We start from the raw sequence: 144,179 nt of genomic DNA on the forward strand, positions 1-144,179 counted from the left end.
GTTCCTCCACACTGGAAATCTGTTGAAGTTTAATTTCCTATTCCTGTATGGAATGCGCTGTGTCTATAGTCAATGTACAAGAATCAGCAACATCATCAAGAGTTCATTCAAAAATATCTAAAATAATGTAACAGTTTATTTAATGTGTAAATAGAAATGGATCGGAAATAGATCTCTTTAATATCCTTAATTCATTAATGAACTAAAGCAAAGGTGTATCCTTGTGTTCCCATGCATCTATGTCAGCCACCCCCTCCCCTCCACAACATTCACATGTTATTTATAGAGCTGCTATTCTTCTCTATTAAGTGGCATAAGAGCCATTGGACCCCTCAGGCACCAAGTATTTGTGTGACTACAACCTGTGCACCCCCTGTAGTTATACTCTGGAGCTGCAATATTCATTTCCTTCACACTTCACATTGCAAGCCGTGTGCAAACAATCCATCCATTTGGGGATGTTGATTGGCAACAATGTTGCTGAGCAAACAAAATTAAATTTAATACATCACATTAAAATATATTAGTGTAAGGACCTTTCCTTTCATTGTAATTTAAATTTATAGGATTTGAATAAAACTAACATAATATTTAATTCATGAATAATTCCTTATTAGATTGGACATATTGGAAAACCTGCCAAATATTAGCCTGGAGCAATATTTCCAACCTGTTGTAGTGGTTACATGTTGGGTCATGGAATGTATTTTGAACATGGTTAATAGTAAATAGTAGATGAGCAAAAGATTTTCTTTTGCAGTAGACTAATAAAAGGAGGGAATATTCCAAATATGTAGCTTGATGAAAAGAATTGGAGTTTTAGATAGAGCGCCCTGACTTTTTAACTGAATCTCTTTTACGTACATTTTTTCAGTTTCAACATCTCGTCTGTCTAGCGTTCAACCAAGACCACGCAGCCTACTAGCCTGAGATACAGACATTGTAAAGGAAGTCCATTGAGTGCAAAAAGTGGACCTAATGAAAATCAGAAACCTTTGTCTTTGAGGCCACAAAGTATCAAAGTAAAGTAGAAATAATCATTTTTACAATTGAATAATCTTTAAAGTACACTGGGGCATGTTTGATTTTCCTACGTATAGTTATGACATAGCCAGTAGCTGAAAATGTCAATTATAATTACTAGGATCAGGGGTGTAACTACAGTGGTAGCAGCCATAGCAGCAGCTATGGGGCCTGCAGTGTCAGCGGGCCCCATCATCCGACCTGACACTAAAGAATGAAGGATGTGCACCATTATATACCTATTATATGCACATGGTACAGCATAATATGTTTACATATATGTAATGTATATATGCTCTATATGTGTGCATGATTCTGTGATGTGCATATGCTGAATGTGTGTATATATGCTGTATGTCTGTATATGGAACTGAATGTGTGTGTATATGCTCTATAAGTGTGCATATGTCTGTATGAGTGTATAAATATGTGTGTATGAGTGAAGAACTGCATGTTTATGTATATAGGTATATAAATGTGTGTGTACATATGAGTGTAATATGTATATTTCTAAGCAGGAATGGTGTCCCATTCAGAAGTCTGCTATAGGGCCCTGCCTCTTCCAGTTACGCCCCTAACTGGGATGGTATTTGGGGATAATTCCAGACAATAACTGAACTGAATCACTTGTGGCGCTGTGTAGGCAAATCTAACAAAGTGGGTCTGACTCCAAAAGACTTGCAGACTAATTTAAATATTGACATAAATAACACTATCTATATGTTTCAGTTTCTATTGAAGGCTCCTATTGCTTTGGAACTTGATAGACTGTTCTATCAGGTTCATTATGGAAACCTTGACACCGTGGAATATTCAACACACAATGGGGTAAATTTACTTACCCGGTACAGTCGCGATCCCGCTGCACGTTGTCCAACGAGGATTCGGGTCTGCCAGGATTCACTGGTCGTACGCCTGATATCCAGCAGATGTCGCTGCTGTGCCGAGGTCCGCCGGAGTTCACCTTCTTCCCGGTGCATGTGAGTGTGTGTCTTGTGACACAAATAGTTTTTTAAATTCTGCGCTTTTTCCGAATCCGTAGAGTTGTCAGACGGCCACACCCCCGATTTCTGTCATGTGAAAGCAGGCGCCGATGCACCACAATCCGATCGTGCGCGCCAAAAACCCGGGGCAATTTGGCGCAAAAGAGTGAACATCAGAAATATTTGGGAAAACCCAGCGGAATCGCGTCCGCAGGACCCTTAGTAAATGAGCCCCATTGTATATATATTCAATAGTAAGACTAGTAATAGTAAGGTTAGGTTCATTTGAAGCTTGCATCAACTATAAAAACAGCAAATGTGGTCAACATTTACTAAGACCCTTCTGCCAGTTTGGTCTCGGATTTTGCACGTTTTTTTCTGTGCAAACTGCTTGCACAGGTATTAAAGAAGTCCCTGCATCACATTTGTGTTGCAGACAACCGTTTTATGGTGCTGCTGCCCTATTCTCCATTCAACACAAATTTCTGCACTAAAAGGGGTGTACCGGTGCTCTTTCAGACTGTGCACCACATTTATCATGCAAAGTCTGACAGAATTGTGTTGCAAGTCCTATGTTAAAGGTGCACCAAAAAAAGGTACTCTATGTCGGAGCAGTGCAGGGGGTGCCAGATTCATGAAGATAGTGGGCCAGAAATCTTCAATGAATAAATGAGCCCCATTAAATATATATTGAATAGTAAGACTAGTAATAGTAAGGTTAGGTTCATTTGAAGCTTGCATCATATCTGGCGGCCCCTACACACTACACAATTACACTATTTTTAGTAAATTTGGGCCACTATATTCAGCACTCCTTTGTAAAATCGCCAATGGAGCCTCCATGTAGACCCTTTTACTCACCAAACTCCTGATTTGCCAGGTACATTTATCATCTGATCAAGTAGTGGGACAATGAGAATACAGTGGGAGAATTAGTTCACATTTTATTTCCATTAATTCACCAAACTGAGTCTCCTACAATACAGGGAATACACAAAATGAGTGATAAACTTGATCACTTCTACTTGTGATGTGTTTCTTCAAATGGAAACTTGGAAAAGTTGATATAAATGAATAATAAATGATATAAAAATGAGATAAACATGAATAATCTATGTATGTATTCATGTATTATTTCTACAAATTCCTTTCTTTGTAGTGTCTTGAAATATATTGGTCCCACTCAGAAATCAATCACCTTCTCGTGGGCTTTGTGCTATAAATGGCATTCCTGATTATTTTTCTTAAGTCATTTAAATTGGATACCTCTTTGTTCCTAAAATATTCACTTAGTTCCTACTTATTCCGGTGATGGACATCCATTTCTCCTGCTTTATGTCATGTTAATATTTAACAAAAGAATGCAGTTAGCCTCCTGCCAGGAAAGACCCAACCTCCTTTGTTTTTGGAGGCTCTTTCTTAGTCTTTACTTTACAGGAGATTTTCATTTCCTGTCGCCCATCCTCCGTCAAGAACCAGATTTTTGCATAAGCTAAAAAGTCCTTGGAGATGCCTTTAACCCCCAAGTGAGGAAGGTGGTACTTAGCTGTCAAGCGCCCTTTGTTATGTACTCAAATGGAATTATGAAATGTTTTTTTTCTTTGTGGGGCAAAGTAAATTTATGCCAAGAGAATGTAAATCCGCTAGGTGTGCCCAGGTAATTTAAAATGCTCACGCTGACAGATTTTCTGCTTCACCAGATATAATTAATTGGTTTCTTTGACCCCTCTATATCATTTCATAGAAACATTCAATACAAATACTTTGAAACTTCTTTCATTACCTTATATTTGTAGCAATCGCCCCGCAATCCTGGATACAATATTATAAAACAAACTTGAAGTGAATAAAACTCTAATTTAGAAGATAAAACAATAATAAAAATTGCTCCTAGCTGGTTCTACCTATGGTTCTAACATAACTACCCTCATGACCCCCCTCAACTCTTTACACTACCCCCTAGGGGGTCTTGACCCACACTCTGGGAACCAATGTTTTAGACAAATGATGGGGCTATGACACTAAACACATTAGTGGTATATCTATAGACTATACCATACATGTTTGGCCAGTAGAGCTCTGAACAATGCTACCTCTGTCAATTGTTGATTGGCAGTATTGGTGCTGGGAAATAGTTGTGGTTGCACAACCACAACCCCCATAGGCAAGCATAAGATTAAACCATTTGGACACCTACCAATATCTCTTAGTTCTGAAAATGTCATCTTAATATGGACCGTTTTCTATCATTTTAATCCAGCTATTGTGTAACCCACCATACTATATAAAATCCAGATCAGTAATAGGCAACCAAAGAGTGGTGAAAGTCTGTTGTTAGTGACTTGGGTAGGTCTTGAAGCATAGTGGTTAACTAAGGTCTTACAACAAAGTGATACATAAATCCTCAAAGGCATTTATTGGAGTTTACAGAATCTCAGGAATGATATTATATGAATTCTTACAAAACAATCATGTCAGGACACCACATTTAAGGAAACTTACACAGTTACATTCGAAATACATAACAGTTACATTTATCTTCTCTGATTGTAGACATTATCTTTCCTCATCTTCACCATTTGTTGAGACTGCCAGGTTTCTTCTTCCAGTCACTTAGACGAGGTAGTCTGCAGGATGATGCTGGCAGGCACGTTAATTCTATCTAACCTTCCCTTTCATTGCTCACAAGCCTAAAGTTATCTGTGACCTTCATTGGGATCTGAACCCCACCAGAATTTTTTAATGTCATCTGTACCCTAAAGATTCTGAAGTTGAAATCACAATCTGATGGCCATGGACCCTTCCATCTCAATTGACAGGTTGGTCACCGGAAACCTAAACTGTACTCTTATCCTTTTCTTCCAGATCTGTACAGTGATAGTAACAGGGATTTTCCACAATGAAGAGTTCACACTTTTTAGGGTATTTATAAATGTTGGTATAAGATGAGAAGATGCCATGTTCCCATGAATATACCAACATTTACATTTCATTGCTGGGAGGACTAATCTGTTTTGCTTTGGTCTATGTACTTGATGACCTCAGACTGGAATGCCATGCCAGTATCAACACCTAAGTGTGAAGTGCACCAGCAAAGGAGAAGTGTCAAAGGAGTCACTTTATCTATGTGCATCAGTAGTCAGAACAGCTGGAAAATAAATAGATTATGCAAAGCTCCTGAGTCACCATTCCCATGTGTCTGACATAAACAAACTGTAGAGATCTAGACGTGCACCCTTGGAAAGAAGCTTCTATTACCTAGAAGTCTGCTCTGGATGACTGAAATTTTAATTGATACTATAAAAAAGACACGTCTCATGGTGCAGAACGTATAAAAAAAGAAATGTTATTCTTCAGGAGATTCTTCACCTATTTTGGCTAGTTAATCTAGCAAGGTATAGACTGAAGTGAAGACATTTGTGCTGCAGCCTCCCTTATGTTGAGTCTTCCAAAAGAGAAAAAGGATGATGGTACAGAAATAAAACAGGAACAGTGGTGTGCTACACAGTCTGGGACATCAGTGGTTTAAACTGATAATTTAAAATGAGCAATTTAGTGATATAAATTGTGTGTCTTCTAGTAAATCGGTTACGGGGAGTCATGCAGCTGCCAGTCTCTTTGATACTAAATGGCCGGTGAGTCACCATTTTCCTGGGAATTACTACTCCCTGTAATGTCATTGGGTAGCAACAACCCCCAGAAAAATGGCGACATTCACATCTGCATTTGAATGCCCCCGTTGGCTTTGTCAGGGGAATGGGGAAACCAAACCGGTGACGTACAACCGGATATTGCTTGATTGTTTCTGCTCAAAACTAATTATGATAATTATTTCTAGAAATGTTAACTATATTTGTTTTGAATTACACATATATTAGGACTATACACAGAAAGTCACTCATACTGGTTACTAGTGGTCGTAATATGGCGTTCAATATTGACATAAGTAAGGGATGAACTTGCAGCCATTGGAAGACTATTTATATCTCATATCATAGTTTGAATAAAATCTTTGTACTCAATGAGGACTCTTTGAAGTTCATACCTTTGACAAGGCAAATTTATAAACTACAATGCACCATGCTTAACCCATTAAACTACTTTTGATAGTATCTCAGTATCTATTTCAATAGTAACTATTTCAAATTTAAGAAAAATGTTTTTACTAGAGAAATTGGAAAGAAAATAAAATGTAGTAGTGTATTGTTCATGTGGTTTACATTAACTGCTAGCTACATAATGGATGGATGATTTATTTGCTTGTAAGGGAATGTAATAACATGTAATTGCAGTTGTCATACAATTCCGCTTTAGAAACCTTGTTTACTAGCAGTAAAAAATAGAAAGGGAGACTTTGAAGAAAAAGCTTGAGGGGTGTGCGTTATGGGGCTGTTAAGATGCCCAACAATCCACATTGACTTTACCAGGGAATTTAAACCTTTTGTACAAAACTTGGCAGCCAGGGGCCATGGCTACCACAAGCATTTGTCCAGAGGCATTTCATAATGGATGACCTGTCAGGTCAGTGTCTCACTGGTTGACAAAAATGGTTAAGAAGAATTTTCTAAATATCTGCTTCATGCCCCCTAGAGGGGCAAAAATAATGTGATATTATGTTTTATACATTTGTTATGAAAAGGAACTCCTCCGAAATTACTCATCATTTTAGATTTCACAAGGCTGCAATTACAATTAAGGTACCTGTATATCAGTGATTTTCAACCTGTGTGCCGCGGCACACCAGTGTGCCGCGACACAAGGTTGAGTGTGCCGCGGGGGAAAGTTCCCCGAACTAAGCTGCCCCGGTGTCGAGCTGCCGCCGCGCCCCCGTATTTCTGCGCCCATACTTACCTCCAAGCCCCGCGTCGGCGATCCGCCCATCTTCTGTAGCTCCTGTACCGCGCGGCCCATGTCATGTGACTGACGCGACCTGACGTCAGGTCGCGTAAGTCACGTGACCAGAGGCGCGCGGTGCAGGAGCTACAGAAGGTGAGCGGATCGCCATTAGGAGTGAAGGTACGCGGAAGAAGACATCAAGGGTAAGTATATAAGGTTATTATTTGTATAGGGAAGGAAGCTAGGGTCTTTTTTTTTATTAGTAAAGGTAGGCTGGGGCTTTTTATTTGTAAAGGGAGGCCTTTAGGGCCTTTTAATTAGTAAAGGGGGGCCTTTAGGGCCTTTTAATTAGTAAAGGGGGACCTCTAGGGCCTTTTAATTAGTAAAGGGGGGCCTCTAAGGCCTTTTAAGTAGTAAAGGGGGGCCTCTAGGGCCTTTTAATTAGTAAAGGGGGGCCTCTAGGGCCTTTTAATTAGTAAAGGGAGGCCGCTAGAGGTTTTTATTAGTAAAGGGAGGCAGCTAGGGCCTTTTTATTAGTAAAGGGAGGCCGCTAGGGGCTTTTTATTAGTAAAGGGAGGCATCTAGGGGCTTTTTATTAGTAAAGGGAGGCCGCCAGGTGCTTTTTATTAGTAAAGGGAGGACGCTAGGGGCTTTTTATTAGTAAAGGGAGGCCACCAGGGGCTTTTTATTAGTAAAGGGAGGCAGCTAGGGCCTTTTTATTAGTAAAGGGAGGCCTTTTATGACTGTTTTAGTGTCATTTTGTGCTATTTTGGTTGGTGGTGTGCCCCAGGATTTTCTAAGTATAAAAAGTGTGCCGCGGCTCAAAAAAGGTTGAAAATCACTGCTGTATATAATACAATTAATTTATTAATTATACCACACAGTGGAGGATGCATTGTGCTTTCCAACCAAATCCTCCCGACCAAAAAAAAATGTCAATAAAGTAGAAGTTCCCCTAAACAACTCACATCATATGAACAAACAAATCGAGAGGTATATAATTTTTTTTAATTAATTTTTACTTATAGAAGTACCAACAGATACAAATATATGCATGTAATGTAAAATGTCTGGATTTAAAACATGAAGGTTAACATTATTTTTACACAGTCAAAGTGGTAAATAAAAGTAAAGAAAAACCATAGTGGAACCTGAAAGTTCCTGAACACTCACCAATGATGAGCAGATGTAATTGACCACTGGTGGTCAAGTTTGTTGTCCAGAAGTGCTTATTAGTGTCCCACATCTGTGGTTCTTAAAGGAAGAATAATAGACATTTTATAGTTATACATTTTATTGATACTGACCCTTGTAATAAGAGCATCCCCAAATGAAAAAGGTACATAAAGTAAAGCATGATCTTTGCAGGAGCTGCCAACTATCTTATACATATGCAGACTCCTCCTTCCCCAACAGATCATGAGGTAGGATGGAAAGATTGGGCATGTTGAATTTCAATATGCTGGATCCTATTTCTCACAATTTTGTGGCTGCCTTTTAAACTAAGGTCATAAAGAAAAGTATCAAAAAAGTTGGAAACAGCTCTGTTCTATTTCTTAGCCCTAGGAAGAGACAGAAGTATTTTGTGCTAAAATTAATTTCAAATTTTACAACTGGAATCGGGAACTCTACAAACCATGGCAAACTTTGAAGAGAGACTGTCTTAGGCAGAAAAGCGGATATGCAAAATAAAAACCAAGCCCAAAAAATAGATACATGTACTCCACTGTGTCAAGAGTCAAGAGGAAAAGCTAATTAAGATATAAGAAGTTTATGACCACTACGATTCGAAACTGGATTGTTCTGCCTAAATATAGGTGATTTTAGACATTCTTTGAATGTTACTCTTGGTACGGTATGGTTAACATAGAGTGATCACAGTCTATGTCACAGGTATAGATAATTATACAGATTGCAGTGCTCGGGAAAGCTTGGGAGAGTCTATGCAGTGGATTTTGTAGTGCGGCTACTACAGGTCCCAGTGCCTGGAGATGACCTCATGGCTTATCCTCCAGTGTCCTGGCCTAACCCCTGCATCCAAACACAGAGAGATAAGAACTATTTGCTTTCCTCAAGTTTTTTGGCAGACTCTTTTTATTGTTGCTGCATCTTGCCCACCATATTTATGATGTGTCGGTGCCACAATTTATCTTCCATTACAACAATCACACCTTTTTTTTGTTGAATTTAGGCGCAGTTTTTGAAACCCAACACTTTTCCTTCACATCTAGTTTCTTGATACTTTTTTGGCACAATTTTTGGTGCAAAATTAGACCAACAAAAAGCAAGTCTACCAAGTTCTATTTTACTTTCATGATTGTGGTGTCATTTCAGACACTTTTCGGTTCACAAAGCCTTTGCAACATTAAAATCCCTGTTCAATAAAACTCTTTGTCCGTGACTGCTCAAACTGTAACCTGTGTTCGTGACTGAACATATTACAAAGTTATATAGAACTGGGAAACAACTGTTACCTGAACTAGATGACATATAAAACAGCTGGATATGAGATCTGGATATACGAGGCGCAAATTATATATTTGACATATACAGTGACATTTGGTATAATATAACAAATTCCTTGATACAGTAACCTATCCCATTTATGGGTTACTCATGTGACCACTGTGCTTCTAATATGTATTGATTGATTTGTGGATATGTGTGTGAGGGCCTCACAGCCACCAATTAATACTATAGTATGTTCATGAGAATTAGATCTTGGCTTATAGGTAGAGATGGGCGAATCGATTCTAATGATTCTAACTTCGGTTAGAATCGAAAAATTCGATTTGCCACGAAGCCGAAGTTTATGCTGATTCGCGGGAAGGAAGTTGGGTTTTTCCCCCTCATGTTTCTGCTAAATGGGCGCAAGAACAACGTGTTACATGGGGCAGAGAACTCTGGGAAGGAGAAAGGAACACCCCCGATGACATCTGCAGACCTGTAAGCCAATCAGCGACTGGCAGGCTTATGTGATGTCACACAGCCCTATATAACCAGCCATTTTCTATCTCAGCACTTCACACTTCATGTTGTAGAGTCCAGCTGCTGCTATTGTACTGTGCGATTCTTGCTGCAGTCCCTCGCTGTTCTCTAAGGGGGATCTGTATTCCCCAAAAAGTAGTTCTATTTAGTGACAAAATCGAATAGGAAGAAATCTGTTTGACTTTCATGCATCTGCAGTAGCGATTGGTGGACCAATCCCTGGTTGTTCTTTAAGGGGGATCTGTATACCCCAAATAGCAGTTCTATTTAGTGACAAAATCGAACAGGAAGAAATCTGTTTGACTTTCATGCACCTGCAGTAGCGATTGGTGGACTAATCCCTGGTTGTTCATTAAAGGAAACCTACCACTGCTAATGGTAGGTATTAGCTGTAAACACCGGGCACCAGCTCAGGGTGAGCTGGTGCCGGAGTTTACCTTTGCTAGAGTGTTGGCGGTAAAATTACCACCTCAGCGTTGTGGCAGTTTTTTGTAAAGACACCAGAGGAGCCAAGCATGGGTATATGTTGTATCTGCGGGCAAAAAGTGAAGCTTGGCCAGGGAGCTAACCTTGGCACCACAGCCCTTTCGCCAATACATGCAGCATCACCATCCAATGGCCTGAAAGAAACGGGTGTCAGATGCGGTCCATCCTGCAAGCGCAGCAACAGCAGCAGCACCTAGTGGCACACATGCTGTTTCAGCAAGTCAAGGCTCCAGCACCTCTGCCGAAGGGAGCTGTTATTATGGTCAGGGCCAGTATATGTCCTTTACAGCCCACTGGGTGAATGTGCTTCCCGCCCAGCCACACCAACAACTTCAACAAGTTGTCAAACTGCTGCTCCTGTGCCAGTGTCCGCCTCCTCCTCCTCCTTTTCCACCACCACCTCAGCCTACACAAGTGCTGCTCCATCATACCACATATGCAGGGCACAGCGGTGTCACGTACTTCTACACCTTGTTTGCCTGGGTGAACAAAGTCACACAGGGGACGAACTGCTCCGTGTCATGCAAGAAGAAATCAATGTGTGGCTTTCTCCACGACAACTATGGTGGCAGACAATGGGAGGAACAAGGTGTCCGCGCTGCACCGAGGAGGGATGGTCCATGCGCCCTGCATGGCGCACGTGTTCAATCTGGTAGTCAACAAGTTCCTAAAGTCTTCCAGCCATCTGCAAGGCATTCTAAAAATGGCCAGGACACTGTTCACGCACTTCAGCCATTCTTAAAAAGCCAAGCATACCCTCCTCGAGTTGCAGTGCCAGAACGGCCTACCCCAACATAGTCTGATATGCAATGTTTCCACCCGTTGGAATTCCAGCCTCAATATGTTAGACCTGTATGAACAGAGAAAAGCCATTAATGATTTTTTGATGATGTACTCCCCTGTGTAACTTTGATGTCAGCCACTGGCAGCTCATGCGTGACACCTGCCGTTTGCTCAGGCCTTTTGAAGAGGCCACGTTATTTGATAGTCGCCAGGATTGCGGGATGAATAACGTCATTCCACTGCTTCATGTCCTGGAACTCATGCTGCAAAATCTGTTTGGTCAGAGCACTGGAGAAGTGGAGACTACATTTCATGGCCACATGAGTCCGGTGGGGGCTGAACTAGAGTAGGAGGACATTGGAGCACAAGCAGAGTCTGGTGCAATTTGTGGTTTTTCTCCTGACAGGAGAGGAGGAGCAGGAGCATCCGGAGGAGGTAGAAGACGAGGCAGACGAAGCAGATGACCCAGAAGCACTGTGGCAGTATACTGTGGATATGGAGACCGGGAGTCCCTCAAAGTCACTTGCGCAGATGGTCCGCAGCATGCTGCTTTGCCTAACTAGTGACAGCCGAATAGTCAACATCCGGCATAGGGATGACTTTTGGCTCTCCACCCTCTTGGACCCTCGCTACCTGTCCAAAATGGGTGACTTTTTTCCTGTTGCTGAGAGGAAGGAACAGCTGGCATACTATAGAGAAATACTGAGCACACAGTTGGCCGCTGCCTATGTGCGCCATTGTCCATCCTCTGTCAGGTCTGACCAAGGGATTCCTGGCAGTCATTGCTCACGTACTAGTATCACGGCTGCTGTGGGGAGCTGGGGGGGGGGGGGTAGGAGCAGTAGCAGTTCCATCAACAGTCGCTTAAGTCTGGATTCCTTAATGAGCAATTTCCTTCACCCGCCTAGTAAGGAGGGTAACCGCCACCGGCAGCAGCAGGGCATGAAGCAGACCCTGCACCAGCAGGTGGTGGCCTATTTGGACAGCACTTTACCACCTAAGGTAGAGGATCCCATGGACTACTGGGCAGCCAAACTTGATGCGTGGCCGCAACTTGCGGGGCTTGCAGTAGAGGAGCTGTCCTGCCCGGCCAGTAGTGTGGCATCAGAGTGGGTGTTCAGTGCGGCGGGAAACATCGTTACCCCCAGGAGAACCCACTTGTCCACCCATAATGTGAAGAGACTGACCTTTGTCAAGATGAATCAGGCTTGGATAGGCCAGGATTGCAAGTCACCAATGCCTAATGCATCAGATTAGATCAGCCATGACGCCTCCTCCAATCATTGAGAAATGAGTCGGGGTTCTAACTACCTGCCTCAGCTACTATTCTGATGCTGCCACCCGCCTGATGCCACACATCTGCTGATAATTGCACCATCTGCCTCCTACCATCTTTACCAGGGACTGGAATTGTCCACCACCTCCACACTATATCATGGTGTCACTCTGCAGGCTCCTGCTGCTTCTGATGCCACCTTCACACTATATCATTGTGCCACTCTGCAGGCTCCTGCTGCTTCTGATGCCACCTTCACACTATATCATTGTGCCACTCTGCGGGTTCCTGCTGCTTCTGATGCCACCAACACACTATATCATTGTGCCACTCTGTGGGCTCCTGCTGCTTCTGATGCCACCAACACACTATATCATTGTGCCACTCTGCGGGCTCCTGCTGCTGCTTCTGATGCCGCCTTCACACTATATCATTGTACCACTCTGCGGGCTCCTGCTGCTGCTTCTGATGCCACCTTCACACTATATCATTGTGCCACTCTGTGGTCTCCTGCTGCTTCTGATGCCAACAACACACTATATCATTGTGCCACTCTGCGGGCTCCTGCTGCTGCTTCTGATGCCAACAACACACTATATCATTGTGCCACTCTGCCGCTCCTGCTGCTGCTACTGATGCCACCTTCACACTATATCATTGTGCCACTCTGCGGGCTCCTGCTGCTGCTTCTGATGCCGCCTTCACACTACATCATTATGCCACTCTGCGGGCTCCTACTGCTGCTTCTGATGCCACCTTCACACTATATCATTGTGCCACTCTGCGGGCTCCTGCTGCTTCTGATGCCACCAGCACACTATATCATTGTGCCACTCTGTGGGCTCCTCCTGCTGCTGCTGCTACTGATGCCACCTTCACACTAAATCATTGTGCCACTCTGCAGGCCCTGCTGCTTCTGATGCCGCCTTCACACTATGTCATTGTGCCACTCTGCGGGCTTCTGCTGCTGCTGCTTCTAATGCCACCTTCACACTATATCATTGTGCAACTCTGCGGGCTTCTGCTGCTGCTTCTAATGCCACCTTCACACTATATCATTGTGCCACTCTGCGGGCTCCTGCTGCTACTTATGCCACCTTCACACTATATCATTTTGCCACTCTGCAAGCTCCTGCTGCTTCTGATGCCGCCTTCACACTATATCATTGTGCCACTCTGCGGGCTCCTGCTGCTGCTTCTGATGCCACCTTCACACTATATCATTGTGTCACTCTGCGGGCTCCTGCTGCTTCTGATGCCACCAACACACTACATCATTGTGCCACTCTGTGGGCTCCTCCTTCAGGCTCCTGCTACTGATGTCACCTTCACACTATATCATTGTGCCACTCTGCAGGCTCCTGATGCTGCTGCTTTTGATGTCACCAACACACTATATCATTGTGCCACTCTGACGCTCTTGCTGCTACTGATGCCACCTTCACACTATATCATTGTGCCACTCTGCGGGCTCCTGATGCTGCTGCTACTGATGCCACCTTTACACTATATCATTGTGATACTCTGCAGGCACAGACGTTACCTTGTCAGGCTGCGTTCTGGTTTCGCTTTTTTGGGGAAGTTGGCCTATGTAAGTGCACATGGAAGTGAAGAGTGAATCGATTCTAAGAGCCGCGGCTGTCATGTGCGTGTCATACTAAAACACAGCATTGTTTGAAGAACAAACCACACTCCCTATGCATATTTAAGCATGGCACAACGTTTTACAACACCCTACAGGCTCTCTGAGCCAGGAAATGCCTGTTTTTTAACGTGATTCGTTCTGATTTGATTCGGGTCGAATCAAATTTTTTAAAAAAATTCGGCGAATCGGGTCGAAAGGAATTTTAACAAATTCGCCCATCTCTACTTATAGGATTCAACTTAAATAAATTAGATAGATGTTGATGAATTGTGATACTTTAACTTAGTCTTCATTCACATGACCGTGTCCGATTCCCGGGTCAAAAGCTGCTACAAATCCGGGTCCACAGCAAACCCGGGCAAGAAATTGACCAGCTCTATAATTTGCATGAAGGGTGGTCAGCCCATTCATAAAGCGGTCAGACACTATTTAAGCACAGCACCAGGAATGCGCACAATAGAAATCAGTGGTTTGTGGAGCTGATTCATGTCGTACACAAGGCCTTATTATAAGAAAGCATTAATATAATTATATCATTGTATATAAAATGACCATAATCATATTCTCACATACCCTGCATAAACCAATCCAGACCCTACTGTTAGTTTTAGTTCAAAGGGTAAAAACGGCACTACCGCTCCTGAGAATTGCAGCAATGTGAACTCCGTTATAAAACATCAATTAACTTAGAACAGGGAAGCCTGAGTGGCTATGGATGGAAAATCCATCCATAACCTACTGTTAGTTCGACAACACTACCTTACATCTGCTACCCCCCCCTCCTTCTATTCTCGAGCGTCTGTGTTGAGAGTCACATTATAAACATTTAATAAACATGTTCAACATAACTCATAAAGGTGATGGATCTTCTTTAATCTGGGTTATTTGGAATGTCACCTCAGAAAACACGCTGTAATTATTTTTAGTCCTTGTAGAATTTGGCTTTTGAATTATGATTGAATTCAGTTCCTTCTCCGCTCTCACAAAGAAAAAGGCCTGATCCATTTGGAAGAAAATGGTCGGCAAAGAGGCCAATTGATGTTGAATTTCTTTTTGTATATGAACCTGGAAGGAAAAAGGAAAAATGTTGCAGCCTCAGAATTAACCTTTCTCTGTAATATAAACCTTCAAAGACTCTTATGGAAGACCTTAACCAGCAGCTGTGGTAGCTACAAGTTAAGAACTTCCAGTCTCTCCACTTATGAACATGACCTTTTTTACTTTATAAGGGGAGACAAGCCTTCCCCTTCAATTTCCTTTGCAAGCATTAAACCTAAAAGCTGGTAAAACTGTACCCTCTGTTCAGTCTAATGTGTATAGAAGGACTCCAAGGTGTCAAAATATACTTTCACTTAAACATCTAAAGACTCCCGTTTACCGTTTTGAACTGCGCCACAAACACTAGAGGTTACTTTACTGCTGACTGATATTAATTGTAATTCTTTGACATGCCTCATTTACTTTTTGGTAAAGGGGTAATTGTTTAACCTGTAATTCTTTCAACTTGTATAGGAATAAATCTGTAAATATATATATTACATGTGTGGAAGGAATAAGAAAATTTATTATGCTTTTGTAAGGCACCCCTGGGGGAAAGATAGAAGAAAGACAGACAGTGGGTCTTGATGCTAAACTCAGTTGCCAGCTGTCCCTTCCTTTTGCCCTCCCCTCCTCCCCAAGGTAGTGGTAGACCACTTGAAGACGATCCCTCCTTATGCCTTATACAACAAACAAACAAAATACACAATAAGACGGAATGGACAAAATCACAATCCAATTGAGAAGTAATAAATACAGACCAGAGATCAGATTTCGGAAGGTTGGCAAATTAACAAACAGATCAAGTGTGAACAAGGTATGACAGAAGCTTGACTAGCAAAGAGAGTAGCCTGTGCTGAACACTTATAGAGAGGCTAGGCTCTGGTGGAAAGAGCAAGCAATCACAGGCACAGAGAGTTAACTCTTGCATGACAAAGGCAGAGTTAAGAGTGCAGGGGATATCAGGCCAGTCAGCCTCTTGAGGCCAGTTCATACTGCCAGATGAGGCAATAGGAGTAAAAGTTAACGTCTCCTAAACCTACTATAGAGTAGGATGCTAACGCAGATGTGACAACTTTAAAGGGGGCTTTTAAGGATAAATTTGTGTCTGCTATCCACAGAACTAAGGATAAGAATCAGATTGTTGGGAGCCCCAACTGTCACTCTAATGAATGAAGAGGAAGGTGGAGCATGTGTCCTGCCACGTCCTTTCATGATTATGTGGACAGCTGGAAATTACTGTGCACATTTTTTGACTGCGCTCTAATATAGAATGGAGAAGAAGGACCCATGCTAGACTTGCCCCTCCATGAATTAGTTATTGTGAGATTTTTACTTTAGTGCATCACACAGTATACATGTTTAGTGTCCTCCTGAACTTTCATTGAACTGGTCTTTCATTGTTGGCAATTAAGCAATTCTCAAAGGTGTATAACTAAAGATAGAATCACCTTGCAAAATGTAAAATTTTTTATTAGGGACCACAAACCAAATTGATGGTGTCATTTTTTGTGTATGTAGCATAAACCAAGAATTAGGAGAAGAAAATTATCTAAAAATAAGAATAAGCGATCACTGAAACAACTGATCATTCATTGGGATTAAGTTATTATTAATCAGAAAATTGATTTGTTCAATAATATCTTTGAACATGCAAATTTATTTACAATATGTATGCAATATTAATGTACTGTATATACTTTTTAAAAAACCCTCTTCTTCTTCCCCGTTCCTCTTTTTGCTTCGTATGCCACTTGCTGACCTCATATAGTTTGTGCATAGGTAGCACAGATCCGTTAGCAGTGACCGTACACACACATACAGGAAAAAGTCAGCTGGCTATATACCACTGGGTACTGATTATATATACTACTAGGGGTTGGCTATATAATACTGGGAGCTTGCTGGCTATATACTACTGAGGGCTGGCAGGCTATATACTACTGGGGGCTGGCTGGCTATATACTACTGGGGGCAGGCTGGACTTATACTGGGGAGAGGCTGTGATCAATGCCTTTTCCACCCTAGGCTTATACTTGAGCCAATAGGTTTCCCCAATTTTTTGTGGTAAAATTAGGTGCCTCGGTTTATACTCGGGTCGTCTTCTGCTTGTGTATATATGGTAAATTAGCAACATTTAGGAAATCTGCAAGGAAAGTGATGGGTCATTCTGAATGTTAGTTATACATGAAATTATTGTTGTTTTTTTTTTTCTAAAAGTGCATTCATATTACTTTATAATTCAATGCATTTGGGGTTTCCAGGCAAAACAGATATAGATAATGCTACGGTGCTCAGAAAAGCTCAGGAGAGTCTATGCATTTGTAATGCGACTACTACAGGTCCCAGTATCTGGAGGTGATCTCATGGCTCATGCTCCAGTATCCTGGTTTAACACCTGGATCCAAACACAGAGAGCGATTAATGCTTAATGCTTTTGTGTGCAACAGCTGATAAGAACTTTTGGGGGCATTTTTTATGCACTTTACTCAAGTTTTTTGGCAGACTTTTTTTTGTTGTCTCCGTGCCTTGCACACCATTTTTATGATGTGTCAGCGCCACAATTTAGCTTCCTTTCCAACACACTTTTTTGTTGTTGAATTTGGGCGCAGCTTTTGTATCCTGACATTTTTCCTGTACGTCTAGTTTTCTGACCCTTTTTTATAGCACAATGTTTGGTGCAAAATTAAACCAACAAAAAAGCAATTCTGCCAAGTTCTATTTCACCTTTATGAACGTGAAGTCAATTCAGACAGTTTTCGGTCGTGTACCAATTTATGAAGCCCTTGCCACACTACCTAAAATCCCAGGTTAATAAACCACACAATTCAGGCTCTGCAACAAAACTCCTTATGTGTCTGTGACCTTTCATGCCAAAGCTGGTGAAAACTCTTTGTCCGTGACTGCTCAAACTGTAACCTGTGTTCGTGACTGAACATACTACAAACTTATATATAACTGGGAAGCAACTGTTACCTGAATTAAATAACATATAAAACAGCTGGATATGAGATCTTGATGTACGAGGATTAACTTATACATTTGACATATACTGTGACATTTGGTATAATATAACAAATTCCTTGATACAGTAACCTATTCTATGTATGGGTTAGTCATGTGACCACTCTGCTTCTTATATGTATTTATTAATATGTGGATATGTGTGCAAGGGCCCCACAGTCACCAATTAATTTTGTTGTAAGTTCATGCAAATTAGACCTTGGTTTATAGGATACACCATAAATGAATTTGATAGATGTTGATGAATTGTGAAGAATTCATTTTTGATCTTTTGTTTCTTTTTTATACATTGGGACAGATGTATCACTCTTCGGCGCATAAGTGTTGTAGTTGCACCAGAATTATCACAAGCTACAACCATCTGTGATTAGTTGAATCCGTGCTTCTTATTAACCACAATTTTGGCACAATTTAGGCTCAATGTTAGATTGGGGCAGTTACATGTGGTCCTGCTATAAGGTCCTCTCTGCTTTTCTCCCACATCCCAGAATGAAGATAACACTCACAGCAGCACCCAGGTGTGTGACACCCAGCACCCAGTTACCTCCACAGCAGGGGCTTCTCATGGAGGGGATCCCCCAGTGCTGACCTCCTGCTGCACCCCTGTAATTCTGCACAGTATCCTCCTCAGACACCAGTGGGGTCATCCTGCTACACAGGACACCTCTATGTAGCAAAATCCTGCAAACTTCTCTCCTGTCCTGCTCTGAGCTGAGGATTTTGCAGATTGTTTAGTAAATAGAAGCTCATGAACTGTAAATAGTCTGCAGTGTCTGCCCATTTTTGTGCCTGAATAAAAAGTCGCAAGTGATTTTATTAGGCACAGCAAAACATCTGCATTGGTAGGATAAATGAGGGAAACAGGCTTATTTTTGCTGCATGGATAATTTGCCATTTAGTCTCAAAAATGGTGCAGAAACAGTGCGCCAGTATGAAAAGGTGCAAAAACAACAGAAAAAAAGGAGTGATACATCTGACCCATAGAGTATTATGTATCGTATTTAAGTCATATTGGGATATTGATACAGATTATAATGTGTCAGATAACATATTTATATAATTAATGTTTAGTTTTGAACGGTATATATACCAAGCGGTAAAATATTTTACCCTTATTACGTGGTTCATATTATTAGGAAGTGAGCATTCTTTTTTTTTTACTTTATTTTTCTGGATATCAAAGACATAATTATCTAAAAATAAAATGTTTGGTATGTTCCTGTCTTATATAGGAATATTTTTGCTCCATTGCCGTTCATATGCTACAAGTTTCCAAATAAAATCCCTCCAATAATGTAAAGGCACTGTACATACTAGATGCAAACGTTAGAATTTTGGCAAGTATGGCTGACCATGTAATGTGTACGAGGATGTCTCATACAAATAATCATTTTATTGTTTGCCAAATGTCTCTTGGCCACATCTTTCTTCATTAGTTAAACATGAATGTTCAGCTGAGTGGATTGGGAACCTATACGAATGAGTTGGGTGGAATGGCCATGGCTACAAACTAGTAGCCAATGGCAGGAGAAGCCAGAATGAATCTCCCCACTGTGTCCGATGCTGCACGATCAATCTGGAGTTAAGAATAACTTTGCACCATATTTAAGTTGGTCTAATTTCCTGCGCCAAATATTCACCATAGACTTTTTCCATTTGTTGTACAAGTTGGAGAAGTGTAAAAAAAACTGTCTAAAAGCCTTCATAAATGTGACTTAATACTTTTTAGACAGCAATTTACTTGCTGTGAATGATACCAGAATTATGGCACAAGTAGATTGATAAATGTCACCATTGTCTATGGTCAGCTTTACAACGTAAATTACCTTATTTAATGAATTAAAATCACATGGTAAAACATTTTACAGTGTCTAATCATTAACTATGGGATGATAATAAAGTACCATATATACTCGAGTATAAGCCTAGTTTTTTCAGCACAAAAAATGTGCTGAAAACCCAAACTCGGCTTATACGCGAGTAAATAAAATATAGGTTTTACCAGGTTTTTATGGTAAAATTAGGGCCCTCGGCTTATACCTGGGTCGGCTTATACTTGAGTATATACGGTAATCACTTATTGGTTTTCTTTATAAATTTCTATCTTTAGTACAATGCACATGTAATTCATAGGTTCATTCGCATATTGAAATTTATGCAGTCACTAATTGAATCTCAGTACTTATCCAACTTGTGGCAGCCAAAAGTTCAGTGATTATGGGGAGAGTGTGTCACTGCTGTGATGTTTTCAGGACAAGAAGGTGATACGGATGTTGTATGATATTCAGTGCCATCCCTATTCCCAGTGTTGTGGGCGAGTGGGCATGGTGGCCACCTCAGACAGAAGCTGATTGTAGCGTGGCTTCTGTGCCCCTATTTGTTTACATGGGGCACGAAACGGAAAAATCACTACTCTGGAGGCCAGGAGGGACCAAAGGTAAGTACATGTTTAATTTTTTTAACCCGCCCCATCCTGGCCACCCAAGGGCCACCCCTTCAAGGGGGACACACCTGATTCAATCCAACGTACTAAACTGGTATCTTTCTGAATTAATGATCCTTCAAACCTTCCTAAGAGTTATTTTTAGACTTCAGAGGCAAAACTATTCATTGAAATCTTGTTGATAATTTTAATTTGTTGATGACTGACAAGAGGTGAATGAAGAGTGAACGTTTAGCATAAAAGTCTTAAAATTTAAAAAAAAAATGTAATGCAGTCAAAATTCTACAACATCTGCTCTTCACGTGGATGACAGGGTTAACTATGTGTAATGTCAGGAAATCATGCAGACGCTATTTCAAGCTTTTGGCTGACCCTCCATGTAAACAGTATATTTTGTGATCACCTTTCCCATGTAATCTCTGTACAGAAGAGAAAAAACTATCTAAAACAGTAGTCATCAAAGCTTGGACCTTTGCTGTCACAGCCCATTAAGCTTTCAATGCAATACATGGATGAATCCTGTAAATTGTTTGTTTTTTTTGTGGTACAGAACAAAATTACATAAAAATAGTATATTATTTAGCAAGGAGTAATTTGTTAATGTTTATACTTCAGACATTAAAAAAGTACATTTTTGAATTTTTAAGATTAATAATAATAATAATTCCTTTATTTATATAGTGCACACAGATTAAGCAGTGCTACACAGAGCTTGCCAATTCGGGGCCTGTCCCCAATGGGCCTCAGAATCTAATCAACCTACCAGTATGTTTTGGAGTGTGGGATTTATAGTTTTATCTAAAAACACTGTCATCAGAGGAATTTAATGGATATCCAGATTCAAATGTTTCCACAGTAGCCTTCACCGAGAAGCAATTAGACATCTACTGTTGACAGACTACAAATTTTAAACAATTACCACCTTTACCAAAAGGTTTCATTCCGGCATGCCCAGTCCAAGGTTCTTCAATAATCAATATTTTGTTTGGTTATTTCAATTGAGTTTTGCTCAATAGCATTTTCTTGTATGTTCTTAAATCCCTGTTGCCCATCTGTCAGGATCAGTGGATCCTCTGGACCACCGCGGGAGATGTAACTAGCCAACACCCGGAACCGGAGCCTAGCGGCACCTGGTATTCACCAGAGCCCGCCGCAAAGCGGGTTGGACTTGCTGCGGCAGGATACCACTAGGTCAATCCCAGGTGTGACTAGCCCATGGTGGCAGCCGAGGTCGAGGTACCTTAGCGGATGACAATCTCGTAGACAGGTCCAGGCACAGGGTCATGGCAGGTGGCAGAGATGCAACGTCAGGTCCAAGTCCGGGGTCAGCAACAGGAGGTCCAGGCAGAAGGGGACGGGAACACAGGCACACGGAACACAGCAACGCGGAGGAACTCAGGTAACACAGGACTTGGGAGCGGAGACACACAGGAACGCAGGAATACACAGGAACGCAGGAATACACAGGAACGCAGGAATACTCGCTTGGAATCTTTCTCTAAGGCTATGAGGCACAAAGATCCGGCAAGGGTCACAGGAAGGGGAAGAAACTTATAGCAGGCCAGCGCCAATTATTGGCGCGCTGGCCCTTTAAATCTAAGAGTGACGGCACGCGCGCGCCCTCGGAGACGGGGACGTGCGCGCCGAGCTGCGGGAGCCAGGGAGGACATCGCGGGAGCCAGGGAAGGTGAGCGGGACCCGGGACCGGGGGCAGCAGCAGGAACACGGGTGCGCCCGCGATCCGAGACAGCGATCGCGGGAGCACCCGTGACACCATCCTTCAGCCTGTACCAAGCATTCCTTCATGCCCTTCAGTATGGGCTACAAATTAACTGGGTTTGGCTGGACTTTGATACAAAAGTTTGGTCTGGGTGCCGTGACCCAAAAGTGAACAACCACCAGGAACACCCACCAATGGTGCTAATGCCAAACACTGGTTTTAACACTTTAAATGTTGACAGCAAAGCCACCATTTCCCCTAGGGTTATCACTTCCCCCAGAAAAATTTAAAGGGTTGGGTCTTCACTTTTGGTTATGGGTACCAAATCCAAACTGTTGTTCAAAGTCTAGGCTTGTGGACTTAGCAATAAATAGCGATGAGCGGACCCTGTAAAATGTATTTATTTTAAAAATCTGTTCAGGTCTGTACCATAGCAAACTCCGACTGATAACGCAAGTGAACCAGATCCAAAACTTCTAATAAAGTTTGGTAACGGATCAGGGGGATTCAAATCTACAAAGTTAAGAGCAACACTACTCATAACTTATCACTTTTAGAAAGTTATATTATCAAATTTCTAAGTTCTAATGTCATGGGTGCTCCCGCAACCCTTGTCGCGGGTCGTGGGCTCAACCGTGACCATTGCTGCCCACCTGCGCCACATTCGTGCCACTTCCTGACATGCGCGTCCTTGCCTCCTAGGGCCCGTGCACCGGCACTCGAAGATTTAAAGGGTCAGCACAACGCTGATTGGTGCTGGCCATCCCCTGGAAATGTATAAAATCTGGCCTCTCCCAGCATTCCCTGCCAGATCTTAGTGCCTAGAGCCTATAAGAAAGCTTTCCTATGCATTTTGCTGTGTTTTCGAATTCCCGTTGTGACTCTGGTTCTGCATTTGACTCTGATCCTTTTCCACCTGTCCTGACCTTCTGCTTTGTTCCTGGCATTGATTCTGTGCTGCTTGTCTCGATCTCCTGCCTGTCTCCAACCACAAGTTTGCCTGACGATTCTGTGCAATGCCTTGTCGGCCACCACGGACAAAGTCGCTCCTGTGTAACGACCTGGTAGCACCACGCTGCAGCAAGTCCAACCCGCTCTGCGACGGACTCTGGTGAAAACTGGGTACCACTTAGACTCCAGTCCCAGGTGTCGGCTTATCGTCTGCGGTGATCCAGTGGGTCCATGATAGGGATTTTTATGCAGGGCCCCAACAGCCCTCTTGACTTTTGTAAGGTGAGTCCTAATTAACCTTTTGAGGGAGGATGAGAGAGCTGCCGGCAGCGAGATGCCAGAGTAAAACAAAGACACAGTCCGGTATTTAGATGCACTCAAATCACACTGTTTATCACACTCAAAATGCCACAGCTGTATTTTAATACAGAGAAATCAGCATTTGGGGTGTTGTATGAAAGGAGATAAGGCACTTAGATTCTATTGGCCATTATGAATTTACCAGCAGATTCTGGGAAAAATGAATAGGCCTTGTTTACAGCCATGCTTATCTACACAATGGCTCCAGAAGCTTCTTCATAACCAAAGCAAGAAACCAAGGATAATGTGAAAGGCAAACAACAGTTTAAATAAGAAAAATAGCTGAATTAAAACATTTAACTCTATAGCTTCTGAGTGGGCAACATACCCCCCCCCCCCCCAGGCCAGGCCTGTAATGGAGTCTTAGTTCTCTTGCTCAAGATGGCCGCTGAAGAGGAATATATCACCAACAGTCCACTACCCCTGGAGTCTGACATCTAAACTAAAAATCTTAACTTGGAAAAAAAAAATAGGAGAAAACACTACTTACTACTTTATTGAGCTAAAATAAGTAATTTCCTTTTCTGTTCCTAAAAGTCATAGCACTGAAATTTTGTGTTCATTTCCACCACTTCTTCGGAGTCCATATTCACTATATTTGATCTACCTCCATATGGATGAAGCCAGCCACCCATCTCCACTGAGGGTTTATTTTTCTACAGTGTAAATTCTTTCAACTTGTCTCCTACCAAGATAGACCTCATTATGCAATGCAGGAAGCCTAAGAACCCAATAAGCACTCAGAAGACATGAAATTTATGAGGCTATGTGACAGCTGTGGATGAGTGGTATCTGGTTAGATCTGCCAGGTCAAACCCCTGTTAGTATTCTGATTACTCTCTCCTATACATTTAGAAAGGAGCAGGGGGAGAGAACAGGTTTTCCTCCTTGAAATGCATGCCATTTGTGTAAGATAGCTAATCTTAAAAAGAAAGGTTAATTTACGTGTTGATAAAGTTCCTGCTTTTAAATGACCGCAGGGAAGCAACTTAACCCCCTGCTATCCCTGTCATTTGCGTTGCATTGCCAATTTTCATGGACACCCACAGTGCAATGAGGAGGGCAACAGATTGGTCCCACAGGGAATTAGATGGATGTTTATTGTAGAGTAAACATATAATAGATTTGCTTATATAAAACATACTGTTATATATTTCAAATCCCGAAAAGTTGAACAAATTTGATCTACTGAGAAAACCCACCCCTTTCATGCTGAGCTATTTGATAGGTTACTGTAAAAAGTACTGCTGCTTGGTCAAGGCACACGAGTTTATTACAGTCTAAATCTGTCAAACACCTCTCTCCAGCTTTGTAAGTAACAATAACAGCATGTGTTTTAACCTTAATAACACTTGATACTGTAGTTTCACCTATAATTTGGCTTTGAACATTTAGTGCCAAATTATTACAAAGGCATTTTTCACATTTTCAAATAAGTCGAGTCTCTTAAATATTTTTTTTTCCTTCCTTTTACAAGGATCGAAGCTGAGCTAGGAAGCCGTTTTCAGCCCTTACAAAAATAACTGTAGGCGAAGTAAATCAAGAGTTTTCACACCATTTCCTAAGGACTAGGATGGAAATGAGTAACATGGGAAACATTACAAAAAAGTAACAAAATAATAAAACCTAGAGACCGATTCATTGTTGTGCCGTTGCATTTAATGTTTTTTCCCAGTCAATAAAAATTACTCCATCTTACGCATTATACTAAGGAAAAAATAAGACAACACAGGCGCCACACGTATGAAATCTGGATAGGATATCTCCAATTATCTTAGTAATCAATTGTGCTCACCTTTTCGGTTGTACGATTGGTACAATGCAATTTTTGGCTTAAGCAGTGATCCAAGTGGTTTAGGCTGCCCTTCCTGGGTTCCTCGGCAGGTACGTCAGGGAAGTGAATGTATGTGGATAGGGTTTTAAGATCGTCATGGCGCCAGTCACAATGTTTATTAAAAAGATGTACAGCTGAGTAAAACTTGTTTTGAGCCCAATTCAGGCTCTTCATCAGTTTCATAAAGCATACTAACATGGTTACATCAGTTACATGCTGTATGTAACCGATGAAAAGCCCAGATCAGTCTTGAAATGCGTTTTATTTTGCTGGACAACTTTTTAATAAACATAAAGAAGCCTATCTATACATAAAGGAATTTCTTTGAGTGACTTGCACCATGACAATCTGGGAACCCTATCCACATCTCTTCACTTCCCAGGCATACCTGCCGAGGAACCTAGGAAGGGACGCCTAAACCCCTTGGATCACTGCTTAAGCCAAAAAAAGTGTTGTACCAATCATACAACCAGAAAGGTGAGCACAATTGATTACGCATTATACTAGATCTCATTTCTGTTACTATTGGTTCTACTTGCTCAATCTGCCATTAAAAAAATCAATATTTATAAAATGTTAATGCTTCTTACAATGAGATCATAGCTAGGCCATGACTATGCTGTTTACTCAGCTGGAAAGTGTTTCTCAAGCGTTGAAACTGAAATGTCTATGAAATTGGGCGTCACGGTGGCTGAGTGGGTAGCACTTCTGCCTTGCAGCGCTGGGGTCCTGGGTTCAAATCCCACCCAGGTCAACATCTGCAAAGAGTTTGTATGTTCTCTCCATGTTTGGGTGGGTTTCATCCAACACTCCATAACATACTGATAGGTTGTTTAGATTGTGAGCCCCATGGGGACAGGGACCAATTGTCATGCTTTGTGCAGCGCTGCATAATCTGTGTGTGCTATATAAATAAAAAATTATTATTATTCTCAGCAACAGTTTAAAAAAATTATTCCATGTAAAAACCCTTGCACTTATGGGTCCTCGGATGATTATATATATTCCCTTGCCACCATCTCAAATTAACAAAAAACATGGTCGCTTTGTATTGGAGAGACTTAGAGAAGTTCTTATAAGTGTTTTTCTAGGATCTTAGAAGTTAAGAAACTCACTTAACTAACTTGATATCTAATGTTCGATTTGTGAATGCTGTAATGCACCATCTTAAAATTATTTTTCATGAATATGGAAAATTCCAAAAGGGATTCAAAAAGTGAGTCCTCTGGAAAACACAAATGACATCAAAAAGTCCAAGGAAGTCAGAAATTGGGTGAAATGAGTCCCGGGGTCTGAAGCAGTTAAGGATCCCATATAAAAATATAAATGTCAGCTGGATGGTCATCTCTTCCTGCGCATGGAGAAATTGGAGAAATACACTACCAGACATATCTGGCTGCAACTTATGTCCTTAGACATATAGGTCAGGCAGGGGATTTGGGAAGCCCCATATACATTAGAATCACACCATTTTCCTCCCATATATATCAATGGCTTTAATTGTTTAATTTCTCATTTAATTAAATAATCATGCTGATAGACTTTCAAAACATGGATTCAACACCTGCCCAAAATGAATCCAGTTACATTACTAGGGATGAGACATAAGACAAATATGATAAAGTGTAACTTAAAGTTGCTTTAAAAATGCGATTGTCGATGGCTTGCTGATTGGCTGGGGCCGGACCAGGAGGACCCCAAAGATCATCAGTATAAAGGTTTCTTATATTTTCCAGGCATACTACCACTACAATACGGTAACATCTATGGTATCATCTGTGACTGTGATAACAAAGTACAGCAGATGGCAGTTCCATAGTGATGAATGAATCGGCAATGTAACAGCTGGACCTGCTGCTCCTTTCATATAGGAAAAATAGGACCAGTCTCATCATTGATCTTAGTGGTCAGGTCCCCAATGATCAGCAAGTTAACATCAATTTTATGGGTAGAGGCTCACTTGTAAACTAAGTACAACCCTATTTATCACACTTAATAAACTCTCATGGAACATACTGAAAAATCCATAACTAGTAATCTGCAGTGTACAATATGTTTAGAGAGGTGGGAATATAGTTTTACTAAAAGGGATGAGTGGGCCTGAGCAGCAATGTTCAAGTCTGTGCCAAACATTGTGGGTTTGGGGTCGCCAGACTTCAGCCAGAAGTTTGGGTTCAGCGTTTAGTGTCAACCCAATTCAGGTTCAACTTGATTGGTGCTGGAAATGTTTGCAAGTGTTACTGCAAAGCCACCACAGCATTTAAATGCCAGTGACATACCATTTTCCCGAGGATTGTCTCTCCCAATGATGTCACAGGAAGTAACAATCCTTAAGAAAATAGTGGCACATGGCATTTAAAGGGTTAACATGTGTCTCAGAACCAATTGCGGGTATTACCGACATGTGTTGAGCTTTGGGTACTGAACTGCACATGAACTTGTCACTAATTAGTTTCACTTTAAATTTACATCCCTTCAACATTAAATCTAAGAAACAAAATATAGTATTATCGAGAGCATCAAAAGTTTATCTCTCCAGTTTACTTCACCTGATGGAATTCATGTTTGTGAGACCAATGTTAAAGAGGACCTGCTACTCTTAAAAACCGCACTAGGAGCTTTTTACTGGAGTAAACCGCTCCTCGTGCTAAAACAGACGCAGCTGTGTTACACTTCTAGCGTTATCCGAAATCTCCGATAATGCTAGCAGACACTGCCGCACTGTACACTAGAAATCCGAGGCGCTGCTTCTTCCCTGGACCACCCTGCTCACTCCATGGGCCAGTGGTGACTGCCGGGCTACATGCAGCAGTCACCGGCCCCGCCCCCTTGTGAATACACCTGACCGCTTTGAGAGAGGTCCGCCGTTTCTAGTGTACAGCGTGGCAGTGTTTGTTACTGTTATTTAGATAACGCTAGCAGTGTAACACTGCTGCGTCTGTTGTAGCACGAGTGCCATTTTTAAGAGTGACAGGTCCTCTTTAACTTTCAACAGAACAGCGCCTACTAGTGGGTAGACTGCTAAATACCAACATCTATAAAAGTGGTGCTTTGTGTGGAAGACACCTCTCATAATTAGTGATGAATGAATCAATTGGACCTCAGTTGGATGTGGATTGTAGTATGCAATGTTGAAATGAACAGAACTCATTTAACATTATGCAGGTACGAGATGGTGGAAGATGGTGCAAACATCATGACGGGGAAACAGGCCTTGTGGTCCTAATGGTGTACAATAATGTCTCTAATGACAGCAATTAACAATTCACATATTCACATGACAGTCTCTAGAAGACCTTAGTCCCAAGAGGTTTCCGCCTGTTATAGAGGTGATGGTGGGCTATTGGTTTATGGTCTCTGCAGTAACAGACAGTTACTGCACTCCTAGTTACGGCTCGGGTCAACTGATGGACAGGTCAAAGCCTTCAATTAATGCAGTGGTGCGATAACTCTTGTTGTTGTTTCTATACCCAGACCCCAAATCTCACAGTCATCTTTGGTTACACTGGTTAGGTCTGGTCGATGACTAAGCCATTATTTGTTGGGTCTGATCTGTAGATTGTCATCATTTGCTGGGCCCAGTTTTGTGAATTAATTCTCATCTGTCAAGTTGAGAAGCTTACGGGAATTCAACCATAATGTTTCATTATTTGTTGGTCCTGGTCTGTAGTCCCATCATCATTTCTTGGATCTGGTTTTGTGGCTTAATTAAATGTAACGTCTGATTTTGAGTCCTGGTTGTTATCATCCAGCATGGAATCTGCCACAGATATAATTCATGAGTTTCATAGACTTTCAATGAAGTGATAGTGTGAAGTTTGTCTCTGGATTTGTACTGAGGACTTAAAGAGAACCTGTGACTGGTGACCTAGTAATTAGTGGGGGTCCTATAGATAAAGCCCCACCAATCAAATAGTTATTAACTAACCTGTAAAACCTGTGTGATAAATGTGCTTTGTGGGAAAACCACTATACACCACAAAGCCCCAATGTTTCCCTATAGGTGAGAAAGTTACAAGAATTCAGCCATTTTGGAAAAACTATAATTGTTGTGTAAATCGTTCTGCAGATTTGTTTGTGAGTCCTTGTTGCTGTGGAGTCGTAGCTCCCTGCTATGCTCACCCTGTGTTTGTTGTGTACATTTGGTGTATACACTAGGAAATCTTCCCAATGTATTCATTTAATGTATCCAAAGACTTAGGTGGCACAAACAGACCAAAGAAAAAGGTATTTGAGATTCTGCATATAAACATCTACTTCTTCAAATAGTATTGTAGTTCAGTCTTCGATACAACATGAGACATAAAAGTCGTAGAATACTATTTTTGTTTTGTGTACATAGTTTTTATTACTTTTTTTTTATTAATCCCAAGTATAATATTTGTATTTATGTAAACAATAAAAAATACATAGTATTTGTGATACATAGCAATAGTTACTGAGCTAAATGAATATTGCAAGGAAAGTGCTAGGAATTAGTGTTGTTGATTCACAAAGAGAAAGTATGTTTGCAACCTGACAACACAAAAGAAACATTCGCCCATCCAAATATCTCTTTAAAACAAGTTGTTGCCAAAACAATTACAGTAATTTTACCATCATGCCCTTTTTTTTTTCTTGCTGGAGTGTAAATATCTCCCTCATTAGTATGCTAATTGGCGTGAAAGTGTAGCTGCTGGGCAGCATTAGACTATCTATCATCTATGGTGTATCAAAATACCAAAGGGTCTATTTACCAAAGTAAAAGTGTTCAAGAGCCTGGACTGAAAGCAGCAACAATAACATCAAAAGGTACAAAAACACAATACATGTCAACTGGAATTTTCCATTTTCTATATTGCAAGGTCCTTTAGCAGTGTGATAGTCACTAATGGCTAATACACAGGTAGGTTTTTGCCCTTTACATGCAGTTTAAGGACCACTGATGGGTAGAAAGAATTATAATAGATTTGTTGAAAAAATTACTGGGAATTAAATAAATATATAAATTTCTGAATTTGTTTGCTGGCTGTTTGGGCATGGTGTTCAAGACTAGTGATGAGCAGATTCATTCAGGTTTGGGTTCAGGCAAGTTCAGCTAAACCGGAAGTTCAAAAATCTGTTTGGGTCCTGAACCCAGAACTAACCCCCTAGTAACACCCAAAGTTGGTGGGGGCACTGATTGCAGGTATAAACTATCTATGTACCGCTGGCAAAACCACCCACAGCATTAAAATCAATACGGTGCATCGTGCTGGAACCAATACAATACACAACACCATTTTAGGGAATATCATTTCTCCCTATGACAGTGATGGCGAACCTTTAAGAGACCGAGTGCCCAAACAACAACCAAAATCCACTTATTTACCGCGGAGTGCCAACATTGCATTTTAAGCAGTAAGTTATTGCTACCTGCTCTTCAACAGCTATCAATCGTATCGGCCCCTTGAGGCCACTAATACAGTTGAAAGAAGGAGAGCACATTTAGATTATTATTGTAGCTTCTCACCAGGATCTCTCTGTACAGTAAAAATGTAGGGTCCAGTAGGATGACCTACAAAGATAATGCAGTTCTATCAACACCCTCTCACTTTTCCCCTAGTTCCAAACATCCAATGAAGTGTTGTTTTAAAATAGCGTTGATTGCAGCATCTCTTAAATTGCCTGCGTCTGCAGGAAGATTTTGTAAATTTGGTCCTGTTTGGTGAGCTCTGTCTTGAGGTCAATGGCCTGAGTGCCCAGAGAATGTGCTCTCAGTGCCACCTCTGGCACCCGTGCCATAGGTTCGCCCCCACTGCCCTATGACATCACATACGTTCCAACACACAGGTCTCACATTGATTTAAATGCAGCCGGTAGTTTTGACAGTGGAATTTAGACAGTTAAGCTCCATGATCAATAGTGGTATCAATCGCGGGCATTAACTGTGGAAGGGGGGAGCACAATCAAACCCGGAACCGAACTTCTAACTGAAATCTGGGTTCTGCAATGTTAAGCACCACCTGAACATTGCAATGCAGCTCCGTTTATGCTATTCAACACCTCCAAGACTTCTACTGAACTAGAAAATACCTACATGTGGGTATTCTATTTATATATTTCATACCTATTCTGTCCCTGGTGGAGAAATGTATTGGACCTAAGCAAATGTGATTCTGAGATCATAAGCTTAATAGGGCAATAAGTCATAAATTTAATCTCTTGGGAAAATTGTCATTTATATATAGTTGTTTTTATTGCATTCTAGGTTTAGCTAAGATATCATCTTGTTACTGTCATTGTAATCTTTTTCAAGTACAGATCCATAATTGTAACATTGATCTATATTCCAGAGCTGCATTCCCAGTTCTGCTCTCGGACATTGGAAACTGATTGAGCTTGTCATGTATTAGTATAATGTTGGACAAACCCAACAAATTCAGCTGCAGGGAACCTATCACCAGGAGACCCATTTTTAGCACTTCCCCAGTCCCCACAGAGCACAGTACATACACTGCCAAAGTGTTTTTGTATTAAAAATTGGTTTTACAGAAAAAAGATATGTCATTCCTCTACAGCCAATCCCGAGTGTGGGGAGTTATTCATATATTTGAAAAGGTCACATGTTTCCCAAGGGTGGGGGGGGGGGGACTGCTCCTTTCCAGCCCCTCCCATTGGGTAACTGCCTAGTCACACAGCAGATTCTAATGAAAGGTACAATATAACTCATCTTTTTTTCTGTAAAAGCTATTTTTAATACAAAAACACTTTGGCAGTGTATGTACTATGCTCTGTGGGGACTGGGGGGACTGCTAAAAATGGGTCTCCTGGTGATAGGTTCCCTTTAAGCACTTTTAACCATTGTTGCTTGGAGAAAATTTTGTGTAGACATTAATGGGGTTGTCGACTGTTATCAAAATGTAGTAGACGGGCTGAGGAGAGCATTTTAAAAAAATAAAGCTGTTCTCACCTCCGCCGGTGCTCCCTGTGTTCTGTGCTGCGGTCCGTTGTATTTGTGCCCCTGTTAACAAACAGGCTGAGCTCCAACAACTTCCAGGTGACCTGGCACGCCCGCCTGTCTCCTGTACTAGTGCTGTATCCGTTGCCAGGCCACCTGGAAGTTGTTGGAGCAGGGGCACAGATATGACAGACAGCTGCTCAGGACACTGGGAGCGCAGAGCAGGTGAGTACAACTTTTTTTTTTTTAAATCCCCTACCCAGTCTGGCTCCTAAATTTTGATAACAGTAGGATAACCCCTTTAGGTCAGCAAGAACTGTAAGGGAACAAAACTGAATATAATAGACTACTGTAAAGAAATACCAGAGGTTAATTCTAACCTAAACCCATATTGAATAAAACTATGCCAAGAGAACCAAGATCACCCTCACAAATATGAGTATATAACACCAGATAAGACTAGAACAAGAGGGATAAAGTAAACATTGCAATGTATTTTAGAAATAAATAGATAAGCTTTATTAATTACTAAATACTTAATAAATAAAGGTTATCTATTTATTTTTCCCTCTTGTTCTAGTCTTATGTGGTGTTATAAGAACTGTAAGGGGATTTCTGCTTTGATGCCAGCAGATGAAGTTTTATATGTGTTTAGAAATATGGGGGGGGGGGGATTTATTACCTAATATTAATAATTCCTTTATTTATATAGCAGCACTGCACAGAGCTTGCCTGATCGGTCCCTGTCCCCAATGGGGTTCACAATCTAATCAATCAATCAATCAATCAAACCAGTATGTTTTTGAGTGTGGGAGGAAACCGGAGGGGCTGGAGGAAACCCATGCAAACACGGAGAGAGCATACAAACTCATTGCAGATGTTGACCCTGGGATTATTTGGTGGACAGCTGGCAGAATTTTTTACCCCTTTTGTTATCTTTTTGGGTGCAAAGGCACTGCTTGTAAATCCGAAATTTTTCTGGCACTTCTATTTTTCGGACTTGTTTTGTGCCGCAATTTTTGGTGTACAATTAGAGCAGCTAAAAGCTGGCCTAGGGAGTTCTATTTTACCTTCACGTATGGGGTGATAATTGTAAACCTTTCTGCTTGTGCGCCAAATCATTAAACGGACTTACATTCCACTGAAAATTATAGCACATTTACTGCACCACCCAGCGCCCAAATAAATAAATGCCGTCCGTAGTGCATTGAGATCTTTGTCCTCCCCTGACCACGATTCATGGAATTGGTACAGCTAATATGCTTTTAATTATAGAACATTTTTAACTGGTTCACGACCGCCCGCCGTGTATTCACGGCGGCGGTCGGGTCCCACTGCATGGAGAGGGCTCATGGGCTGAGCCCTCTCCATAGCCGGTAAGTGCTAGCACGGATCGCGGGTGTTATCACAGCGATGGCTGCCAGCAAAGCTGCCGGCAGCCTCAAAAAGATAGCGGCGCATGGGCGCCGCCATCTTGCCTAGGATCATCGCTCCCCGTGACGTCATGAGGGAGCGGTGATCCATCTCCTTGTTAGCCTCGGCTCTTCCGGAGACCCGAGGCTATTTCATTTTAACCCCTTCATTACAATGTGCTGTAGTATGGCAGTATATGATAGGATCTATCAGACAACCTAGGGTTAAAGGACCCTAGGGAGTCTGAAAAATAGTAAAAATAAAAAAAAGTTAAAAAAAAATTATAATAAAAAAACTCTAAAAATGCAAATCACCCCCCTTTAACTAGAACTGACATAAATATAAATAAACAGTAAAAATCATGCCCAATCTATCAAAACATTTTAACGGTTTTTCAATGCGTTTAATCCCTTAACAGAAAATATCGGCCAAAGTTGAAAATGGCACTTTTTTGCCATTTTGAAAAATATTAAAAAAATCTATAAAAAGTGATCTAAAGGTCATACAGTCCTAAAAATGATATCACTGAAACTATTATCAAATGTCGCAAAAAATGACACCACCTACAGCTCCGTAAAACTCCGTATAAAAAATTTATTAGCGCCAGAAGATGGCAAAATAAAAAATAAAAATTTGTACAGGAGGTTTTAATTTTTGTAAATGTATGAAAACAGTGTAAAACCTATACAAATTTGGTACCCCCGTAATCGTACCAACCCAAAGAATAAAGTAGACATGTCATTTGGGGTGCTCAGTGAAAGCCGTATTATCCAAGCCCATAAGAAAATGGCGCAAATGCGTTTTTTCACCATTTTCACTGCATTTGGAATTTTTTTACCGCTTCCCAGTACATGGCATGGAATATTCAATACCATCACTATGAAGTGCAATAACACAGCTTTTTACGTGTAAAAATAAAAAAGTTATAGATTTTTGAAGGTGGAGAGTGAAAAATGGAAATGAAAAAACAGGAAAGGGCCAGGTCCTTAACCGGTTAATAAATTAGGTTTCTATGCATTACAGGTGACTATTCCCGCGTGAAAAATGTATCAGTGGTGCATCTTCAAGTTTTCACCATGTCAATTCTCTTTTGCACATTTACATTGGATCTCTTCTTTCTCTATGACAGTGATGGCGAACCTTTTAGCGGCAGAGTGCCCAAAACAAACCAAACCCCCCCTTATTTATCGCGAGGTGACAACCAAAAATTAAAGCAGTAACTTATTGCTCCCTGTTCTTCAACAACTTTCAATCATATTGGCCTCCTGAGGACAGAAACATAGTAGAAAGATGGTAAATTTGTATCATTGTAGCTTCTTTCCAGTGTCCCTCTGTACACAGAGAATCGTGGGGCAGCAGAAGGTCCTCCAAAGGTAATTTGTCCCTGTCTACTCATTCTCCCTCTTCCTACAGTCCCTAGAAACTAAGCAAGTATCAAAATATGACGGAAAGCAGCATCTTTTAAGTTGCTTGGAACTGCAGGAAGATTTATTGAGTCCGATTTGGTGTGCTGCGGTGATGGCCTGGGTGCCCACAGAAAGAGCTTGGAGTGCCGCCAATGGCACCCGTGCCATAGGTTCGCCACCACTGCTCTATGATAAAGGAGAAACTTTCTGTTCTGGATGCAGGGCTGTGTGAAAGGGGCCTCAAGCCGAACGCTCATCAGTAACACCAGAGATCGGTGCTCCCGTATATGCCACGGGCAAATCCACCAGCGACATGTAATTGCGTGAGTGCCAAAATCTTTCAGAGATTCTATTACATACGGCTGTAACCTTTGCCAGCAGTATATAAGGTATAAGGCCTCTTTCACACTTGCATTGCAGATCACGTCAATGTGCAATGCGTAAAAAACGGATGTCTTTGCCTGTGTTTTTGGTCAGTTTTTGCTAGGAGTCATTAGCGTTTAAGCGTTTTTCATCCACATGTTGTTTGCAGTTTTACTGCATTTTAGGTGTGTTTTTCATTCGCATGTTAGAAAAATCACATAATTCTTTAATTGGTACCCACATGTCACTTCCTGCCTTTTTTTTAACATCACCTAGTAACCCATCCTTTTAAAATGCATTGCACTTGCGTGAAAAAAAAAATGCAAATATGAACAAGCCCATTGAAAAAACTAGGACAGTGTGCAATGCGAGTTTGGAACGTCAAAAGCATGCGCAGAAATCACACGTGAAAAATGCAAGTGAGAAGGGGGCCTTAGGCAACTTGCATCACAGTCGCAACACGAGCTGCTCGGATGGCATGGCTCGAACGCTGCAAACCTGAACTGAACTCAGCATAGTATATATAAGGCTGGAAAAAGACGCAAGTCCATCAAGTCCAACCTTTAAGAATTAAATAAATGTTTTATCCCCATAACCCGTGATATTTTTGCTCTCCAGAAAGGCATCCAGGCCTCTCTTGAACATGTACATAGAGTCGGCCATAACAACCTCCTGCGGCAGAGAGTTCCACAGTCTCACTGCTCTTACAGTAAAGAACCTTTGTCTATGGTGATGGTAGAATCGCCTCTCCTCTAGGCGTAGAGGATGCCCCCTTGTCCTGGTCACAGGCCTAGGTATAAAAAGATCTTTGGAGAGATCCTTGTACTGTCCGTTCAGGTATTTGTACATTGTAATGAGGTCTCCCCTCAGTCGCATGTCAGTTCAGTTGCGGTTTGCTGCGTTCAAGCCATGTGATCCGAGCAGCACACGTTGCGAGCATGATGTGAGTTCATTGCATCACACTCGTGAGTGTAGAAGGGGCCTTAGACCTGCAATCGGTGAGTGAATGAGCAGACTGATTTTAAAAGCAACTGCCAGTGGTATTTAAGGGGTTAATGCATGCAATCAGTAAAAGTATATCTCATCTTTATCTATCTCATATAAATGTATCTTCCTTCTAACTACCTCACTGTTAATGAAAACCCAAATGCAGGGTAAATGCATGATGTTTATTGGACCAGATATTATCATCTTCTAAATTGTGCATAAGATGGTTAGATGGTAACATTATATTTCTATACAGCAAAACTCAGAAAATACCTTGAACTGGCCCAAAACAAAGGACACATTTTACACATTTCACAGTGTTACATTTTTCCTCCAGTGTGTAAAAATTGTGTGTATGGTGCATTATGCCAGATAATTAAAATGTAGATTTCAGTATCTATGCTTTCTTTTGTTATTTCTCTAAATACTTTCAAGCGAGTTGTCTTTTCAAACATGTGGTCAGCTGTTGTATTCACATATGGTCAAATGATCAAAGTCTGAACTCCTCTCTAATTGTCCCCTGCTGCTCGTCTACTCTGTCCATGATCAAGGCCCCAGCAGGTGATGAGAAAGGCATGAGAACAGCCTAGGAGGAGAATGCACTAGCGAGAGGCCCAGCTCGAATAAAATAAAGACTTTCAGTACATCACCCTGACAGTATAGGGCCAGGGAAAAATGTCTGCTCCCCCCCCCCCCCCCCGATCGTTGTTCATATAATCTACGCTGCATTTTTCCTCCACACATAAATCACTGAAAGTTGATACATTGTTGCAATCTCCTCCACTGAAAAGCATGTAATGTTTGTTTACTCGGCCAGGCAGGAAGCTGCTAAATGCGACGCTTTTATAGTATTTCACGTGTTTGTGGAAATCATTGCCATTCTTTTCACTTGGGCCTGGCATTGTTTGTTGAAAGTTAACTTTGCCAGATGGCTTCTTTATTGTCATTGGTGAGTGTACACCTCGCTATAGGATCAGTTCAAGACCAAATGGTGTGAAGAGTGTTAATGCTTAGAGGATTTACTTAAAGCAAATCCACACTTTGTAGGACATTCAGTTTGGTCTATTCAGAGACGTCTGGCGGCAACTTGACGCTACTGTTCATCCGTGATCTTGACAGTTGCAAATAAATTATTTATTAAAAATAGATCTGTAGGAAAAAAAAAGAGATTGCTTTGTTGAGATTGGTTTGTTCTTAAGTTGAATTTGTATGTAAGTCAGAACTGTATATTTTTTCATTGAAACCTCAGCCAGAATTTTTTTTGGTCTCTGTGACAATTGGATTTTAAAAATATTGGATTGTCATAAGAACCAGGATTAGCAATAACGTTTAATTGCAGACACCTTTGTAATTTAACAATATCCAGAGGTCCATTTGTAAGTAGGGGTCGTCTGTAAGTCAAGTGTTCTTAAGTAGGGGACCGCCTGTATTGTATAACAGGCTCAATTTTATTAAGTGATGTTTAAATTTCAATAGACTGTAGCATTTTTTACATGAAGATGGTCTGTTGTATGTATGGATATTACTAGAAATTGAGGCCAGGTTTCAGGCTGCCTACACAGGAGTGTGTTGTATCTGTCCGAATAAACAACGGTCCCATGATTAGTTGTTTATGGTCCATCAGCTTGTGAGCTTCATAATGAAGATGGTTTGGGCGGTAGCCCCAGGCTCAAGCCTTCTAGGGGGCTCAAAGCCATCCAAACCACTCAAGAAATGTTATACTCAGAAGGACCTTTACCCATGAAATCCTCGTATATCTGTTCCTTCTCTCAATACACATTCACTAAAGAGCCATTTTAGGTCCTCTAAAGGTCTTGAAGGTGCAGATGGAAGGTTCTCCATTCCCCAAGAAGCTTATTCTTGTACAATATGTAGGAAGTGATTCCAGACCTGTAGGGGCAATAATATTCATACAGCCCAGGGCCTATGGCAGTCCAATCCGCCCCTGCATGTGAGGTCCACTCATGCGCTGATGGCAGTAAAATAGACCACCCGAGCCACAAACATGGACAGGAATAGGAGGACTTGCTTTATATTTTGCAGTGTGGGCAGTGTATATGAGTCAATGAAAAGCATTTGTCCGTGTACTATCCATTGAATCAACAAATAGCATAGAGACAAATTCTATATAAATACAACCCCAGGATCCTTGCACCTGGCAGTGAAATGTATAAAGAGCCTCCCTCTGCTCAAAGACTACCGAGCCCTGTGTGTTGCCATATAGTACTATTCAATAATCTGCATAATAAAATTATTATTCCCTTGTTCCATAATTAAGCTCTAAATGTGGGAGACCACAAAGGTAGAGGTAAAATAAAGCCTCATAGATGCCATGTTTCCTTGGGGACATTTTGCTACAACTCGTAACACAATTTGCAAATATAATCCTTTCTGTTGTTTCTAAACCTGCAGAGTAAATCATTTTCACACTGTGCTTTTTTCCCCCTAAAATGTGTATAAACACCATCTACTATGCTGCTAATGTAAACCACTGCGGGTGAGACAACAGTGAATCTTTTACAGCTAAAATACAAGCTTTATGCAAGTTACGGCCTTTAGTTTTTTTTTAGATTTTTGTATTTTTGCATCAAAAACTTTAATAAATAATGTTAAAATTTACATGTTTTACTACAGTGGGCTCCAAACTTTATGCAAATGGAATCTACTTTTGAGCAAGAATTTGGTTCAGGAGCCGCCACTAGTCTACGTCATTTAAACTCCATTCAATACATTCAACTATAAAACAAAGACAGCGTATGCATTTTGATTTTCGCCTGTATTAAATTATAGTACAGGGGCCTGCAAGGGTCATACATGGATTGTTGCAGGCTGGTGGGTGCTTCCTGTTCCTGTGATTCAGTCCTTAGTAATGGAGGGTCCATCAGCTGTCCTATCGCTACTGCTCTCATCCAAGACTTGAAATGCAAAATTCAAAAAATTGAAACTTAAAAAAAAACATGAAGTTCTTGGCAAAAAAAAATGTGTGAAAGGAAGCCATATGAGGGTTATTCCCCTTCCCACTGATCAATCAATCAATGTAGACAGAACCATCCCTTTCTCTGTGACACCGTCCCTCAGTCTGTCTCCGTGTCACCCCATGTGTCAAACGACTACTTACTCCAGCATCCAGCTCCTGCTAATACAGGCAGTTCCCGGGTTACGTACAAGATAGGGTCCGGAGGTTTGTTCTTAAGTTGAATTTGTATGTAAGTCGAAACTGTTTATTTTATAATTGTAGATCCAGACAAAAAAAATTTTGGCCCCAGTGACAATTGGAGTTTAAACATTTTTTGCTGTAATGGGACCAAGGATTATTAATAAAGCTTCATTACAGACACCTTACAGCTGATCATTGCAGTCTGAGAATATAGTAAAGCATTCAGAAAGCTTCACCAGAGGTCAGAGGGTCTGTCTGTAACTGTGAGTTGTCTGTAAGTCGGGTGTCCTTAAGTAGGGGACCGCCTGTATAAGGTCATATTACACATCGGGTCTTATCTGCTTTAACCAGGAATAGGTAACTATATTATGGATATACAATATGACTACAATATGATAACCATAGTTCCCATGGACATTACTGTACTTACTGTATTGCAGCCTTCTGTACAATACTATATGGTGCCAGCAACTTCGGACAAGATAGCACCGTACTTAAAAGCTCCTGTATTTTTCATATTACAAAGAATATTGTGTATTAGTTTTATAAAACAAGCAACTTGAACCTAATGGTACATGGAGACCACTGTATCGCTCGGAATTACAGAAATACTTTCCCCAAGAAATTAATATTTATAATGGACAATATTTCTGCATTGTAATATTCAACATTCATACAGAATATAGGGGAGATTTATCATATACCGGTGATTTGTGCACCAGTGTATGATTACACCCCTCTCCTCCCGATACACTTCCTGATGGATCTCATGGCGCTGGTGTACTATTGTACTGCTAACCAGCAAATATTGAGCTTATAAGGTTGCTGCTGGCCAAACCACTTTATATGGAGGTGGCCAATGGTGGACTATAATATATTGGCCCAGGCCACCCAAGCCACCTACCACATTAAATGCTGAGAAGGATCTTCAACTAGGGAATCTTCATACACCTGTTCCTGCTTTCAAAACACATGTACACAGGAGCCATTTTGGGACCTTTAAGGTCCACCAAAGGTCCTGAAACTGCAGATTGATTCTAGTACCATATGTAGAAAGTGAATTCATATAATATAATAATCAGACAGCCCAGGGCCCATGGTAGTCTTAAGTGATATAAAGAGTTCAATAATCACAATTGCTGCTGGTTTGATTATTTTAGGGGTTGTAAGTAGTGATGAGTGGACGCAGGGGAATTCTGGTCTGGTAGGTACGTGGATCCAGACCCCGATCCAAACACCCATCCACAAACTTGCTTATGGTTTTTAAAATAGGTCCACTCTTAATTGGTGCTGGCAAAGCCATTTATGCAGGAGAGTAACTAGAAGAGGCTCGGCCCCATAGCAGATTCCGCATGGGGCCCCGCTTCCTCTTAAAAAAATATATACATCATACACATTTACACACTTAAATCTACACACACATAGGGGCACATTTACTTACCCGATCCAGTCGCGATCCAGTGGCGGGTTCTCCGACGCTGATTCGGGTTCTGCCGGGATTCACTAAGGTCCGTGCACCGATATTCACCAGGTGTCGCTGCTGCGCCGAGGTCCGCCGAAGTTCTCCTGCTTTTTTCTGGTGTATGTGAGTGCTTGATATTGTGACAAATGGCTTTTTAAATTCTGCGGTTTTTCCGAATCCTTCGGGTTGTCCGGTGGCCACGCCCCCGATTTCTGTCGCGCGAAAGTCGGCACGATTGCGCCAAAAATCGATCGCGTGCGCCACAATCCCGTGAAATACAGCGCAAAGCGGAAATATTCGGGAAAAACCCGACGGATTCGCGGCTGCGGACCCTTAGTAAATGTGCCCCATAAAGTTCTACACTCATAAACACATTAATACACTCTTACACATATATATATATATATATATATATATATATATATATATATATATATATATACAGGCGGTCCCCTACTTAAGGACACCCGACTTACAGACAACCCATAGTTACAGACGGACCCCTCTGCCCACTGTGACCTCTGGTGAAGCTTTCTGGATGCTTTAAAATAGTCCCAGATTGCAATAATCAGCTTAAAACTGTCTGCAATGAAGCTTTATTGATAATTCTTGGTCCTATTACAGCAAAAAAATTTGAAACTCCAATTGTCACTGAGGCAAAAAAAAAAATTGTCGGGAACTACAATGATAAAATATACAGTTTCGACTTACATACAAATTCAACTTAAGGACAAACCTACAGTCCCTATCTTGTATGTAACCCGGGGACTGCCTGTATATACATATACATATAGACACACATATATACACACACACACACACATATATATACATATATAATTACTAGCCCTGATCGTAGTGGTTAACAATGAGCATTTGGTCAAACGCAAACTTGAACACTGACTTCTTTCTGAAGTCTGTGTTAATATCTAGGGACCCGAACCTGCATTATTCCGCACAGCCCCGAATATTGCAGTTAATGTCCGCTCACCCCTACTTTCTGCTAAATCTCCCCATTTGACTCTACAGTTAATAAACAGAAACTGTAATAATGGAATAAAACAAGATTTAACAAAAACATATACAATTTCTTTAATGAAAATTCATTAAAATCTAAAAAAAAAAGGTGTCAGATGATTAAAATTTAACTAAACATCAGAACAGGACAGCAAAATCTATACAACCTTACTAAATAACCAAAATACATTGAATATCTACAAACATTAAGAATGAAGAGTTAATAAATTTTCAATTACTATAATGAGCTTACCAAACATCTCGTAAAAAATGTTAATGAACACTATGACCAAAAACAGGGCAACAATATTACATAGAAAAAGTCACATGTCTTATCCATCATACTGTATACCTCATCATACGTTGCGGATGCATGTAATGTAATAATTGCTACTGATGTGACGTGACTGAACGCTGCTCTGCTCTCATCTCTATAGTGAACTTCAAAGGTTCAGTCAATGATTAAATCATTCACGAGAACAACAGTGACAACTATAGGATAATTAAAGGTATTACCCAACATGCAGTGTAACCCAAGGAATAAAAACCCCACACACAATATGTGAAAATGCTCAACACAACATAAACAATACCATCTTCTATATATAGGCTCACACTCACTGTCCGATCACTGCTCCGATAACCTCAGATTTAATGGGATCTGTAATACTACACACTGGGGCACATCTACTAAGGGTCCGCAGCCGTGAATCCGTCGGGTTTTTCCCGAATATTTCTGCTTTGCGCTGCATTTCATGGGATTGTGGCGCACGCGATCGATTTTTGGCGCAATCGCGCCGATTTTCACGCGACAGAAATCAGGGGGGCATGGCCACCAGACAACCCGAAGGATTCGGAGAAATCGCGGAATTTAAAAAGCCATTTGTGTTGCAAGATCAAGCACTCACATACACCAGAAAAAAGCAGGTGAACTCCGGCGGACCTCGGCGCAGCAGCGACACCTGGTGAATATCGGCGCATGGACCTTAGTGAATCCCGGCAGAACCCGAATCAGCACCGGAGAACCCGCCGCTGGATCGCGACTGGACTGGGTAAGTAAATGTGCCCCACTGTGATATTTAGAGGCTACATTGCATTTTCCAAAACTTTTATGTTCAAGTATTTCTTCCAAATTCTGTAACAATCCAGCAAAAATAGACGTTAAATGTTAAAGATATGGTCCCATCGAAGTCACTATTTTATATAGTAGTAGTATAATATAGTACAGTGACACACTTCAATTTCTTGAATATAATTCTCCATAGCCTTATGATGCATCTTTGTTATCATTCTTTTTCTCTCTAATTTCATTTTAGTCTTTTTAGTTGCATCACCTTTTTCCCAGAAAGAACTAACATCAAATGGATGTGTTTTTTTTCCATAAAAATAAATATACACATATCCTCCTAATAGGACCAGACACTGGGGGAGATTTATCAGGAGCTGTACGCAGTGGTGTAGCAAGACACCAGTGGGCCGTCAGGGCAAACTTTGGATCTGGAGCCTCATAAATCTAAACTCTTGCTGCCACCCCCATCCCCCACATTACACCTGGGGATATGCATATATACTATATGGGCATATGCACACAGAACCATACTTATATACCATATATATATACTGTCCAGCAGCAGCCCCCACCCCTATTTAAGGAAACCTACCACCACAGATCTACCTATTAAGGTAGATCCGGTGGCAGGTTCCTCTAATGTATAGTAGAATAGCCCTTTTTAGGGCTAATTCTTTCGTGGCCCTTAACTTTTATAAATTTTAATTCTCCCAATATTCAAGTTTCCTAAAGAAGCTATTGGGGTGTGTAGTAGCCACAGCTGCGGCTAAACGGTGCTGCTATTCTGTGCCCCAGTAGCCTCTTGTGTTCCGCCTACCAATGCATCTTCTGCCATCTTCACCCGTGGTGGTTAGTTTCCTTTAAGATACTGTCCATTAAAACCCTTTATTAATATAATGTCCAGAAGCAGCCCCCCCCTTATTAAGATGCGGAATAAAGCAATTCTAGGTACTCATCAAGTGAAAAATTGCTTGTTTATTTGTGGGGCCAGAAAATCTCGTAAAGTTTCGGCAAAACTCTTGCCTTTGTCAAACATGAGCCATTTAAGGAGAAAGAGAGTTGGATGTGATTGTGGAATATAGCGCTTAATGAAAGGCTCCTCTGTACACTACACAATCAGAGCCAACTTTCATTGTCCTTAAGCGGCTCATAATTGACAAAGACAAGAGTTTTGCCGAAACGTTACAAGATTTTTTGGCTGCACCAATAAACAAGCAATTTTTCTTATTCTGTCTGGATGATATCATCTCTGCCAAATAAGCAGGAGATTTGTCTTGTGAGAATTATGGAGCAATACTAGAGGAATAGAGAAGTGGTTGTGGCAGGAATAGCAGAGGACACACCTGTGGTGCACCGGCTGCCTCATTAGCATATGGATTAAGCTAGTAATATCTTTAAAATAGCATAATGCACAGAAATAATAAAGTTATTGTGAAAACCATAGTGCATTTCTCTTTAACATGATGTCAGGAGATAATGACGCTTGATGAAAGTGGTAGACTCCCTTTAAATGGTCGCTAAATTTTTATAAAACTGGCATTGGGTATGAGGAAGAGGTTTATGCGTGAATGGATGTAGCAGCGCGATGATGGATGATTCAATCTGTGGTGTGTCTTGTAGTCCAAAAAATATGGTACTTAGTATTTAGTATTTAGCTCTGAAAGGGGTTTCCCATGAATTTCAGAAAACCTCATGGGCCGTTTCTCGGCTCAGGTCCGACGGAATTCACCTTCTTCTTCCTGGTGCATGTAGGTGCATTGTCTTGCAACACAATTTGAAAGTTAAATCCCGCACTCAGTCCGAAACAGTCAGATCATCTGACGGCACAACCCCCCCCATTTGTGCCGCAACTAAGTCAGCGCAGATGTGCCAAAAAGGGATCGCGTGTGACAGAATCCCAGCGCAGGTGTCTGTTAAATACCTGTCCAAACCATGCAATCCCCAAAAAAGGTGCAAAGTCCGACGAAAGTGAGTAGTGCGGTCCTTAGTAAATGAGCCCTAAAGCATCAATAATTGTGGTCAATCATTGGACTCAGCGGACCTTGGTGACATCACTTGTTCTACCTCTCCAAGACCATCAATTGACTGCTGATAAAGCGGCAGCTTTATAAAATGTTTGGACTCATCGCCTTAGGGGACCCTGGCACCTTTCCTTTTCTATGTCTCCATGGTCACTGATTGACCACTGATATGGCAGCAACCATGATGAAAGAAATGCAAATTATAAAAAATGTTTGCCAAAAGGACAAGTATATCAGATCTTTGGACTACTGAAAGTAAGTTATATGGTACTTGTTGGAATTTTTTTCCAGGCCAAATGTATTCCGTTGCAAATAAACTTAGTTTTAATAGTGTGAAATTGAAGGTAGCTAATCCCTAAAACTGCTAAACCAAAGCCTGGTCAGTGAAGTCAAAGCTGTAGCCATGGACACCAAGTGCATTGTCACCAGCAGAAGGTCAAAGGCACTGACTCAGGGTCAGCAACAAAGTCAAGGTCCAGGTCATGAAACAAGCCATAGTCAGAAGCCAAGGATTTACGAGAGCATAACAAAGAAAATGGGAGTACTACAAAATCCAATAGCGTCTCTGGAAAGTAAGTTTTACATAAAATACATGAAACATATGTATTGAAATAAGGAATATAATGATAATGTACCTTTGTCCTGTAAATGAGCGTTTTTGTTTTATTTAGTTCAAATATGTAAAACATCTGGATTATTTATATTTTATAGTGAGACATTGATTCTTTAATACAGATCTGAAGGCGGCTTCCTGAATTTTTGATATTGAGAACTTATACTTAGTGTAGAGTATAATGCAAAATGTCTCTCCATCACATGACAACATGAGTGCCCACAAGGGGGAGCTAAAGAACTTGCCTCATGCATTGGACTCAGTAAGGCCGTGTTCACATCTGCATTATTATTTCCTTTGTTCTGTTCTAAAATTATAAAAGTGCCAGATCTGCAGCACGACAGCTACTGATGCCCAATCAAACTTTTTGACTATTTTGGGGTCCGTTCTGGTTAACATTATGGGAATAAGGACTTTTACATGGTGCATTATTTTGTCCAGAATATAATCCTTACTGAACTTCCTAAGCAGATGTGCACAATACAGCACTGTGCAGTACGCTTGTGAGCTCCCTCTAGTGGTGATGGCAAGAAGCAATAAATGCTAAACTAATGATAATAATAATTTCTTTATTTATACAGCACACACAGAATACGCAGCGCTGCACAGAGCTAGCCAAATCAGTCCCTGTCCCTAATCGGGCTCATAATCTAAGCAACCTACCAGTATGTATTGGAGTGTGGGAGGAAACCAGAGGACCCGGAGGAAACCCACGCAAACACGGAGAGATCATATAAACTCTGTGCAGATGTTGACCCTGGGACCGAGCGCAGCAAGGCTGTAATGCTAACCACTAAGCCACCGTGCTGCCTGACTAATAATTTAATAATAATAACTTCTATTTCAATTCAGTGAAATATCTTAATATGTTTTTAACTTTACCTACTGACTAATCAGGAAAATATATATTTTCAATGGTAATATCACCCATTGCTATACTGCTTCTATTGAAAAACGATTTTAAAAATCTATGGGAAATATACTTACTTTATACTTATACTTTTATTTTATACTTATTTTACTATGCAAACACATATTAAATTTTTACTAAAAATAATTTATATATATATAGTTAGATTTTTTTTTACAAATTTTTAAATCAAATAATAAATTGTTTGTTGAACTGGAGAAATGTTTTTTTGTGTTGGTTTTGGAAATGGTTAATGTTGCTTGTATTTTGCTGTGATGCCCTGTGAATTATAACCAGGCCAACAATCAAGGGAGAAAGTTTAGACAGCAAAATACATCAATTTCCTGAAGCTGACATACACTTGGCAGCTAGGAGAAAAATACTCAAAGATGTACTTAAATAGAAAAACCATATAACTGAAAAAAGAGGAGAAAGCAAACCTAGTGTATTTATTTCTTATTATGATGAGACTATATATAGACACCAGCGAAGGCGGCACAACAGTTTTATTGCCTACCAAAAGCCAGGACCATAAAAGTAATATTGTAACAATTCCAAAAACTATAAAACTTCATGAAATTGTTCATTTATATTCATATACTCAGTAGTTGTGGTTAGTGATCAGACATTTTTACCGATTATATTTTTTCTCATTTACGTAAGAAATAAGACAATTTTTTCATCTAGTCTTAATCCAACCTATTCCTGCAGCAGAAAATGTTATTAACGTCTCCAGCTTCACGTCCCTTCTCCTCTGTGACATCCTCTACTCTGTGACATCAACTTTCCATATCTAGAGGAGATGATTGTATCCTACTCATAATCCTACCAATGACCAGCCCTGGAACTCTCCAATCTATAGTATCCACCACCTGCATGGGTTGCTTCCCTGCTGAGGTCCGCCGGAGTTCACCATCTTCTTCTCGGTGTATGTGAGTGCATGTCTTGCGACACAATTTGAATTTAAAATCCTGCGTTAAGTCCGAATCAGCCGAGTTGTCCAGCGGCCATGCCTCCTGATTTGTGTTGCATGAAATGCGATCGCGTGGGCCAAAAAACCCTGTTAAATGCGTCTCAAATCAGAAATAGTCACGGACCCTTAGTAAATGTGCCCTACTGTGTCAGGAAAAAGGGTATGAGTGGACATGTAGAGCTCTAGTCTTTATTTTATTAAATGTAGACATGTAAACTTTTTGGACTGGTTCCGGGCTGAGCAGCTCCGTGATTAAACATCTTATGTGGGCATGTGTGAATCATCTATATTCTACATGCCCAATCCTTAGCTCTACAAACTTGTAACACCACAAAAAAAGGAAACAAAAAACCAAAATGTACAAAGCATAACATAACACTTTATTAGATCAATTAAAAAAAAAAACTATTTTAAAAGACAACATACACAGATTTTGTGTATGTTGTCTTTCTAAATGTATTTGTTTTAGTCGATCTAAAGAAGTGTTATTTTATGCATTCCACATTTTGTTTCCCCTCTTTTTGGTGTTTGATTTTGGAAACAAGCCGTTTGATCTGGTGGGAGTACATTATGTCCAGGCCCCTATTACTTGTATCGGTGTTCTCCAAACTTTTGCCAAGTTTGTTAATGTAAGCATCATTATTCACATGCTCAACATATGCAATAGAGAAGCTACATAGACCATATCCAAAGACATATACGTTGCATGCTATGTCTTTCCATCCTGCTCTCGGAGTATATGCTCAGTGGAGGCCATTCGAGCCTATGCCGGATGGATGTAAAGTATTTCATCTATCCCCTACCTTCGCTGAGCATATATACGGAGAGATATGTCCTTGACTTCCAGAAATCCACTCAGTGTTTCCTTTCACCCGTGAAAATACACATGGTGTGAACCAAACTTTAAAGCTTTGTCTACTTTCAGTCCCATTCTTTTTTATAAGCAGAAAAGAACAGCTCATTTGTGGGGGTACTGGGGCTTTCGTCATTCCTCTGACAATCTTATATTGATGGCCTATTCTTAGGAATCGGTCAATGAACCTAACATCAGAATCTTTTCCACTTTTAAATTTTTTTGCTTTCTTGCTTACCGTACATTCTTCAGCACTAGAATCACAACTTGAAATCATCTCTTTGTAAAATTGACAGAAATGTAACTTATTATAAATAACACAACAATATAGTTTTTGGGATAAAAAATACATATTGTTCCAAAGGGAGGTAAAGCCCCCTTAGGCTAGAAGCCATTTTTTTCTTATCTTAGGGGTCAAGAAAATTCTAGAATAAATTCTAAATAAATTCTAGATTACCAATCAATATTCAGCTGCGGGTAGTTGATACAACTGTCGTCAGGGACATGGCCTCCTAAATTGGGCTACCAAAAGTAACATTACCAAAAACAACGACATATAACATTTAAAAACATTTAGGGTTTAGATGGAAATTACCGAGTAAAGAATTCTAGTGATACTAGAGGTTATGAAATGCAGTCAGCCTGGCATTTAAACTCTACATGTGGGTCACCCATGCAGGAACAAAGCTTGTACTTCAGAGGGAAGAGCCTCAATGCCTCCTTCAGCATGAAGCCTGGTAATTCTCACACTTCGGCAATATTCACACGGCTGTATGGGGGAGGTATATATGGTCAACGTATATACGTCCCCCATAGACGCCAATGAGCTCATGGCACTATACAGGAGCGTTACGGTGCCGTACATGTGCGGCACTGTACCTATCTGTAGCCAGGAGATAGATAGGACATGTCCTATCTTTCTCCGGAATACGGCGGCGTGCGCCATATATCACTATGGAGAGGGGCAAGGGCGAGTCATGTTCCCACTTCTCCCAGGCGCAGAAGTGTGCCAGCTGTGCTACGGTATGGCGGGCACACAACCTGTGAATGTAGCCTTTGAACGATTGGTTTTGGGTTATAATAAATATATATTAGTGGGTTATGTATTTGGCAAAAAAGACAGGCAAAAACTAGCCAAAACAAACAGAGATAAGATAAATGACCCCCTAAATCTCTCAACACTAGATAAACCTAGATAAGACACAACCTTGAAGTTGATCACCACCATTGTCTGCACTTATTCCATATATGCAAAACAAACAAAGTTAGAAAACTTGGAGAGCAGCTCAGAAAGATTGTAATGAAAATAGTGCAGCTTTTTGTGACCAATTCCAATGAACGAGATATCTTAAGTGGAAATGAAGATGACTTTATTGTAACATACAACAGTTTCAGCTTGGGACCCAATCCTTCGTCAGGTCTACTTGCAATATTTACATATTTGCTTTCTCTAGAATTGGTTATTGTATTGATCATAGTATCATAGTATCATAGTATATAAGGCTGGAAGGAGACGCAAGTCCATCAAGTCCAACCTTCAAGAATTAAATAAATGTTTTATCCCCATAACCCGTGATATTTTTTCTCTCCAGAAAGTCATCCAGGCCTCTCTTGAACATGTACATAGAGTCGGCCATAACAACCTCCTGCGGCAGAGAGTTCCATAGTCTCACTGCTCTTACAGTAAAGAACCTTTGTCTATGGTGATGGTAGAATCGCCTCTCCTCTAGGCGTAGAGGATGCCCCCTTGTCCTGGTCACAGGCCTAGGTATAAAAAGATCTTCGGAGAGATCCTTGTACTGTCCGTTCAGGTATTTGTACATTGTAATGAGGTCTCCCCTCAGTCGTCTTTTTTCTAAACTGAATAATCCCAAATTTTGTAATCTGTCATTGTATTCTAGTCCCCCCATTCCCCTAATAATCCTGGTTGCTCTCCTCTGCACCCGTTCCAGCTCTACTATATCCTTTTTATATACTGGTGCCCAAAACTGTACACAATATTCCATGTGTGGTCTGACCAGGGATTTGTATAAGGGCAGAACTATGTCTTTATCATGAGAATCTATTCCTCTCTTGATACATCCCATTATTTTATTTGCTTTAGCAGCAGCCGCCTGGCTCTGGTCACTAAAATTAAGTTTACCATCCACCAATACGCCCAAGTCCTTTTCAGCTTCAGTTTTACTAAGTATTTGACCGTTTAGAACATAATTATACTTTTTGTTTCCATGGCCCAAGTGCATAACTTTACATTTATCTACATTAAACCTCATCAACCATTTCTCCGCCCATCCCTCAAGCTTCCACAAATCCCTCTGTAATGCTAAACTATCGACCTCAGTATTTATTACTTTACACAGCTTAGTATCATCTGCAAATATTGAAACTTGACTGTGTAAACCCACTACAAGGTCATTAATAAAACGTTTAAAAAGAAGTGGCCCCAATACTGACCCCTGTGGCACTCCACTGGTAACATCAACCCAATCTGAGAATGTGCCATTAATGACCACCCTCTGTTTTCTATCACTAAGCCAATTACTTACCCAGATACACAGATTTTCTCCTATTCCCAGCAGTCTCATTTTATATACCAACCTTTTATGTGGCACGGTGTCAAATGCCTTTGAAAAGTCCAGATATACAACATCCACAGCGTCCCCCAGATCCAGTCTTGAACTTACCTCCTCGTAGAAACCAATCAGATTAGTCTGACAGGACCGATCTCTCATAAACCCATGCTGACGCTGGGTTATAAGGTTGTGCACAGTGAGATACTCCAGGATAGCATCTCTAATAAACCCCTCAAATATTTTCCCCACCACAGCAGTTAGACTTACGGGTCTGTAGTTTCCAGGATCGCTATTTGATCCTTTTTTGTATATTGGTACCACATTTGCTATGCGCCAGTCCTGTGGAACATAACCAGTCCTCAGTGAATCTTCAAATATTAAAAATAACGGTCTGTCTATCACCGTACATAATTCATGCAGAACCCGGGGGTGTATGTCATCTGGCCCAGGTGATTTATCTATCTTAGTGGTTGCGAGGCGGCGCCGTACCTCTTCCTGGGTTAAACTGTTGACATTATAAAAAGAATTTACATTATTCCTCATTGTGTCTTCCACCAGGGGATTTTCCTGGGTAAAGACATTTGAGAAGGCGACATTCAGTAGATTGGCCCTTTCCTCATCTCCTTCCACCATGACCCCCATGTTATTTCTAAGGGGACCCACACTCTCTGTTTTTAGTTTCTTATCATTTATATACTTGAAAAATAATTTGGGATTAATTTGGTATTGATGTCCAACACCAGTGATGGCGAACCTTTTAGAGACTGCGTGCCCACACTACAACCCAAACCCCCTTATTTATCCCAAAGTGCCAACATTTAAGTGCAATTTATGCAGTAACTTCTTGCTCCCTTCTCATAGCTTTCAAACGTATCAGAATCCTAAGAACAACAATACAGTAGAAAGAAAGGGTGACAAATTCAGGTTCCCGAGAATAGGAAGAATTTTTAGGCCTGGAGCTGAAGCTACAATGAAAGTCCAGATTTATCCACACCTTCCCATTCCTCCTGTAGTCACAGGCAGCACTGTTGCTTTAAGATAACAATGAGTGCAGAAAGTCCTGGGCTGTTTGGGAATCCATGAAGATACCTTGTGTCCTCTTTGGAGATGGCCTGGGTGCCCACAGAGAGGGCTCTGAGTGCCACCTCTGGCACCTGTGCCATAGGTTCGCCACCACTGTCCTACACCATACTTAGAATTCATTGGATAACAAAGCACTTTTATAAGGGTAAATTCACACAAACATTGGAAAACAGACGTATGCAACCTGTACCTTACTGTTGAGGTACAGGTTACATACGTTCCCATGCACAAGTGCAGGTTCTATCTTCCCCCATAAGTATGGACATGTCTCACTTCTCCCTATGGAGAGGGTTGAGCAACACTCCCTCCTCCTCTCACCAGCACGGTACACGGTACTGTATGCTTGCGCGGGCAACGGCTGAGCAAGCACATGTTAGTATGAATGCGGCCTAACTCTATACAAAACAAAACTGTTACGCAACAATTACATTAGCATAAGCCTTAAATTAATAAATAACAGAATTTACAGCTGCCATAAGAACCAACTATGAGTGAGAAATAAATCTTAATTTGTATGTTAGGAACATAAAGCATAAATGATTCAAACACAACAACGCAAAGATGGAACCATCACAAAACACTTGTAACCAAATAAGAGAAGAACTGTCAGCTGGTTATGCAACAATTCTTGGCCACAAAATAGGATTAGTTGAACAAACAATATTGTTTCCACGAAATATGTTTCTGTAAAAATGAAAAAGTGTTGTCGTGATAATATACTTCAGGATTTCATGGAATGTTGTGGCTCTTAGAGGAGAGGAAAATTCACTAAATCACATTAGTGGTAGGTTTCTTTATTTTTACTTAGAAAGAGCGTTTCTCGTTTTTAGAAATTTAAAATGTCAGTAATAATTCCTTTATGTTTTAGTGCCATTGTCTGTCAGCTGCAATTTATGTTCAATTGTTCTGTGTTAAAAGTGACATTAGTATAACATAAAAGTTGTCTAAGATATCTGTACATTACAGTATGTGTTTTCCCCCCTGTTTTGATAGTTGACATGGAGAATACTGAGTTTATAGTCAACCCAACAATTCTATCTCCTGTAAGAAATTGCCACGCATACAGGAAAAAATGTAGAATGTGGAACAAACGAACAATTATTAAACCAAAAAACAGAAGTTCCACCACATTATATATCATAAAAATATATCAATTTTATTGTGTTTTACATGTTAAAAACATACAAAAGATTTTTGTTCAGACATGTGCTCAGGGGGTCATAACCCTGGCAAACCACGGCAGGGGTGTGGATAAGACAGTGTTTATATTGTTTCAAGTGAAATGGTCTACATAGAGATATAACATGGGAGGGACCAGATCTATCCAAATGCTCAATCAGTCACAAAAAATGGAGACAGAATATATTCGACCTTACCCATGTGTACACAAGCCCCACGCCGACCCCGACGCACGTTTCAGCCGTCAAGCCTTCATCTGGGGGTGATGAAGGCTTGACGGCTGAAACGTGCGTCGGGGTCGGCGTGGGGCTTGTGTACACATGGGTAAGGTCGAATATTTTCTGTCTCCATTTTTTGTGACTGATTGAGCATTTGGATAGATCTGGTCCCTCCCATGTTATATCTCTATGTAGACCATTTCACTTGAAACAATATAAACACTGTCTTATCCACACCCCTGCCGTGGTTTGCCAGGGTTATGACCCCCTGAGCACATGTCTGAACAAAAATCTTTTGTATGTTTTTAACATGTAAAACACAATAAAATTGATATATTTTTATGATATATAATGTGGTGGAACTTCTGTTTTTTGGTTTAATAATGAGTTTATAGTCAGCAAAACTTAGGCCACCTCTTGCATCTTAGTATCACCCCCGGCAATTGTTTTAGGAAATGAGTAACACTAAAGTCATTGTAGCCTAGGACTAAAGTACAATAAATTACCAATATCCAGAGGTCCGTTTGTAACTAGGGGACATATGTAAGTCGAGTGTTCTTAAATAGGGGACTGCCTGTATATCCATCCGTAAAACTGCGGAGACTGGTAATGGCAGAAGACTGCTAAACCCCATAGACTGCTAATGGAGATCCGGTAGTAGTACAATGCCACACATATGTGGCAGCGGACTGCACCGTACACAGGAAAAAGATAATGCAATTTTCTATCTTTCCCCATGTGTATGGCTGTGCGGCACTGTTTCCAATAAAGAAGGCAGGGGTGAGCAGTGTGCCTCCTTTCTAGCGCGCCTCCGTATGCTTGCCCAGGATACGGCCGTCCGAGCATACATGTGTGTAAATGCTCCCTTAGTTTGTAAAGGAATAGGCTACAATGGGGCAGATTTACTTACCTGGTCCATTTGCGATCCAGCGGCGCGTTCTCTGCGGTGGATTCCGGTCCGGACGGGATTCATTAAGGCAGTTCCTCTGATGTCCACCAGGTGGCACTGCTGTGCTGAAGAGCATCGGAACGCACTCAAGTTCACCGGCCTATTCCTAGTGAAGGTAATTGCAAGCTCCGCAACACATTTTTTTTTTAAATGCGGAGGTTTTTCCGAATCCATCGGGTTTTCGTTCGGCCACGCCCCCCCGATTTCCGTCGCGTTCATGCCAGCGCCAATGCGCCACAATCCAATCGTGTGCGCCAAAATCCCGTGGCAATTCAGGGGAAAACAGCGCAAATCGGAAATATTCGGGTAACACGTCGGGAAACTGCGAATCGGGCCCTTAGTAAATGACCCCCAATGTGTCCCTTAGTTACAACGTTACTTCTGCGTTGCTATTATAAATATGTCAGGGTCTCTCTCTTCTCTCCTGTTTGTTACACAGCTGTAAGTGTTAACCCTATCTGTCTCTCCCTGGCTGTAGTATGCTATGAGAATTATTTTCAAAGATTAAGCTGAAAGTAAAGGGGTTAATCCTCCCATCTCAGAGCTGTTTAACCAAACACAGGGACATTGGATGTGAGGTCAAGCAGCCTCCATAGACACACAGTATACATGCTGGAATACAGAACTTTATGGGAGGGAGTAGTTTGATTTATTTTTTACAAACAAAGCAGAATTTGTCAATGAAGTATATTAGAAAAAATGTTCACCACATCCCCACACACACAATATAAAAAATTATCTCAAATGACAGTTACGCTTTAAACATAATACAGAAGCTATATTATGTCGTAAGTTACATTATCTCCAGTAGGATATATGGAACCTGATAGTATAACCATATATCTAATATACATCTTTGCTTCCCTGGATGCTTTGCAGCATAGTCGGATATCTCTTTGGACTGTTACCGGCATTAAACTCATCACATTATTTTAATACATTATCTGTCGTGCTGACGGGTTACATATAGGAAGTTGGAGGAGGGGGTGGACATTCAGTTTACCTCAGCATTTCGCTAAAAATCATACAGACCATTTAATGAGAGTGCCTAGGGTTTGCTTTCTCATGTCATTCAGACTCCTGCATCTGGCTCCACCTCAAGCTGCTTACATACTCCAAGAGACTAGGTCTCTACAGGAGGCATTTTAACCCAGACTTCCCACTGAATTTCTTTCATCATTCTGTTACTTAGATATTTCAAATAAGAGACTTGCACCAATATACTGTGGAAGAAAAATTTCCATGGTTATTAAAAAAAATAATTGCCAGGTATCTTCCTTGTAGTTTTCAGTTATAGGGTAACAAGTACTTATGATGAGTAATATAATGCATACTTATGGAGTGCGCTAGAATAATACAGAAAATGTATACAAATAAAGTATTAATTTAGTAGAGTAATATAATAAGCTTATGTAAAACTTATCTAAAAACTAAAAACTGTACATGATTTAGTGAAGCACCTAACCAAGATTGCTTATTAAGAGAACTACCCTCCTAGATGACTTTTTTCCTTCTCATTGCAAGTTTGGTTGGTCTTCTCAAATAGTATTTACTGTATGTGAAGTCATATAGGTCCCAAATAATTGCATCTTTATGAGAGTCTGAATGCTTAGAACTCAATCTAGGTGCCCCATTTAACCCCAAACCTAAATCTACCCCTTTGTATTCCAACAGAGTCTATTACTCCACCTCTTAGCATCCATATAATATAATGTGCCCTTACTATGACACCCCTTAATATTCATCTTCTGTAGTGCCCTCCTTATAATGCCCCTTTTTCTTTAGCCCTCTCCCTATAATCACCACTTTTCTTTAGCCCCCATCCTTATAATGCCCCTTTTTCTTTAGCCCTCTTCCTATAATGGCAACTTTTCTTTAGCCCCCATCCTTATAATGCCCCTTTTTCTTTAGCCCTCTTCCTATAATAGCCACTTTTCTGTAGCCCCCATCCTTATAATGCCCCTTTTTCTTTAGCCCTCTCCCTATAATCACCACTTTTCTTTAGCCCCCATCCTTATAATGCCCCTTTTTCTTTAGCCCTCTTCCTATAATAGCCACTTTTCTGTAGCCCCCATCCTTATAATGCCCCTTTTTCTTTAGCCCTCTCCCTATAATCACCACTTTTCTTTAGCCCCCATCCTTATAATGCCCCTTTTTCTTTAGCCCTCTTCCTATAATGGCCACTTTTCTTTAGCCCCCATCCTTATAATGCCCCTTTTTCTTTAGCCCTCTTCCTATAATGGCCAGTTTTCTATAGCCCCCATCCTTATAATGCCCCTTTTTCTTTAGCCCTCTTCCTATAATGGCCACTTTTCTGTAGCCCCCATCCTTATAATGCCCCTTTTTCTTTAGCCCTCTCCCTATAATCACCACTTTTCTATAGCCCCCATCCTTATAATGCCCCTTTTTCTTTAGCCCTCTTCCTATAATGGCCACTTTTCTGTAGCCCCCATCCTTATAATGTCTCGTGTTCTCTGTCTCTTCCACTTACAATTTGTATAGCCCCCAAATATGTCCAACACCCTACATCCCTCCTTTTTGTTACTAATTGAAATGTAAAAAATTATCTGATGCTCACCTTTCCCCGCTCCCCCTGCAGGAGAAGTCCTTTTTCTCTCTCTGGTTGCTGCTGTACATGGCTCAACTCTATTCATATGGGACACTCTGGATTCTTAGTTCTTGTGATCGATAGTGGTCCCAGCAGTCTGATCTCCAGCAATCAGACAGTTATTGTATTCACAAGTAATATGGTAAGTATTATTAATTACTTAAGTCAATTAATTAATTACTTAAGTAATTTACTTTTCATTATTTCATCTTCATCTTCTATGTGTTCTCCTTGAGTTCAACAAAATGTCAATCACAGAATACCATGAAGAAATATAGAATGGATATATCCCTTTGGCCTGTATTATTCAAGAATAGATAGATAGATAGATAGATAGATAGATAAGTGTGGGAAAGTCCAGAGCAGCACAGCAACTAAGTTGGGTGCAAAGTCCTTGACACTCTGGCAAGAGCGTCTTCAAAGTATAATTCCAAAAAGCAGGCAGCACTCCAGAGTAGTGATCAAAAACGATGGGGTATCTTTATTCCATGTGCAACGTTTCAGCTCATACAGAGCCTTTATCAAGCATGCTTGATAAAGGCTCTGTATGAGCTGAAACGTTGCACATGGAATAAAGATACCCCATCGTTTTTGATCACTACTCTGGAGTGCTGCCTGCTTTTTGGAATTATAGATAGATAGATAGATAGATAGATAGATAGATAGATCCATAGATAGATAGATAGATAGATAGATAGATAGATAGATCCATAGATAAATAGATAGATAGATAGATAGATAGATAGATAGATAGATAGATAGATAGATAGATCCATAGATAGATAGATAGATAGATAGATGTATAGATAGATAGATAGATAGATAGATAGATAGATAGATAGATAGATCCATAGAAAGATAGATAGATAAATAGATAGATAGATAGATAGATAGATAGATAGATCCATAGAAAGATAGATAGATAGATAGATAGATAGATATTCTGTACAATGTTCATGTAGTAAAAGTAATTTGAACTTACTGTTTGCTGCTAAACCTGACAAGCAAAATCACATTATGTCAGCTGTATATATTATTCACATGCACCAACTGGGATTGAAGGATCTTCTATAAATGTTCTGTCACTCTTGCTGAAGTTGGAGAGGTATTCCTTGACATTAATATGCTCTATGCCCCAGGCTCCAGGCATAGTGTAAGAAAGAGCCTAGCAAACAGAAGATGAGCTTGGCATAGGCGTCTAGATTGAACTGGCATAGGAGATGTTGATTAGTACATTGTGTTCTTTGTGTCATAAACTGGACAAATAATTGTCAAAATTAGGTAAATTGTTCCTTTTTGTTCTGAACCTAAATATTAAAGTAAAGTATATTATTTTTATCATAGAAAAAGTGGAAATTTGTCGAAGAAATGTAGAAAAAAATTGAAACTAATGAGTAAATGAGAATTATCTACAGTGGAAGATAAGACTATAGCTAAAGAAACTTCTAAGCAACATCAAAAGTTTACTCAAAGTTTCCTTTTCCATAAAGAAAATACAGCCAACAAGAAAAATACTAGGTTTTAGCATTGTAACATTTGTTGGGTGTAAATAGTAGTATGCGAACATAATTCAACTAGATGTTTAGGTCATGGTTATTACTAGTCAGCATTCAAATACAGGAGTGATAAAAGAACTGAAACAAGACTAAACAGGTCTTGTGTACCAGGAGTTTTAATCCGAAATAAAGTCATCAAGAATAGTTGTGGGGCTGGAGCAACAAAAAGAAAGTAGAGACACCAGTTACAAGAAGAAATGGGTACCAGGATCGCAAATACTATAAACAGAACCAGAGCTTGAACTACGGTCATGGACACCAGCAACAGACCAGAAACAATCCTTGGATGGAACCAAAAAATACCAGGTCAAGTGACAAATTGAAGTTAGGCCTCATGTTTTTTGGCCCCAATAGATTTCTTTTGTGCAGAACAGAACATGAACTTTACTGTAAGGCTAATGGTCCAGATACATTATATCTTAACGTATTTAAGATATGTACCCAGCAATTGGGTGACGTCTTTGCTGTTTACTTGATATTTGACTAAAGGAATTGTGCCAAGCCAGTGGAAATGCTTGCATATTGTATGAGAACCAAAGTTTTTGTCCCAGTAAATTAGAAGACTACCACCCAACAGCAATAACATTGCATTTCACGAAGGTGATGGAAAAAAACAGGCTCTTGCTCACCTTACATCAGTTAGAGATAGAGTGCCGCTCACCCCTGCCCCTCTCCATAGTAATATACAGCGCATATTCCAGCGAGAGATAGGACATGTCCTATCTTTCACCTGGCTACGGAGAGACTTTCTTTCTCCCAGCTATGGAGCTACGTTGCAGCGCCGCGCCCCTATTGCCAGCCATGGGGGGCATATATACGCCGTATATACGTCGGCCAGATATATGTCGGCCGTATATACGTCCCCCATGTGTGTGAATATAGCCTAAGGGAGAGATAACCAAACAAATACAGAATTGAACTGGCCATCAGGATCCATAGGAATCCTGCAAGTGGAGGAGCTATTATTTATGAATGAAATTCTAACTTACACCAAAATTATTATTTGATTAAGTTACAAGAAATGAACACGTTAGTAAGCATTTGTTTCAGTTTCTTTTTTTCCATGTATACATTTATTTACACATGTACCCAACCCAAGTAAAACATTTGTTCAAGCTTTCATAATACCGTATATACTCGAGTATAAGCCAAGGCCCCTAATTTTACCACAAAAACCTGGTAAAACCTATATTTTGTTTACTCGAGTATAAGCCGAGTTTGGGTTTTCAGCACATATTTTTGTGCTGAAAAACTAGGCTCATACTCGAGTATATAAGGTAATATATTTTGATATATTTTGAAATATTGTATATTTATCAACTTACTAAAAACTCTGAGAAAATTCTACTTTTGACACGGTCTTTTGATTTACGAACCATCTACCCCAGTGATATTATTTATAAAATTAATTGTATTCCATAAGCAAATTTTTGTAAACCCTTTAAAAGCTTCTGGGCTGTTTTAAAATAAACTATTTTAATAAAACATATATTTTATACAGTTACAGAAAAGAGATATTAAGCAAAATTTTTGCGACATAAAATTTCCATCGAAAATAGATTTCTGGTTACTTTTAGGAGCCCTTATTTAAAGTAGCTCGCGAAAAAAAAAAGTAATAACAAAGCTAAAATAAAAGTTGAACACTGCCTATTTAGACCTTCTCAGACCTACTGTAAAAATACAAATGCAAAGCTGATTACAACAATTCTGTGTGTAATTCAGTAATCTTGAACTTAATATGCTAAAAATACAAGACGAAGCCATCTTGTTAACATGAGCATATTATATTACTTTTTCAGAGCAGTGTTACAGCTCACACTATTTGCTGATAAGTAAGAAGGGGAAGGGAGACAATAGCTGGTAAAGTAGAGGTTGAGTCATGTAATTGCTTATTCATTTATGCATTAGGGCAGCATTTGTTCTCTGTTCGCGATCCCACTGATTATATGAGACCCCCTTAAGTAGCCCATATTTTTCATACAAATAGATGAATGAGGCAGAGGCAGAAGAAAAATGTCGAGTAATTTTGCACAATGGGATAATTTCATTTTCATTTCTTCTTTTCTGCCAGATACATTAGTTCCCTTCTCCCGTTATAATTATATGAATCATACGTCTGCAAAAAATATTGATTTAAGATAATCGAGCCCTTGCATCACAGGCTTTTTTTTAAAGATTTAATGAAGAGCACTGCAAATCGGTCTTAAAATTTACATTTCAAGTACATTGTATATTGTGGAGGGTATTGATTATTTTAAAAATGCATCAAACTTTTTGTTTCATTTGAAAATAAAACATTAGAAATAGAGAAACCAAATCATTCTCTCATATTTATAATATTTGTTCTGCAATATATGTATAAAATACAAAAATTTTACAGCAGAGCAGTCAAGGGGAAGTTATAATGATATTTATTTTTTGTAAGTTTTGAATTTTTTAAAGTTTGAATCAGCATTTAGAAATGTTATATATTAACAATAAGAGGTATGTAGGTAATGACGAAATGAAGACAATAGGGATGGCACCCACCAGTGATTCTTCTTTATTGGGAATTCGCCATAGGACAGAGACAGAAGCCAGACACAATCTGATGACAATGGGCCGTTTTGCGTTCTTGTGGGCTTATCTAGCAGTGCAGGGCTAGATTATGGCGAATATCCCAATAAAGAAGAATCACAGGTGAGTGCCACCTCTATTGTCTTTATTTTGTCATTATCTACATACCTGTTGCTGGAAAGGTTGAGCTCCACCATGTATATTTTATTCGATATTCCTGATATCTTTGGACTGATTGGCAGCTGAGCAGTGGAGACATATGGTAGTGCCAACTTTTTTCTGAATTTTAAGAACGATATCATAATGACATATTTGCATTCAAATTACAACAATAAGCTATTTACTTTGTGTATCTGTGATTACCTAATGCAATTTTAGATATTTTTGATCCATTGGAAACTGGATAACCATCTGGTACCTTGGTGGACCACTAAGTGCGAAGTTAGCTCCCAATTGTTCTTCATTGGTGGTACTCAATTGTGCAAAAGTTAGGTGTTCACATGTACCATACATGTACCATACTGGTACTGTGCGGGGCGTGCAGGGTGCCCTAAAACCCCGAATATGGATGTGAAGTTAGGGTCCGTTCATCCCTGATTTCAGTGGAGAGGTTTCAGTGTATAAACATAATGGGGCACATTTACTTACAAGGTCACCCGAATTCACTAAAAGTGCATTGTCTGTCTATAATGCTGCGTGTGACGATTCACTGATTCACTAAAATTGCGCTAGAAATCATGAATCTAGCGCTTCCCCGTAATGGTCTGATAGAATTCACCATCTTTTTTTGTGGCACACCTTTAACATAGGGCATGCAACACAATTTTAAAGTTAAATATGGTAATTGGTCCGAATCAGTTGGACCGTCCGACAGCACATCCCCTAATTTGTGTCGCATGGAAGCCAGCACAGCTGCCCCACAGCACAGCTCGCAACCCTTAGTAAATGTGCCCCAATGACTGTTATGAGCCTGGGGAATGAGCAAAAGCAAATAAAAAAGAAACCGAGCTAATTCTTTGGTCAGCGAAAGAGTTAAAAATACAAATTGAAGAAGAAGCAAGGACTAGCTTTGAAATAAAATTGGATGGACAAAAATGACATATACACAGCTTCTATAGCTGACCTATACAAGGAGCAGCAGTGAAAAAGCCAAGGTGCTACAAGGCATACCAATACCAGGACTGCCATGTTTAGTGCCTCTTGGCTCCATCAATAAGTAATTTATGCATGTCCCTCTGTGAACTGAATCCGCCTACACTGTGCTAAGAGAGCTGGTGATGTCACCGGCTCTCTGTCTGCTATTCTCGCCCTATGCATGAACATAGCAGAGTGAACGGAGTTAATGCCAGAACAGCACAAAGAGAGCAGGTGACGTCACAGGCTCTCGTAGCATAGTGTAGCATCACCGACTCTCATAGCACACTCCGTCGAGGGGCATGCGTAAATTACTTATCCTGAAGCCAAGAGGCTCATTTGCATAATTTTAAAAGCTTTATTTCTACAAAACAAAGGTTACTGCAGATGTGCACTGATATGGGATGGTGAGCATAAACCTCTACCATCTGGTAATCTGAAGGTAGATGTCCTTCAATTTGATTGATGACATTATATATATCCAAATTCTCATTTTATACCCTGAAATAAACATTACCTATTGGATATATATATATATATATATATATATATATATATATATATATATATATATATTTGATTCAGTAGTCACATATTTTTATGCATAATATAAACTTTGCAGAAAAGATTTTTTTTTTGCTCCTTAGTATTTTTTTATTTGTTTCCCCTTTTGTGTTAAAAATATCCATCTGGTTTCTTTTAAAATCACATGCCCAAAAAGAAACAATAATCACCTGTATGTGATAATGTATTATGATCAATTCCCTCCCCTTTTGAGGACTATAAAAAGCAGAATGTGCAGTAAGTAAGAACCTATCCCCAGATGAAGGCATTGCATTTGCCGGATATTTGGATATTTGACATACTGGACTGTACTTACTTTTATATCTTATAGTTGATATAACATTTGGGATTGACCAATGTTCAATATATATATATATATATATATATATATATATATATATATATATATATATATTAGATTCTAGATTATATTTATATATGATTTTAACGGATGAATTTGATAAAACATGAATTGTTATTGATTTGTTTGTTTGGCATAAATTATTTGGAGGTTAAAAAAGACTAGGACCTGCAAAGGATTGGATTCGACCAAGTTTAGCCAAACCTGAATGCACATGTTCGGGTATCAAATTTGAAAGCACAAGCCCACTGGTAGCACCCGCAATTTGTGTCGGCAAAGCCACCTGTGGTAGTTAAGTGCCAGTGGCACATGCGCACAGGCATTTTCCCAAGGATCGTTGCCATCGTTCCCAAGGACATCACTTCCGGCAGTATTTGCCGGATGACTTTGCCAGCAGCTTTTAAAGAGTTAACATCCAAATGTTGAGGTAGGGAGTGAAATCAAACAATAAACTTCTGTCTGAAGTCCGAATTGGGGTTTGTTTTCCACTGAGGATTCGAGTGTACACTATTATCACTAATAAAGACTTCTATATTACTTTTAAAAAAAGCTAGGTCATATGGAGACAGATAAAGACTCTATTGCCCATTAGTTTGCTATAACCTGTAGTCGCCGGTCCTGCTTTGGAGTATAATTGAACTGAAGTTTGATTGTAAACTTTTTGAAAATGCGCTATATACATACTTACCAGGTAAGTCCAGATTTTTATTTCAAATAACAAAAATAAAACAAAAGTTAAGTTGTCATAAGAAGAAATGGCCTATGAATGTAAAGTTTACTTCTTAAAATATGTGCTTCTTTTATTCCAGTAGAAATGCTTTTTTCCAAGTGTTATGAAAATTTGGGTCAATACTTTTCAACTTCTTACCCATAACTCATCATAACTCACAGCTCATTTTCTTTTATACTATCTCTCTTTACAAAAGTACATGCCCCTGTGGTGCTATAGTTCCATTTTCTCTTGGTTTATGCTAGTTTTCACAGCATCTCCCTAAAATACCGAACAAACGTATCTACTTAGATGATTGTCTTTACATCAATCAAATATGTGGCCAACATCTTGCCATAAAAATCCCATATTTCGATCTCATTTTGATACACAGCAAGAAGGATTTTAGAGATAAGGTATAGAAATGCCATTTCATATAGATCAATTCATACTGACAGCAGGCAGTCGGTGCAAACACAGTAAAACTAGGATGAAAAAGAGAAAACCAATGTTTGTCTACTCATCTGCAACTATTCTATTACATTTCTTGGAGTTCTGTAAAAAGAATATGATCTGATTCTACATCTAAAAGGAGATAACACACTTTGCATGCCCCATACAAAATTTTTAAATTCTACATTTAAGAACAACTTGCGTTAGCTAGATGAGATGGAAACTAAATACTATGGGAGAAATGTATTAAAACCGTACAGGTATTCATCAAATTCTTACTGACTACTTCCCCCCTTATGCCATCTCCACACCAAGTGGGCTCAGATAGCCTGCACCCTTCCTTCAGCAGGATATAGCGCCATTCTACACCAGACAGGACCTGGCATATTTGTTTGACCAAAAGGTCGGGTTGGGTAGGGAATAAAAGTGAGACAGCGCAGCCAAAGGTAGACCCTGGTGTACTGTGACTGTACCTTCACGGCACCTCGGGTGGCGGCTTACCTCAGGGATGTTTGTTATGTCACATTATAGTTATCCCCTATGGGGGCTACCCAATGGTCTTTTGTGTGTATGTTCGGTTTGTTCATGGAAAATGCTAGGAGAAATTGACCGAAAACAGCAGCCAAGGAAGATGGGTAGTGTGGTATGGGAGCGGTCCACGCGATTGATTTGCTTCTTATACCAAATTATATTAATTCGGATGACGCGTTTTGGAGGTGGACTACCACCTTCAGTAGGTCATTTTGGGAGCTGGAGTGCTGGTGTCAGCAAGGACATACCGACACCAGCACTCCAGCTCCCAAAAGGATCAGATGAAGGGGGCAGCTCACCTCCGAAACGCATCATCCCAATGAGTAAAATAAATTTTAAGCAACAAATCAATTGCATGGACCACTTCCATATCACATTACCCATCATCCCTGGGCACCGTTTCCAGTCAATCCTCCTGACATTTTTCACAAGGTCGGGTGCAAGATATGCTAAGAGACCAGAGCCTCTTAGTAAATTCAATGTGACCAGAGTTCCAGGGGGAACATCATAATTCGCCCCATTTTTTATACAAACTTTTTTAAAACTGTGACACATTTTTGGAGGCATACCAAAGACATTGCCTCATTCCAGGACAGGTCTAGTGTACTGCTACTGCTTTCTACAACCATGACAGTGACTTGATTAATGTTTTTCATCAGTATTTGGAAGCTACAAAACTAAAAAAAGGATTATAAACACAAAAAAAATTACAAATATTTCATAGTTATACTTAGTTGCAGAAATTTTTGGGAAGTTTTTGAAATTTTACACTACATACTCCACTTTAGAACAGAAGTTGGGATAGTGGGCCACTACACCTACTCAAAAACCCTACTAACCTTAACCTTTCTAACGGTAACCCTAACCTTAACCCTGCTAACCCTACCCATAAGTAAGAGTATAGTGTATTCTTAGATTTCAGACTCTTAGACATGGCATAATTCTCAACTGTCATGCATTTTTTGATATATTCATAAAGTTACAGCAACACATACTCCAGCAAATGCAACATTATATATTCAGCTCTTAATAAAACATCCCTTGTTAGTCCTTCAAAATGTACAGATGTGGTCATATAACACATCAAAACGATAATTTAACAATGCGTTTAATGGGCTACACTAAAAAAATATATACTATTTAAGTGCAGAGAAAGTTTCAAAATCTATAAAACAGAAATCAGGATAGCAATAGAAGTAGCTGTAAATCTGATTGCAAAAAAAATGACAAACCCCATGACCTAAATGGGAAAATAAATGGAAAAAAGGAGAAGAAGACATTATTGAGGGAGTACAAAATGAAAATACATTTTCTGTAAAGTAGAGAAAAAGATACAGAAGATCACTTGCCTCCATTTTTCTTTTTAAAGGAAACCTACCACTTCCGATGGTGGGTATAAGCTGAAAATGCCGTGCACCAGCTCATGCCGTGCGACCACTTTGTGCGCCTGAATAGGAAGTAGTGGCGTGCATGGTGCGCTGAGCACGGACCACGGTGTGGTGCAGCTTCTTGTATATAAAGATTAATAAAGTGTTTAAACGCTTTACATCGGTTTAATAACATAACAAAAATAACTGCCGGCACCAGCTTACCCTGAGCTGCATTTCTAGTGCTGGATCTAATTTTTTTGGTTTGAAAAGTATTGTTACATGAAATATAATGATTATGCAAACTGGAAAACCTATGACCAATAAAGGGGAGACAGGAAAAGAAGAGTATTTATCTTAAGCTTCTTTTCTTCCTTTTTTCCCCCCTCTCCATCTGGATTGGATGAAGGGTAGCTTCAGCTATGTTCTTTGTATTTTGTATTTGGAACTATTTAATTTTTATGTAAAGAAAGAATATTTACAAGTGATGTAAAAATAGGTGGCCCACTTAGGGCCCGTCATCTGAGGGGGTACCAGAATCTGCTTTCCTCACCAGTTTTAAACATAACAACATGGAATGTGAGTAACTTTGATAGCCAAGGACACTGCGTTGATGTTCTTTGTCATGGTCCGTCTACTCTCTTCTCCTGAAATTCTGGCCACATGTCCTGTCCTGCCACTGGTTGACTAATGAGAGTTAAAGAACGAATGCACTTGGGTTTGGTGTACCTCCCAATCTGTACACATGCCTAATAATGAAAAGTCCCTGCCCCCTTATAGTTGAGGGTTCTTGTGTACTGTGAAACTGTTTGGTATACCGTTATTGTCTATATTTCAGATTCTGTATTATGTCTCATACTCTGATCTGCAACTCTGTATTCTTTTGTGTTGACAAGCTTGATTTCATCTGCCCCTAATCTAAATTTGTCTGTCACCTGTCTCTGTAACTTGAATTCTGTCAATTCTGACCCTGGGCTTTCTCATACTATTCTTTGCTGTATTTGTAGTATAAAAATTGGATTGTAGGAGCTTCGCTGGAACAGAGTGAAGGTCCAAACTTTTATATGATAACTGCATTTCATACTATTCTTTCACTAAGAATATTGGACCATTGACCCCGATCTGTCTGGGCTGGATGTCACCTACACCTACTTTATTAGGTATTTTTTAGGGTACTTAATTTTAATAGGTACTTAATAATATTTAAGGTAATTTATCATGTAGTGGCCTTGTGGCTTAGCATGACAACACATGAGGGTACTTAGATAATGCCTTTGGGGGCTACAATATGATAACAAAGTAATATTTAAAAAATTACAATATTTGTTCATACAGGACAAATCAATTTTAGGTGATTTATATTGCGCAGTAAAAACAAAACACAAAAACGGGTTTAATGAAAAAATAAATTACACGTTCCCCAAAAGTTACTTTTTGACACATAGAACAAACATACCCAAAATACAGCTCTATAGTTTAATATCGATCCAAATATAATCTTCTGCCTTGTTGTCATTAACCGTACAGATCTATAATTTAAATCTTATTTAAAAAATGTTTTAGAGACGTGTGAGTGGTGCTCACAGTAGTACAAAACTTTGTGCATGTACACAATAAAACCTTTCCTTCTGCATGATCCATATTGGATGAAAACGAAAGGTCCAATGTGCTCGACTATACATTAGGCAGGGGTAAAACTGTTTTCCTTTAACAATAAATTGTCCATTGTTATCTTCCTTAGAGACAGTCTTAGTTTTATATGAAGAAAGTAGTTGGTATTGCAATTTATCCACATTGAAGTAAAACAGATTGCCACCATTTCTTGTAAAACTATATATATATTCCCAATAAATCTGCACAACCTTTTTGTTTTTAAAGATAAATGTAGCTGAATTATTTTTTTTTTGCCTACTCTGTTATGGTTTGGGCAACATATGACCAGTAAATGTGGTCCATCACCCGTTCAGTTGCTAATTGGGTTCAGCAGTCACATGCTGTCTACAACAACAAAGACCATGGAGCCCCCGCAGGAGCTGTAGCACTGGGTCGACTGGGGAGATAAAAAACTCCAACAACATCTTCAATGAAAAACATTAAAGAATAGAATCTGTAAGTCAAGGTTTATATGGCTCCGTTGTCAAATGTTTACTATCAAAGAAGATTTCATTTGTTCACATATGTCCTGAGAAATAATTATATATACTTTCATTGTAACTACAATTTCCATTTGTATTATAGTATTTTTTTAAAAATGTACAATATCAGATTAATCGATATGTTAAGCTTTGCTTATTCTACCGATTTTAGACTAAAGTTACAGCATAGAAAATCCAAATGGAAATCCACACTTTTATTCCATTGTATGTTTTGCTTGTGCCACATAACATTTTTTCACATTTGAATTAAAAATGAGCAATTTTGTGCTAATGGAACGGTAAAATTTTGTGAGGAGTACTCGGGAGACTGTGGGCCTAGACATACTGTTGCTAAGCAACCTGTCGTAACATGACATCTGGAATACACTATAAAATCATTTAAAACTATACAGGGTTTCCATTTAGAAAATGGTTTGAGAACTTGCATTATGCATGTGTGTCACCCGTGCCAAAATTGTCTCCATTTTCCTCAGTATGTCTATCTCAGAAAGGTTTTTCGTCAGGCTGCTGGTTATTGATAGTTCCTGAGCCCTGCAATAAATTATAGTTTCTCAACTGATATGACCCTGAACCTTATAGTAATCTCAACATTCATTCTACCACCGTCTATGGATTACATAGATATAATTAACTGTATTTGTGTTAGCTAATAGGATCCATACGTGACAGACTCATGTCTGCATATCTGCTCATTAGCTCCCAGTGGAGAATGAGTAGTCTAGCAGACCCCGGGATGTAGCAAGGATCATTTAACAAATCTGTAAGATGAAAACAGAATATTAGTACCATAGAACTATACATTGGCCCAATTATAACGTACAAATTATCTTGTTGGAATAATAATTATGGTATCTTAATGGTTCATAGGGTGTTCCTTCTTCTTGCACCACCTTGGCCCACCCATGACAAGATTGCGAAAAACCAGGTTCATCATTATCACTTGACGTAGGTTCCCAAGTCAGCGGTCATTCTGAGCAAAATATGTCTGCTCTTGTCAGATACAGCTTCAGGCCTGGCAAGTACCAGCAAGTACCAGCATGGGAGACTGGCTGGGAATCCCAGGTTCCATTGACCTTCTCCACAATACTATGTTCATTCTACTTTCCTACATTGGGTTATTACATTGCATCCACAGAGGCTTCCCAAATCCAGCCAGGTCTCTAACACTTTCCAACACTCCCAAAAACCATAATATTGCACTCATAACATCTAATTCTGCTGTATACACATACACATTTATTTTTTTTTTAAACTCAGTTTTATTAAGGTTCGCAAGTATCAGTTACAAGAAAAGTGGTGTACATTTGTTACAAGTATTAATTGCATGCATTAAAAACTTGCATCATGATATGCGGTTCTAGATAGTATACAAGAGATCAGCTTTCACTCTTTCACAGATTAATAGTACATTAGCAAATACAATAATAAAACAGAGACAAAACAACATAACAAACTTGCTGCTTCTTGGTTTATTATATTTACATCGAGGTAAGTTAGATAGGGTTAAGGGTTAGTCGACCCATAGTCTCATGATATTTGCCGAAATGTGAAGTATAGAGCACGGATATTGTCTGTATAAGCTAGACTGATATAACAGCCATTTGTACCCTATATATACGTTGCACTTTAATTAGACCGATTACCCATCGCTTCTGCAATGTCACCCGGCCCAGGGGATGTGAGTGAGGAGTTGCACCATCTGTCCCATATTTTATTAAATTTAGCTGGACATTTCCTATGTTTATAAATCATCTTTTCATACGGTATTATTGTATTTACCAAGCCCTTCCACATGTTGCACGTTGGAACTCTAGGGTCCATCCATCGCAGCACAATGGATTTCCGAGCCAGAAACAGTGTCTCGCGCAAGAATACCCTTTCATAGTGTGTCCAGACCTCTTCGTCTAATATTCCGAACATGCATATTTCTAGGGTACTCGGAATGGGTTTTTCTATTATGGATGACAGAAAACTTAGCACTTCTTGCCAAAAACCCTGCAGAACCGAACAATCCCATATCATGTGGTGGAAATCAGCCGGTGCTTGTCTACACCTATAACATTCCGGGGTGGCAACCCTTTTCATCTTAAAGAGTCTAATGGGTGTGAGGTAGCTTTGATGTATGACATGGAGTTGTATCATCCTTTTATTAACCGCTGGAGAGACAAAAAGGTGTGATTGATACAACTCTGTCACCTGTTCTTCATCTAAGTTGGGCATCAAGGACCTCCATTTGTCTAGGGCTGGTAGAGGGGAGGAGGATGCCTTAGCATTTATCAGGTGGGAGTATATTAGTGAAATAAGCCCAGCGGGTCCCTGTGATCGAATCAGTGGGTACTTAGTGACATGCAAGCTTGGGGTTGGGAACTGTGCGGATAGGGCATGGCGGATCCGTAAATACCTGTAAAACTGCCTGTGTGGGATATCATACCTCTCTCGCAAATAATCAAAGGACACTAACACGTCATTAACATACATGTCCCCCAGGTTCTTTATTCCTACTTCTGACCAGAAGTGGCTGTCATTCAGATCAATTAAGTGCGGTAATGTGTCGTTTCCCCATAACGGGGTCTGGGCTATGATGCCCTCCACTGGGGATATCTTTTTAGCTGCCTGCCAAACCCTGCATGCCACATGATGAACAGGTAGGAGCCTTCCCTCATACGAGGCGGTGCTTTCGAGCACCCCCCATAGGGACTGGAGGTTCAAATAAGAGGCCAGATGCTGTTCGGTGAGGTCATTAATTTGGTTGCCCAACCAAGGACCCAGAAATTTCAGTTTGCCTGCTAGATAGTAAGCATAAATGTTCGGTAGCGCCATTTCAGCTAGTACCTTAGGACGCTGCAATTTTGCCAACTGTAATTTGGATCTGGAGTGACCCCAGAGGAATGCAATCAATAAGGAGTCTAAGGACTTAAAGAAGGAGTGAGGAATGGGAACATAGACATGTTGCAGTACATACAAACACTTTGGGAGGACCACCATTTTAACCAAATTGATCCTGCCCGGTACCGACAAAGGAAGACTAGACCATACCTTGAATTTATTCCTGAAGTGAGGAATTAGAGGGTCCACATTTAAGGCCAGTGTATCAGATGGCTCTTTAGTCAAGACTATACCCAGATATTTAAATTTTACAGAGACCTGTAGGTTTGAGACACATTGGGGCCCACCATCCCTATCAGATGACAGATACATTAAATGCGACTTTGCCCAGTTGATGAGAAGCCCCGAAAAGGAGCCGAAAGCATCTATTAGTTGGATGGCCCTCGGCAGTGATGTGTCTGGACTAGAGAGGATCAGTATAAGGTCATCGGCATATAATGCCAGGCGGTCCTCCCTGTCTGTGATCACCATGCCCCTGTATATTTCATCACTTCGAAGGCGTATGGCAAGCGGCTCTATGGCTAGGGCGAAAAGTAGGGGCGATAGGGGGCACCCCTGACGTGTTCCCCTCCCCAGAGTGAAGCTAGAGGACGTTTGCCCGTTAAGTACTATAGATGCACTTGGACATGCATATAACAATGACACCCATTTAATAAATACTGTCCCAAAACCAAATTTTCTAAGGGTAGCCAACAGGTATGGGCACTCTACAGAGTCGAAAGCCTTGGCAGCGTCTAACGACGCCAAGGCCCAATCTTCTCCCCTAGCCAGTCCTATTTGTGTGAGAATCTGTGCCCGTCTAAGGTTATTAGATGTGCTGCGTCCTGGCATAAAGCCAGCCTGACCAGAATGCACCAAACTAGTGATTATCGTGTTAAGTCTGTTGGCTAGCACCCTTGTAAGCAGTTTATAGTCCGAATTTAAGAGGGAAATGGGTCTGTAAGACCCACAATCCTCTGGATCTTTATCGAGCTTTAATATAAGGACTATATTTGCCTCGTAGAAGGATGGGGGTAGTTTGCCATTCTCTAGGGAGAGTTTTAGCACCTCTAGGAGGGCCGGCAAAAGCTGATCTTGATATTGCACCAGTACCTCCAACGGCATCCCGTCGGGGCCAGCAGCCTTCCCTTTAGCCATACCTGATAAGGCTTCCTGAAGCTCTGTCAAAGTAATCGGGCCGTCCAGTGCCTGTTGTTGTTCGGGGGTCAGTCTGGGAAAGTTCAGTTCCCCAAAGTAGTCCTGCAGGTCCGCCTGAGTTTTGTTGTAGCGAGAACTATATAAATCTTTATAAAAGGCTTTGAATGTATTCAGAATAGCAAAGTTGTCGGTGTGTATAATGCCATCTGAGTTTTTAATTCGGAGAATAACTGGGGAAGAGTTATTCTGGTGTATGAGGTGGGCCAGCAGGCTGCTGGACTGGTTACCCTGTTCAAAATATTTTTGCTGGGTAAAAAAGGTGCGACGTCTTTGCTTATCATAAAGACAATGCATGTACTGTCTCCTCGCTTTCAGCCATTCGTCTCTGTTTATGTCAGTAGGGTCCCCTATGAATGCTGCCTCCAGTGTCACACATCTGGTCTCCAATTCCCTTTCCTCCTGCGCTGTGATGCGTTTAACCCTTTTAATGGAGTTCTGCAGGCAGTCTCTCAGGTAGCCCTTAAGGGATTCCCAGTATGATGCTGGGCTAGGGGGAATCGCATTGGAGTCTATGAACACTGCAAGTCTCTCTGGGGTCTGATCTCCCTCTGTAATTGAGGACAGCCAGAAGGGGTGTATCTTTCTTATACTGCTCCCTAACGTTCGAGGTGTACATTGGAGCACAGCTAGGATCGGAGAGTGGTCCGAGATTCCCCGTGGCAAATGTGTTATCGATGTTACCCATGCATGAGCTAGGGTATTCCCACACATATAGTCTATACGGGAAAGGGAACTTCTCCCAGAAGTATGACATGTGTACTCTCTGGCCTGAGGATGGCGAATGCGCCATATGTCACACCAACCCATCTCTGACAGAAAACGCCGCAGGGGAGTTGCAGTTGTCGATTGGGGGCGTGTCCCCAAGGGCCACATTTTGTCAATAGAGGGGTCCAACATAGAATTAAAAATCTCCCATGCACAGTAAAGTAGTGTTGGAGAATGAAGCTGCAAAATGTGCAGCCTCATATAGGACCTCTAAATTGGCGCTGGGCGGATTGTATATACCTATGATTACCACTGGTACACAGTTGATCCAGGCGTGAATGAAGAGGTATCTGCCCTCCGTGTCCGTCTTAATTGTCCCCAGTTCCCAGCATACCGATCGGTGCACTAATACTGACACTCCCCTGGAGTGTGATGTGTATGTTGAGTGGGCACACCATTGTAACCAGGGTTTACTTAACCAGTGAGTGGTTTGGGGAGTGAGGTGGGTTTCCTGGAGACAAATAATTTTGGGGGCATGCCTTCTAATATATGCGAACATCATGTTGCGCCTTTTAGTGTCTCCCATCCCCCTCACATTCCACGACATTATTTCAATCGACATTTCCCTATTCCCTCTAATATAGCAGCAGTAAACTCAAACCAAACATAACTAAAATACATATGGCTATCCGGTGGTAGCCTAACACCCATTAAGGGTTATCCTATGCTCTACAAACGTGGCAATAGAACAACAGGGGTAGTCTGTACTAGACGCAGCTGTATCAGACTATTGCTCCAGCGTACTGGGTTTTCCCATTTACACATTGCATTGAAATACACTGCAGCCCGGGAATTATAGCAAATTACTACATTTAAGAACACGGCAGGTAAAGTGAGATTAGTAGCATATAATAAGAGACAGTGCACAGTATTCATGATATTATCAGGTTACCACAATCCTGATCTCCGGTGCGATATTAACAACTCACGCTTCCTGGAGAATAGTTCCGCAGCCTGTGTTACTTCATCGTCTTGGGGATCTACGCAAGGTGTTCACCCATGCATCTGCCTCCTCAGCCGTGGTGAAGAAGTGGGTGCGTTCCTCATGTATTACCCTCAGGCGTGCAGGAAAATTCATGCTGTATTGTATGTTTAAGTCCCTCAGACGCTTCTTGACACCCATAAATGATGCCCTTGTCTTCTGAAGGGTCGCCGAAAAATCCAGAAAGATGGAGACAGCAGAGTTCTGACATTGGAAAGGGCCCTTGCGTCTAGCAGCTTGTAAGAGAGCATCTCTGTCCTTGCTACTTATCAGACGCGCCAGCATTGGACGCGGCCTAGCCCCAGGTGGGGGAGGGCGAGCCGGGACTCTATGGGCCCGCTCAATGGCATACAGATTGGAGAATGCCGCCTCCGGCAGGACCTCCTTAAGCCAGGATTCCATAAATGCAATTGGATCCCTACCTTCAGCTCTTTCAGGTAGGCCCAGAATCCTCAGGTTGTTGCGCCTCAGTCGATTCTCGGTGTCTTCTGCTCTCTGCATCCATTGACTTGCCATCTGCTCCATTGACTTGTTCCAGCGCTCTAATGCGGCCTGGGACTGGGGCTGAGGAGTCTTCCAGCTGGGAGATTCGGGTCTTAGTCTCAGTGACCCGCTCCCTCAGTTTCTGCAGGTCGTTGCGAATGAGCCCCACATCAATCTTGACTTCCTCTATTCTGGTTGTCAGGGCAGTTGTCGACTCCTGTATGGCCGATAAAAGTTGTAGGGATACCTCCCGGAGGGTTGGTTCTCTCTCAACCTCCTCCATAATGGCGTCCGCCGCAGGCCGCTGTGGTGTGATGGAGGTCTTTTCGGCGGGAACAGGGCCGCGCTGTGTATCAGAGCGGGCAAATGCTTTCAGGCGTTCCACGGCTGCTGGTGGGGTCTGGCCCTTCATATTTATCGGGGCTCCTCTAGTCGAGGACCCCTTTGATCTCGCTCCAGGAATGGCTGCAGTGTTTTTCGGCAGGATATAGGAGAAAACTCAGAATAGCTGTCGGAGCTCGAGCTACATGCGACCGTCCATGTCGGCTGCAGGCCACGCCCCCCCCACATACACATTTATTAATTCCCTTTCTACAGTTTCCTCTTTTCATATACATACAGATTATTTCTTACACATTATCACACAAAGCTGCTTTATATACTTAGATCCATGCCCGTGTTATCATCATGTATGATGTATATAATGTATTTGCAGTATACTATTTTTGGTGTTACTACAGGGTACTTTGACATCTAAAACGGTCTGTTACATATTGGATACTATTTCTTTTATGGTATTGATGGGCATAAACTTGATTACTGTATATACTCGAGTATAAGCCGACCCGTGTATAAGCCGAGACCCATAATTTTACCACCAAAAACTGGGAAAACCTATTGACTCGAGTATAAGCCAAGGGTGGGAAATGCATTCATCACAACCCCGCCCAGTATATAGCCAGCAAGCCCCCTGTAGTACATAGCCAGCCTGCCCCCAGTAGTATATAGCCAGCCTGCCCTCAGTAGTATACAGCCAGCCCAGCCTGCCCCCAGTAATATACTGCCAGCCTTGCCTGCCCCCAGTAGTATACAGCCAGCCTAGCCTGCCTCCAGTAGTATACAGCCAGCCCAGCCTGCCCCCTTTAGTATACAGCCAGCCCAGCCTGCCCCCAGTAGTATACAGCCAGCCCAGCCTGCCCCCAGTAGTATATAGCCAGCCCAGCCTGCCCCCAGTAGTATACAGCCATCCAAGCCTGCCCCCAGTAGTGTACAGCCAGCCCAGCCTGCCCCCTGTAGTATACAGCCAGCCCAGCCTGCTCCCTGTAGTATACAGCCAGCCCAGCCTGTCCCCAGTAGTATACAGCCAGCCCAGCCGGCCTCCAGTAGTGTACAGCCAGCCCAGCCAACCCCCAGTAGTATAGAGCCAGCCCAGCCTTCCCCCAGTGGTATACAGTGAGCCCAGCATTAAAAAAATAGCCCCTATATACTTACCTTCTGACGGCCCCAATGCGCAGCGCTGCTCCCCCGATGTCAGCGCGGGTCCTCTTCTGGCTTCTGTTCCTGTCTTCTGTCTTCGGTAACATCCTGCAGGGCGTGGACACGCTCTTCCTGGCCGGCAGGCGCATAGTATAATGCGGCCGCTGCTGACGTCATACTATGCGCCGGCAGTAAAGAAACATGGCCGTGCCCTGCAGGATGTTACCAAAGACAGAAGAAGTCGGAAGACAGAACAGGACTCGCGCTGACATCGGGGGAGCAGCGCAGCGCATCGGGGCAGCCGGAGGGTGAGTATTGACCCGTGTATAAGCCGAGTTGAGGATTTTCAGCACATTTTTGTACACGATTATATACGGTATGCCATTTATCACCAAAGTATGATTGTCATGATTCACTCACATTGTAATTTGGTATATGAAAATTATATGAGTACTGAATTTTTGTTCTGTTAATTGCAGTTTTATGGTGAACGTACATAGACAGGACCAAAACGTCAATTAATTGTTTGGATTGCTTTATAAAACAAGATATGTAAAACATTAATTAAAAGAATATTCTTTGTATGTAATGCAAGCACAAAGCTTAAAATCTGTCATACACCACTCACTCAGTGCTGACCAGATTTGACTTTTTAAAGTTTAGTTAATTACAAGATATTAATCTTTTCCCAAAAAAAAGCTGTTTTGATGATAAAGAGAATGGCTGGTATTTAATTAAGTCATGACATAACATGTAATAAGATTTATTTGACTCAGATCCCAGAAATATGAAATAAAATATATTTTAATTCCAGATTTTTTTTATGAATCTTTCCATTTTTATTCATGTTTGGTTTATTTGCATTCATATTTTACTCGGTTCTTGTTGGTAGATCATAAAAGCCGTAGAACATCTGCTGAAAATAGCTCTTTCTTTTTAGTAAATCCAAGTGGGCACCTCCTGCAGTCCATATGAAAATTAGCAATTGAAATAATATTGGAAAAATGCGTTTTAAAACTTGACATTGATGGGATCTCCACATTTTTACTTTGACATAATTCAAAGTGTATTTGTTTTCACACTTAAAATAACCATCGATCAAAAATGTTGGACGATACAGCTACTTTGTTTCACAATGGAAATTTCTTAGAATCTGTTATAGTTTAAGGAAATAAATATATGGAGCATAAGCTTCCACTAATCCATCCTAAACTGCAAAGTAAAATAGGCTTTCTAAAAAATAGGTAAATGTTGGATAGATAAGGATCAGATACTATAGATAATGTAGAGAAAGAAAAAGAAAGAAAGAAATAAAGAAAGAAAGATTGATTTGAAGGGGAACAAGAAGGGGTGGGTTCATTATTTTAAAAACAAAATGGGCCCCAAGTGGTTTAGAATTAATATAGAACTTACCTTAGTCTCTCTCGTCATCACTGATCTCTGTTGAACTACGGTTATGATGTTGTGTCTACAGTGCGCCCCCACAACAGCCTCTGACTCTGGTCTCTGTTAGGATGTAGCGGGAACGCACTGTTAACATAAATTTACCCTTGAGCCATTATATAACAACAGAGATCATGGTAATATGAGGGCCAACACTGGTCCTGAGGTAATCAAGGTATGTATGGGTTATTTATGAATTTTAAACCAGTCAAGACCAATAGCATCAGTCATGGCATATTTTCTGCTTCACACTGTTGTGTGAATATTGTAGTTCACTACCTTTTATTTTTTTTACAGCATACATAAGTATAGCAGAGGAGCAAAAGTAATCCATTAGTGTATATCATATGGCTCATTCACACTGACGTGTGCCCGCATGTGCCCGGGCGGGCATACGACCAGTGCCATGGGCATACGACCGGGCATACGACCGGCACCATGGAGAGGAGGAGGAAGGTTGACCCCCACGCCCTTTATATAGATACGGCGCATGGCCCGTAACACAGGGAAAGATAGAACATGTCTTTTCCGGCGTGTACGGAGCGGTGCGGTGCCACACGTGTGCGGCACCATATTGCTCCATGCGGTCATTGCGAGTCTATGGCGGACGTATGTATGGCTGCAAGCTTGTGTGGCTCCCACATGTGAAAGCGGCCATGGATTGCAAGCTCTCATAAGTAAGGCTCTTATTCCTTGTTTCATCTGACAATGTTATTGCTCTGTAATGTCTTCATAATAATAATAATAATAATACTAATAAAAATTCTTTATTCATACTGGTGGTCCCCTACTTAAGTATATCTGACTTACAGACAACCACTAGTTAAAGACAGACCCCTCTGCCCACTGTGACCTTTAGTGAAGTTCTTTGGATGCTTTACTTTACTCCCAGGTTGAAATGATCAGCTGTAAGGTGTAAGTAAGCCTTATTGATAATCATTGGTCCCATTACAGCAAAAAAATGTGAAACTCCACTGAAGCAAAAAACATTTTTGTCTGGAACTACCATTATAAAATATACAGTTTCTACTTACATACAAATTCAACTTAAGAACAAACCTTTGGAACCTATGGTGTACATAACCAGAGAACTGCCTTTATAGCACATACAGATTGCGCACCGCTGCACAGAATTTGCCAAATTGAACCCTGTCTAATCAACCTAACAGTATGTTTTGGAGTGTGGGAGGAAACTGGAGGACCTGGACGAAACCTACACAAACACAGAGAGAACATACAAACTCTTTGCAGATGTTGACCTTAGTGTACAGTATGTATAATATTTGTACATGTAGCCCACAATCTATAAAGCTCAGAACAATATGATGGTGCCATATAAATAAAGATTTTTTATTATTATTATGCCAAGAATAAAGATGAGCCGACCGAATGTTTGCTTTTGGTTTCAGGGTGCGGGTTACCCTTGGCCAATCATAGACATGGCTAGTTGCAAGAGACTTTAATTTGCCGGATTGACTGTTCGGGCCCCAATCTGGCAATATGTTAGTGTCACGCTGGCCAAATCCCAAACCTGAGTGCAAACAGGAGGTCCGCTCATCTCTAGCCAAGAGCTTTAAAGGAAAACTACCATTTGATTTGATGCATTACGAAGCAAACACACCTTGAGACTGATGTAGCTACACTGATACAGGATCATATCTTGGTTAATTCCTGTGCTGAGTGGTTTTACTAATAAATCAGTTTTAACATTATGATAATGAAGCTTTGCCCCTTCTATGGCTCCTTCAGCACTTGGTTCAGCACTTCTCCTAGCACGTGAGTTTTTCTCTGCAGTAGATGATGATGCAATCACTGTTCTCCCTACCAGAAGGAATAATCAATTGCTGCACCATCCACCAGCTGCTGTGTATGACTGATCCATGTGTAAAGTGTTTATATCAGGCAGTCTGACCCAGCTTTCCCAAGCTCCTAAATGTTATAATTGTTTTTCCAGCAAAACCACTCAGCTCAGGGATTAACCAAGATATGATCCTGCATCAGTGCAGCTACAGCATTGCAAAAATTGTGAAAATAACAGTTCTAAAGCCCAAAATATCAAACAAATTAAGAAACAAAATGTGGACTGAGCATAAAAAAAGCTATTAATAATTACCCGCAGTGCAGGACTTTTTCTGTAAGCTACTGGAAACTGAGGAGTTGAACCAGACAACATAATAACATAAGATAAAAGAAGATATAGTCTGACAGAATTGTGTTGCACTTTTTGTTAAAGGTGACCAAAAAAGTGGTGCACTCTGTCAGAGCAGTGTAGAGGGCGCCAGATTCATGAAGAACGGGAGATACAAATCATGAATCTGGCGCCCTCTGCACACTGCACAAGCAAATTGCACATAGTACAGACTGCACTGTTTTTAGAAAATGTGGGCCATTGTATTGTCTGCTCTGAGGCTTGACTTGTATACTTTACCATATACCATCTACACTAGAATATGATGCTAGGGGGGGATGTATTTTTTATTCTTTACACTTTGGCACATTAGGCACATTATGAGATTTTAAATGGGGGATCCTAGTGTTATATATGTATTAACACAGTTACATATCTTTTTATAGGAATAGGGGTATAGATTTTTAATGTAAAATCCTTAGCACACATTTATTCATACAAAATGTTAGCCAGTATCAACTAAATTACCAGTACCACCAAAAAGTTGAGCCAACTTATAATACTATGCATAAGCTTTTAGGCAGATGTAGAAGTAAGAATGCTTTTAAATATAGAAATTAGAGATGAGCGAGCACTAAAATGCTCGGGTACTCGTTATTCGAGACAAACTTTTCCCGATGCTCGAGTGCTCGTTTCGAGTAACGAGCCCCATTGAAGTCAATGGGAGACTCGAGAATTTTTCAAGGGGACCAAGGCTCTGCACAGGGAAGCTTGGCCAAACACCTGGGAACCTCAGAAAAGCATGGAAACACCACAGAAATGGACAGGAAACAGCAGGGGCAGCATGCATGGATGCCTCTGAGGCTGCTTAATCGCACCATTATGCCAAAATTATGGGCAACAGCATGGCCATGACAGAGTGACCGAATGAGGCTAGATAGCATCTAAAACATCAAATAATTGACCCTGACACTATAGGGGACGGCATGCAGAGGCAGCGGCAGCGGCAGCAGCAGCAGCGGCAGGCTAGAGAGTGTCATGGCAACATACCCTAAATGGACTCAGGCTTCAAACCAATGGGTGGCAGAGAGGAACCAAAGGAGGTGAGCAAGAAGCGCTCAAATAATATCGGTACATGATAAAAGTTTGCCAGTATATTTTGTGGATTACACAGCAGGGTGGCGACAAAGTTAACATGGAAGCCATGAAAACAATCCAAAATTCTGCCTGACACAGCTCGTTTGATAAGGGGACCATGTATGGAGGCAGTGAACTAGTAGTAGATTAAAGGTGCTGCAGTTAAAACTATGTTAGTTGGATCTTGGCATGGAGCTGGCGCTCCGCTGCCAGGCGAGCTTTCGCCAATCCAAGCCCCTGTCTCTAGGCTACTCCCCAAACAGCACTTCTAAGAACCTTTTGTATAAGATCAAGTGTAGTAGCGTTCTTATAAGTTTGGGATATGGCGGGTGAGGGGAATGTAAACATCTGCGCAAGAAGCGCTGAAATAATATCCGTAAATGAAAAAAGTTTTCCAGTATATTTTGTGGCTTACACAGCACGGTGGCGACAAAGTTAACAAGTTTGATGTGGAATGCCCTGTAATAGCTCTTGGGCGGTGTGCCTTTTATCACCTAGGCTCAGCAGTTTGAGCACCGCCTGCTGTCGCTTAGCGACGGCACTGCTGCTGTGCCTAGAGCTACCGACTGATGGCGCCATGCCCACGGATGGTAATTCGGAGGAGGAGGAGGTGGAGGAGGGGTGGGAGGAGGAGGAGGCATCGTAGGCCTGAAACACCTGGACCGAGGTAGGCCCCGCAATCCTCTGCGTCGGCAGTATATGACCAGCCCCAGGGTCAGACTCGGTCCCAGCCTGCACCAAGTTAAGTGTAGTAGCGTTCTTATAAGTTTAGGATATGGCGGGTGAGGGGAATGTAAACAGATGCGCAAGAAGTGCTGAAATAATATCCGTAAATGGTAAAAGTTTGCCAGTGTATTTTGTGGATAACACAGCAGGGTGGCGACAAAGTTAACAACTTTGATGTGGAATCCATGAAAACAACCCAAATTTCGGCCTGACACACCTCTTTGATAAAGGGACGATGTATGGAGGCAGCTATATGGACGACTTTTGGAGGTAGCAATGGAGACAACGTGTGGAGGCTGCTATGGAGACAATTCAATTTGGATAGTGCCTGTATGTGGCAGTCCAAAAAAGTTTTCAAACCAGAGGAGCAGGTAGGTGGCCCTCCAGAAAAATTTAATAGATTGAGTGCCTGTATGTGGCAGTCCAAAAAAGTTTTCAAACCAGAGGAGCAGGTAGGTGGCCCTCCAGAAAAATGGAATAGATTGAGTGCCTGTATGTGGCAGTCCAAAAAAGTTTTCAAACCAGAGGAGCAGGTAGGTGGCCCTCCAGAAAAATGGAATAGATTGAGTGCCTGTATGTGGCAGTCCAAAAAAGTTTTCAAACCAGAGGAGCAGGTAGGTGGCCCTCCAGAAAAATTGAACAGATTGAGTGCCTGTATGTGGCAGTCCAAAAAAGTTTTCAAACCAGAGGAGCAGGTAGGTGGCCCTCCAGAAAAATTGAATAGATTGAGTGCATGTATGTGGCACTCCCAAAAATTGTTTAAAACAGAGGACCGGGTCGGTGGCCCTCCATAAAAATTAAATGCATAAAGTACTATAGCTAGAGCCAGTGGGCCCTGTCAAAAAATAGCCAGTTTCCTCTGCTTTACTGTACAAAGAGGAGGAGAAGGAGGAAAATGAGGAGGAGGAGGAGTGGATAAATTATTCAGGTTGAGCTTCCTTCACCTGGTGGAGATTGGAAATTAGGAGAAATCCAGGCTTTATTCATCTTGATAAGCGTCAGCCTGTCAGCGCTGTCAGTCGACAGGCGTGTACGCTTATCGGTGATTATGCCACCAGCTGCACTGAAAACCCGCTCGGACAAGACGCTAGCGGCAGGGCAGGCAAGAACCTCCAAGGCGTACAGCGCCAGTTCGTGCCACATGTCCAGCTTTGAAACCCAGTAGTTGTAGGGAGCTGTGTGATCATTTAGGACGATGGTATGGTCAGCTACGTACTCCCTCACCATCTTTCTGTAAAGATCAGCCCTACTCTGCCGAGACTCGGGACAGGTGACAGTGTCTTGCTGGGGTGACATAAAGCTGGCAAAAGCCTTGTAAAGCGTACCCTTGCCAGTGCTGGACAAGCTGCCTGCTCGCCTACTCTCCCTCGCTACTTGTCCCGCAGAACTACGCACTCTGCCGCTAGCGCTGTCAGAAGGGAAATACTGTTTCAGCTTGTGCACCAGGGCCTGCTGGTATTCATGCATTCTCACACTCCTTTCCTCTCCAGGGATGAGAGTGGAAAGATTTTGCTTGTACCGTGGGTCCAGGAGAGTGAACACCCAGTAATCGTGCTGGAATAAATTCTTTGAACGCGAGGGTCACGGGATAGGCAGCCTAGCATGAAATCTGCCATATGCGCCAGAGTACCAACGCGTAAGAATTCACTCCCCTCACTGGCCTTACTGTCCATTTCCTCCTCCTCCAACTCCTCCAACTCCTCTTCTTCTGCCCATACACGCTCAACAGTGAAGGACTCAACAATGGTCCCCTCTTGTGTCTCGCCAACATTCTCCTTCTCTTCCTCCTCATCTTCCTCCACCTCCACCTCCTCCGATATGCGCTGAGAAACAGACCTAAGGGTGCTTTGGCTATCAACAAGGGAATCTTCTTCCCCCGTCTCTTGATGGCGGCATCGCCACTGACCATCTGTGTTGACTCCTCAAAGTTACTCAGCACCTGACAGATATCAGACATCCACGTCCACTCCTCATTGTAGACTTGAGGAAGCTGACTGACCTGACTACCAGTTCTGGTGGAAGTTGACATCTGGCAGTCTACAATCGCTCTGCGCTGCTGGTAAACTCTGGATAACATGGTCAGTGTTGAATTCCACCTCGTGGGCACGTCGCACAACAGTCGGTGAGCGGGCAGTTGGAGGCGGCGCTGCGCTGCCCTGAGAGTGGCAGCATCTGTGCTGGACTTCCTGAAATGCGCACAGATGCGGCGCACCTTCGTGAGCAAATCAGACAGATTGGGGTATGTCTTGAGGAAACGCTGAACTATCAGATTTAACACATGGGCCAGGCATGGCACATGTGTCAGTCTGCCGAGTTGCAGAGCCACCACCAGGTTACGGCCGTTGTCACACACAACCATGCCTGGCTTCAGGTTCAGCGGTGCCAGCCACAGATCAGTCTGCGCCGTGATGCCCTGTAATAGTTCTTGGGCGGTGTGCCTTTTATCGCCTAGGCTCAGCAGTTTGAGCACCGCCTGCTGTCGCTTAGCGACGGCACTGCTGCTGTGCCTAGAGCTACCGACTGATGGCACCATGCCCACGGATGGTAATTCGGAGGAGGAGGAGGTGGAGGAGGGGTGGGAGGAGGAGGAGGCATAGTAGGCCTCAAACACCTGGACCGAGGTAGGCCCCGCAATCCTCGGCGTCGGCAGTATATGACCAGCCGTAGGGTCAGACTCGGTCCCAGCCTCCACCAAGTTAACCCAATGTGCCGTCAGCGATATATAGTGGCCCTGCCCGGCAGCACTCGTCCACGTGTCCGTGGTCAGGTGGACCTTGTCAGAAACGGCGTTGGTCAGGGCACGGATTATGTTGTCTGACACGTGCTGGTGCAGGGCTGGGACGGCACATTGGGAAAAGTAGTGGCGGCTGGGGACCGAATACCGAGGGGCGGCCGCCGCCATGAGGCTGCGAAAGGCCTCGGTCTCTACTAGCCTATAGGGCAGCATCTCCAGGCTTAGCAATCTGGAGATGTGCACATTAAGGGCTTGGGCGTGCGGGTGGGTTGCACTATATTTACGTTTCCGCTCCAGCGTCTGGGGTATGGAGAGCTGAACGCTGGTGGATGCTGTGGAGGATCGTGGAGGCGACGATGGGGTTTTTGTGGCAGGGTCCTGGGCAGGGGGCTGACTATCAGCTGACACAGGGGAAGGAGCAGTGGTGTGCACGGCCGGAGGTGAACGCGCTTGTTGCCACTGAGTGGGGTGTTTAGCATTCATATGCCTGCGCATACTGGTGGTAGTTAAGCTATTAGTGGGGGAACCCCTGCTGATCCTGGTTTGACAAATGTGGCACACCACAGTCCGTCGGTCATCCGGTGTTTCCTTAAAGAACCTCCAGACTTCTGAAAATCTAGCCCTCGCCGCAGGAGCCCTCGCCACGGGAGCTTCACTAGTTAACACATTTGGCGCTGGTGCACCAGCTCTGGCCCTGCCTCTCCCTCTGGCCCCACCACTGCCTCTTCCAACCTGTTCTGGTCGAGGACTCTCCTCCGTCTCAGAAGCACTGTGTTCACCGGGCCTCTCAACCCAGCTTGGGTCTGTCACCTCATCATCCTCCGATCCCTCAGTCTGCTCCCCCCTCGGACTTCCTGCCCTGACAACAACTTCCCCACTGTCTGACAACCGTGTCTCCTCATCGTCGGACACCTCTTTACACACTTCTTCCAGTACGTCAACAAGGTCATCATCACCCACAGACTGCGACTGGTGGAAAACCTGGGCATCGGAAAATTGCTCATCAGCAACCGGACAAGTGGTTTGTGACTGTGGGAAGGGTCCAGAAAACAGTTCCTCAGAGTATGCCGGTTCAAATGGCAAATTTTGCTGGGAGGGGGCAGACTGGGGGGGAGGAGGCTGAGGTGCAGGAGCTGGAGGAGTGCCGATTTCGGTGACATGGGTGGACTGCGTGGAAGACTGACTGGTGGACAAATTGCTCGAAGCATTGTCGGCAATCCACGACATCACCTGTTCGCACTGTTCTGGCCTCAACAGTGCTCTACCACGAGTCCCAGTAACTTCAGACATGAACCTAGGGAGTGTAGCTCTGCGGCGTTCCCCTGCTCCCTCATAAGCAGGTGGTGTCTCACCCCGCCCAGGACCACGGCCTCTGACCCCTGCAGTAGTTGGACGCCCACGTCCCCGCCCTCGTCCTCTACCCCTAGCCCTCGGGTTAAACATTTTGAAAATGAGAGTTATAACTTTAATTTTTTTTTTAGCTTTTTTTTGTGTTTTTTTTTTTTTGTGTTTTTTAGTTTTTAAAACCAAACGATGCTATCCTATTGCTATGGCTATTTTCTAGCCAAGTATTAAAGCACACTACTATGCCAGATGAGATGACGCTGAGTTATGAAAAAAATAAACGTAAAATAAAAAAGGAAATGGCAGACTGTGCCTAATTGAAATCCAACCCCGGGCCCTAATAAATTTTCCCACTTCGGTCTTTGCGATGGATATGTGCGTCACTAAGTGCAAAACACAGTGGTCGCAAGTCTCACTCCAAATTGCTCACAATTTGCTAGTAGATGCACTGCAGCAACTACAGCCACCAGCAGATCAACCAGAAATCAAATATATATAACGCTACTGTAGGCGTAAGTAAGCCGTTTGGATTCTCCTATGGCTATTTTCTAGCCAAGTATTAAAGCACACTACTATGCCAGATGAGATGACGCTGAGTTATGAAAAAAATAAACGTAAAATAAAAAAGGAAATGGCAGACTGTGCCTAATTGAAATACAACCCCGGGCCCTAATAAATTTTCCCACTTCGGTCTTTGCGATGGATATGTGCGTCACTAAGCGCAAAACACAGTGGTCGCAAGTCTCACTCCAAATTGCTCACAATTTGCTAGTAGATGCACTGCAGCAACTACAGCCACCAGCAGATCAACCAGAAATCAAATATATATAACGCTACTGTAGGCGTAAGTAAGCCGTTTGGATTCTCCTATGGCTATTTTCTAGCCAAGTATTAAAGCACACTGCTATGCCAGATGAGATGACGCTGAGTTATGAAAAAAATAAACGTAAAATAAAAAAGGAAATGGCAGACTGTGCCTAATTGAAATACAACCCCGGGCCCTAATAAATTTTCCCACTTCGGTCTTTGCGATGGATATGTGCGTCACTAAGCGCAAAACACAGTGGTCGCAAGTCTCACTCCAAATTGCTCACAATTTGCTAGTAGATGCACTGCAGCAACTACAGCCACCAGCAGATCAACCAGAAATCAAATATATATAACGCTACTGTAGGCGTAAGTAAGCCGTTTGGATTCTCCTATGGCTATTTTCTAGCCAAGTATTAAAGCACACTGCTATGCCAGATGAGATGACGCTGAGTTATGAAAAAAATAAACGTAAAATAAAAAAGGAAATGGCAGACTGTGCCTAATTGAAATCCAACCCCGGGCCCTAATAAATTTTCCCACTTCGGTCTTTGCGATGGATATGTGCGTCACTAAGCGCAAAACACAGTGGTCGCAAGTCTCACTCCAAATTGCTCACAATTTGCTAGTAGATGCACTGCAGCAACTACAGCCACCAGCAGATCAACCAGAAATCAAATATATATAACGCTACTGTAGGCGTAAGTAAGCCGTTTGGATTCTCCTATGGCTATTTTCTAGCCAAGTATTAAAGCACACTACTATGCCAGATGAGATGACGCTGAGTTATGAAAAAAATAAACGTAAAATAAAAAAGGAAATGGCAGACTGTGCCTAATTGAAATCCAACCCCGGGCCCTAATAAATTTTCCCACTTCGGTCTTTGCGATGGATATGTGCGTCACTAAGCGCAAAACACAGTGGTCGCAAGTCTCACTCCAAATTGCTCACAATTTGCTAGTAGATGCACTGCAGCAACTACAGCCACCAGCAGATCAACCAGAAATCAAATATATATAACGCTACTGTAGGCGTAAGTAAGCCGTTTGGATTCTCCTATGGCTATTTTCTAGCCAAGTATTAAAGCACACTACTATGCAAGATGAGATGACACTGAGTTATTAAAAAAATAAACGTAAAATAAAAAGAAACTGGCAGACTGTGCCTAATTGAAATCAAACCCCTAATAAATTTTCCCACTTTGGTGTTTGAGGTGGATATGTGTGTCACTAAGAGCTAAACACAACGGTAGCAAGTCCCCCTGCTAATTCCTCACAATATGGTACTAGCTGCACTACTAGTGCCAGCAAGCCCAGCCACAAGCAAATAAAAAAAAAAGTATAACGTTATTGTAGCCCTAAGAAGGGCTGTTGGGTTGTTGTAGAATCACTCCTGCCTAACAGTAAGCTAATAGAACACCCTAACGCTTTCCCTGACCAGCAGCAGCTCTCTCCCTAGCGGCATCCAGACAGAGAATGATCCGAGCAGCGCGGGCAGCGGCTAGTCTATCCCAGGGTCACCTGATCTGGCCAGCCAACCACTGCTATCGACGTGTAAGGGTGCCACGTCATGCTGGGTGGAGTGCAGAGTCTCCTGGCTTGTGATTGGCTCTGTTTCTGGCCGCCAAAAAGCAAAACGGCGGGAGCTGCCATTTTCTCGAGCGGGCGAAATACTCGTCCGAGCAACGAGCAGTTACGAGTACACTAATGCTCGATCGAGCATCAAGCTCGGACGAGTATGTTCGCTCATCTCTAATAGAAATGTTAAAAATCTGTTTAGCAGCAGGACAAAGACCTCAAAGTTAAAGATAATGTTATTTATTATAACTTTCTTACGCACAAAACTTCCTGGAAGTGATAGTCAATACAAAAAAGAAGTAGAGGCCATAAGCTCATCCATTTCCCTGCCTACTTTCCCAGACTGTGTTAAGTCACAGGTGACAACTCGACAACAGAGACTACTATGAGTATGTGCTCAGAACAGATGACAAATTAACAGGCAGATACAGAGAACAGACATACAGACACAAGCAAAGTCAGTATAACTGAGTCAAACCAGTTGGCAGTTAGGTACCTAATTTTGAGGCAAGAGTAGTCAAAAACAGAGCACAGATCAGATTAGCAGCTAAGAATGAAGGATAAAGCTTTTGCTCCAAAAATATTCATTCCATAAAAAAAAAACCTTATCTTTATATAAGTATATCCAAAAAAGCACTGGTGGAAAAGCACTGTGCTGATAGGTGTCACAGGTGCCCCTGCAATCCCTGTCTCGGATAGCAGGCACACCGTGCCCCTCTCCATGGTGGCGCCCTGTTACATGTGGACTCACCTCTCCTTGTTCCTACTCCCTTCTCGGCTGACCAGCTCGCTGGTCCCTACTCCCTAGGGCGCATGCGCCGGCACTCGGAGGTTTAAAGGGCCAGCACACCTCTGATTGCTGCTGGTCACTTCCAGGTTTTACCTAAAAGCCTGCTTCTCTAAGCAACCTCCCCTTGATCTTAGTGCTCCAAGCCTATGATAAATCTATTCCTGTGTGTTCCTTGTGTTCTGCTCTCCCGTCAAGACCTCGGACCTGACCGTGACCTTGCTCCTTTGCAGCCATCATTGCCGCCTGCCTTGACCATCTGCCTGTTCCTGACCACGAGACTGCCCAGTGACTCTGTATCTCGACCTTGGCTGCCACTCTAGACAAGTCGCACCTGTGGATTTCATTGTGGCTTCACGCCGGAGCAAGACCATACTGCTTTGTGGTGCACTCCGATGAAGACCGGTTGCCACTTAGATTCCGATCCCAGGTGTCGGCTTTTGTCATCCTCCGCAGTGGTCCAGGGGGTTCACTGACCCAAGCCCTGACAATAGGATCTAGTTCAAACCAAACGGGTGCTATCTTCCCGGAAGCCTGACTCCCCAGCCTCCGACAAAGTCATGCAACAAACTTGATGAAAGCAGAACTCCTTACAAAGGTGAATATTTATTTTTCACCCATGGTCAAATGTACAAAAAAAATGGAAAAAAATGCTCCATTTAGGATCTGAAATCTTGTGTTTTGTACATTTAGCCGTTAGTGAATAAAGAACTGTTCAATTTTGGAAGGAATGCTGCACCCATCGAGTTTGTTGCATGCTTTATATATAAATATATAGCAACTTTTCATTGTGGCAACTGAATGCAATGTATCCTTTCCCCTCCAGTTATATTAAATGTACTCTTCTCGTACCAGTCTGTTGCTGTGGAGATGGGTGCAATATGGAACCCTGGCTGCATGACAAGCAATTAAAATACCAAGATGTTTAGCCATGTATGAGTATTTTCACACAGCGAGACCCCTGAGCGTAGCCTTCCTGTGACATTGTTAGTTATTGAATCAATTACACTAGAAGTGGTTGGCAGGTGTAATTATATATTTCTTTAGTAATTACCTATGACCTGTCATAGAGACCAGAAAACCTTCTACTTTTCTATCACAAAGCCAGTCACTTGTCGAGCAAATTCCTGTGGTAAAAGCAGAAGAGAACGGCTTCTATGTGAGTTTGTTGCAAAATAACTTGGAGGATTTATTGGAGTGACTAGAGTTAACAAGCATTAATTACCTTGAAGACATACAAGCATTGGATAATTATGCCTTAAGGTAGTCAATCCCAAGTTTAGCGCTCGTTTTCTGCTTGAGATCATGTATAAATTAAGTAAGGCCGTATATAATGTGAGCTATTTTTACCAAATCATTTGTGCATTACCTTCCACATGTTGGGTACGTTCAATTCCAAAACTCATTCACGTCCACGGAAAGGACATCCAATGTCTATTACAGCGTAATCATCTTCACATGTCCTTCTTCACCATGATACATCTTTATTCCGTATGGGCTTAAAACGGTTTCGATTGCATTGAGCAATGAAAAAAATAATGTTTTAATGTTGATGTAATACATAGTAGAATCAAATGAAAAGCAATTTACATTTTTGTCTCAAATGTTGACGTTCATTTTTGTTCGTACAACTTGTACCTTTAAGGGATCAAAATGACGATATTGATTTTTTTTTTGCTGAGCTTGCTGGGAAAGTGATATCCCTGGAAAAGAGAGAATATTTTATCTAAAGAAAAAAATAGTCATCAAAAGGATCATCTGAAATAAAAAAAATAATGCTGCAGCATTCAGGTACAAAAACAATAACGAAAAAAGCCATACCAAGAAATGTAACATTATATATACAATATTTGAATTAACTACATTGATATCATTTGCCAACTGTATTTAGTAAGGAACCTAAATAGAATTACCACTATTTTTATCTATTTATATTTCTTGAAAAGGTCTAAAAATTATGATGATTATATTAAAAATAATAATGAGATACTAATAATACTAATATCAATCATTATTCCATGGGCATAAACATAAACTAAATAAAATATTATAGTGAAATGCAGTATATAATTCGGACAATGAGAGTCGAGGTCTCAATGGGAAGAGCTTAGAATCTCACACAAAAGGATGCGACACAAAATGTAATAGAGCTACAGAATAGTCCTGCTGTCACGAGTGCTCCCGCAATCCATGTCTCGAATCGCGGGCTCACCCGTGCCCTCCCGTGTGGTGCTGCCACGCGCTCTCCATGCTCCGGCTCCAATCCCGACTAGGCTGCGCACGCGTCCTAGGGATTTAAAGAGCCAGCGTCATGGTGATTGGCGCTGGTCAGATATGGCTCTGCCGTATAATTTGGCGACTCCCATCATTCCTCGCCAGATCTTCAGCCATTTCCTGTGAAGTGAAAGCCCTCCTGTGTTCCTTGTGTCCCCGTGTCTGCTAAGTGTTCCCATGTTCCAGTCTGTTCCTGCGTTCCTGTTCCATGTGCCTGCTCCCATGTTCCTGACTTGTATTCCAGTGTTCCTTCCAGCACAGTTTTTCCGCTGTCATCCCCAGGCTCGGACTGTGTCCTGCTTTACTCTCTTGGCTGCCACAGCGGGCTAGTCGCCCCAGTGGAATGACCTGGTGGCACACTGCCTCAGCAAGACCATCCCGCTTTGCGCGGGCTCTTGTGAAAACCAGGTGCCACCTAGACTCCGGTCCCAGGTGTTGGCTAGTACCATCTTCCGCGGTGGTCCAGAGGGTACACAGACCCAGATCTCTGACACCAACTATTTTTAAATAAGATAAAATAACACAAGTTAAAAAATAATTAGCAGATCACCTGAGTTTGTACAGGTACAAACAGCTTGGGAATGTAGGGCTACTTTTAACTGAAGGCATCAGGCTCTGAGAGATAATGTAAGCCAAGGAGAAATAATCTAAAAAAAAGGGGAATGTTATAGGCATTTTGGATTTTAGATTATGCTTGAAACTGTGGAGGTTAGCACAATACAGAGAATCCGCTATGCTGGCTCCTAGCTCCTCGTCAAGGAGCAAGAGGTAGGATTGCAGTGGAAGGCATGCATAAATTAAAACCCATCCATGCCATGTCTCAGGCGATGTCAAGGGTCAAGCATAGCGCAATCCAAAAAATACGCTAAGCCAGCACCTAGCTCCTCGACCGGGAGGAGGAGGTGGTAATATTACAGCAAGGGGGGTGAATAAATTAAAACCCACCAATGCCAACAGGTGCTCAGGCGACATCAAGGGTCAAGGGGAACGCAATCCAGAGAATGCGCTAAGCCAGCACCTAGCTCCGCGACCAGGAGGAGAAGTTAATATTACGGCAAGATGGGGGGGTGTATAAATTAAAACCCATCCATGGCAAGAGGTGCTCAGGCGACATCACGGCTGGCCGCGCCCCCCCCCTTCACACCCCTTCATTCCCACTGGCGTGAAGGTGGCGGATTGGGGAAAAAAATTGCAAACGCTAGCAATAAGCTAGCATTTGCGATTATTTCAGGACCTCTGATAAATATCCCCCATAGAGTTCTGTGCACCCTCTTATCCATATTCACTGTTGGAGCAGGACACTGTCTGTGAATTTTTAGTGGTAGGTGCTGATTTGCGAACCTGGACATGCGAGCACTGCAGCCAATCACAGTGGATGTATGTAATAGCAATACTGAACTGCATGTAAACAAAGGCTGTCAGGGATTACTAGAGATGTGGCACTTGTGGTAGGTGAATTTTTTAATTTTAATTTTTATGAATTATTAATATGTGCCACATGTATAATGAAGTTTCCTCACAGGAGACATTTGAGTGCTTCTAAATGTATCATTGCAGAAGTTGGCTCCCTCCCATGGTCTCATACGAAATGGACAATGATTTGGGACACATTGGGTGTGCACATAGTCCAGCGATAACGATTTATTCAGCCTCCACGTCCATTCTCCACGGGTGCGGAAGGGAAGCTTAGTACAGGATACTTGGGTGTGTTCTGACAACAAAACATTGCCAACAGAACTAGAAACTAACAGCTGGGATGTATTTTGTTGGAATAGAATATAGTGCAGAATACTTTATATGTGGTACAGAGAAGAATAGAAGTTCTAGTATCAGAGGGGTGAAGCAGTCTCCAGTAAAAAAAATATTTTTTTTTTTATAAAGGACTTATAAAATAAAAAAACTTAAAATTTGTCATAAATCAATAATTAATCTAAATAAGCTTTTATCTTTTTCCCTTTTTATCAATGCAAAAATATCAGTATTTTAATGGACAAGTTGTACTTTTAAATCTGCACAATGTTCTCTTAGTCTACACTGAATCGTTTACTTTTATTTACCCATTTCGAAACCTTAAAGGAAAACAACCAAATAGTATATAAAAAAACAACCTACAGATACTCACCCTCGCTCCTCTTCATTCCGATCCTGACGGCGGTCTTCTTTATTCTTGACACTCTGGACTTATAATTAACAGCCAGGTACAGGGGCTAATTAAGCGTGCCCCGCTCCTCCCTCCCCTATATGCTGGGAGAGGGAGGTGACATAATGCGAGAGGCAGGAATTCACACCTCTTGCATGAAGTCCCCTCCCTCTCCCATGCTCGCAGCACAGGAAATAGTGGTGGCGAGGGCGTGTTTAAATAGCAGCCTGGAGCACCGGACATCTTGTCCCCGCACTCCTGGCTGCTAATTATGACTGCCCTTTTTCTAGGCAATCCCCGAGAAAACTTGCACCAGGATCAGAATGAAGAGGAGTATCTGTAGTTTGTTGGTTTTATATACTAAGTGGTTGTTTTCCTCTAAAGAAAATCTACCATCAACATAGACACTTTCCAGATACTGTGATATATACTGTGTTATATTTGTTATCCATGGCCTCCTTCCTTCTAAAGCAACTTTTAAATATATGTTCATGAGCCTCAAGTGCCCTGGGGAGTTACCAGAGACCCTCAGGGTTGCAGATTCACAAGCTGTTACAATGAGCGGAACATGTCACAACCAAACCCTTGATCTCTCCCTTCTCCCTCTGCCTGTGCAATCTTGCAGCAGCAGGAAGTGCAGCAAGAGGTGAGACCTGATTTGCTGATTGTAACGGCCTGTGAAAGTGTAGCACCAAGGGGCTATGGAAATACCCACCAGAGCTCATTAGCTTAATTATAAAAGTTTATTTCAGAAAGAAGGAGTTCATGGATAACAAATATAAGAGGATCATCACAGTCATGGTGTCTGCATCTATGAGTAAGGGTGCATTTAGACGAACATGTACCTGCATAGCTGTGACCACGTCCATCGCTGTGGAGCGGATGAGGGGTGACCCATCCCATCTCCATTGAAATGCATTGCATACAGGGTATACTACGGGAAAGATAGGACATGTCATGATAGGACGTGATAGGACAAGAACGGACATGACATGTCGATAATGTATTTTCATAAAAATATATATGGGCATCACAGGTCCACCTTATAGTCTTTTATGGTCCTATGGTAAGTTTGCTCATTTCTTATGGGCCTTTTTCCCAAATCTGGCAATTGTGAATGAAGTTACCTGAACTACCTCATTGTGCAGTTTGTAAAAGTGATCAAAGGAAGTAAAATTGGGAATATCCTTTAAATTTTGGAGATTTTATGAGACACTATAGTTTTGGTATTCGGAAGCACAACTAAAGTATTGTCTACTGTGATTTTTTTCTATTTCTGTAATATGCTAAGATAATCGAGTTCCACAATTTTTACCTTCTTATTTCCAACTATTAGGTTGTCTCTTACTATTGATTTCTTTTGCTTTTAAGTGGGACGATATTTTCAATTACAAAATGAAAGACAGTATTGGAATTTCCCCCGTCCCACAGAGAGGATCAGAAAACAGAAAAAGAGAAATCCCGCCAGCGCTGATATTCTACAGAGGGAAAGCGTTTTGAAGCTGATCGCTGCGGTCAGATATCGTGTCAGGGTTGTAGCCTAGACATTTAAACTTTCATGAATCTACCTACTTAATGCAATTTGACTCTTGCACTTCCTGCTGTCTTTGGGTCGGCTGTATTATAAATTCTGTCTTTTTTAATGTAAAAAATCAATGTTTCAATCTTTACATTTCTCTAAGGTATAAATTACGCGCCAGATTATTTTGCTGTTTCAGTTTTATATTTAATAAGAACCTTGGAAGTCAAAATAAGTTATTTTCTAGAGACGAAGAAAATGACTTATTGACCTTATATAAGTGACATGAGTTAAAAAAAATATGACAAAAGTATAAATAGGACCAAAATGGTGCTTGGTTAAAGTATGTAAAATGCATTGGATTCTCACATTATTTTTTATTTATTTATTTTTTAAACAAACCCATAGAAAGTATGGTTATAAAACGTATACAAGACAAACTGATACTTCTCCACTCTTTTACATCTACCTACTCCCGATAGGGATATATTAGAACAAGTTCACAGCTGCACAGCTTCAGGGCGAGCACCCAAACTAAGTTTACCAAAGTGGTGCAGCTGTGAACTTGTTATAATATATGTTGGTGTGTAGCCTATTTTTTTAAAAAAATTTTTGTACTCCCAATTGGGGTTTATCACTAGCAGGCTTCTTGTGACAGTTCTAGACTGCCTTTAAAGGGGTTTTACCATGAAAAAAGTTCTAAAATTTTAATCCCCTATCTATGTTTACACAATAAAGATTATTTTTAACCCTTTACTTTGTGATTTTACTTAGTTTTATTGCTGTTTAGCTGCTATCACTCAGTGGTGGTCAGTGTAAAATTCCAGAGTGTGGGCGGGCACTAGCTTAGCAGAAACTTCATGATTCCTCTGTGCTATGAGATGCTGTGTGCTGACAATGTGCTTAGATTGGGAAATATGCAATTATGTTTTCCAAGGTGTTAAATGAAAACCAATTCCTCCTTTTGCTACTTTGAAAGGTAGCCCCCTTAACACCAAGCATGACCTACAAGAATTCTAATAACATGATGTGGCATTAAAGGAAACCTACCACTTCGGATAGGGCTGGTGCACAGCATGTCCTGCTTATAAGCCCTATCTGAAGTGGTAGGTTTCCTTTAAACCAAACCAATATATCTATTCCAGAAGGAACAGATTTGTAACTGTAGACAGCATTGTTTCAACCTGTAGATATGATCCAATCCAGGCTCAATAAAATCAATGTCTAAAACCGCTGTCTAAAGTCTTCAGGGATTCTCTAATGTCTGGTACGGTGCCAAGTGATTGGCGCAAGGCAAATGTTGTGCCAATATTTAAAAAAGGCTTTAGAACTTTGCCAGGCAATTACAGGCCTGTAAGCTTAACTGCAATTGTGGGGAAAACATTGGAAGGATTAGTAAAAGACTAAATACAGGAGTATGTGACATCACATGGTATAAGTGACATCCAGCATGGGTTTACTAAGGATAGAAGTTGTCTGACTAACCTGACTCCTGATGAAGAGGTGAGCATTTTACTAAGACATTTGACACTGTCCCTCATAGATGCCTGATGGGTAAAATAAGGTCTAGTGGTTTGGCAATAATCATGCGGTGGGAAGTGATGTGCCAAAACGGTTCAGACACATTGGGGCAGATTTACTTACCCGGCCTCGGGACCGGCCGGGATTCATTAAGGTAGTTCCTCCGCCTTCTACCAGGTGGCGCTGCTGCGCTGAAAAGCATCGGAACGCTCTGGAGTTCACCAAGCCGGGCTGAGTGAAGGTAAGTGCAAGCTCCGCGACAGATTATTTTTTTTAAATGCTGCGTTTTTTCCGAATCCATTGGGTTTTCGTTCGGCCACGCCCCCGATTTCCGTTGCGTGCATGCCAGTGCCGATGCGCCACAATCCGATCACGTGCGGCAAAATCCCAGGGCAATATAGGGGAAATCGGCGCAAATTGGAAATATTCGGGTAACGCGAATCAGGTCCTTAGTAAATGACCCTCATTGATCGAGTCACGATGGAGGCTGCTCATGATGGCCATCCATCCTGTCCTGTGGACCAGAGGGGTTGTGTTGCCCCCTCCCCCCCAGTTCATGATCGCTGCTATTGGCTGATCAATGCAGACAGGCCAATAGCAGCAATTTTACTTATGACGTCAGTATTACCGATACCATGTCTGTAGTCACGGTGATCGGGGCAAGGTGGTGGCTGTTCCTGACAGCCACCAATTTTGCCTCGCGGTCCAGTGGGGTTTTGCTGCCACCCCCGGTTCATGTTAGCTGCTATTGACTGGTCCATCTGGACTAACCAATAGCAGCAATATTCGTCACAATGGGCATCGCTGGGGTGAATAATAGAAACGCACAGCAACAATTGTTGCCGACTAGAACAGCACCAATCATCAGTGGAAGGGGCTATGTCTAAGGTTTACAACTTGTATGTAGATAACTTTTATCCAAGTGTTCCTCTATTCCAATCCCTCAGTTCCAGAGGCTCTGAAGCGTGCAGCGGCACTGTATTCAAAAAAACATAGAGGTCACCTGGAACCCTTGTTAGGCATTCACTTAGAAAGGGGGGACATTGTTCTGACCACAATTCTCCAGCACCCTAGACCCTGCATGAGGTACCACCACCGCTGCTCCCAAGCCAGGCGGCATCCTGGCTTATAGTAAATACATGGGTGGGTTTCATCTGCTGAGACCGTACAGCGCCCTACACAAAATGAAGATATGGTACAAAAGCGCAGGCCATGTACATTGTACAGATAATGCTGTACAGCTCTTACGTGCTCCAGTATGTGCAGGTCATGCCGTATCATTTCTCCATTTTCACGAGGAAGATATTAGGAAATGAATATTTGGACAAGATGGACAGGGCCCCAGTACCTCTGGATTAGATGTCCTCTGTGTTTTGTCAGGACAGCATTTTCCCGGTGAATTCCCCTGCTTCCAAAAAAGGACTTAGAAAAGAGTCCAAAAGAGGAGTTAGGATGGACCCTAAATACTACAACGAGACCTGCGAGACAAAATTTTAGTTGGTCCACTGGTATATTCCACCTCCTTATATGCAACACACGATTCACGTCCAACCTTGGTGAATTAATTTTGGTAAAAGGAATTATTCTAACAACTATTAGGTCATTTTGATAACTATACCCCTCAATTATTTCATTACGGGATGTAGTTTGCAAACTAAGGTCAGTAGTGTTTTTTATGTTTTTTATTTAGGTTTTATATTTCCCCTCCAAGTCTCTGGATTTGTTAGTAGATCCTTTAGAATTCTGCAAGTAATTTATTTATTTATTATTAGTATTCGTATTATTATTATTATCATTTATTTATTTATATTCCAAATGCTTTATCATTGTGGAGCCCTGTTGTATTTTCTGGCTAGAATTTAGGATCAATTGTAGGGTCTGTGTTGCATTAGGAAACATGGCTTCCTAATCAGAGACATTTCACAGACTGGACGTCAAATAACGGGCCCTGAACTTTCCAGAAATAATTTCCATCTTGGGCATCCATCACACATCATATTTGGAAACCACTTGTATACTCAAAATGCTAATTTCACTATGTGTATCACACTACACCACATATTACACCATGCAAAATTCTCCAAGTGGTGTGAATTCAACAATTAGGGTCACTTTTCGTGTTTTCCTCTGTTTTATTCCACTAGGGCTCTCTAAATGCATCTTGACACATGTGAAGGATTTCTGTAAAATTCTTTCTACTGTGCACCTATACAACATTTTATATACACATGTGGGGTACTTCTATACTCGGGAGAAATAATTTTACACATTGTGGCTATAAAAAATTAGGGGTAAAAATGACCTTTAGACCTATTGGAAAATGTTCACCTGTTTCATTCTTAGGGCCCAATTTAAATCAAACATCTGTCGGGGCAAATACACATATTACACCTTGTCAAATTCTTCAAGGGGTGTATTTTCCAAAATGGTGACACTTGTTGGGGTTCCCCTCTGTTTTGGTACCACTAGGGCTCTCCAAATGCATCCTGACATGTAAAGGATTTCTGTCAAATTTGGCTTCAAAATGCCAAACATTCCTCTTTCCCTTCTCAACCCTACTGCATACCCAAACAACATTTTATATGCACGTGTTGGGCAATTCTACACTTAGGAGAAATAGTTTTACACATTTCTGTGGGGTGTTTCATCTTTTATCCCTTGTGGCTTACAAAAATTTGGGGTAAAAGTGACTTTATTGAGAACATTTTCACCTTTTTCCTTTTTGGGCCTATTTGAATCAAACACCTGTTAGGGTAAATACTCAAATTATATCTTGCTAAACTCTCCAAGGGGTGAAGTTTTCAAAATGGTGTCTCTTGTTGGGGCTTTCCTTTGTTTTGATACCACTAGGGCTCTCTAAATGCATCCTGACACATGAAAACTTTTTCAGCCATATTTGTCCTCTAAAAAACAGCGCTCTTTCCCATCCAAGTGCCCCTCTGTGCCCGTACAGCAGGATACAGTGACAAAATGGGTATTGGAATACTCTGGAGGAATTGCACTAAACACTAAAGCATTTTGCTTTTTAACCCATTGTGAAGATGCAAATTTTAGTGTTCATTGAATATATTGTAAGATCAAATTACATTTCTGTAACTTCACTTTCATTTATTTTTCACCCTCATGAAACACTCAAAGGGTTAACAAAATTCCCAAAGGTTGCTTTTAATATTTATGGTGGTGCGATTGTCGGGGTTTTTACTTCCAACTAAATTGGCCCTCCAAAAGTAGGCATATGTAAAATGTTAGTTATCAAGTTATTTTGGTAATATGACCGATTTTCCAAAAAGTAGAAAATTTTGATTTTGGAAAAACATTGTTTTTTTTTCAAAATTTTCACCAAATTTCCTTTTATTTCACAAATAAATACTAAACATATTGCTTATGTTTTTCAACCAACATGAAGTACAATGTGTCACGAAAAAACTATTTCAAAATCAACTGGATATAATAAAGCGTTCCAAAGTTATAACCACTTAAAGTGACACATGTCAGATTTAAAAAAAAAGGGCGTGTCAGGAAGGTGCAAAATGACCAAGTCATTAAGGGGTTAAGGAGCATTCAATGATTCAAACAGATAAGAAAAAGTTTTCATTGGTTGTGTTTTGAGTAGTGTTAAACAATAGTGTTTCTTTTTAACATGTCCATCCCGAAAAGAGTTTTCACAACAAAATTGCATGAGAAAAGGAAAAAAATTTTTGTTATTGCCCCTTTTAAACACTTTATTAATTAAGCATTTCTTTATCAATGCTTTCCTAGTAGAAATGGTGTGTTGTTGATAAACAGAATGAGGCAGATAAACTATTCCTTCTTTGAAAGTTTTCTGGGGGAGTAGAAATGCTTAAAGTCCCATCTTTGCTAGTTTTTAGGTTTTTCCAACTTTTCCCATCCCAAAATGCCATATTTATTGTCTTTGCCGGTCTGACCTGAGCCGACCGGAGCCTCCTAATATATATGGCACGCTGTGAAGCAGTTGGGGGGGGGGGTGTGTGTGTGTGCGAAATGCCAGTCTTAATAGATTCCCGTCTTGAGTTGTTGAGTATCTCTTTAGAATGAAGAACAGATTGTGGTTGATGACTTTCGCTGTTACTAGGATCAATAGCTTCTCTTCTGTTGGATCTTCGGCTTGACTCCAGTGATAAGTGCTGTGTTCTTCTGGGGAGAGTTTGCTTGTTCTTCACACTTTTTTGTAGACAACTGCAAATGCTGCGTAATTAGTGTTACTAATTATCAAAGTAAGGACTCGGCTCTTGTTTGCACACAAAGTCATAGGGAAGAAGACAGTTGCCTTCATTTTGTGTAACTGCTGATTAGTCCTTGCAGTGAACATTCTATCATTTCCACAAGGCTAAGCAGGATATAAAACGGTACTTAGCGCTTATGTTCCCATACAAACAACTCAGGCGTATATGCTTCTATTTACTTGTTTCCTTTTGTGTTCTGGTCAGTATTGTGAAAGAAAAAGATGTGAAAACATTAACAAACCATATTTAAAGGGAGTCTGTCAGCTGCTTTGAACATGGAAAACTGCTGACAGAGCTAGGCAGGGGCGAAGACAGCAGATGAAACATATTTTTGACACTGCTTTTATTAAAAACATTAAAATCAGACCTTGATCCTCACTCCTTTCTCGATATTGCTCACACATGTGTGATGGAGACAGATCCTCATACTAAAGTTATATAGGCATGAGTGTCCAACAAGAAAACCCCTTTAAAAACAGAAAAAGAGGAGAATCGGGTATTTGGATAATGTATTACTTCTGACGATCAGTTAAATGAACGTAGGATCTAAAAAAATCTTTAAAATTAGTGGGTTTAACTAGTGTCTTCAAAACAATCTATCTGAGCCTCGTTTAGGGAAAAAACTGTGTGAAACAAGAAGCTGGTGAGACCTAAGACAAATCTGTACCAAACCCCAACTATAATATATAACTTATAATACTGCTCTCATTATTTGAGAAAGACTAATGGGCCCCTTAAGGCTACGATTCACTGTAAGTCCTCAAATTAAAACTCTAAGATGAAACACCATTCCCAGACCCGACTTCCCCACGGTTAGTGGTAGCACTGATTGTGTGGGTTCACTCTTTAAATTCCATTGCCAAAATCATTTAGATGGCTGCGGACCCAACGTGCTATTAAGACAATTCTGAATGCTCAGCTTAATTTCATTATTGTGACATGATTTTGACAGCATTAAGCAACCATAAAGTAGTACTCTTGTGATTATTGAGATAAGGGATAAGGGATAATTTTTTTAACAGCATGTAAGGATCTTAAACTTGACCATTTTTTTTCCGTGGCATAATAAGTCTGAAATAGTAAATATAACAAACTGGGGCATTAATCCACCCCGGTCCCCCCTTACTCCATGTCCTGCCATGCCCAAAGTGGCATATGGGGAAGAAAACTTACAAAGATGTTTAAAACAGGGCATTTTACATGCCTTGAGCACCAGAAAAGTGGAGGACAATTCCTGTTAAATAACAACCAAATGGTATCAATGGGGGATATTTATCCGGGTCCTGAAATAATTGCAAATGCTAGCTTATTGCTAACACTTGTGATTATTTACCCCAATCCGCCACCTTCACGATAGTGTGGCGTGAAGGGGGGCGTGCAGGGGGCGTTGCCGACCGAGCAGAGGGGCGCAGTGCCGAAGCCTCTTAATGTATCAGGCTGCAAAAGAGCAGTGGCGGGGCTATCATACGCCATACACGAGTGCCGGTGTTTGATTAATATCCCCCAATGTGTCCATTGTAAGCTGAACTGTCCTCACCATTCTGCATGTTACCTGCTCCTGCTGCAGGATGTTGTTTTATTTAGCTCCGGAACAGCCGTATACTTTGTAAAATAGGCTAAGGAGCCTGAGGCGCTCAGTCCGATGTCACCTGAGTGCCTCTTGGCTCCAATGTGTTTTAATATATATTTACGCACACCTTATCTATATTGACCCCTCCATCCCATCACTGCCTATCTGCAATAAGGGGGCGGGATAGAGCGTCGATCTGTGATAAGCAAGTGGGACTGAGGGGTGAATAATGAGTTGGGGGGCATGAATATACTATAAGATGATGGAGCCAAGAGACGTTCAGATGACGTTTTGCCTCTCTGAAAGCAAAATAAAAAGCACTCAAAAGGCTTATGTACAAAATATGGTACCAAAGAAAACTACTATTAATTCTCATTATAATGTAATTCCAAGCATTTTGTCATAAGAAAAATTTCAAGTGAGAAAGAAATCGAATGTATTAATTGATTCTCTTCATTCACATAAATGGAAGCTTAGAAAGTAGAAGTTGTGTGTATTCAGGTGAATATTTTTGTGACCAGAACTAAGTTGAACAATTGAAATATTGATCCCTCGGGATACAAACTTTTGAATCCAACAGAGCAGATCAAAAGAGAACGTAACACAAGCATTCCAGATTCCTCAAAGTATTACCGTCAAGTTTACCCTGCATGTGGTGCATAAGAAGAAATAGCACAATACTATTATATATGAGCAAGAAAGACACAACAAGAGGAACAGGAAAAGTTTGAAAATTTAAGATAAACAGATAAACCAAGTATTAAAACTGTAAATAAACTTAAGTTATTTAATTTGTTATTGACTATTTTAAAGGGGAAATCCAGCTGAAAAGGACCTCTTGACAGACCTTAGATAGATGTGGACCTCCACTGGTTTCCCAAACAAAGAGTCAGTAGAGCTTTATAGGGAGTCCAAAACCTTTTGGCATCGTTCAAGGAATGAAATAGCTGGAATTCTCTTACATAACTTTCTAAGCAGAGCCCCGCTGATTTCACTGACCCCTTGTTTAGATAGTTGTGTTAGTAAAATTTCAGATTTCCGACAAAAACTCTTAGAGGGGATTTAAGAATGTCACAGTCATGGAAACCAAAGTGGATGTTGAAGTCCAAGCTTAGAGGTCCGACGGGATCTTCTTACATGTTTATTTCCTGTATAAATGCCTTATTCACTGTTTACATTACATTATAAAGTGTCAAAATGGTTCTGGGAGTTTTCTCTCTATTTATAAAGAATACGTGTGCTTATCTGTATCTTTTCCCCACATTATATGTGTTTATATTCGATTATAAAAATACCGTACATACTTGTGTATAAGCCGAGTTTTTCAGCACAAAAAATGTTGAAAAACCTCACCTTGGCTAATACACGACGGCTCCCCGTGTCTCCTCTTCTCTCTTCTCTAGCCGGCAGAGTCGCATCCATGCGATCTGCCAGCCGTCGCACACTATGATGCGGCGGTGTCGGCGCTGATGACGTCATCAGCGGCGACAGCATCGCATCGTAGTGTCTGCGACGGCTGGCAGATCGCATGGACGCGACTCTGCCAGCTAGAGAAATAAACATGTAAACTGTATACTACATGGGGGCAAGCTGTATACTACATGTGGGCAAGCTGTATGCTACATGGGGCAGGCTGTATACTCGGGTCGGCTTATACTCGGGTATATACATTATATTAAGAAACAAGAAATATGTGCATGTATTTTTATAGAATTTTTTTTTACATGAATAATTACCGTATATTGAAAATTTGTTAATGAGCATATATCCTCTGTGAGCTGGAATGGCTAGCCTAATGCTATATCAAGGTTTCTAAAATAAGGTAGGACCAAGCCCTGGTGCTTTTTGGTCTAAAACCAGTTATTTTCAAAAGAATAGACCATGGGGCACAATTACTAAGGGCTGTGCACCGGTTTTCTGTCGGACTTTGCACATTATTTTAGGGGCAAACTGCTTGCACAGGTATTTAAGAAGTGTCTGCACCACATTCGTGTCGCACGTGACCCTTTAATGGTGAAGCTGCACTAGGCATCATGCAACACATTAGGGGGCGTTCCGATGCTCAGTCGGACAGTGCCCCAGATTTATCATGCAAACCGGAAAGAAGCTTGTCACAAGCCCCATGTTAAAGGTACACCAAAATAAGTTTGTGCACTTTATCGGAGCTGTGCAGGGGGCACCAGATTCATGAAGAACTTGCGCCAGAAATCATGAATCTGATGCCCCCTGCACTTTACACAGGTGAACTGTATTTAGTGCACTTTACAATACTCTTAGCGTGCCCCATATGTTGAGTTTCTTTGTTGGCTATTGTAAACCTCTTCAGTAGACATATGTACATACGCTACTGGCTGATTGGACAATAGACTAGTAGTAATAAAAGATGTACAGTGGAACCTTGGATTACAGGTAGAGATGAGCAGACTTGATGGGTTCGGCGTTCACCCACATTCAGTGATAGCCACTAAAAGACCCCACATAGCCCCCTCACACTAATTGCCCAAACAAACTCAGTAATATAACAAACTTATAGCCTCCCCCTACTCAGGGATAGCCCAAAAACACTCAGGAATAGCCTCCACATAAAGTAATGATCCCAAAACCTCATATGAACACTGTATAAATTAAAAAAGAAGAGCTATACTTACCTCTCTTCACTCGTGATTTCCTCTTCTCCGTCTGCAGGACACGGTGTGGTGATGTCACTACACAGCACCTCCTACTCCAGGCTGCTGTAGGGAAGCTGGAGACGCGATGTGGAGCGCTCACTACTCCACAGAACTGCCGCATGTGCTCTGTATTAGAGCAGAATGCTGACAGGACCCTGCTACACTACAGTAATCATCTCTATCAGCATCCGGAGGATACAAATAGAGATGACAGTGGAGAAAGCCGGCAGAAAACATCTGGGGCACCGTCTCATGCCCCGGATATTTTGAGCCAACGACGCCCCTGCATTTACCTATTAAAAGAATCTGCCCCAAAGTCAGTCAAACATAACTCTTCTCTTCTCATGAAAATGAGTTAAGTTTTGTAGATGTAGTGGTAGTATCTCTTCAGAAGTCCCTATCTTTGGTTCTATAGTACCTAGAAACAAGCTTTAAGATCCCACCAGCTTATAGTTTTATGAGTTACAGAACTTGACACGCGGCAGTTAAAAAAGAGGAGGGAATTGGATCTTTATCTGCAGCTCACATTTCTGACTATGTCTTTTGCTGCCTGTATCTCTGGTTCTGTAACTCACATAAACACACTTTTAATGTGATCTGAAAGATGAGATTCTTATCATTAATATGACACATATTTCTTGGTGTTACCTTAGAAAAAAACAGGCTTTTTAGGTGACACTACCCTGAAACCACTAAACAACTCATTTCATGTGAAAATTTGGTGAGAAGAGTCATATTTGTCTGACTTTGAGGAGATTTTTTATAAGTAAACAGGTGAGATTTCTATAAATGAGGGAATGTAGATAGGATATTTTATCTCATAGTTCTAGTAGTTTAGTGGGGTAGTACCTGGTGACAGGTTCTCTTTAGTTAGACTGATGGTAGATGTCCAGCATTAGATGCTCATTTCTTTAAGCACTAATTGGAACCATTTTAGTGCATAAAAAGGGCTTATTTCCTGCGAAAATTACTTAATTACTTAAAATAATTAAATGAGCCAGAGGTGCTCAGGCTGATGTCGCCTAAGCACTTGACGGCATTGCTGGGTTTTAATTTATGCACGACCCCCTCTGTAATCCTGCCTCCTGATCCCGGCCCGAGGAGCTAGGAGACAGCACACGCCTTGTTCTCTACACACCCCGCTCTCTACACGCCCTGCTTTCTACACACCCCGCTCTCTACACGCCCAGCTCTATACACGCCCCGCTCTCTACACACCCCGCTCTATACATACCCCTCTCTATACACGCCCTGCTCTCTACACGCCCCACTCTCTACACGCCCCGCTCTCTACATACCCTGCTTTCTACACGCCTGCTCTCTACACGCCCCGCTCTATACACGCCCCGCTCTCTACATACCCCGCTCTCTACACACCCCGCTCTCTACACGCCCAGCTCTATACACGCCCCGCTCTCTACACACACCGCTCTATACATACCCCTCTCTATACACACCCCACTCTCTACACGCCCTGCTCTCTACATGCCCAGCTCTATACATGCTCCGCTCTCTACATACCCCGCTCTCTACACACCCCGCTCTCTACACGCCCAGCTCTATACACGCCCCGCTCTCTACACACCCCGCTCTATACATACCCCTCTCTATACACGCCCTGCTCTCTACACGCCCCACTCTCTACACACCCCGCTCTCTACACGCCCAGCTCTATACACGCCCCGCTCTCTACACACCCCGCTCTATACATACCCCTCTCTATACACGCCCTGCTCTCTACACGCCCCACTCTCTACACGCCCCGCTCTCTACATACCCCGCTTTCTACACGCCCCACTCTCTGACAAATTAATACAGAGAGCATATTGGAAAATTGTATAACTTTTCCTTACACAAAGCATATTAATTATTTGGTGAAGGAGGACAACCCTTTTAATACATATGATAAGTAACATTACCTTACTACGGAGCACACACATTTTGTTCTGTTTGCCATTTTGGATGAAATCAGAAAATTGGCACACTTGCCAAAAATCAGCATATAAAATGATTTGTATCTGTATTACCGTATATACTCGAGAATAAGCCGACCCAAGTATAAGCCGAGGTCCCTAATTTTACTACAAAAACCTAGTAAAATCTATATTTTTTTAAATTGAGTATAAGCCGAGTTTGGGTTTTCAGCACATTTTTTTTGTGCTGAGAAACTAGGCTTATACTCAAGTATATATGGTATTTTGTTTTTTATTTATATAAAATTTATATAAATTTTATATACATAATAACAAAATACAAAATTCCAGCAAATAAGGAGAGACAACAAGTAATATTTCATTTTTTCATTATTTTCAATATTTTAAATCAAAGTTTGGAGTGTAACTATCTTTTATATTAGAAGTTAACTTCCTTTCTCTAAATCCCATGATTTTGCATAAGGCAGGTTGCTTTAGTCACAATAAAGGTGCCGCTGCCATTTCATAGACAATGAATGAACTTTCTAATATGACACAGTATTTCAATTTCCTGTCCGGAGATATTCCGGAGGATGCATCCAGGTCATCCTCACAGTGTGAACTGATACAAACCCCATGTGAAGCCAAACTTTTTTAATTAACAAAGCACATTGTGAGCCTCAGTAAATAAACTCAATAATGTTAGCCCCCTAATTCCAATGCTCTATTTCCATTCACACTGCGTGGAACAAAAGGACTGTGAAATAAATGGCTTTCTATGATAACCTTTGCGGCTTGTCTAGCTCCCTACTGTTCTTTTTTATGTCAGCACTTAGAAAGTTCAGACGTCTTTACCGCACACTTTTAATTGTAATGTATTGTTCATTTTAATAACTTGAGAAAGTAGAACATTTTTCGGAGTGGGGGAGGTGTGTGGGGGTTATTAGAATATCTTATTAACGTTCTACCTGATTCTTAGTGTGCACTGAATAACAAGGCTCTTTGAAGTGACTGCAATGTTTAGTTATTGGAAATTTTTGGTATTGATGGTGGTATGGAAAATGGGGGTCATGTGATCAATTTTCCAATTTTCTTTTTTCACCATAGCGTTCAGTGTAGTAGCGCGGTAAAACGTGCAGTGTAGGTGTGCGGTTGTAAACTGCAAGCTCTTTTCCATATGACTTACTTATATTGTCTTATTTTGTTTGCATATGTCCCCCATGATTTGTAAAGTACTAAAGAATATGATGGCACTATATGAAAATAGATTATTGTTCGTTAAAAAAGACCTCCGGTGGCAACACAATTTTCTGTTCATGTATTCCCCTCCTGATTATTCATTACATTTTGCACTTCTTAATTAATTTACATATATGTTTTGTTGTGCTGCCACTTTTCTTGCTTGAAAAAGATTCTGGGGCCCATTTACTTACTCATCCAGTTACATCCGCCGATCCGGAATGTCCGACGAGGATTGGGACCTGCCGCATTTCACTTACAGCGTCCGCCCGATTTCTTGAATGTGTCGCTTTCCCACTCAGGTCGGCCGGAGTTCACCATCTACTTCCCGGTGTATGTGAGTGCGTGTCTTGCAACACAATTTAAATTTTAAATTCCGCAGTTTGTCTGAATCAGTCTTGTTGTCCGGCCACACCCCGATTTGTGTTGCATGAAAGCCGGTCCCGATGCGCCACAATCCGATCGCGTGTGCCAAAAGCCCCTGTGCAATTCAGGGCAAATCGGAAATATTCAGGAAACCCGACGGAAATGCATCCGACGGACCTTTAGTAAATGTGCTCCTCTTTGTTCATTTTTTAAAGATTTTTCTTGCTTTATTTTCTTTTCTTTTTTTTCTTTCTTTTCTCTGTTTTATTGTTGGTCCCTGGGTCAGCTCCAGGATTCAGTAGGCCTCTGGGTGAAAGAGCTTCAGTAGGCCCCTTTCCAGTGAACTCACTTGGTTATTCAGAAACTAAAACAGTCTCCTGATCCCTAAAATATAACCTAGTTTATTATACCAAACAGCCCCCTCATGGTTATTTTAGACAAGCAGCCCTCACCCACTGTAGATTCCTTATGTAAAGCCTTACATGGGACCCCCCCCCCATCAGCTATGGCCCCCTGCACTTCCCAGGTATGCCCAGTGCTAGCCTGGCCTTGGTCGATCCGATGATGCTTCAGCAAAGCATTACATGACAAAACAAAGAGAAATTCATCTCGGTGTTGTTATGTAATATGCTGACGTATTTTGGGATTGACAGCAAAAAAAAGTGAGAGAAACAAGAGGAATCTTTAAAATAAAAATAATCACTCTCATCTGCCTTCTGTGTGTGTTTTACTGAATAATGTAAGTGACCATATGTACCTTCTTCATTATACCTGTGCGGCAGGAACTTGGTATAGGATTTTCTGTCCCTCTGGAGGAGGATGTGTTGTGTAGTCCATCACACAGGAGGTTCTGGTGGATGTAATGGTTGACACATAGATCCGAGTAGAGAAAGCATACATATAGAGGCAGATCCACTGCACTGATAATCAAGCATTTCAATCTGATGTAATATGGAGATAGAAACTAGGAGCAAGCGTCGTTGTTTCAGATTGGCCTCAAAATATTAGAATATTAGTGCTCTGAGCACATTTTAATGTGTGGGTTACGTTTTAAGCACTGCATTGTTTGATGCTATATGTTTAGTTATGGAAAAGAAGATCATTCTTTCATATTCTTTCTATTATATTTGATAAAATAATATTTGACAACAAGTAAAATTTGATTTCCAGAGCAAATATTTCCCACACTAGACCAATATTTTTAGTCATCCAAGAATTTTGCGGGCTGGCACTTATGCTCTTACATAAGAAATAAAATAATTTCTTGGAACATTTTCTAAGACTTAAGGGAGTAGTGCAGATGTTGAAATGATAGGAATTCATGGTTAACGTAGGTTTACTTTAAAAGTTCCAATGTTTTGTAAAATATTGAGTAGAAGTGTATGTATATATATATATATATTCAGGAAAAAAATTATGTAGACCTTGTTTGACTTTTATGGTTTCATATATGAGGACATAAAACTGTGAAAGTTTTAACCCTGCAAAACTGCATTGGTATTGACCATGGAGAATGGCTTAGATGTACATATGTATGTGTAAAGAAGGTTCCGGTATATTGGAAAATGTTATAACTTTCCATTAGACAATCTATAACATTTATTTGCAGAAACCTAACAGCCCTTTTAATAATAATTTTGTCCTATTCACATTCCTACATAATTAACCTCTATAAAGCCTATTATGGGAAAAATACGTATAATTGGTTAAAGGGACTCTGTCATCATATTTTACACCAATGAACTAATTGGTAAAGGGGGTGCATTCATTCAGATCCTTATTTTCGGTTCCATAGCAGCTAAAAACATGCATCTAGAGTCATATTAAAAATAAAAATGTCATCTTTCAGATTGTATCAGGCTTGTGGTTCTGTAAGCTACAGACTGGTTGATACAAGCAGTTTAACCCCTAGAGGACACAGCCTATTTTGGCCTTAAGGACGCGGCCCCATTCTTCAAATCTGACCTGTGTCACTATAAGTGGTTATAGTTTTGGAACGCTATGAGATATCCAGGGGATTTTGAGACTGTTTTCTCGTGACACATTGTACTTCAAATTAGTTTAAAAATTTGGATGAAATCTTTTGTGTTTAGTTATGAAAAAAACTATATTTGGCAAAAATTTGGAAAAATTCTTTATTTTCGACGTTCTAAATTCTCTACTTTTGATGCAGATAGTCATAGCTCCCAAATAAATTCATAACTTACATTTCCCAAATGTCTGCTTTATGTTGGCATGGTTTTTTAAGATTCCACATATTTTACTAGAATGTTATGAGGCTCAGAATTTAGGTATCATTTTTCAAATTTTTGGTAAAATCACCAAAACCTGTATTTAGAGCCTGAGATGACAGCAGGAACACAGAGGAACACTGGTAACGCTGGCACAGAGTGGAGACACCGCTGGACTGGAGCCCGGGAAGGCACAGCAGGAAAGCAGAAACAGGACAAACCCCGTTGGGGTCCTTGGACTTGGCAGGGTACAAGCTGAGGATATCCTTGAGATGTCTGGAGTGTCCTTTGGCCAAGAGACGTACTCTGCTAACTTGCATAGACTCCTCTGCAATCAGTACGGCAGGAGGCTGAAGTGTCTCTTAGGAAGCTGGAGCAGCACTGGGAAGCTGCGGAGGCCAGAGCGGCTCTTGGAAAGCTGGAACAGCTGCCGGGACTGCTGGGCAACTACTCCGGAAAGATCAGCCAGCAACTGATTATATATATGGTGGCAATAAGTTATCTGCAAAAACTGTGGCTAACTCACAGCCGCCATTAAGGTCTATTGTGCATAATCACAATGCAGTAAGAACACCATGTCTCATCATAACCAAGCTGGGCGGTCACGACAAGATATAGCAAATCCTATTCCTGCCCATATTGTGGTGTGGACAATATTGACCTGTATCTGACGATCAATATGGCAGCCCTGCTAAAGTTTTCACATTACCAGCCCTTGTCAGATGTGCTCTTACGGTATATATCTCTTAGTCCTTGTATAGATAGATCAGACGGCTAATCTACAGTCTTACAGAACTGAATTATGCTAAAAAAAATGTCAGGTGGTTTCAAATAAAAAAAATAAATTAAAGTTTTCTGGCATAAAAGTTATTTTCAAAAACAAAGTTAGTTATCAAATGAAAAACATATTATCTACACAACTTATAAATAAATGTACTTTTCCTTTTAAATCAATCACTTAAAAATAGGACATTTCATAATAATTTGCCGTTTGGGAACTGAATTTAACTGCAGTTGACTTTTCCTAAGGACAAAAAAAATCAGCTACAGCTAAAATAAATTCACAGATACTGGGATGATTTATCAATCTGTATAAGCCAGAATTTTGGAGTAATTTGCACCTGAAATTGCTTGTGCCATATTTTTTAAAGGTTTTAGACCATTTCTGAACTGACTTGTATTAAAATATGGCATAGCCTTGGGGAAAGGGGGCGTGGCTTAGTCTGTGCACTAGAAAATTAAGTTGGAAACTAGACTAACTAATAACTGGTCTAAAGTAGACTCCTCAGTAGTATATTCCTCCTACATGATTAATCTGGCACAGAATATGACTGTGTAGTTTAACTCTGCACTGGTCTAATCACCAACACCTTATTAAACCTCCCCCCACTATATTTAGTCTTTTGCACATCAATAGTTTCACAAGCAGCTTAAGTGTGTAGACAGACGGTCACTGAAAGAGACTGTCAGAGACCGAGAGTAACTGAAAGAGACTGACGGAGACAGACAGTCACTGAAAGAGACTTCCAGAGACAGACACTCACTCAAATAGAGTCGGTCAGTGACAGAGACGGTCAGAGACAGTCTAAGACAGTCTATAGATTTTTTGTTTGCCCATGCTATTTTGTTGTAGCTAAGAGCTATAGCTGGTATATAATATTTTAGCCCTGACTCAGAGGATGGAGGAACTTATTGCCCAATCCCCTAGTAATTGGACTAGCTACTCCAACACATGGCTTCATTGGTAGATGCGTGTTCTCCTACATATCGTGTCCTGCAAGACTTGGCTGTCTGGTAACTTGATGGATGCCCTTATCTGCATGCTGCTCACTCGCGGTCTCCTCCTCAGCCCTTGCTTACCTCTCTCCCCTCTTCCCCTCTTTTTACCCTTTCTTTCCCCAGCCCTGTATCTATCTCCTTCTTCTTCTAACTCCTATCTGTTCTGTTTTCTATATGTTCTTGGCGTGGCTCTGTATACCTACACTTCAGAGTAATGGCCTCATGGTGGCTATTTGTATCTATAACCGTTACGATCGGGCGGAATACTCCCAAGTACTGCTAGCACATGCCTTTCCACGCAAATGCACTGTTCACTATTCTGTTCTTGTATGTTGTACTTTTCTGTATAAATTGTTCAATAAAGCTTTGAATAATATTTTAGCCCTAGGCAAAACCCATTAAAGTTAAATTGTGTTGTGCAGACATGATGATGAGTTCTTTTCTTGGTCCAACCAGGCCATAAATCCAACCTGGAAAGAGAGTAGAAAACATTAAAACATGGAAAGAAAACCTGTACTTACAGGGAATCAAGAAGAAATAATCCAATTACTGAAGACAAGTATGTTTGGCAAGCTAGTCAGATGGAATATTACACAAATATATATTTATGTGGATATATTTCTTACTTTGTGTATTGAATGTCCCTATATGGAAATACAATGTATTACAGAGACACAAATGGTATATTATGCAAGATGAGCACTTCAATTGTTCATGTAAAAGCCAGTTTATTTTAAAACCACAAAAAAACAAATGCTTTTGAAAAATATGCAGAGTTCACTGCAACAATTGTTCTTATACTGGCCATAGATTGTCTTAAACACTAAGACTAAGTTGCTCTAAAGCCACATAAAGATCACATGAGCACATGATCGCTGCCCCCAATAACTTGGTGCTCACAATTGAGGAGGAACAGTGGTATTGAGCAGTGACATTACCATTCTTCCTCCTGGGACCATGAAGGCTACTAACTGGCCACCAATATTTCCAGCCAAGCCGCACGTTGGGGGTTCATGCCATAGGAACAGGTTCTTAGAGCAAGTAAATACTGTAAAACATCTTCTGGTTTATTAACAAATCTATAACTTGAAGCTGGACAACACCAAATCAAAATCCATACTAGACCCCAAACATGAAGTATTGTTCATATTACTAGTCTCCTCATAAGGAGAAAAGACACCTCATGGACCTTCAGCTCCACCATGGGTATGGGGTGCGACTGTAGATAAGGACATTAAGGTTTTATTAAGCCTGTTTCTGAAGAAACTGTATTATAAGGCAACTCTTGCTGTGAAAACCCACAATCATTGTAACATAAGCTAGAACTACAAGGCTCTCATGGCTGCCACACAATGATGTCTATGAAAGAAATAAAGTTTAACCCAAATGGTGGGTATTCGCTGCATTATGCAGTAAACACACGCTGCTGATGTCTGTGTTCTGTGCTGGCCACCAGGTGCAGGTAAATGACCACAGCTAATGGGCACTACCATCATGGGTGGGATCATTGCTCCTGTGACATCATCGGGGAGCAATTATCCATTCCTATGGCAGCCAAATACTAAATCATAAACATGTTAGGAATTCATGCATCTCCAAAATGCCTGATCTATCTAAATGTGTGTTAGGGCAACACAGTGGCTCAATGGTTAGCATTAAAGTCTTGCAGAATTGGGGACCTGGGTTCAAGTCCAAGGGGCAACATATGCAAAGAGTTTGTATGTTCTCTCAGTGTTTGCATGGGTTTCCACCGGTTTCCTCCCACACTCCAAAACATACTGGTAGGTTGATTAGATTGTGAGCCCCATGGGGACAGGGACTGATTTGGCAAAAACTCTGTGCAGTGCTGTGTAATCTGCATAATAATAATTATTATTATTAAATGTGAATATAATTATTCAATAGGGCAGAGGTTGTAACAGAAAATAATAGTCGAGTCTTCAAAACTCAGATTTGTTGCCATTTCACAGTTACACAGTTCCCTCAATGAACATCAGCTTGTCCTGTAAAAACCTACCCCTTAGACAAATCAGGAATTATTTTCAAAAGAATTTTATTAAGTATTAAGTATTAGAACTTCATAAATCCAATGTAAATTTGACATCTCTGTGATTATATTGACTCAAAGAATAAAGCACATGTGCTATTTGGAGCACAACGTGATTTCATAATACTAAAGCCTGTAAGAATAAGGTGCAACTGTACTTTCCTGACAATTTCACTACATTTGGAATTGTATTGCAATCAAAAGTCATTAAGGAGTTAAGGTCTGATTTCTGAGGAATGTAAATTTTGTAAATCCTTTGCGCAAATCCCCCCCCCCCCCCAAAAAAAAACAATAAACAATGCAATCTTTTGTCTGATATCAACAGAAGATCCAATTGCTGGTCATTTCTTTAAATCTTTTTTGACATTCCAAATTAAATTTCCCACTACTCCTCTGATATTACAAGGATACCTCGAAAACATAGGCATAGAAATGTTACCGGTAATTACAAACTCAATTTTAGATTTTATGATGATGATTACATCACATTCTATCAAAAATAATCATCAGGAAATCCTTCATACAGCCCTACCACTTAATTGTATGAGATTTGGGGAAGGTTATAGCTTTCTGTAAACGTTGAAGGCTTTATTACGGCAAAGGATAGTCACTAATGACAGGCAGTAGACATCCTGGTGAACACTAATTGGGATATTTGATCATTCCTGGGTGAAGCAATTACACTAGTATATATTGTGAGATATTTCACATTGCCTGGTTGAATTCAAATGAAATTGACCTATTCTAATAATATTCTAAATTAAGTGAAGAAAATAAATAGATAATTTTCTCCATCCTTTTTTTTGCCAAATTAAGGTTGCGATCTATTTAGTGTACAATTAAAAATCCTCCACATATAGCACTGATATGATTGGAGATTTTATAGAAGAAGAGAAAACCCAGTTTATTTTTACACAATATTTAAAATATTGTATCCAGTATACTAATAAAGTTAAATCTGACCCATATGATGTAGATGGTAGAGACAACGGCCCACATTTACTAAAAACGGTGCAGTCTGTACCATGTGCAGTTTGCCTGTGTAGTGTGCAGGGGGCGCCACATTCATGAATTGTGACGCACGTTCTTCATGAATCTAGGGCTCCGACAGAGTGCACCAACTTTTTTTGATGCACCTTTAACATGGGGTGTGACACATTTCTGTCAGACTTTGCATGTTAAATGTGGCGGATTTCAGTGACGAAATTTGTGTTGCGTGAAGAATAGTGCAGCCATGCCACCAAAGGGTTGTATGTGGCTTGTGGCACAAACAGCTCAAGCGCTTGATGCCCCCCTCGCAGCAGATATATCAAAAGGCTCCAGTCTCTTGATATATCTGGGGGCCAACCACTACAGAGTCCAATCATTATACCCCCACTAATTATTTGGATACTACTGTACCATCCAAGGAAACACATATATTGGGGAGGGGGAGAGCGGCTGCACAGCAAATAGCAGTCAGGAAAAATACACTATGCTAATTAGTACAATTTTACAGAGAGAAAGAAATGTGTTAACCTCAGCCAAAATAATCAATCAAATCAATCTTTATTGGCTAAATGGAGCAAAATGACATATAAGATAGGCACAGTAAAACAATACAATTGTATGCAAAGTACAAGTAGTGTGCTAGGGTGAAGGCAATATGGTCCAACAAGGCCATACCATTCAAAGAACTGTGAGGTGGGACTGAGACCAAGTAAGAGGTGGGTGGCACCCCATGTGTATCGTCGCTCCTGGTATCTTCATCTGTGGTAAGTCATATCCAGGAGTGACTATAGGAGTGGTGTGAACCTGCCTCTTACTTGTCTCGGTCTTTGGTGTGACCTTGTTGTACCGCTGTGGTTTTTTATGTAGTCTTTTATCTTTGATCATGTAGGATTATTTTGTATATCTTCTTTTTTTTCTTGACATCTTGCCTGTATCCTACAACTGGCCTGGTTTTATACAACATATCAGAAACACATGATTGATAGCGATGAGCGTTAAAACTGGGGCATTTGCCCAAGTGTGGCCGAACCAAAATTTTTCACATCTGTTCAGGTCAAGATAAAATATGTCTAAAAGCTCCTAACAAAGTCACCAACAACACTTAAATTATAGCAGCAGGACGTGTGCCAGGACTGACATGCCTATGACGCTACGTTATGGCATTTTGGGGGGATCGACCCCACAAAGAAATGTCAATGCTACTAATTAGCAGCAGCAATTAGAAAATTAAAGCCCATGATTGGTGCCAGTACTGATTGCAGGTTTTAACACTAATCATTAACACCAGCAGGACAGGAGGTGGGAGGTCCAGACCCCGATATTGGTTGTAAGGGATGTGTCTAGAGGGGACCAATTATAGATCTACTTGTACTTTGCATACAGTTTTAAGCGTTTTTATTGTTGCCTTCCTGTATATCACTTTGCTATATTTCTTCCTTAAAGATTGATTTTATTGATTATTGTGGCCGAGGTTAAAACGCTTCTTTTTTTCCGTAAAATTCTATTGACATAGAGAATTACTTGTATACATAGCTTTAACCTTTATGTACAAGCACTTCCGTTTCTGTACTTCTTTTGGAACAAACAATAGTAGAATGTAATTATATTCCACCATAAATTATCATATTTGGATAACTTTACGCTATGCTTACTTGCTAGGTAAAAATGAATCTTAAAGGGGTGTTTGTATGGTGAAATATTATACAATTTTTCAATATCCTTTCTGTATCGATTCCTCACACTTTTCTAGATTTCTGCTTGCTGTCATGCATACAAAGCTTTATTGTTTTCTTTCAGTGGACAGAAATCTGACCATGGTCACACAGGTGCACAACGAATAACAACGAACGGTAAGATTTCTGTCCACTGGAAGCAAGCAATGAAGCTTCCTATACGATCACAGCAAGCAGAGATCTAGAAAACCATGAGGAATTGATACAGAAAGTATATTAGAAAATTGTATAATTTTTCACCGTACAAACAATAACATTAGTGAGAATATCCCTTTAATAAAGCCCTGATATTACGTTGCCATCTATTCAGTGATAGTATAGGGTTTCCGGAAACGCTCTGCTTATAAAACTTATATTCATATCCCATGTCCGATCACAGACTGCCTGGAGTTTAATTACAAATCTGTTTCTGATACACAACAAATGCAGCAGAGAGTTTAATAAAGTAGATATTATATCATATAAGGTGGGACGGTGCACGGGATTCACATGTTGCTAATTTGGCAGAGCGACTTCAATCTTTCAGGAATCTGATGTTTTATGGGAAGGTTATAACTGATGTTCTTAATATAGTTCTGTTTGAATGTAATTACCTAGCCATTTTTAGCTGTAAAGTTGAGGAATATTAAAGATGATTAACCCCTTTAGAGCCCTAGAATTTTCCTGTGGACATAAAAAGAAAACTGGATGCAGTTCACAACATGACTTCAGTCTGTGCAACCTTGAACAAACATTAGCTCAAATTGGATCTGTCAGGTCGCATGGTCTGCATTGAGGGTCGTAGGTAACTTAGCACAGGGATATAGAGAGCTATTGTAGATAGATAGATAGATAGATAGATAGATATTTGAAGAAATTCCAAAACAGCACACAAGATAAAAGTAGCAGTGGGTACAAGCTCACCAAGACCAGGCTTCAGGTCCACCAATAATAATGCACGAAAAGTAAGCAGCACTTCAAGACGTCCAATTTAAGGTGGCAAAAAAATGTGTGTTTTTTATTCCATGTTTCAAGGTACAATAACGTAAAGCGACGTTTCGGCTCCAAGGAGCCTTTATCAAGACTTGATAAAGGCTCCTTGTAGCCGAAACGTCGCTGTACTTTGTACAACGTCGGTGGCGTTGTACACCGAAAAGTCGCCACTTGTTCAATAAAGTTCACCTTTTTTCTAATCAGGAACTACGGAGTACTGCCAGCTTTTTATCTTTCTTATCTACAAGAGGACCAAGCCAGGACCTGATAGATGATAGATAGATAGATAGATAGATAGATAGATAGATAGATAGATTGATTGATTTATATACCCAACATGGACTTATTGTAATATCATGAAACTTTGTGTGAAAAAAATATACCTACCTATATAATACAACTGTATAAGCAGTCTGAGCATGAAATGGGGGTATACTACTTGATTGGGTTGCAACAATTTTTGGATGTTCACAGTCTGTGACCTGTTGGTATCAATCAACTTATTAAACAAGTCAATGGATTTAGGGATAAAAGAGTACTGGCATTAATCGAAGATTGATGTTTGTTGTTTGGCCAGGACTGGGAACACCGGGTGTGATTTATTTTTGGTAATTGACGCAAATGTTCATGGGCATCTATCTTGGTCAAATGACGTGAACTGACCCAGGGGTAAACCAATTGTGCTCTGAGCCCTCTTGATAATCTTAGAAATCTTGTTCTCTTCCATCTTTTGATTAAACCTCCCCAATAAAAATTGGCAAAAATCCGGGGTTACCGGAAATTGTGGTTTTCATAAAAAATTTTAATATAAATCTATTAATAGTTCTTTCTTGATATGTAAAGTGAAGCCTCTTGTCTTTTACCTCATCAGCGAGAGATTACTGTCCATAAAATGGCCGCAGATGAAGGGCCATGTGATGTCTCTCTGTTCATAAACATTTGCCAGTTAGAGATCACATGAGCCTCCATCTGCAGCCATTTTATGGTCAGGAATATCTGGCTAATAGACAGGAGGCTTCACTTTACATATCAATAAACCAGAGCAGAACTATTAATAGATGTATATTGGTAAATTACCATATATACTCGAGTATAAGCCTAGTTTTTCAGCACAAAATTTGTGCTCAAAAACCCTAACTCAGCTTATACTCGAGTCAACTAAAAAAATAAACTCAAAACTCACCTTTGTGACGTCACCCGTAGGTCCTCTTCTGTCTCCGATGCTCCAGTGCCACCTCGGGTCCTTCGGATCCTCTTCGGGTTCTTCCGCTCCTCTTTGGCTCCTCTTCGGGTCCCCTCTAAATGCCAGCGGCTCACAAACAATGACGTTGGCAAGCGGCTGATGTCATTCTGTGTGCCGGCCGAGCGTGGAGACCCGAAGTGGAGCCGAAGATGAGCGGAAGAATCCGAAGAGGACTGACAGGGGCTGAGCAGGATATATGCTACAGGGGCTGGGCAGGATATATGCTACAGGGGCTGGCACACTATATAGTACAGGGGGCTGGCACACTGTATACTGGGAAACTGTGACCAATGCATTTCCCACCCTCGGCTCATACTCAAGTCAATAGGTTTTCCCAGTTTTTTGGGGTTGAAATTAGGGGTCTCGGCTTATACTCGAGTATATATGGTACCTAATATGCTCCCCCAACACTTACACATTACAAAAAACATAAGGTAAATTGGTCAACCCCATTTAGCTTTTTGAGAAAGTATGTTCTTGCCAATGCCTTTTTTTTAAATGCCATGTCTCTATTAGCTACCCAATCCAGTCCTGGCATCAAGTATGGGTGTTAACTACCAGTGGCATCTCCAAATAGTAAAATAATGCCTGACGTTGTACGTCTCAGGTTGAAGCCTGACAAGGTATACAAGGTATGCTCTTAAAGTTTCCAAAGGCTACAATTGGAGAATTGGTTCCCCTTCAGACCACAGAGAAGCTGTTCCAAGGTAGGCGCTGATGACCAGCAACATCAGTGTGTTTATTATGTGCAAGATGTTTTTATTAAATAGAAGGCACAATTAGAAAATATATGTGCACACAAGGAGGAGAAAACTCTATGGTCTGAACGAGAATCTATTCCGCAATTAGAGCCTTTGTGATCTCTGAACCTTCAGAGCGAAATATCATTATACCTTGTCTTAAAAGAGGCTTTAATCTGATACGTACAGCTCCAGTCATTATTTTATTATTTGTAGGTACACAAACCATTTTTATTAAATATCGCATATGGGTATGTACAAACACAAGTATTTGAGGCATTTAAATCTCAAGGATTGCACGTAACAGCACTAACCTGCTGGGCCACCATTAACATCAATGTAAAACCAGATTTCAATAGTAACATATTCTGTTAGGAATCAATATACCTTTAACTATAGCACAGGGCCCAAATTTTTCAGGCCTCACTATCTGCATAGTCTGGCAGATTCCTGGTGGACCTCTCATAAAATGGGCTGAACCTTTTTTTAGCTTTGTTCTGCAGAAAAAATCAGTTGCGGCCAAAGCAGCCATGTCAGGATGGCAATATTGTATGTGGGGGGATTTGTATGTGAGCTTTGTTTTCCAGCCCTGCTTTTCAGTCCCAGTCCGACCAACTTCCTTGTTCACACACTTTATAATGCTCTTATTTTATTTTATTTTTTTCTTAAGTTAAATTTAATGCATTTTTAAGTTTTTATAACAACAATAAACTTGAACAAAATGACAAGACAGCTGACCACCTTGTGTTATTCTTAGAACTTGCACAGAGATATGAATAATCATAAATACATATCAATCGATATGGTATGTTGACAATATAGAGCACTAACATATAAGATAGTACAGACAAGGGCCGGAGTAATTGTGAACAGTCCTAACATTCAGGACAGAGACTTCATTGACACAAGACCAAACATTGATCCAAACATACACACAACCATACCACCATATACAATCTCCTAGATTTTAAAATAAAACCACATCCTATAAAGTATCTATAAAGCAGTATAAGGATTCTCGCACCATTTGGACCAGATGAGTTCAAATTTTTGAGGGCATTTCCTATTGACATACACCAAGCGATAATATCCAACTTTTCTAGGGCGGGGAGAGGGGTGGCTGATCTTTACTGGACATTAATGCTATACTTGCATTGTATAGAGTAAATCGGAAGAAGATATTGCCATGGTGGCCATTAATTGTTTTATTCATAACTCCCAGGAGACATACCATAGGGGATATTAAGCGAGGGAAGTCAAGGTGTTTATTTAAGAATTCCAGGACATATGACCAGAAAGCAGCAATTTTTGGGCAGGAAAGACCTAGCAATGCAGGAAGGACCCAGTGTCTGCTTGGCAACAGAAGCATAAGGTACAACCCCCATGTGAAATAACTTTGCAGGGGTGAAATATAACCTTGTACTAAACTTTATATGGTGAAGGCATGTAATTAAAATATAACTTTTATTAGTATTCATTTTTAAAACAAAAGATGTGTACTTTCAACCACCAGGATTGTCTTACTGATCTCTCAGGTAATGTGTCGATGTTGTGAGTATAGAGCATGAGGGACCTGTAGAGATAGTTAAATAATGCAGGGATGGTTGCAACAGCACTGTCTCACCCACAAACACTGACCACTGTCGGCGGGCCTACAGCCATCCACAATTTTTATTCCCCTGATGAAAGTTCCACAACGAGTGGCACTGGAAACGCGTCGGTTTGACTGGATACTGGATGTATAGGGCGAAGTAGGGTTTTTCTTAACCTATAGGGACAGCTTGGGACCGTCCTTGTAAGGGCGGGAGCAACATTGGGACAACAAGGGTGATCTAACAACACAGGGCACAATAGGGGCAGTGCAGTCATCGCCATCCTGACCTACAAGTGCCCGTGACGGATCATCCTTACCTTACCCACCGTGATGACAAGATGGGTGAGATCTATGCTTTTTCTAACGTGCACTGGTTTAGACAGTAGAATCACCATATGTTGCAACCATCCCTGCATTATTTAACTATCTCTACAGGTCCCTCATGCTCTATACTCACAACATCGACACATTACCTGAGAGATCAGTAAGACAATCCTGGTGGTTGAAAGTACACATCTTTTGTTTTAAAAACGTAATACTAATAAAAGTTATATTTTAATTACATGCCTTCACCATATAAAGTTTAGTACAAGCAATGTGGCAGGTGAATCCCTTAGCCAGGTAAAAGAGGCTAAAGGCAGTATAAGCAACCAAGATTACTGCATTTGTGTTTGGTGAAATATAACCAATGTAAAATTTTGGACTGTATTACGAAGTCCCTCGCACTCACCGCAGAATCAAAGTAAGAGAGTTCCACCTCCCTCCAGTCATCATCAGACAAGCCAGGGATATCACTCCTCCAGCATTCGAGAGCTTTATCAAAGGGTCTGTTGCCCTGTGCTTGAAAGAGACCATATACCTGGGTGAGCGGCTTAGGGAGATCCTGAGTGCCCAACAAGGTTTGCAATTTTGAGAAGTTAACTGTCAGACCAATAGCACCAAATTGGATCCTGACAGCAGGGCCCAACTGTGTGCAGTGAAAGTGGGCTATGGCAGGTAGGACATGCCTGTCCCGTAGCTCTGTGAAGGAAAGCAGTTCCCCATTTGTATTCAGAATTTGACCTAAAACCCTTATTTTAGTTTTATAAAATTTCGAACAAATATTACATTTTAATGAATATAATTGTATTTTGCAACTTATGAGAATTAATTCTCATAGGTGATTATGTCATTATGTCATTCAGAATTGTCAGAACTGCTCCTATAGAGCTGCAGCTCCAACATTGTATAACTGTATGATATAAGGATTCTCATCCTGGGCACAGGTCTGTTTCCACAGGAATCTGGGTGCACCATAAGTGGGGCCATGAAACCTGGTAAGAAAAGTAAGAAAAAGTTTGCACAGTAAGTTAATTTGCATAACAATAAACCTGAATTTCATGACAGATTTTTGTTGAATTGAAAGCGTATAAAAGTAGTCTACCTAGTGCTGGTTTATGTAGAAGGGATTTCATGGTTGGTAGACTCCCTTAAAGTTCAACTAGGTTTCAAAAATCCACAAATAGTAGAGTAAATGGAGTACATAATCTTACTAGAAAGTCCCTGAGGAATTATGCTCCTCAGGACTTCTTATATTATTACTCTATACACCGTGATTGTGGAAATAAAGAGTTATAAAAATTATGCTAAGCAGCCTGGTGCACTCCGGCTACCTAACCGGAGCACCTCGTCCTATAATTTATTTGGTGAGGCAGAAGTATGGTCAAGGACAGGCAGAAGGTCGAGATTGGAGTTGGGGACGTAGCGGTAGGACAGGACAGGCGGCACAGGAGCGAAGTCAGGAACAAAATCGAGGTCACAACGGGAAATCAGGATAATCACAAAGGGCTTGGAATACAGCTTTCTCTCAGGCATGGAAGCACAAAAATCTGGCAGGGAACACAGGATGGGATTGGGAATTTATCAGAATTGGCAGCCGGCAATTGTCAGCGCGCTGGTCCTCTAAATCTCAGGAAGCCGGTGCACACACATCCTAGGAAGCAGGGACGTGCGTGCCATGCCGCCAGAGTCAGCGCTGGATGGCGGTGAGGCAAGTGAGCCACTGAGGCAGCAGAGAGGGGCATGAGAGCACCCGTGACAGGGGGCAGTGGATAAATTAAAACATGAGATACTCTGTGGTGCTTTGGGGACGTTGCCAGACATAATTTTTATAACTCTATATTGCCACAATCGCGGTGTATAACAAAAGAAGTCCTGAGGAGCATAGTTCCTCAGGAACTTCTTAGTAGGACATGTCTAGCATTAGTAAAACTGATGGTAGATGTCCTTTAAATCTATAAAATTATTATCATTATCATTTTTTCCAGTGATCTAATGCATATCAAAAGCCAAATAACCATTGATTCCTGCCACATATACTTTATATCAGGGAACTGTGTAGACAATTCAAATGATAAAAAATTCTATTCCATTTCCAAGTGCCGGAAGCGCCTGACTGTGAGGTTAAAACAGACAAGTCAGAATGCTGATAATAAAACCGTAATGATGACAATTACAGGGGCAATGAAGCAACAATGAACATAACCTCTGGAGTGCTACTCCCAGCTAAGACATTTTTTTGAAGCAATAAATTAGCAAAATGTTGTCAGTACAGATTAATAGGAGAATTCTAATTAGTTGTGTTGCAAATTCCTGATTTTTATAGAAATAGCAATTTTACGTATTCAGGACTTTTTAGATTTCTTTATGACATCAGATCTTTACATGTGTGACACAAAGGAGTTTTACCTCCCTCTCCTGGGATTTAACATTTAAATTGCGTCGCAAGCCATGCACTTACATACACCGGGAAGAAGAAGGTGAACTCCAGCGGACCTGAGCGGGGAAGTGACACGTGCAGGATATCCGGCGCGCAATCTTAGTGGATCTCGGCACACTGCATTATCGTCGGACATTCCGGATCGGGGATTGTGACGTGGACAGGTAAGTAAATGTGCCCCTATATATTTAATCTTCTCAGTTCCCCCTGCTCTATAACACACTGCTTTAAGATTGGACCCTATATACAATTTTCTTAGCTCCCCCTGCTCTATTACACGCTGCCTGAAGATAGGACACTATATACAATCTTCTCAGCTCCTCCAACTCTTTAAGATGCTCCCTTGAGATCGGACTGTGTACAATCTGCTCAGCTTGTCTTACTTCATAAAATTTCTAGGTGAAATATTCCCTACACCTCTGTCCAGACATGCCAGCACACTTACTGTAGGGACATTATGACAAATATTGTGTGTTTGCATTTGATAAATCTTTTGTAGATTACGTCAAAAGAAAAACCAAGTCCAAGAAAATGCAAACATCTTGCAATACCGTATTCCACTTAAAAAAAAGTTTAAAAAGTTTAAAAAGTTTTAAATCTTACACTAGACAAGATTGACCAGGATTCAAAACTGTATTACCAACCAGGGAAACCCATCAGAGGGTTAAATGAAACAGTTTTCTCTTGTAAACCCTAAATGATAGAGGTGTTCTACGAAAAACCTTTTTGGTACTACTTTAGATGGTGTTACTGCGGCTTCTGAGAGAAAGTTATGGAGTGGAGTGTCCTTATATGCATTTAATAAATATAATTGTATTAAAAATGATATTATATTCTTGTATTATACAAGACTTGATGAAACCCTCTATAAAGATCTGTACATTTCTTTCCTTTCACTTCAACTATTACCACTATGAGCCGCTGTTAGGAAGAAACTTTGCCATCTACTGGTCAATATACATATTCACTACAATAGTCAATCCTATGTATAAAACACAATAGTTTTGTAATAATCTATATACAAAGAAGAATTTCAGCTGCTAATGATCTTCTCTGAGCTGGAGGAAAACAAAGGCCTCAATAAAACATATTACGGATTATTATTTTATCGTTATGATAGTAGATCCTTAAACTTTCTGCTAATTACTGCATTTTGGAATATTTACCCTTAAGACAATGCTATTTTTGTTTGATTATCTGCCATATCTCTTATAGCAACATGTGCACAAATAGTTTTAGCAGGCTGTAAGACGCCATAGCTTTATGAGAGGTCTATGGTGTTACCGTAATTGTTATAAATAATATAGAAGAGGAGGTCTCATTAGAAAGTATAAAACAAGAGCAAATCTCACCTGCTTATATATCTTGAAAACAAATATATTGGTAAGTCATTATTTCATTAACCTCTACTGTTTTTACAGCCTTCAGGATGTGGCTATTTTTTTTGGGCCCTTTTTGTATGTATTTAGATGTAGTGTTGTTGCAGTGGTGGCGATACTGTATTTTGCATTATTATTTTTGCTAGATAGAATCATTTGTAACATAGAACACATGTTTTATTTTTGTCAGGTTCTGATTTACTTAAATGGGTATTCCAGGAAAAAGCATAATTCATATTCAAATGTGTCCTTTAAATATAAGCCAATATGAATGAGTTGCTAATTAAAATTACAGGCAGTCCCCGGGTTACATACAAGATAGGGTCCGGAGGTTTGTTCTTAAGTTGAATTTGTATGTAAGTCGAAACTGTATATTTTATAATTGTAGATGCAGAAAAAAAAATTTTGGCCCCAGTGACAATTGGAGTTTAAACATTTTTTGCTGTAATGGGACCAAGGATTATCAATAAAGCTTCATTACAGACACCTTACAGCTGATTGTTGCAATGTGGGACTATAGTAAAGTATTCAGAAAGCTTCACCAGAGGTCAGAGGGGTCTGTCTGTAACTATGGGTTGTCTGTAAGTCGGGTGTCCTTAAGTAGGGGACCGCCTGGATGCTCTACTTAGCAGAAAAATGCTAATGTTGTCGACATAGACTAAAATGAAGAATTAAACTGCTACCGGCCCTTGAATCAGTCCTGTGACTTTGTCCCCGTGAAGGAGATATAGGACAGAAGATGGCTGCTAGTCACATGTCCACATCACATGTCCTGCACCTGCCTGAGCAGGTCATGTGGTCATCACTATGTTTGTATGTATTTGTAGGAAAGAGGCAGCACTCCAAAGTACGTGGAAAAGGGTGAAGGGTTTATTCCATGTGCACATGGAATAAACGCTTCACCCTTTTCCACGTACTTTGGAGTGCTGCCTCTTTCCTACAAATATCTTGACGGACCCCAGCCAAGGGTCCTACGGCTGCTGCACCCTCGCCTGCCTGTGCTGCTTCAGACTCTCCTTCTTTTGTATATTTGTATGTAGGCGGTTGCTTGCAATGCATCCAGTATTGCAGGTGTTGTGGTGAGAAATCATATGAGTGGGACAATGTACAGTGATGGCAGTTACACACATCATCACTATTATAAGAGAGCAGGACAGTCTGTTACATCATCACTGGGAGCCGAGCATACGAGCGAGGAGTTGTTACTGGGAACTGAGGGATCACAGGAGTTGTAGTATCCTGTAGCGGCCATCCTAGAGATAATTCTGCCTATTTTAGAAAACCCATAAAAACAAAAAAATCTAACTATTTAAGCTCTGATTTTTGATTAACCCCATAGCGCAATAATACGTACCTGTACGTATTATTGCACATGGGGGAGTATAAAGAGGGCTCACAAGCTGAGCCCTCTTCATACTAACCAGGTGCTTGCTTCAAATTGAAGCAAACACCTGTCAATAACAACTGCTTTATTGAATGAGCATAAGTCAAAGTTACATACATTTCAACAGACATACAGCGTATACTGTGTCACAGCACAGACCGCGACACAACATATACAATAAATTAAGATTTACACATAGTGTTGACAGCACACAGGAGTATAATCCTCAACTATGCCATGAAAACAATATATTAGCACTCAACTCGCTCAATTGACCTAACTAAACACGCATTGCATCTCACTTACGGCGACGACAAAGTGTAAAAACGGAAAAGGGTGCGGGGTGGAAGGGGAAGGGGTGGGGGTAACACTTGCCCGAAGCTTTATTGAAAGACAGACACAGAAGGGGGAAAAACAAGGAAGGGAACCTAGCAAAAGTCCACTTCCTGGTTTGGGTCGTTTGCATAATGTATGCGTGACCCAGAAACCCCTGTAAAAGTCCAAATCTAGTGGAAAGTGAGTGTTTTCTGGCATTTGCCAGATAAACACAGCCTGTAATTCCTAACACACCTAAACTAAGCAAAGTCCAGCATTTTATACAAAAGTCCTGAACTTGTGCGAAGCGTAGGTGTCTTGCAAAGTCCAAAAAAGCGGCTTTCGCCTGGATTCTCCCTGAGGGAGGCGGTGGGCGCCTGGGGAGGCGATCCTAGCTCACAGCAGGGGGTCCAAATCCAGCTAGGCGTTAGCCTGTCTTGCTCTTACTGTGTCCTCACAGATAAGACATTGACTCCTGCCAAGGCACTGCAGTGTTGTTGCTGCCGCTCGGTATACCTCAGCAGAGGGGGGAGGAGCTTCCTGTGCAGGGGGCTTCTCCTTCTTGTCATTGTCTCCCTGCTAGGGAGTATTCCAGCAGACTGTTGAGGACAAGTCTGTAGCAATCTGGCGTCGTCAAGGCTGTCTTGTGCCAAGTGAGGAGTCTCCTGGCGTACCAGATGGCATCCTTATAGCAATTTATAAGGAGCCAGGCGGCCTGGATATCCTCGATGGCATGAGTGCCCTGGAACAGCCCATAAAGCACCGCGTGGTGGGTCATGGAGCTCCTTGGCACAGAGTCTTGGAAATGGGGCTCCAGGGCGTCCAACAGACTCCGAGCAAAGGGGCACCCCCAAAACAGGTGCAGGGGGGTCTCCTCCGACCTGGGGCAATAGGGGGTGTTGCTCAGTCTCCGGGCATAGGTGAAGGCCCGCAGGGGCAGCCCCCCTTGGATGGCCATCCACGAGATGTCCTTGTGCCTGTTGAGCAGTCGGGCCCAGGACACGTTGGCCCAGACCGCCTGGGCCGTGTCCTGGGTGACTCCTGGGACAAATTCCAACAAGTCTTTGGCTCGGATGAGCTTGTGCACGGTCTTTGGTTTCCACAGGTCGGGCTTGAGTCCCTCCAGTTGGTGCTCCCTCACGAAGCGGACGGCCTGGCCGTAGTACCAGGGCGCGTCCCAGTTGTAAGGGATGGAGCTGTCCCACTTGTCCCAGCCCAGCCCCCTCCAGAGGGGCAGGAGGAAGAAACGGGACATGGACTTTCCCGCAGACCTTGCAGAGTTCCTCAGGGTCCTGCGCACGCAGTCGCAAACAAAGAAGATCCAGAGCAAAGTGGAGATGTCGGGGACACCTTTGCCCCCCTTGCTTGGCTCCTTGAACATGACCGCTCGCTTGACCCGGTCCATCTTTGAGCCCCAAACAAAATGAAAAACGGTCCTGGTAACGGCCTTGCAGACGGGGGCCAGAGGCGGCCACGCCTGAGCCGCGTACTGGAGTACGGGCAGCACCTCGTTACGCAGGACGAGCGTCTTCCCCTCCAAGGAGAGCTGTCTGAGGCTCCACAGGGTGACTCTGGTGTTGACTTTGGCCAAGCGTTCTTGCCAGGTCTTCAGGGCTGTGCCTTCCTTCCCGAACCAAACCCCCAGGACCTTCATGAAGTCCGGCTGAATGGTGAAGGGGAAGGGGGCAGAAGAAGCAAGCTGCCAGTCTCCGAAAAGCATGGCCTCCGACTTCCCGCAGTTGACTTTTGCCCCCGAAGCCTGTCCGAACTCCTCGCAGGTCTGGACGAGCGCCGTCACCGAGCTCCGGTCGGAGCAGAAGACGGTCACGTCGTCCATGTACAGCGAGCACTTGACCTCGTCGCGCCCTGGTCCCGGTGCGGTGATCCCTCTGATCCCTTGATTCTGCCGGATAGACTCTGCGAACAGCTCTATAACGCAAACAAAAAGAAGGGGTGAAAGAGGGCAGCCTTGCCTGACCCCCGAAAGCACAGGGAAGGGGTCAGTCTTCCAGCCGTTCACCAGCACCGAGCTGTGGATATCAAGGTACATTAGTTCAACGTAGGAGCAGAACGTCTTACCCAACCCGAACCTGCGCAGGGCCTGGCTCATGAAGCGGTGAGAGACACGGTCGAAGGCCTTCTCCTGGTCCAGGCTGACCAGGGCCGCGCGGACGCGGCGGCTTCTGACGTAGTGCAAGGTGTCCCTCACCAGGGCCAGGTTGTCCGCGATCCGGCGACCTGGAACGCCGCAGGTCTGGTCCGGGTGGACGATCCCTCCGATGACTCCCTTCAGCCTGTTGGCGAGCACCTTGGCCAGGATCTTGTAGTCCACGTTGAGCAGAGAGATGGGACGCCAGTTCCGCAGGTCGCATCTCTCTCCCTTGTGCTTGTACAAGACCGTGATCAGTCCCTGCCTCAGGGACGGCGGCATCCTACCCTCCACCACCATCTCCTCGTAGAGCTCCAGCAGGTCCGGGCAGATGAGGTCCCTCAGCGCTACGTAGAGCTCGGCCGGGAGACCGTCACCGCCCGGGGTCCTGCCGGGTCTGAAGGATTTAGCGGCAGAGAGCAGCTCGTCCGCCGTCAGAGGGGCGTCCGTGGCCTCGGCACCTGCAGGATCGAGGGTGTTAGCGATACCTGACAGGAACCTCTCGGCGGCTTCGTCGTCCGTGGGCTTGCGGGAGTAGAGGTTCGCCGTAGAAGTCGCTGATGACTCCCATGACGGCGTTCTTCCCCCTCTGCACGCATCCGCTTTCGTCACGTAGTTCGTTCAGGGGCGTGTGGCCGGCGTGGACTTTCCTGAAAAAGAAAGAGTTACACTTCTCACCCTTCTCCAGGTTGTCCACTTTGGCACGAAAGATGATTCGCCTGGATTCCTCCTCAAAGTGCCTCTTCAGGCCCTTCTTGGTGTCCTCCAGCTCCTCACTGACGTCCCAGCCGCAGCGCTGGAGGTCCTGCAGGGATCTCAGCTGGCGCTGGAGGTCTCTGAGGCCCCTCTTGGCCGCGGCCGCCTGCCGTCTGCCTTTGTCCTGAAAGAAAGAACGGATTTCAACTTTAGCGTATTCCCACCATTCGCTTACAGTTTCAAACAAACATTTGTCGTTTCTCAGGACCATGTAGATGTCCCTCAGCTCCGCCTGCACTCCCTCCTCAGCCAGCAGGGCACAGTTCGGCTTCCAGGAGCCCGGGCCCGGCAGGAAGCCGTGACCCAGGGCGCATCTTACCTGCACCGCCCTGTGGTCGGAGAAGAAGCAGGGAACCGTGGAGGACCCGCACTGCCTGATCGCCTTGGAGGTGAACACAAAGTCAATCCTAGAACGGGAAGCGCCGTCGGAGCTGCTCCAAGTGTAATTCACGGAGCCGGCCCCGACGGCGTCCCTCAGGGATGCTTCCGTCACTACCTTTATCAGCAGTTTGGACGTGGCGTCCAGCTTGCGCCACTCTTCCTCTATGACGCAGTTGAAGTCGCCGGCCAACACCACTGCCCTTGCACCGATCGCGGGCGTTAACCCTTTGATCGCATGGGCGCTGCCATCTTGACTCCGATCGTCGCTCCCCGTGACATCATCGGGGAGAGGCGATCCATTGCCATGATAGCCTCGGGTCACACAAAGAGCCTAGACTATCATGTTTTAGGCTATCTAATACAATATGCGATTTGAACATTATAATAGATGGTGTGCAAAATCCCCATATACTGCCATACTGTAGTGGAATAATATGCAAAATGGGCGCTATCCTCTTAACTCAGGAGTCCAGAATTTAGATACCAAATTTTCCCCTGCTCTTTTTCCCTTCCTCCCTACAGGCTTTGGTATTGCACCTAGATGAGTGATTCTAATCTCTTTTTCCCCCTTTCTTATGTCACTATTGGAACTTGACACTGCAACAAGATACATTTTTTTTCTTTTTTTATCTGGTATTTGACATGTTATGTATGACTTTTATATTCTGCAAGAGTTTCAGGCCTTCTGGTAATGTTATAGATCAGCAGTAACTAGCATTACTGGCAGCCTCTGTACCAGCACTGGGCAACAAGTGCAAGTACCAGCAAATGCCGGGGCCCAGAGCTGCTGGAGGGCCCACTTAAGGCTTTATATAATAAGAGGGTTATGGGGGGGGGGCTGTATATAAAATAACCATTTGGGGGCTGTTTGGGATCATAAACTAGGGAATATTTTAGGGAACAGGAGATTGTTTTAGTTTTTGAATTCTTAATGCCGCCACATTCACTGCCTGGAGCCGATCTATCTATCTGTCTGTCTATCTATCTTTTATCTATCTATTTATCGATCTTTTATATATCTATGTATCTTTCTATCTATGTATCTATCTTTTATCTATCTATCTATCTATTTATCTATCTATCTTTTATATATCTATCTATCTATCTATCTATCTATTTATCTTTTATATACCTATCTATCCATTTTTGTCTTGACTTTTTAGTAAGTAGTCACTGCATTTTTTTTTATTCTTTGCACTGCGATTTAAAATTCTTTCCCATAAGAGGGTGGGGCGGACAATTATTGTTAATGATTGTATTACTTTTATTTTTATTTTCCTCCCCTGATGCTGGGTTTTCATTTGATGTATCTATATTGTTCCTTCGGGTAAGTCAATATATCAATATTACATAAGTATAGGCTTCAGGTAGTAGTGTAAGTTCTGCTGCTAGTAGTGGTGTTTCCACCCTCTAATGCTCTTTCTCCTGGACAAAAAGCAGGTCAGGAATAGGATGACATTGCGAACACTGGAACGCTCCCTCCTCACAAATTGGTGGCTTCTTCAAAAAGCCTGAGCATGTACCAGGCATCAGTGATGAGCCGCCAATGTCTGAGCCTCTGACCCATGGTCTGTGCTGCATTAGAGGATAATTGAATGTTCTGCGCTGCTATAGTAATTCAATCCGTCCAATAGAAGAAGACTTGAGTTTTACGTTGTGGGAACATCACGTAGCAAATGCTGATGTGGAGGTTGTGTTATTCTTCTGCAGTACAGGAGTGTTTCTGGTACTGCAGCACGCTTGTTCTAGTTGGCATGGGGGATACACCTCTGATGCAATACGATCAGTAAATCTTGCATATTTTGGGAAGTCATAGTACTAGCTGACGGTCAATATAATATAATGCTACATGTTATAGTTTCCTAGTAGAAATAAGGTGGTAAAGTGAAATCAGTGGATATTGGATATGTTAATTTTAATAAAGAATCCTGCAGGGAGGTTGGTTAACCTAATGCCAAAAGTCGATGAAGATATGACTCTGCAGTTCCCATAGACCAAAGTATGAAGTACGGGACACCCATATCTCAGTTTTTCGCTGGACCACTATAGTAAATTGTCAATTTGGGCATAACTGCCATAGCAGCTGCTACAGGGCCTGCAGTGTCAGGGGGCCCGGCCACCTTACCTGCCACACTAAAGAATGGAGGATATGCACCATTATCTACATATTATGCTACAAATTGTACAGAATAATATGCATATAACAGCGATCATCATCCACAGTATACACCTGAGCCAGGAGGTCAGATGAGAGATGTCAGGAAATTCTATTTGTGTGTATATTCTGTATATTGTATAAGGTGTGTATATGTACTGTATGTATGTGTGTTTACATACTGTATGTTTGTATTTGGCGCTGTATGTATGTATATATGGTGTGTGTATATGCTATATGTTTGAGTTTGATGTACTGTATATGTGTATTGGGTGTGATAATACTCTATACATGTGATTATAAGGTGTGTATATGTACTGTATGTATGTTTACATACTGTATGTCTGTATTTGGCACTGCATGTATGTATGTTTATATGGTGTGTGTATATGCTATATGTTTGTGTGTGATGTACTGTATATGTGTATTGGGTGTGATAATACTCTATACATGTGATTATAAGGTGTGAATATGTACTGTGTGGATGTATACATACTGTATGTCTGTATTTGGCTCTGCATGAATGTATGTATATATGGTGTGTGTATATGCTATATGTTTGTGTGTGATGACCTGTATATGTGTATTGGGTGTGATAATACTCTATACATGTGATTATAAGGTGTGTATATGCTGCACGTTTAGATATATGATTATGGTAAAGTCTGCTATAAAGCCCAACCTCTCCTAGTTATGCCCCTGATTGTCAATTAATGCCAGTCACAAAATGTAAGAAGGACAGCCACAGTAAACTAGAACATAGAGTATGACAGACCTGTTCTATGTGAGGCTTTATCACCGGACAAGTTATTGAGGGGGGGGGGGGGATTCTGTAAGTACACAGGTCAGGTCTAAAGAAAAGTTGGAAGAAATACAGAAACAGCGATACAACTGGAGCTTGGAAATGCTCAATTACATAACAATAATGAAGCATTTCTCCCTAATATGACACATCACTGGAAAGCAGTGAAGGTTATAATATGCCATAGACATTTCTGTTTTGGCCCGTTTCGAATTTAAATAGAAATTTTCAACCTCAAAAAGATGCAAAGATTTAGCCCTACCACCAAATGAAGAAGTAATCTGCCAGCCAATAGAGAATGATGAGAGTATCCACATAAAGTGGCAACAATTTAAAGCAAAACCACAGCTACAGAGAAGATGATTGTAAGTGGTAAGTATCCTTTATAGAGATGAGAGAGCACTAAAATGCTCGGGTACTCGTTATTCAAGACGAACTTTTCCCGATGCTCGAGTGCTCGTCTCGAATAACGAGCCCCATTGAAGTCAATGGGAGACTCGAGCATTTTTCAAGGGGACCAAGGCTCTGCACAGGGAAGCTTGGCCAAACACCTGGAAACCTCAGAAAAGGATTGAAACACCACGGAAATGGACAGGAAACAGCAGGGGCAGCATGCATGGATGCCTCTGAGGCTGCTTAATCACACCATTATGCCAAAATTATGGGCAACAGCATGGCCATGACAGAGTGACCGAATGAGGCTAGATAGGATCTAAAACATCCAATAATTGACCCTGACACTATAGGGGATGGCATGCAGAGGCAGCGGCAGCAGTGGCAGGCTAGAGAGTCTCATGGCGACATACCCTAAATGGACTCAGGTTTCACCAAAGGAGGTGAAATGATTTCCTATGTGAACAAAAGGTTGACGGTATATTTAGTCGATAACACAGCATGGTGGCGACATAGTGACCAAGTTCCATAACGTATCTGGTGAAACACCCGAAAAATGAGCCTGACACAGCTCTTTTGATAAGGGGACGACATGTGGAGGCAGCCATGGAGACGACTTCCATGATTAAGAGCGACAGTATGGGGCATTCATATTGCGCTGCTATGATTGCAACTTCAGGTCTCCAGCATGGCGGCGACAGATGGGCAGAGTTCCACTATGTATCTGGTGAAACACCTGAAAATTCTGCCTGACACAGCTCGTTTGATAAGGGGACGATGTATGGAGGCAGTGAACTAGTAGTAGATTAAAGGTGCTGCAGTTAAAACTATGTTAGTTGGATCTTGGCATGGAGCTGGCGCTCCGCTGCCAGGCGAGCTTTCGCCAATCCAAGCCCCTGTCTCTAGGCTACTCCCCAAACAGCACTTCTAAGAACCTTTTGTATAAGATCAAGTGTAGTAGCGTTCTTATAAGTTTAGGATATGGCGGGTGAGGGGAATGTAAACAGATGCGCAAGAAGCGCTGAAATAATATTGGTAAATGATAAAAGTTTGCCAGTATATTTTGGGGATTACACAGCAGGGTGGCGACAAAGTTAACAAGTTTGATGTGGAAGCCATGAAAACAACCCAAAATTCTGCCCGACACAGCTCGTTTGAGAAGGGGACGATGTATGGAGGCAGTGAACTAGTAGTAGATTAAAGGTGCTGCAGTTAAAACTATGTTAGTTGGATCTTGAGATGGAGTTGGCGCTCCGCTGCCAGGCGAGCTTTCGCCAATCCAAGCCCCTGTCTCTAGGCTACTCCCCAAACAGCACTTCTAAGAACCTTTTGTATAAGATCAAGTGTAGTAGCGTTCTTATAAGTTTAGGATATGGCGGGTGAGGGGAATGTAAACAGATGCGCAAGAAGCGCTGAAATAATATTGGTAAATGATAAAAGTTTGCCAGTATATTTTGGGGATTACACAGCAGGGTGGCGACAAAGTTAACAAGTTTGATGTGGAATCCATGAAAACAACCCAAAATTCTGCCTGACACAGTTCGTTTGATAAGGAGACAATGTATGGAGGCAGCTATATGGACGACTTTTGGAGGCAGCAATGGAGACAACGTGTGGAGGCTGCTATGGCGATGACGTGTGGAGGTAGCAATGGAGACAACGTTTGGAGCCAGCTAAAAAGTGGGTGGGTTGCGCTATACTTCCTTGTATATATAAAATGAAATAAAGGTAAAAAAAAATAAATCAGCAGACTCTGCCTAATTCTAATCAAACCCCTAATAAATTGTCCCACTTCGGTGTTTGAGGTGGATATGCGTGTCACTAAGAGCTAAACACAACGGTCGCAGGTCTCCCAGCAAATTCCTCACAATATGGTACTAGCTGCACTACTAATGCCAGCAAGCCCAGCCACAAGCAAACAAAAAAAAGGAAAATATAACGCTATTGTAGGCCTAAGTAAGCCGTTGGGGTTCTCCTATGGCTATTTTGTAGCCTATAATGAGAGCACACTGCTTTGCAAGATGAGTTTGAGCTATAAAATGAAATAAAGGTAAAAAAAAAAAAAAATCAGCAGACTCTGCCTAATTCTAATCAAACCCCTAATAAATTGTCCCACTTCGGTGTTTGAGGTGGATATGCGTGTCACTAAGAGCTAAACACAACGGTAGCAAGTCCCCCTGCAAATTCCTCACAATATGGTACTAGCTGCACTACTAATGCCAGCAAGCCCAGCCACAAGCAAACAAAAAAAAAAAAGTATAACGTTATTGTAGCCCTAAGAAGGGTTGTTGGGTTCTTGTAGAATCACTCCTGCCTAACACTATTCTAATAGAACAGCCTAACGCTTTCCCTGACCAGCAGCAGCTCTCTCCCTAGCGGCATCCAGACACAGAATGATCCGAGCAGCGCAGGCAGCGGCTAGTCTATTCCAGGGTCACCTGATCTGGCCAGCCAACCACTGCTATCGACGTGTAAGGGTACCACGTCATGCTGGGTGGAGTGCAGAGTCTCCTGGCTTGTGATTGGCTCTGTTTCTGGCCGCCAAAAAGCAAAACGGCGGGAGATGCCATTTTATCGAGCGGGCAAAGTATTCATCCGAGCAACGAGCAGTTTCGAGTATGCTAATGCTCGAATGAGCATCAAGCTCGGACGAGTATGTTCGCTCATCTCTAATCCTTTACTTACTCTGTGGGTGGACTTTAGATGATGATAGAGAGTGATGTCCTTCTAGGGAAATATTCAATATAGTAATAACACTGTACAGGGATAATAAATACAATCATGCCATGGTAAGTGATGTCACAGTACAGGAATAATACACACAGTGATGTCGTAGTGCAGGGATAATATACACAGTGATGTCACAGTACAGGGGTAATACACTCAGTGATGTCACAGTGCAGGGATAATATACACAATGATGTCACAGTACAGGGATAATACACACAGGGATGTCACAGTACAGGGATAATACACACAGTGATGTCACAGTACAGGAATAATACACACAGTGATGTCACAGTGCAGGGATAATATACACAGTGATGTCACAGTACAGGGATCATACACACAGTGATGTCACAGTACAGGGATCATACACACAGTGATGTCACAGTACAGGGATAATACACACAGTGATGTCCCAGTACAGGGATAATACAAACAGTGATGTCACAGTACAGAGATAATACACACAGTGATGTCACAGTATAGGGATAATACACACAGTGATGTCAAAGTACGGGGATAATACACACAGTGATGTCACAGTACAGAGATAGTACACACAGTGATGTCACAGTACAGGGATAATACACACAGTGATGTCACAGTACAGGGATAATACAGACAGTGATGTCACAGTACAGGGATAATACACACAGTGATGTCACAGTACAGGGATAATACAAACAGTGATGTCACAGTACAGAGATAATACACACAGTGATGTCACAATACAGGAATAATACCCACAGTGATGTCATAGTGCAGGGCTAATGTACACAGTGATGTCACAGTACAGGGATAATACACACAGTGATGTCCCAGTACAGGGATAATACAAACAGTGATGTCACAGTACAGAGATAATACACACAGTGATGTCACAGTATAGGGATAATACACACAGTGATGTCAAAGTACGGGGATAATACACACAGTGATGTCACAGTACAGAGATAGTACACACAGTGATGTCACAGTACAGGGATAATACACACAGTGATGTCACAGTACAGGGATAATACAGACAGTGATGTCACAGTACAGGGATAATACACACAGTGATGTCACAGTACAGGGATAATACAAACAGTGATGTCACAGTACAGAGATAATACACACAGTGATGTCACAATACAGGAATAATACCCACAGTGATGTCATAGTGCAGGGCTAATGTACACAGTGATGTCACAGTACAGGGATAATACACACAGTGATGTCACAGTACAGGGATAATACACACAGTGATGTCACAATACAGACGGTCCCCTACTTAAGGACACCCGACTTACAGACAACCCATAGTTACAGACAGACCCCTCTGACCTCTGGTGAAGCTCTCTGGATGTTACTATAGTCCCAGATTGCAATAATCAGCTGTAAGGTATCTGTAATGAAGCTTTATTGTTAATCTTTGGTCCCATTACAGCAAAAAATGCTGAAACTCCAATTGTCACTGGAGCCAAATTTTTTTTTGTCTGGATCTACAATTATAAAATATACAGTTTTGACTTACATACAAATTCAACTTAAGAACAAACCTCCACACCCTATCTTGTACGTAACCCGGGGACTGCCTGTACAAATTTCTGCACTGAAGGGGCATTCCGGAGTTCAGTCAAACTGTGTGCCACATTTAACATCCAAAGTTTGACAGAATTGTGTCACACGCCCCGTGTTAAAGGTGCACCAAAGAAAAAGTGGTGCACTCTATCGGAGCAGTGCAGGGGGCGCCAGAATTCCTGAATCTGGTGCACTCTGCACCATACACAGGCAAACTGCACCTAGTACAGACTGCACTGTTCTTAGTAAATGTGCCCCACAGTACAGGAATAGTCCACACATTTGTATCTCAGTATAGACATAATACACACAGTAATAATAGTTACTATAATATTTACAGTACTAACATCTATACCATAGGATATGGTATCATGTATGGATCATGTGCACCATAATTTTATACTTTACTTTAGCAAATAAATAACACTGTACCATGATAAAACAGTCTTGCCATGGTACAATGAGATAATACAATGATGTCACATTACAGTGCATACATTGAACTACAGTGATGTCACAGTACAGTAATACATACAGTACAGTAATAATACATACAGTAATGTCACAGTACAGGGATAATACACACATACATGTCACATTACAAAGGTAATACAGTGATGTCACAATACAGGAATAATGCACACAGTAATGTCACAGTACAGGGATAATACACAAAGGCCCATATTTATGAATGCCCCTGCTCCAGTGTTCTGTCAGACATAGCAGATTCTGTTCAGTGCAAACTGCTTGCACATATATTTAAGAAGTTTCCGAGAAACATTTGTGTTGCAGCTGCACTATACAGCACTGAAATGGGTGTTCCAGTACTAAGTCGGGCCATGCGCCACATTTATCATGCAAAGTTAGGCAGAAATGTGTTGCAAGCCCTAATGTTAGATGGCTGGCGCCCCCTGCACACTACACAGACAAACTGCATATAGTACAGACTGCACTGTTCTTAGTAAATGTGGGCCAGTGTGATGTCACAGTACAAAGATAATACACTCCGTGATGATAGTTACTATAATACTATCCATAAGCAAAACCTTGAAATTGTAATTTTCAATAAAATTAGTCAAATAAATATATAGCCAATTTACTCCAGCGCCATTAACAAATACAACTTGTCCAGCAAGAATCTTCATATGACTTGATTTGCAGTGACATTCAGTTATAACTCTTGGAATGCAGTAATGCAAATGGATAAAGCAAACCACATGTCATGACATTTTTGGAACATTTTCTTGGAATGCAGTGATGATGAAGAAATGAAATGATGAAGAAAAATTGATGTCGCCCAAAATAGTTGCATCCCTAAGGCCAGGAACACAGTGGTCAGAATTGCTTGGAATGTCCACAAGGAACATCCCATAGCATTCCAATAAAAATCAGTCTAAGGCTACATTCACACTGCCGTTTCACGCGGGGAGAGGAGGTGGAGGTGAGCGCACCCCCGCCCCTCTCCATAGGAACATATGGCGCACGGCGCCGTACTACGGAGAAAGATAGGATATGTCCTATCTTGTTCCGGGGTACAGAGCGGTACGGTGCCGCACATGTGCGGCACTGAACCACTCCCGTTGGGCGCCGTGCATGCATTGCCGTCTTTGGGGGACGTATATCGGCCGTATATACATCGGCTGTATATAGGTCCCCCATACGTTCGTCTGAATGTAGCCTAAAAGTATTGGCGTTATCAACATTTTGCCTGTTGCAGTGTGACTCTGTGGATTCTACATCATTCTATGCTTCTGTAAAAATAATAGCTCCCTCTTATACTTCTTTATTCTACAGTACTTGGATTTCAACAAAAAGCAAAATATCCATGAGGAATATAATAATCATTGGAAACATAGATTCATTTTTAGATTTCTATCAGCATGGTATGCACAACATTTATCAACATTTATTTTTTGCCTCTGCTTTTTCTTCATTGGCGACTTTTCTTGGCCCATGGACACTTTTGCAACTTTTTGCTCAAAAAAACAAGACAAAGAAACCTCCCTTCAAAATTTGCTATGGAAGTTGCAAAAAAGTCACACATTTTAGGGAAAATTACCTGCCCCCTACCTGGATTAGTATATAGCTATTTGGAGATCTTTTTGAAACTTCTTTTTGCAACTAAAGACCTTAACTGTACATGTATAATGTATGTATAATGTATGGGGTGCATCCAGCCACAAGTAACACTGTGACCGTATCTTCCCACTTTTTGACTTGCATATCCAGGATGTTGTGTATATTTATGGGTTAACCCTATTACTTGTTAGTTTCCCATCCTTAGGGATCTTTTTTGTGACAGATATAGGGACTACTGCAGGAGTCCTTTTTCATCCAGGACATTTATCCATTGGTTATTTTGATCTGTGGGAATTGATTGTGTACCCTTCAAACATTTGTGGCTGAATGTGGATCGACTTATACTGTCTTGGTCCACTTGTTGTTTTCTTATGTGTGTTCTCACACTTTTAAATTGTTTTTAAAGTATTTTTTGATGCATGATATTTGTTAAAAAACTTTTCAATAAATAAAATGTCTATGTACTTTATGCCTATGCATACTAGCTCTTCTTCCTTGTTGCATATTATACTTTAGTATGCAGGCGATTCTGTGACTATTTGATTACTACACACTTGTCCACTTATTGAGTAACAAACGTTCTTATATTTGTTATCCATGGCTTCCTTTCTTTTAAAATTCTCTTTTAAAATGATACTAATGAGCCAGGAGAATTTGTGAGGGTGTGACCAGAGCTCCTCCTTGCTGCAGCTTCATAGACTGCTACAGTGAACAAGCAGCACATCCCCTCTCCCACCGTGTGCTGAAACCTCCTCTGCTGATGTGAGATTACAACAGGCAGAGGGTAGGAAAATGCTGAGGGAGCAGGAGGTAATCCCCCCAAGAGCCCTTCTGGCTAATTAACATATTTTAAAAATTGAATTTAGAAGGAAGGAGGTTGTGAATAATAAATATAAGAAGAATACCACAGTCACAGTCCCTGGTTTATCTTGCTTGATGGTAAATTTTCTTTAAGATACTTGTGCCCCTATGACAGTGTGCACTAAAATCGTTTTGCATTTTCATTTTTCACTTCCCACCTTCTTTATTTTTCCATGTAAAGAGCTGTGCGAGGGCTTGTTTTCTGTATAAAAAAATTGTACTTCATAGTGACGGTATTTAATATTCCATGCAGAAAAAAATTCCAAATGCAGTAAAATTAGTGAAAGAATGCATTTACGCTATATTTTTGTGGGCTTGGATTTTGTGGCTTCCCTCAGTACCCTAAAATATGGCAGTTATTGGGATTTTACACATCATCTATTACAATGTGCAAATAACCTAAAACAAGACAGCCTTGGGTCTTTGTATGACTCGTTGCGACAATCTAAGGCAATATGGCAGCTTTATTGGCAGCAATCAAAGGGTGCTAGAACCTTTCATGGGTATTACCGGATCATGCCCACCCGAAGCCAACATGTGGTGTACTATTACATCGTTAAGAGGTTCTTGCCACTTTACAAGAGAAGGCGCTGGTACAAGATCTTCCGATGTGAGTCCGATGTGACTCCTTGGCTCCTCCTTGGACTGACACCTAGGTTTGTTTTTTTTATTTTTTTTTTTTCCATGTACAGCCCACATTCAGGTGGATTTTGGACCCTCAACCAAAAGTCCATAGGTATCTGCAGCTGGTTTAGGATCCCAAGTTAACCTGACAGGTCCTCTTTAAGATTCCCATTTGCTGTCATTATTTTTGTTGATGATATTCAGCTATCATTTCATTTAATTTTATTTTTCTTTGGATCTTTTTTGCGTCTGCCGATCAGCAAGAACAAAGTAAACAAAATAAAAAAAATTAAAGTTGTACAATTACGAAGTATCACTTGAACTCCACGTTAGAAAATTCTAAAAGGAAATCCAGTAACAAGAAGTCAAACTTTAAGGGCACGCAGACTGAAATCGGATACGGACTGTTTTGCTTTTCAATGAGATCATCAAATTCGTATGTGCATATGTTAATATTTTTGACTGATCCAATATTGTCAAATTCTATTTGAGCCATGTCAGCAGGAACAAAGCACCGGCATCTGTTTTCATGGATGGTTAAATACAAATACATGCATGTGAAATAGGGCTAGGCTAATTTGTGCTACATCATACTAACATAGTTTTGAAGCATCTTACAATAATTTTGACAGGCAGTGGAAAATGAATTAGTGTAATACAAATTACCAAGAAATAAAAGGGCCGGTCTGCATTTCTGTTCTTGTAATAGCTGGACTTCCGACTCCCAACTTCTGCTCTTCACATATGGATATGCTGGTAACAGAAAGATAGAAAGGAGGACATTTTCTATAAATTTCCTACAGCAAACTCTAATCGAAACATCAGGGAATATGGTTCTCCTGCAAAAATAAGTTTCAAAATAAACATTATATTAAAAAAAAAGAATCTTTTTTATTTCGAGAAAAACACATTTTGGTGGAGATACGTTTCTGGGTTTGTGGATCATGGATTCCAGTAGGAGACTTCACGCCTGTCAAGTTTGTCTTTTAATAGCATATGAAATTCATGGGCAAAGGCATGAATTTAACTAATAAACAGCACCACATGTGTTTTCAAAAGGAGGATCCTAATGGGAAGCAGCAGACGTTAGCCAGATAAAACACAATTAAAGCGCTACGGGGAAAAAGAGCTTGTAAAAATGGAGGAAAAAACGTCAAGAACAAAAAAACATTACCAACAAAAAAATGAATATCGGTAAATATAAGCAGTTACATTCAAACTGCCGGTACAAGTGTTACATATATCTGCCCATACATCGGTCCATATTAATCTGATGATTAATAGTAAATCCATCCATACATATATATATAAATATATATACATATCTATATGAATATATATACATATATATATATAAATACTAAATATATATATACTGTATATATATCGCCATCATATGCCGTTGCACTTTAATGACCAATGTGGTACTTATAGGGGCACATTTACTTACCCGTCCCGTTGCGTCCAGCGATCCGGAATGTCCGCCGAGTATTCGAAGCTGCCGCAATTCACTTACAGCCTGTGCCCAATTTCTTGAATGTGTCGCTTCCCTGCTCAGGTCCACCGGAGTTTGCCATCTTCTTCCTGGTGTATGTGAGTGCTGATCTTGCGACACAATTTGAATTGCAAATTCCGCAGTTTTTCCGAATCAGTCGGGTTCTCTGGCGGCCAAGCCCCCTGATTTGTGTCGCATGCAAGTCGGCGCCGATGCGCCACAATCCATTCGCTTGAGGCCCACTCCCCTGTGCGATTCAGCGCCGAACAGAAATAGTCGGGAAACCCGACAGAATCGCGTTCCTTGGACCCTTAGTAAATGTGCCCCATAGTATACAAACAAAATTACAGAGAAATACAATCTTAGTTGAAACTATGAGCATGAGGGCTCTGCACACTAGAGATAATAATCTACGAGGAAGAGTTGATATGTAATATTTACTTATCTATATTTTGGGAAATTGGTTAATGTGTCGCTGGCTCTGACAGCAGAACTCATCAACAATGGTCTTGAGCTGTGCCAGATTTATCATGGTGATGATGAATTCTGGTG

The sequence above is a fragment of the Engystomops pustulosus genome, chromosome 9 (genome assembly GCF_040894005.1).
Source record: "Engystomops pustulosus chromosome 9, aEngPut4.maternal, whole genome shotgun sequence".
Lineage (NCBI taxonomy): Eukaryota > Metazoa > Chordata > Amphibia > Anura > Leptodactylidae > Engystomops > Engystomops pustulosus.